We start from the raw sequence: 103,368 nt of genomic DNA, 5'->3' as shown, positions 1-103,368 counted from the left end.
TACTTTTAATTTGAATTTTTGTTGGGTTTACATTAAAAGATTGACATACAATCTCAGACTTTTTAGAGGCTCTATGTGAAAGCTTAAGATGCCGCCCTCTAAGTTATAGTCTTATACAAAAATATTAAGAAGACAAAATCATCAAATTCATAACTGAAATATATACTTAAACAAACTGACAATATCTAATTTAATAAAATCAAATCAAATAGCCAACAATATTTGATCAATTATACTTCATTAGATGAGCCTACAAAAGAGGCCAAATATTCAATACAAATGAAAATTTGCAACAACAAAACTTACAAAAAGATCTCACATAAAACCCTCAAAATAACACATTCTTCCAGCAAAATGTTGATTGATGTATGAGCATCAGGCTTTCCTCACTGCTTGACTTCTTCAATCTTTGATTTACATTTCTCAATTCCTAAAAAATTGCTAGGCCTTTATAATTTTAAAACAAATCAAATCATTAAGAAGATTATACAAATTGAACTATTAAATGATAATTGAACAAATACGGCAAACATTTATTTATTGTAGATACAAATCAATTAATCATACCTTAGTCGTGAACTCGTGACTTAGTCCCTAGACTAACTGATAAGCTTCATTTTGCTTCTAGATCTCTAATTGACGAAGACTTGAAGTGGGGCTACTGTATTTTGGAATTTTAGGGAGGGAGGGAGGGAGGACTAGGTTTGTCGTCTGGGGCCCTCTATTTTTTTTTTTTTTGAAAGTCTTGGGCCTATTGCATATTAATTTAATAATTTTAGTTCAATTATATAAACATAAACATAAAGCCTTAAAAAAAAAAATTTGGGCCCTCTCAATTTGGGGCCTGTGCCGTATTTGTTCAATTATTATTTAATAGTATACAAATTGAGCTTCCACCTACTACACGGTCATCAAAGCTTTTTACTTCCTATATAAGACGCTCATTTGTATAGAATCTGCAAAAGTGTCCATCAGCCTCCCCGCCTATAACCTACATCTTTCTTGTTGGGGTTTCTTTCAGCTTCTTCTTTTTATCCTGTCGTTCATTTCTTGCCTTTGTTTTCTCTTTCGGTCGTTTTCAATGGCTTCAAGCTCTAACACAGCCTCTGCATCAACATCAGCTCGTCAGTGTAAGTATGATGTGTTTTTGAGTTTCAGGGGTCCTGACACTGGCAAGAGTATCACATCCGAAATATACGATCGACTGCAGAAGAGAGGAATTAAAACATTCATGGCTGATCAAGATCTCGAGGTAGGGGATGCTATATCTCCCGGTCTCCTAACAGCAATTGAAGAATCAAGGTTTGCAATTGTGGTTCTCTCGCCAAACTATGCTTTTTCCACTTGGTGTTTGGAGGAACTCACAAAGATTTGTCAATGCATGGAAGACAACAACAGAATTCTTCCACTTTTTTATACTGTCGATCCTGCTGATGTGAGACATCAGAACACGACCTTTAAAGTTGCTTTCACTAAGCATGAAAGCTCTGGCAGACACAAACCAGAGAAGTTGCAGCAATGGAGAGATGCTTCAGGCAAGGTCGCCTCTTTTTCTGGGTGGAATAGAGACAATTATAAGTAAGCATATCATGAGGCTATCTTAATTACCAAGAGCTACAGTTTTATCTTTTGGATTATATTATATATTTACCCTTAATTCTTCCTTGTAGGAATGACAGAGAACTTGTTAATGCCATTGTGGACGTTGTCTGCACTAAAGTACTACCTACTGCAATTGAGTCCACCGGGGATTTCACAGTATTTGAAGCAACAAGACAAGCCATGGATCAGCTTATGCGGGCATTAAATGATAACAACGTCACTACCGTTGGGGTTTACGGCATGGGGGGCGTTGGAAAGACAACCCTTGTGAAACATGTCGGTCAAGAAGCTCGGAAGCTCGGCCTTTTTGATCATGTGATTATGGTTAGAGTTAATCAAACCCATGATTTGAAAAATATTCAAGGCAAATTGGCAGAAGGGCTAGGCATCAAATTGATGGACGAGTCAGTTGAGGTAAGAGCTTCTAGATTGTCTTCGGCGATAATGAGAAGTATGTCAAGAAACAAAATCCTTATAATCTTGGACAACGTTTGGGGTCTATTAGATCTGCCAAGAATAGGAATTCCCACCTTCAACATTCTTCAGAGTTGCAGCTCCAAAGTATTACTTACCACAAGGAGACGGAATGTTTGTCATGTCATGAGGAGCCAAGAAGATATCACCCTCAATAGCCTATCGAAGGAAGATTCATGGACATTGTTTGTGAAATATGCAAGAATGTCTTTTGAATCGACCGATTTCGAGGATGTTGCAAGGAAGGTAGCTCGAGAATGTGGTGGTCTACCAATTGCATTGGTAGCAGTTGCAAGGGCACTTGGAGATAAAGACCTGGCAGAATGGGAACTCGCGGCTCAACGGCTAGAGAAGTCGCAAGCTGCCAACCGTGACGATGAAGGAGATGCATTCAAATGCATAAAATTAAGCTATGATTTCTTGAAAGATGAGGACTCCAAGGCGTGCTTGTTGCTTTGTTGCCTATTCCCAGAAGATTATGACATCCAAATAGAAGACTTGTTCAAGTATGGGATCGGGAAAGGATTGTTTAAAAATGCCAAAATCCAAGAGGCCAGAGGAGAAGCTGGTTCAGTGGCCAAGTACCTTACAGATTCCAGCTTGCTTTTGGATAGTGAAATTAATGGATGTGTTAAGATGCATGATGTCATCCGGGATACAGCCATTCAAATTGCACAATCTGAAGATGAGGACGGATTTTTGGTAAGAGCTGGCTGTGATTTGAAGATTTGGCCATGTCGATTGGGTGAAGGCCACACTACAATTTCACTCATGAAGAACGACATTCGCGAGCTACCTGAAGAGCTGGTATGTCCGAAACTCCAAATTTTATTGCTACAAGAGAATGATGATTTAGATCATATCCCTGATACGTTTTTCGAAAATACTAGTTTGCTAAGAGTCGTAGATCTTAGTTACACTAGTATATCATCCCTATCCAATTCATTTATTCACCTGAGAAATCTCCGAAGTTTGTATCTAGATTCTTGCCAGAATATATCTGACATTTCCATACTGAAAAATTTGAAGGAGCTTGAGATTCTCAGTATGAAAGAATACCCTCTAAAGGAATTGTCAACAGAAATAAGAAATTTGACCAAGTTAAGGGTGTTGGATGTTAGTGGCCAGGGTTCAGTGGGTGGTATCGTCAGAATTCCATCTGGGGTGATATCAAAATTGCGTAAATTAGAAGAACTGTGCTTGCACTGTGGATTTTGGGACTGGGGGAGTACAACTGGATCTTGGGACTGGTGGAGTACAACTAATGTTAGCTTTGATGAGGTAACTGAGTTATCACATTTGAACAGTTTGAAAGTTTGCATATCTCATGCGAATTGCATCCCTAGAATGGTTTGGGTCAATCTGAGTTGGACTTGCTTTGATATATGTATTGGTAGAGACAGGAACACCAGAAATATTATCAGAGACCGGCGTCGATTCAGGCTAGATGATCATAAATATTCGAGATCTTTGATTCTTGATACAACCATTACCATGTTACCAGCTTGGTTTGTCAGCGTGGTGACAGAGAATACAGAGAGGCTAATGTATGTAAATTTCACAGGGTTAAATAACATTCTCGTGGAATATCACCATGGGATGTTACATAGTCTGAAGCATCTCTCAGTTATTGGTCCCAATGAGAGCTTGGTAACATTGATCAATTTGGAGGCAATACCAAGTATGCGAAATAAACCTGTGTTCGAGAAATTGGAAGAATTGCATCTGGAGAGTATGGGTTCCCTGAAGGAGTTATGTTCTAGTGAATTACCATCTAGGTCTCTCTGGAATCTGAAGGTATTGCAGGTACGTGATTGTCCTAACTTGGGGAATGTTCTGTTACCATCAAAAGTGTTTCAGAGAATGGAAAATCTGGAGAACCTATTTTGTAAGTGTATGCCTGGAATGGAATATGTTTTTGGTTGTGAAGGATTTGAGCTAGAACAATCAAAACTGGGAGAGATGGAGTTGTTGGAGCTAGATGCAGTAAAGAGCATATGTAATGGTCCTGCTCCACCTGCAATGTTCCAAGCACTTCACAGTTTGTTCATTGACCGTTGCAACTTTCTAGGAGGTCTCTTCACATTTGATGTAGCTCAATGTCTTTTTCAAGTGGAAATCATTTCAGTAGAGAATTGCCCTAACTTGGAAAGAGTAATCGAAGCAAGCAAGGAATCAGAGCACAGTAAGAAGACCGTTCTTCCAAAATTGAAGTCCTTAGTCTTGCGGAATCTTCCTATGTTGTACAGTGGTAGTGCTGCTATTGATATGGAGTGTCCTTCATTGCAACACTTGTACGTGAAAGGGTGCCCCCATTTTTCAGCCTCTGCATATGACTTCGGGAGCAATAACAAAGTCATACTCAACAATCTACAGCATCGCGTTACTCAGGAAATCGAAAGGTACTCCATTTGTCTATATCTAGATCATTTAAGTTTTCTTTATTGTTCTTTTTTTTTTTAATTACATTGGAGGTCTTGAGCCAAAATAAAAACGAAAAGAAAGAATAAACAAGCCTGTTTTTTCCATTATAAATACTTATTTTCATTTTTTCTTTGTTGTCATTTGTAATTATTGATCATTCCTGCTATTTTATATGGTTAATCAACCAACTGTGAACAATTGATTTGTGGGAAGGAAAAAAAAAATAAAAATAAAAATGTTAGTTATGTTAGCTAACCAATAGACCATAATTCAGCCGGAATCAATTATATTCATTCCATCTTGATTTCTTTAATCTGAATTTGCATGTCAGTTTAGATTTTATATTGAAAAGTGTTCTTATAAAATTTGTGAGACATTTATTAATTTGCTGACAAATTTAATTTTCTTTTCTTTAATTTCAAATTTGACCGGTAGATCGCCATTGAACCGACTATATGAGAGCCCATATTACAAGGCCGGGAAAAGGATCGGTAGATTTATGCAGAATCAATTGGGGCAGGATTGGGCTGAAGTGCAAAAGGCATTGGAATTCAAGTTGAAAACTCAAACCAATCAAACCATCATGGAGAAGCTCCGGGCCTTATTTGGGGAGAAGTTACCTAGATCGACAACGGAGGCGATACATGAACTTATAAATAAGTTAGGTGAGTTGGGTTTGGAGAACGGCCAATTGGGATATCCAGGGCCGGTCCTGAGATTCTAACGGCCTGAGACAAAGAATTAAAATGTGGCATCCTATATATATGTGTGTATATATTTTTTTTTTGCGCCAAATAACAGTATAAAATCATGTATTTTGAATAAAAGTAAATATGAAAAACAATACAAAAGTATATGAATATTTATTTCTTACATTTTGTATTACAAAACTAGTTAAACATAAACTTTTTTTTTTTGATGGCTGGAACCCAGTGGGAGGCTATGACATCACGCCTTTAAATTAGAAAGCATCACTGAAACCTTGCTCTTCTCACACTTTTAACAATAAAGAATCGATCTTGTTTGATGTGAGAAATTTTCTATGCATACACAATCAATATATAGGGTTTAATTTGAATTAGTTTTCCATATGGAGAAGGAAAATGAATAGTTATTCATATGGAAAAATGAAAGGAAAAAGAAAAAAAAAAAAAAAAAAGAGTTCTGGGCCACGCCAAGAAAAATTGCCTTATGTGATTTAAAAAAGAAAAATGTTAAAAAACTGAAAGCGAAGCAGTTGGGCCCCACTTAAGTCCCTTAATTGATTGAAAAAATTTAAAAAAGTGAGTCAAGCGTGATTCGAACCTTCAGGAAGAAAGATGCAACCTGATCTTCCCTTTCGCTAGAGCAACGCGCAACTTCTAATTTATTTGAGCAAACAATAATATATCTCTTTTTTGTAATTGATTTCCTAAGCTTTATTTTTTTAATTTTTGTTTCCTTTGTTAAACAACAATTAATTTTGGGAGATTTAGAGAGATAGTTAATTGAATATAACCATCTTAACTAATATTTATAAATGTTATAATTTATAAGTTAATTCCAATATATATATATATATTAAATATGATCAACAAAAAACAATGAGTCTTGTATTACCTATATAACCATTAAACCACATTTTGAGATAAAAAATAAAAATAATATATATTTTTTTGTTAAACAAATTAAGGCCCTTTTAGGCCAATTTCAGCCATATTTGGCCCTATTCGGAAGGCCTACCCTAGTGGCTCGGGCCTTTCGGGCGGGTAAGAGTTAACATATTTAAGTCCTGGCCCGATCCGACCCTAAGCCCTAAAATTTAGGGTAGGGTCGACCCTAGCCCGGCCCATGATGACCCCTAGAATGAATACAGTTGAAAAGTAAGAGTCATCTCCTAAGAACACTTCATCCCTTTGCAATTGTTCTTAACCCATTGACAAATAAAAATGTCATGAATGCACTGCCCAATCCATCATGGTTTGATGATAAACCTTGCCATGGTGCTACACAATGTAACATGGCAATGTATGAACTATAGTAGAGATAGAAGTAGGTGATAGATCTTGGCATGATCTCCAGAATTAGCTTCCCATTAAGAGCAACTCCAACAACTTCTCTATAATTTTTATATTATAGGGAAGTAAAAGTCAAAGCTTTAAATAATTTTTCTTCTTCAACTCCAACAGATTCTCTATTTTATAGCAATCTCTAAAATCTCCATAATTCTTCCTTAAAAGTTTTATATATTGCTGCAAATATAAGGAATTTTGTTTTCTCTTTCCTCACTATTCCTAAAATGAGGATGGTTATAGAGAATCTGTTGATGCAAAAAAGGCTTACTTTTCCCTAAAATAGAAAAAAAAAATAATAATATGGGGAAGTTGTTAGAGTTGCTCTAACACTCGGTCCAATGCCCCAAATGGAGATCAATTCCCCATACGCAACCGCAAATGAAATCGGCACAATCCCATTGAGCAAAATCATCACATAGGACTCGGGTTTGCCGATAATTTTGGCAACGACTTTGGTGGCGTCTTCTATCAGAGTCTATCACTGCTATCGGCATTTTTTTTTTTTCTCGTTTTCTTTTGAATTCGTATTTTTGAGAGCATAGGATGAAGACGAAAGCTTTTGTTTAAGAATGGATGGTTTCAAAAGAGCGCCCTGTAGATAACAACATATATATTATAGTCTTTAGGAAGATAAGAGAAGCTGAGAATATATTGTCTTCTTCAATCACAACTGTGCTGGTTTAGTTATTTACAAAGATCAAAGAAAGGTTAAAGAACTGATGTTCAAAGAAACTGGGCAAATCACAGGAGGTATAAAAAGAAAAATACGATGGCAGTGAAGGTAAATAGCATAACCTCTAGGGGCAGATACGCAAAACCGTACTTCATTCCAATTGTCCCGCGTAGGCGTAGCAACTAAGCCACTGTCAGAGTCCCACGTAAGGCAAACCCACCGATAAAGAGAGAATACCACTCTCTCTCTCTCCTCTTCTAAATTCTCTGCAAAATTTGGGGATCTACTTCTTCGTTCGTTCTTCTCTACTAGCGCGGAGAGACCATGAATCGGCACCACGACCCCAATCCCTTTGAAGAAGAGGTCGAGGTCAATCCCTTTTCGGTAATTCCACGTCGCCCCTCCTCAATTTTTAACCGTCTACGTTCTTTTCTCTTCAGATCTACCGTCTAGTATTGCGGTTATTGCTTTCAATTGCTGCGAAAATTAGGTGCATTAGGTTTTTGGATCTGGATCTGAAGCCTTAGCTTTTTGTATCCTTTAACACTAGTGTTATTTTGAATTTTTACTGTTCCGATTTGGAAGTGAAGAAAATGGAGGAAGGAAAATTTCGGAGGGATGTGAATTTGGAAATGGAGAGAATGTAATCTGTAAGTAAAGTGAAAACTAGAAAAAGAAAGAAGAACTCTTATGTAGCTCTGCTTTGTAAAGCTAAAATTCAGAAACAGAGCCAATGCTCAAGTGCGTTCTATATAATAGTGCTTAGGTTAGCTGAATCTGGATAGAGTTAGGGTTTTTTTTCACTTTTTAAATTGATAAAGAGTGTGACGAAATTGAAATTTAACTGAATTACCTTGAGGTTATCCGCATTCGGGCCATTTACATACAATTCGTCAGTCTGAAATTTTTTTTGAATTGTCGGCTATTTTTGTAAGTTGAAAGGAAGAGAGGATAGGTTAGATCTTGATGCTCGGTATTAGAGCTTTCTCAATCTTTCAAGCAGTAACTTAATAGCTGCCAAATGTAGAATCCTCTTGTTCTGTTCACCTTTTTTTTTTTTCCTCGTGAAATTGGTCTATCTTTGTGGTGTGCCTACATGTTCCAAAATGTTATGCTCTAATATTGTTTTTTTACTTTTCTACTGTATATGTCTTCTGCATTTCTAAGAATGGATTGATGCAATTTTAATTGTTTAATAAGTATTTAAATGTTTTTATTAATTAATCATTGCACACACCAACAAGGGGTTGGTAGGAAGTAGGAACTCTGAGGTGCATGGCTGGCTTCCATATGGATTGGGTTTGAAACCCCTCATAGTACTTTTTAGCACAAAGCTCTGTGCACTTATACCAACATGGTAATTGTTATCCTGGATTTCTACATAATGTGCGAGCTTAAAACTTTTTTTTTTCTTTTCCAAAACATGAGAGTTTAGTTACCTTGCATATACTTAACTGCTATTTAATTCTCAAGCCTCTTTAGGTACGAATAAATAATTAAATAAATAAATTCAAAGCCCCACACTACCCCTCATGTTCTAGGTGTAATTTCTGTGGTCAAACTCTGTCATGGTTGGTGCATGCTTATGAATGATCACTGCACATTTTAATTAATAATTGAGGGTTTATGCTTCATTTTAGATTCAGATAAAAGAAGTTCACAGGTTGCCCCTACATATGCAAGGCGCAAGCTAAGATAAATACACTTAAAATCACCTTTGTCGGGGTTGGGGGTTATTTATCAACTCCACGGCACATCTTAATTTAGTATTTGCTCATCATCCTTATAAAATTGATTTCAATGTGCCGTAATTTGATAAATATGCAGAATGGGAAGTCACGGATTCCACCGTTGGCATCTGAACCTCTTGGTTTTGGACAGAAACATGATGCAACAGTTGATATACCATTGGACACAATGAGTGTAAGAAATTTGCTATTTTCTATACATTTCTGCTCTATTTTTGGAGCTCGGATAAGCATTGACCAGTATGGTGTTCACAGGATTCTAAGCAAAAGGCAAAAGAGCTTGCAACCTGGGAAGCAGATCTCAAGAGAAGAGAAAAGGTTAATATTACAAATTCTGTGATTGATTACTTGTCTGTTGGTTTCCCTTTAGTTGTTATTAATTTTATGTCCTGTTAGTTAGGAGTGTAAGCCAAGTTTCAAGTATAGTAGACAAACTCAATCCAAGTATGAAGGACCTTCTATTTAGGAATTAACAATCTTTTAGTCTTCTTGTCAAAAAGAGTATTTGTAGTCTTGTACTCTTTTTTTATCTGTAGTATTTGCATACTATCTGAACTTTAGTTGTGAAGATTTGGTCTCATATATTTGTGATCTTTGCGTTGCTCTATGCCACATAAAGAAGGCATTAGGTCTCACCATTTATTTCTTTTAGCACTTTTGGTATTCATATGGGTCTGTGCAATGACTAATGTACTGTTGGTTCTATAAAAGGGCAGCTTGGTGAGCTTAGAAATTATGTTCATAGAGAAAGACACAATGTTCTTGTGCTCATATGTGAAGCATGAGTTGACTTTGAGTGTCTCATTGAGTATAACACGCCTTCTGTGATGCTGGGATATATCTAAGTATTCTCTAGGACCGATTTGTAGAACCCTGCTGTGTCAGCAACTTCTGTCACATCCTTGCCTCCTAAAAATTTCCTTTCTTCTATATCTAGTTATCTAACAAAATATTACAGCAACTAAAAGGCCAGTAACAAACACAATGTTAGTAGTCCTTTTTGTCTTGACACCAGTTTGGTATAGAAGTACTGGTTCCTCCACTATGTTCTTACATTGTGGAAGTTCCTCTATGATTCAGAGATATAAAAACAAGTGTTAGTTGGACAGGCAAGTTTGTGAGAAGCTTAAAATCTTACTACCTCAACAACTAGAGTCAAGTTATCTGCAACCTGAGGAGAACGATGCTGGAGCCAGTTCAAGGGATAAGAACCAAGCCATCCAAACACCAGATGTGTAGGTTTGTCCTGTAATGAAGGTAGCAAACATTTAGTTTAGGTAATTTCGTTGGAGTCTTATCTTCATTACTTTTGCTTCTCGCTAGTCATACGGTGAGTGAATTATGTCTCATGACTCATGTCTTTTAGCATGGTGCACTAAATGGGTATTTCAACTAGTCATTTGCCTAGAATGGCTTTCTAGCAGGGCTATTTCATGACCTTTGAAAATTAAGTCGATGGAAAAGATTTAAGATCTTGTTGTCATGTGTGAAGCACTAGTTTACCTGGACTGAGTCCAAGGCATCTTTGGTGGTGTTGGATTTATTTGAAGTCTTCTCTCTAGTTTCCATTGTTCCTTTGTTTTAGTAATTCTCTGTATTTATCAACAATAGACAGAAAGCAAAATTAAACAGATAAATTTTGCATATTGTTCCTTGTTCTATATCAGAGCATCAGAGTATATTGTCTTACATATCTTTAAATTGCTTATGTATAATGTCGCCTGTATTAAGTTCTCATTTGTACTCTTGTATAGAAATGCTTTCTCATTTTTGCTTTACTGTTTGATATATTTCTATACTTGAATTTTAATACAGTTTTGCTTTTACATCTAACTTATACAGGATATCAAACGAAGAGAGGATTCTGTTGCAAAAGGTAAGTGCTATGAATCTACAACTTTGTATTTTGAGTTTATAGCTTTTTATAAATGCTTGTCTGAGGTGGTAATTACCTTTTTCTGTACTTCATATATCAGCTGGTGTCCCCGATGATGGAAAAAATTGGCCTCCATTCTTTCCGATTATTCACCATGATATTGCCAATGAAATTCCTGTACATGCTCAAAGGTTACAGTATATGGCTTTTGCAAGTTGGTTAGGTATGGCAGGTTTATCTTGTTAATTTGTTGCTATCTAAATTTGCTTCTATAAGTTGTTCTCTTGAAATAAATTGAGGCTTTCATTGTGAAAAGAGTATTTTGCATTGGTTCTTTTTCACCATGTCTGTACTGCCTATTTCTGTGTTATGATTTACGGTTTAAGATACTACTGTTGATCGGGCCCATTTTACTTTTAAAAGTATTAGTAAGTACTATGCTATTGTTGAGGAACAAATATGATCTGAAATGTCCGGTGTACACTTTATTTACTCAAACAAATACTTTCCAGAAACTGCAAATTTCACAGTAAGAAAGAAACCAGTTTGTTTGTTTGTTTTTATTTTTTATTTTTATTATCTCTTAATGGCTTTTTTCTATCAATTTGTATTTACAAATAAGTTTGTCAATTTGATGATATACTTATATATTATACTTATTCTGATTGGAGTAAACTTTTCTTGCAGTAATAGTTTAGTATCATGTCCGGTTGCAACATTAGAGATAACAATTATATAAATTATCATTTATTAGTTAAGATGTTAATAGATAAGTATTATAACTGGATACAGTACTAAAATATCTTTGATTTGGATAATATTGAACCTGTGGGCGAACTATATTTTTCATGTTACACATGAATTTCTCTTTTAAATTCTTCGCTATACATGCCTGTCTAACACTTGTAATGTTGCTCTTGCAGGTATAGTTCTTTGCCTAGTGTTCAATGTAATTGCTGTAATCATCTGTTGGGTTAGAGGAGGAGGTAAGCTTTTACTTTTAAGTCGTGCAATCATTTTCCATTTATCTCGGTGGTTTTGATGCTAATTGGATGGTGTTCACAAACTGCAGGTTCCAAAATATTTTTCCTTGCAGTCATCTATGCTCTACTTGGAATACCACTCTCATATGTGCTGTGGTACAGGCCCCTCTATCGGGCAATGAGGTAACTATATATTGATGTTCTTTCTAATGGTTTCGAAAGTATGATATAAGATTTGTGGTTCCTCCCTATCATAAGCTTTTGGTTTTTCATTTTCTGAAAATTATGTCCGTGTCTGGGTTGCTGCTGACAATAGTAGAAAACCACCTTAGAGCTACCAAATGCCTCCAAGCTAATGGGTTGTTCAATGGTAGAGTGAAAGCAGTTTTATGGTGTCAATGCAATCAATCTCGATAAAAAATGTGTGCCTAGTTTTTCTATTTAATTTTTGTTTTAGGAACTTATTAAAAAGATGTGTTTAAAGTGTATAAATGCTGCATTGCTTCTGCTGACTGTTGCTGTATGCGTTTCCAACTTGCAGGACAGATAGTGCCTTGAAGTTTGGTTGGTTTTTCCTGTTCTACATGGTATGTACTGATACAATATTCTTGACTTCCTACTGCTTATCTTATTGTTCTCATATTTAATAAATTGCATGAGACAGTTCCATATTGGGTTTTGCATTATCGCGGCTATAGCTCCTCCAATTGTCTTTCAAGGAAAATCACTGACGTAAGTTCTTTCTTCTATTTCTCTTTTAATAATTATTATTTTTAAATTTTTGATTTTAAGATATCTCCAGTAGGTGGTTGGTCTTTAGCATGAAATATAGTTAAACTTGAGTACCTTTCCAAAAGCTACTTGAAAAAGGAAAAGTTTTCACTCATTGGATTTTGCACCAAAGACATGTTTAGTGATTGAGACACATGCAACTATTAAAGGAAATGTGGGTGTTTGTTATCCTGAATCTGTAGAAAATGAACAGTAATTACGCACTCGAGAACCCATATTGCTGGAAAATATCTTTTGCAATTGGAAAATGGGTTTGTCTGGAATTAGGGGCCTGGTTGTTTCTATGCCTTGTACATTGATTAATACTCCAATTGCTATTTTATCCAATAACTTCGTTTTCTGAGAGGGAGAGATTTTGTTTAATATAAGCATGGTGCTATGGCAAGTGTGGAAGCTTCATACCTGAACAGCTGAACTAGGTGTCCCCTTGGGGAAAAGTTGTTTCAATCAGTTATTGTTTTGATACTGTCCACTAAACTAAATTATCTTTATTTTATTTTGTTCTTATTTTTAACTTTTATTTGTTGGTTGTTGCATTATGATTACAGGGGCATTCTTGCTGCAATTGATGTCTTTTCTGACCATGCGGTGGTAGGGGTAAGTTTCTTGATATGCCTGCAGCCTGCATCTGTCTTTTAAAGCTTTTTTAAATGGTAAATGAATTGGCCAAAAAAAAAAGAGGGTAAATGAAATGTGTGCATGTAATGTAAATGCTGCTTGAGGCTGTTGCCAGATGTCTCTGCGAGTTCGTGTATGCTGATGCTGTTGTGTGTGTGTGTGTTTTTTTTTTTCCTTCTTCTCTTAGTTGCATTTTATAAATATCTGCAGGGTATTAAGTTTTTAAAACTTAATATTGGCAGGGTATTAAGGTTCAATTTTTAAACCTATTAGATGAATGATTATGTTGTTATAACATTTTGTAGGAAGTAAAGTGTTTCTCTCATTTTGTAGTTATCTGCAACTATTACTAATTCTATTAATTTTTCTGGCAGATATTCTACTTAATTGGGTTTGCCTTGTTTTGCTTAGAGACGCTTCTAAGCTTTTGGGTACTCCAGGTAAGAGACAGAACTTGCCTTGTTTCAGATATATATACGCCTTTGTCTTTCTTTACAAGTATGGGAAATGTTTATGGTGGCTTATAAAGGGAAGCATTACTTGAGCACTCTACAAATATGAGAAACTATTCATAGTTTATTGAGATCTCGATCAAGCTGATTGTTTCTTTCTGACATGTCAGCTATTTTGCGTCACAAAATTGTTGTCTTTATATGGAAAAAAATTGGAATAACAAGGATTAGGCCAAAATTATAAACTGAACTGATATTTATCCTTTCATGATACTAAGATTTTCATGTTTATTGATGTAAGTAATAATGAAGTGACTGCTGAGAGGAGCGAAGGATAAAAGGACGGAGGAAAGTAAATAGTATACCTGAATCAAACTGATACATGCTTTGTATGATTTGAAGGCATAGTTTTTGTTCTTTTGTCAATGGAAGTAATGCCTGAATCAAACTAATCAAACCAAATAGTATACTGGAATCAAACTAATCATGATAGAACAAATCGAGGGTGGAACAGCGAACCAGCTATTCTACATTTACATTTGGTTTTGGAATAATTTGACTGTCAATTTCATGTATCTATACTATATTTAATAGAACTCTCCTTGTCAGCCAAGGTGTAGAAATTTCAGTTATGCACAATGCACAAAATGGATTGAGATTGCATAAAGGTTTAAAATGCAGGGATGCAAATTTTTGGAGTTAAAAACATGGAACCAAAATTGAATTCTGAGCATTACATAGACAATCATGCATCAATTTTTTTGTTCTCTGTTGCCTTTCCCTTTAGAGTTGGTGATAACTGCTAGATTTGTTTCTTACTCTCCTTTTCCCAGTATGTTGTTTTCATTTGTTTAGAAAAGGTTGTATCACTCTGTATCTGGAATTTGTTCACTCACGCTTGTCTCATCATCTTTTAAAAGTCGTCATTTTATTACTCTTCCTCTGTTTTTCTGATTGTTTTCTTTTTGGTTTGTGCAGAAAATATACGTGTATTTCAGGGGGCACAAGTGAGACATGATCCTGTGGTTGTGATCGACTTGGATTAAGAGTTGTTGCTCGAGTAGTTTTAGTATATTCTTCTGCGGCCTGTTATGTTTGCCATATCATTGTGATAAGTTCATGCATTTATAGATTTGTCAGTAGCTACATAAATATTAGGAAGTAGCATTCTACCGTACTCTAAAAGTCGTCCATTTTGAATCAAACTTTGTTTTGTTATTTGTTACATATATTCACATTCAACAAAAGGGATATTGAGGAAATATCATACAATTGGTCCAAACATCATTGTGATGTTTGGTTCTTTGTTTCACACCTGAGATGTATGTGGTATTGTGTTGTGGCAAGAGTTTTTTTATTGCACTGCTATGAAGTTCTGACTTTAAATGTGAAACATCGTCCTTCTGAAAAAAAATACTACTATCTTTCATTATTCATTTGTTCAGATCATTGCAATCAATGCAATATCAGTTCTGAAAATGAACGCTGTTAGTTTGGCAGGGGACTGAGTACCAAGCAAATCTGCAAGTTCTGAAAGATTAAGCATGCGTGGGGGGTTTTGGCTAGGTTAAGAGTTGTGGAGGAAATGGTTTCTTCGTAATCATGTAGGAACTAGTTTTGGGAGAGACCCGCCGATATAACGGAGAAACCATCATCTCCACAACTCTAACCAAGCCAAAACCATTACCATTAATTGTAGAGGTCATGTTTTCTCTGTAATCATGTAGACTAAGGAGACTCCTAATCTGACAAGGCACCAACATTGTTTGTAAGGAAATGTCGGCATTCAATTGATGAAGCAGCTCTGAACCGAAGAATTGACTTGACTCCAAACAACTCCACCTCGAGTAGTGAATAGTTGAATACAGACGATAAATGCAGGTAAGAAAAATCGTCACTCGATCAGCGGTGTCTGGTATTGAACTAACAACATGACCGCTATGGGTCACACTTATTAAGGCAATACACTCCAACTACCTCATTTGGAGTGAGTAATACGTTTGGTTTTGCAGATCTTAAAACTAAGACAAGACTAAAGGAAATTGTTGCTCAAAGATTAGTCATCTCATCAGGTCATTTGGAGGAAATTATTGAGAACTCAACAACAGATAATTACTCGCTTGGGATTCATTATTAAGGCAATTAGTTTAGGAAAGAAAAAAGGCAATCAGTTTAATAAAAAAAGAAAACAAAGTGTTCTAGAAACTTCTTTCTCATAAAAAATATTTGAAAGTTTCATCTCTTTTCCTGTCAAAAAAATATTTCAAAATCGTCGCCATTACACTCGGGACTCTTTTCTAACCAATAAAATAGCTTACTATAACCATAAGGAGTTCGAGAAATACAAAACTCAAACTACCAGAAGGGTTTCGAGAAGATCAGATTGCTTAAGTATGCAATTTGTATACTTTCGGTGACGGCTCTTGTAACAGTGCGCGCTTCTCTCTTTATTAGAGGAAAACCTTGTGCCTGTTGGAATTACCTCTTAAAATTCCCCAACGGCTAAAACAGCGTGCTTCCCTCAGGCCTCAATTCATTCCATTCTCAATATTATAAACGCAAGTTGAATCAGAATACTTTAACTAATTAGTTTGGTCAATTTACATTTATTATTTAAATCCTTGTATAAGTGGTGCTTATGCTTTTGTAACAAATCGACACCTCCATGCGTGGTCAATTCATATGACAAACAATTGTATTTGACTGTGTTCTTTTGGATTTATAATAAATTGATGAGCTTATTCGTATAGAATATTCGATTCTATGACAAGTTTCTTGTCAAAACCATTTTTGTGTTTTTAACATCTTCACTCGGAATGATAGCATGATTTATCTATTATCAGATAAATTATTAGTTACATGTAATTATGTGAGATCGTGAAATGAATTATTAATTGAGTATAATTATATCAGCGCAACAAAAATATTATATTATCCGATATTAAATTAATAATTATGCAAAATTATGTTTGATGCTAATGCCACGGCTCTCCACATCATTTGTGGTTTTGATTTATAGTTAAAATGTCTCTTAACCTATACCTAGTAACAAAAACGAAACCCTAGAATTTCTTGAAGTTATTTTCTATTTGGAAATATGTGATTTTTCTTTCATCTTTGTCGTGAAGGGATGTTCTACTAATGACTTTTTTTACTAATTTTGTCTCTTTTGGGTCAGATTAGTGAGGAAAGCTATACATGCAAACAAGCACACTCCAAAATTGAATTGTATGGCATAAACTCTATCTCCATATCTCTTCCATTCCACACCCTTCACCCCTAATCCTCAACCAGCCACCACCATCATGCCAAGTGGCACATCAAATATCCAAATCCCAACAAATAACCACCAAGCTTCTCTCCATACCTCTGTTTATCACAATTCACTTCACACACACTATCACCTCATCAAAAATTCCATCCTTTCCCTAAAATCTATATTCAAAAATATCCACTTTGAAAATGATAATATATATATTGCTAGTGGAAATGGGGACTTGTAAATGACCATCCTACCCACTGCCCACAACACCAGCTTACCTCCAAACTTGCCCAAAACTAGGGGTAGTCACAGAAACCCCAATATCAAACAAAGAAGAGGGTACACAGCAGCCTTAGCATCATCACCTTCTTTCCTTTCCAAACTGCCTCATGTCATCAACCTCAACATGTTATAGCCTCTTATTTGTGTTCCAAATAAACTTTCCTCCCCCTTTTGAAATCAACCCCATTTCATATATGTGTCCTCTTCCCAAAACCATCTAACCAAAAAAAACCACCACCTCTCTCCCTCCCTCCCTCCATTAAATCTCTCTGGTTTCCATCAGAGATCAGAGAGAGAGAGAGAGAGAGTAGAAACCAACCCACAAAATGGCCATTTGTGCAGTCCACACAAGTACTCAGTTCAACCCAACATGCTCATCAATCTCCACCCCCTCAAAATCCCACTTGGGATTCTGCCAAAGACAACAAGTAGTGTTCTACACCAAGAGGAGTAGCAAGAGATCCACCCCATGCGTAGGTCTGATAGCTTGCGCCGCGGGTGGCCAGGAGACGGTGGTGATTGGCCTCGCCGCCGACTCCGGTTGCGGGAAGAGCACATTCATGAGGAGGTTGACAAGTGTGTTTGGAGGAGCAGCAGAGCCACCAAAGGGAGGCAACCCAGACTCCAACACTTTGATAAGTGACACCACCACTGTGATATGCTTGGATGATTACCACTCACTTGATAGGACTGGAAGGAAGGAGAAGGGAGTCACTGCTCTTGACCCAAGAGCCAACGACTTTGACCTCATGTATGAGCAAGTCAAGGCTATCAAGGATGGCAAGGCTGTGGATAAACCCATTTACAACCATGTTAGTGGACTCTTGGACCCTCCAGAGCTTATCAAGCCCCCAAAGATCCTTGTCATTGAAGGCTTGCACCCAATGTAAGTCCGGCTTTAATTGTTTTTTCTTACGTTCATTAATGCTAGGCTCGCTAAATTTGTTCGATAAATGATGTGTCAGTGTTTTTGTAGAATACTTATCCGATCAAAATATACGGTAAATCCCATTTATATTTAACACACATCACTATTTGGTGAAAAAATTTGATAAATGAATTCAGGAGAGTATGACTAAATTTGAAGTCATTTTCATCATTATATAGTTACTCTTTCTCTGTCACGCGGGCACATTTTGCAAGCGCACATGTACAGAAGGCCACACACCTGTTGATGAAATTCTCTCCATCGTACATCTGTTCATGAAATCCTGGAATTGTTCTTGGATTTTTTTTCCCCTTTCTTTTCTCGAAGAGAAGACTCCATAGATTTTTTTTGTTTTCTGAAGCTGAGACTAGAGTTGTTTCGTTGTCTCCTGGGTATCCTTGTCATTTTATTATTACATTACAGACCACAAATTTTATTTTTTTTATCTCTTATGTCATTCTAGTAGTTTTTTGAAAAAAAAACTTATTTTCTTCTTTATTACAAATAATTGGTTATTTTTGAGTCCAACTCTGTAACCCTTATCTATAATTGATTAATTGTGACTATGTGAAGTAATCGGAGAAAATATAGAAGCAAGTAATAACTTTTTTAAGAGAATAAATAAATACTGTTAGTCCACTTCAGTATCATAATTTGGTTCATGCAATGACGTCACAATATTCATTTCTAAAAACTGTCGTATCAATATTTTATATTATCAACTTATTTGTGGCGTCAATTTCTGTCAAACTGGGGTTAGATTATGTAACGATGTAATGGTTGTGGAGGCTAATTGTTTACAACTAATTTCCCAATATAGGTACGACCAGCGAGTCAGGGACCTCTTGGACTTCAGTATCTACTTGGACATCAGCAATGAGGTTAAGTTTGCATGGAAAATTCAGGTAATTAAATAACCACTTAACCACTTTCATCATAATTAATAATTATGTTGAATTCCAGTCATGATCTAACCATGTCAACAACTACAGAGGGACATGGCCGAGCGTGGACACAGTCTCGAGAGCATCAAAGCCAGTATCGAAGCCCGAAAGCCCGATTTTGACGCTTATATTGGTAGACTTTGTTTTCCCCTTCTTGCTTAATGCCTTGATTAGATAGTAATTAAGCAACAAACCATGCAATTAGTTCTTAAGCTCATATTTTTGTTGCTGTTCATGATTTGTAGATCCACAAAAGCAGTATGCTGATGCAGTCATTGAAGTGTTGCCAACCGAACTCATTCCAGGAGACAATGAGGGTAAGGTTTTGAGAGTGAGGTTGATAATGAAGGAGGGAGTCAAGTTCTTCAACCCAGTCTACTTGTTTGATGAGGGCTCTACCATCTCATGGATACCATGCGGAAGGAAGCTTACTTGCTCTTACCCTGGAATCAAATTCACCTATGGCCCTGACACTTACTATGGCCATGAGGTACATATACATTCGGTCTCCATATTCATGATAATCATTCACGTACCAATCTTAATTGTGCTGATGTCTAAAACAACGTACGTCACTTAGGATTTAAAGGTTAAGCTTCATGAAAATTTAATTGCAGATATAAGCGCAAGATCCAACACAAAAAAGATTATCAGAAGATTAAGACCTACTCAACATAACCAATGTTACTTGTACTAATTTTGTTCATGTTACGATAGGTGTCAGTGTTGGAGATGGATGGACAGTTTGACAGATTAGATGAGCTGATCTATGTAGAAAGCCATCTAAGCAACATCTCCACCAAGTTCTACGGAGAAGTCACGCAACAGATGTTGAAGCATTCCGATTTCCCCGGGAGCAACAACGGGACTGGTCTCTTCCAAACCATCGTTGGATTGAAGATCAGAGACCTCTATGAGCAGCTCATTGCAAGCAAGGCCAAAAGACCAGCAGAAGCAAAAGCTTAATTAAGATGAGAAACCTCTAAAACGAGCAGCTAATTATCTATTGTATCTATGTACTGTAATCATGGGACTCTAGAATTGAAGCATTGGTTTTGTTTCAGTTTTCTATTTTTCCACTCCCTCTTTCTTTCGTGTTCCTGTTAGTGTTGGGCTATTCCTAATAATAACAAGGACACTTTGTACGATCACCATCTGTATGCTGTAATTCTCTGCAAGATTTGTATTATAGAGAATCAAATTAATTAAGAAATATACAAAATTCAGTTTAAGAGACAGTTTGATGGACTCTATATAAATGTACATCATCTATGGATCTGTACATGCATTAATTTCCCATACTGCAATTGCATAACTGATATAACCACCTATGATGGTCCCCCTTGTCATTTACCAACTTTGGTTCGTTTCCATATGCAGGGGATGACCTTAGGGATGCCAAGCAATAGAAACTCCAATCAGTTATTTTTCACACCAATTTAGTCGAACTTTTCGTTTGTCCTTTTTGAGTGGAGGGTTAAAATATCAAAAGTAATTAGTTTTTTTTTTACACCATACCAATTTAATTATTATATGGATAGGATTTGGTGTTATTAGAAAAAAGTAGAGGAAATGAGGGAAATACTCCTTCACCATTGATGGACAGCTTATGAAAGTCACACGTACTACTGCTTCTGATAATTTTGTAACATTTCTCCGATCAATAAGGATCTCAACAGAGCCGGCTTAGAGGCTGTGCAAAGTGTGTGATGGAACAAAACCCCCAAATTTTGGGGCCCTATGTATATTTCTTTGTACATCTATATAATTTATGAAAGGGCCTTCATTATTTGAAAGTTTTGTAGTTCAGTTGGCAATTAGCTGTTTTTCCAACTTAGTAGTACCAGTTCGATTCTCATTGCAGGTGATTTGCTTTTTATTTCTTTTTTGGGCCCCTTTTCCTAGCCCCATTTTCTTGTTCTTTTGGGCACCTTTTCCTCATTGCAGGTGATTTGCTTTTTTTGGCCCCTTTCTCTGCCTCCATGCCCAAAAAAAAAAAAAAAAAAACTAAAGTAATTAATTTTGTATTTATATTTGTTTGTACATAACAAAAATTTTCAATGATATATTCATGTATAATCGCGTAAAGAGGGCCATATTTTCCATCTCGCACAGGGCCTCCAAAACTTTTGAGACGGCTCTGGAGCTCAAACTTTTCGCCTCTAAAAAGTGCTACCTTTGTACAAAACTGACATCTCAATCATTTTTGGTTTGAAGAAAAAAAAATAGGACAAAATATTGTATACTCCCTATACTTATAGGGTCTCGACGTTTCAGTCCATAACGTTTCAATTTCACCTGGATACTCTCTAAACTCTCTAATTTCACACAAAAGGTCATTGCCGTCAATTCTCCTTCAAAAATTCTGTTATCTTGCTGACATGGCATTCCTTTCACACTGAAATTACTATTATACCCTCACCTACTCTTTTTTTTTTTTTCATCATTCAAGCTTTAGAAATAAGATCAAAACCACACAAACCACATCAATAGTATTGTCCTGCTTTCCTCAACTATTGCGTACAGAGATCATCTGAGTTCTCCAATTTTGAATTCAAACATAACCAACAATCAGAATCATGCTATAAGGTTTATCTGTAATAAAAAACTAATCAAAGATCTTCAAAATCGCTACTGCCAACAATGAACCCGTAATAACCTCAAAAACCCCAAAACCTCAATTCTTGCAAACCCAACTGAAAGTGAAAACCAAGAGTATCAGTATGTAGAGCTTGATGAGGCGATGGAGTATGATGTTCTGTTCGTCGCCGTTCATGGCCGGAGCCGCGGGAAAAGCAAGGAAACTTGCCGTAAAAACCCAAAAGCTTCCCCCTTTCGATTCTCTTACTTGGATCATCATTTGAACAAATAAGCACCATGGATAGATCGGCGAGGTCGAGAGGAAGACTCTGATATAGGTGCGGCACCGCGATTTGGCAGGAATCAGAAAACCAGCCGGCGAACCCAGAAGCTTTTCTGGCTCCCTCCTGCCGCAGTCGCTGGTATTTCGGAGCAGAGACTACCGGGATACTGATTACACGTATTTCTATGCATGTAATTGTATCTAAAACACTAGAAATAAGCTAATCCCTAAGTTAATTAATATATGATTAATCCAATTTTATTTATTGTGTAGGAAATAAGCGGATTTGCGGAAATCAAGGAAAAATGACGCAAAAATAGAGCAATTCGGAGTTTTTATCAAAAGGACGAAATTATAGAAATCTTAATTTAGCAATTAAGTTTAATTGATTACATATGCAATTAAGCTTAATTGGTTAATTAATTATGCTGTAACAGCACGTGCAGCATGCAAGGAAGCTAATCACCCATTGCTTAATTATCCTCTTGACATATGGCAGAAATTATGTCATGCTTAATTGATCATTCCAAGCAGCCCATCACGAGCTCTTCTGTTCACGTGCCACCATCTTATCTGCTCAGCCCTCTTTTGTTCAACACGTGGCACTAGCAGCATTTCTCTTATGATTTGATCACCTACACCACTGAGGGACGTATATAATTGAAGGAAACCCACATTCCTTTTTCTAACCTACACAGAACAGCGCCGCTCTCCCTCCTCTCCTCCATTTTTCATATTTTCTTTAGTTTTATTTTAGGGATTTGAAGGATTTACTCACCCAAACCTTTAAAGATTCATCAAAAACTTATCCTCTACAAGATTCAAGACTTGGGTAATTATGGGAGTTGTAAATCAAGACTAGTCATGCTAGCTTTTTTATTAGCTATTTGTGACTATTCTTGTTTTCTCCTACACTTCTCTTCTCTTTTGTATTTGAATTTTGTAATTTTGATGTCTATGATTATGGGTTGTGAGTAATTTCCTTGTTGGGGGTTAGGGTTGTGTCCCTAACCCAAATTTTGTGTAAAAGATGTTTAATTTAATGTAATGATGCAATTTTCATATGATGGATGCTTATATCTATTTTTGTTGGGTTGAAATGCATGTCTAGGAGCCTAGTCAACTCTAGGGTGTGTATTTTGAGCATGTCTAGGACGGAGTTAGAGGCTTGACTCCCTCTAATTCCTAAGCTAGAAACCTTCAATTTCGTATTCGAGGGGTTATAAGCATGGTGATTTACACCCGTTGCGTGATTGCGCGGGCGGGTCGCTTAGTAGTCTAATTTCTCGATCTATACGCCTCTTGATGTGAATTAGGGACCCTTGAACCGGCTCTAATTCATGCCAAGTGAGTCCCTACGGCCCTTGAATCGGAGTAGGAATACCATGAAAGGGAATTTCGGTCCTTGAGCCTTGAACCGCCTTGGATACGACTACCGCCAAAGTAGGAATTTGCATCTACATTATATTAGCTTCCGACACATAGAATTTAGGTGAAGGAATCTCCCTAACACCCGACATTCCCATTTATTTGGTTACACTTTTTATTAATTTATTTGCATTTTTATTAATTGCTTTACATTTCATTATATTTTTGTTAATCTAAAATCATCTCTCAAAATATTGAATTTCGACTCTTTGTAAATATTCATCACTAGGCTCTTAGTTTTGATTAGGCTTTGGTGAAAACCAAAGCCGAGCATTGCTAGGGCTTGGTGCCTTAGATTAGCATTTTTATTTATTTTCTTTTTCGTTTTCTTTTGTTTGCTTAGTGACTTTAGTTCCGACTACCCAAGGATTGTGGGTTAGCCACTAATCCCCGTGGTACGATAACTTTGGGCACAATATTTCCCTATCTTGACAACGATACGTACGCTTGCGTAAATGTGTATCAAGTCAGATACACATTGTATCGCCGAGACGAGTCGACCATACCGGTCTGGCGTCCATCCGTGGCCGGAAGACAGAGAAATTGTTGGATTTTCTGTCGTTACAAAACGGGTTGGGGAGAGGTCGGTCTCCTTTTTTTCTTTTTCTTTTTTTTCTCTTTCTTTCCTTTTAACCTCTTCTTCTTCCCCTCTCTCTCGTCTCCGTCCTCATCTTCACTACAAACCTAAGCAAGTGCTGACCGTCCCACCATCCATCCATCATCCCCGTCATGCCGGCAAGCACCACCACCCCTTTCCATACGGCGACTCCAAACCAAATCGGAGTACACCCAACCCAAATCTGTTCACCTTCCACCTCCCTTTCTTCCTCAATTTGAAATTTGAACAGAGCACCATCATAGAGAACAAAGCAAGATGCTGCCGGGATCGGGAGCGTGGATTGGCGAGTAGTGACGACATTTTGGAAATTGCGGCAGGCTTGGATCTTTAACAATTGCTTTGAAAAAATGCAGTGTGTTTCAAGGAAAGGAGAAGAAGAACATGCGGTGTTTATGTATGATGACTTGTGCAGACTTCAACAGTGAAGATGATTTGCATCAAAGAGATGATTACTTATGCACTGTGCTGCTGTGGTGTTTATGTATGATTTGTATCTCTATCTAACTCGAGTTTATCAGAATGTCAGATGGAGGAGGTTAGTTTTTTGAATTAGGCTGAGGCTTCTGGCTTGACGAGGCCGGTTGGGGTTTGCAGCTCCGCCTCTTGGGCTGCTGCTGCGGCTGCGGCTGCTTCTTCTTTGGAGGTAGAAGGAAGGGAGAGATAAAGAGAATGAGGAAAGAGAGTTGGAAGAAGAAGAGGTGAAAAGAAAAAACAAAAAAAGAGTATGTGAGGGTAAAATAGACATTTTGGAGTGAAAGGGATGCCACGTCAGCAAAATAACGGAGCTTTTGAAGGAGAATTGATGGCAATGACCTTTTATGTGAAATTAGAGAGTTTAGGGAGTATCTAAGTGAAATTGAAACGTCAGGAACTGAAACATTGAGACCCTATAAGTATAGGGAGTAAACAGTATTTTGTCCAAAAAAAATAAAAATGAGGCACAATTTTTATTAGTTTCCCTTATCTATATGATTGTATACTTCAGCAAGGTAGATGTGGAAGAATTCATAACAGATACATAAATTTACCTTCTCCACAATTTCTTAATCACACAATGTATTTTAACAATTTGAATTGTTCATCTTTTAGATACTTTTTTGATAAGTAGTTTTGCAAAAATTAAGCCATGTTGGTAACCATTTGGTCATCCAAAATAGTGAAACATTAAAGACAAATATAGAGTATCAAATAGTACTGAAATGGTAAAACTTGTAATCCAACAACTAAATAGTTTATGATTGTAGAAGTCATATTTAAAGAGGTATCTATATGATGGGTGGTTCGGATCATGAAGTCTTGCTTTAAAAGTGAGAGTGTTCACAAGTGCAAAAGTCCTTACTAGAGAATATATATATATATATACAAAGCTTCTCCACTGCGGACGTCCGCAGTTTTTCTTAGGTACGGATTTCCAGTTTTTACCCACTTTTCGATCATATTTTCACATCCTAACCGTTCAGTTTTTAGGTCCTAATGTATAGATCATATCTACAAATTTTCAGCCAAATTGATGATCGTTAAGGCATTCAAAACTGTAATTTACCATTATAAACACGAACGGTTCTGGTTCGACAGATTCGGTTTGTTCGCGTAAATTGCAGTTTTGTATGCCTTAACGATCATCAATTTGGTTGAAATTTTTTAGAGATGATCTATACATTAGCACCTAAAAACGGAAATGTTAAGATGTGAAAATATGATCGAAGAGTGGGTTAAATATGGAAATCCGTACCTTTTTGCTTAGGTGCGGATATCCGCAGCTGAGCAAGGTTATATATATATATATATATATATATATATATATATATATATAGACACACACACACCACACACATATATGATTGTATATGATAAAAAAGTTGGTCTAATGCCCTACCCTTAAAAAAGACTAAAAAAAGGGATCGCTCACTAGAAGGTTCTAGATAATCTTTGGTGTGTGGATTGAGGTTTAGTGCTGAGGTTTCCAAATGTTAGCCCTATACTAGTATCCACACGAGCAGTTCTTTCTTAGAAACGATAAGGAATGTTGACTTGTGCTAGAACCACTCTACTCCATTTGCGTCTAGAATTGGATATGACTGATCTGAAGCGCTCTTAAAGTTTCATTTTTTGATATCGAACTTTATTTTCTTCGTTATTAGAGCTAGGTACAGGCTCATCTTTGTTCAAAATTTTCTAAGCCCGAACCCGAACCGAAATTTTAGGGTCCAAATAAGCCTATTAAAAAAAAGAGATCTTAACTCAATGCCCTAATATGAGTCAATATACTCCCACTTACTCTCATTTACCCAATTTAAGCATCAAATGACAGTTTTGCCATCAATCTAATTAATAAACTACAAACTCATCGATCTCTATCTCAGACTCTTCTCTCTCTCTCTCTCTGGGAGTCGCTGGCGCCGATGTCAACGACCACCTACCACCACCATCACAACCCTTATTCATCTCCTAACCCAAATTTCACCGCGAAACATGAGACGAAGCAGATGAAGGCCTCATCCTCGTCTTCGAAGAGTCGACGCCGATTTTGACAGCCGCGACTAGTCTCCGGCAAGGTGTTCTGGCAAGCGCAAGTCTCTCTCTCTTCACTTCGTCGGAAGCCTCCTTGCTCACAACCGCCTCCACCGCCGAAAATCTATTTTCCGACAAATCCAATTTAACGTGGGAACTGAATTGCAGTGTGAGTTAGGTTTTTGTTTTGGTGCTGGTGTCTCCGTTTTGGGGTCTGCAATTTGGAAATCTAGGTGTTGGAGGTTGGCTTTGACAATGAATATCTTAATTTCATTATGTTTTTGAGCCTTTGCATTCTTTTTTTTTTTTTTTTTTTTTTTTACGGAAAGCCTCTCCATGTCTTTTTCTTTTGTCTGAGCCTCTCCATGTCGAATTGTACAGTTTCTATAACAATTTTTGCAATTTTATATTCAAAGATTTTGGCTTTGAGTTGACTTGGTCCTACTCTGTATGATTCCCATTTGTATTAATTGTGTTGATTTGGTGCAATTTGGCACCGATGAACCAGAGAGGATTCTAAGGGAGTTGTTTAGCATATCAACTCAGCAGCATCTCTCAATATGGTTATGAAACTAGAAAGAATCTCTATGGGCATGAAACAAGAAATGAAGGAAATTCTGTGTGTTTGTGCTCTTCCTTTCTCTAGTTTGCTTACTCTCAGAGACTGAAAATAAATGTGTGGGTTTTGGTGAATTATATATGTGTTTTGTGAGTTCATGTGAAACGTAATAAGTCTTGTTGTAAATATAATGCAATTATATTTGGGTTTTGATCTTTTGGAGATAATTGTTGGGTGTTAAAGAGTTTTCTTTCTCAATAATTTTTTTTTATTAGGAGGCAATAAATATTTTATTGGGGGGCAATACACTTTCTATTGGGAAGTAATAAATTTTTTGTTGGGGGGCAATAAACATGTTATTGGGAGCAATAAACTTTTTATTGGGGTGCAATAAACATGTTATTGGGGGCAATAATATTCTCCGGTGACCTATGAGATATCCGACGACCTCTTTAGGGACATCCGGCGACCTCTAGCTAGGTTTCTGGCTACCGATGACCGGAGTCCGGAATCCGGCAACCGGTGACCGGAGTTCGTCGACCGGTGACCGGAATCCGACGGCCATTGACCGGAATCCGATGATCGGTGATCGGAGTCCCGTGAAGTCTTCGATGACAACTCTCTCTAAGTGACAAAGAGAAGGAGGGAAAAATTATCTCAAAAATAAACAAAAAATAATAAAAAATACTTAATTGGGTATTAGGGTAAAAAATATATAATTTGTTGGGTAAGTGGGTAATTTTATATGTTTGGTTAGTGTAGCTTAAATTTGGGTAAATGGACATTTTCCCTAAAAAAACACTTGAACCGTTCTTGGCCGACCGTTTTCCCTAATATGCGCCTTGACCTCTTTCCCATCTATCGATCGATAAATGAAGCACAGAGAGAGAGAGAGAGAGGAGAAGAGCTCAACATTGAAATCAGAGAGAAGGAAACAAGAACATCAATCAAGCATTCAATGGTTCAATTCAGAGAATGAGAGAGAGGAGAGCACAGAGTCCATGTCATCATCACTAAAAAAGGGAGAAGATGACTTTTAGTAGAGGAAGAATGTCTGTCAGCGTAGACTAGGAATCGTGAATGATGGATGGATTTGAAGAACAGCGCTGGGGCTGTGATTTTTGGGGACATGAATTTAGCTGATGCCTGTGTCCATGAAGGAGATGAGGAAGCGATGGCTGAGATGGTCCCACTTAGTGCACTCGCGAACCAGCCGGCGGCATGGTAGAGGTAGGCTTGGGTGGTAGGGGCGGCGAGCTTTAGAGAGATGATGTAGGTAACAGGGACGGTGCAGAGTAAGAAGAAGAGCAAGAGCACTATGAGAGTGAGAAACTAAAGAAGAAAAAGAGAAAAAAAAAAATGAAGAAGAAGGGAAAAACTCAAAGATGTCTAATAAAAAAAAATATTAATCGAGCTTATCAGGCTTTAGCTTTTATTTTTATTTTTTATTTTTTCAATTTAGGACCGAAACAAAAATCGGGTCTAGCACGGTTTGGACTTGGACCGGCTCGATTTGGTATATTTATTAAAAAATTGGGATCTTGACCTAATGCCCAATTTTGAGTCAAGGTTCTTCCACTTACTCTACTAAAAAAAATTTACTCCCATTTACCCAATTTAGACATCAAATGACATTTTTACCCCCAATCTAATTAATAAACTACAATCTTCTCACATTGATCTTTCTCTCTCTCTCTCTCTTCCCCTGCCGAGTCGACTGAGCGAGTCACCACCCTTCGATAGCTCCGGCGAGAACTCGACTTCAGCTGTACTCAACTTCTCCTCCTCCTTGTGCTTCAAGTTCTTGCCTTCTGCAACAGATTTGGGAGTCTTGACATCGTCAATCGTCGAATTGTTGGTTCCAGATTTGGGGGTTTTCCTCTTCTTCTTTGGTTTCTTTGCTGGATCTTCCAACAGTTAGTCGGAGGAGGAGGAGGGAGGAGGAAGGAGGGCGTCGCAGTGTAGGGAGGTTCGGCTAGTGGATCGGTGAGGAGTGGAGGAGAGCGGAGTAGGATGATGAGCGAGAGAAGGTGATGAGGAATTGGCATCTGATCGGGACTTGGAGGATCTCTTGGGTGTTTGGAGGTCTCTCTTTGCAGCCTCTGCCATGAGTGAGGAGAGGGAAAGGAATGGTGGATATGGTTAAACCAGAAAGCCATGATTTTGTTTCACATTGTTTTTCTCTTAAATTGATGATTAGAATAGCTGGATTGGACATCAAGGGGGCAGTAAACATGTTATTGGGGACAAATATACATTCTATTGGGGGCCAATAAACATTTTATTGGGGAGCAATAAACTTTTTATTGGGAGACAATAAATATTTTATTGGGGGTCAATAAACATTTTATTGGGTTTTATTGGGGGCAATAATATCTCCGGTGATTTATGAGATCTCCGACGACCTTTTTAGAGATATCCGGCGAGGTTTCCAATGACCAGTGACTGGAATCCGGCAGCCGGTGCCCGAATTCCGACGATCGGTGCCGGATTTTGGTAGCCAGTGTTCGGGTTCCGGCGACCAGATTCTCTCTCTAAGTGACAAAGAGAGTGAGGGCAAAATTGTCTCAAAAATAAATAAAAACAATAAAAATACTTAATTGGGTATTAGGGCAAAAAAATTGTAACTTGTTTAAATAGTCAATCTCTTGACCCCAAAATTTGGGTAAATGATCATTTTCCCTAAAAAATTCATACCAAACCCGTTTTTCAGGCTTTTGCCAACTTCTAATTGTTATGTCAATAGAGCTCCTAGAGCTTATATATAGAAAAGTTGTAAAGCCTAGAAAGTTGCTAACCATACACTTAAGCAAGCCCTCAACCATATGAGTTGCACATAGAATTATTGTTTCCAGTGCAATTGAGGCAGAACTTTCGGCGGTTATGGAAGCTATAAGGGTGGCCTCGGAGAGGGGCTGGCAGAAGCTTTGGCTAGAAACAAACTCTGTTCTAGTAGTCCACTACTTCAAGGCACCTCAGTTGGTTCCTTGGAAGTTAAGAGTGGCATGGGCTAATTGTGTGCAATGTGTGCAACTCATGCAATTTAAAGTAAGTCACATCTACAGGGAAGGAAATGCATTGGCTGACAAATTGGCTGACTTTGGAGCTACCAATATGGGTTCTATTTGGTACATTAACGTTCTTTTGTTACAGGCCTCTATGGACGTGATTTGACATCAGGCACTAACTACCGTTTTAGGTAGTTGATTGTTTCTTCTTTAACTATTGTATTTGTTCTTTTTAGTTGTTTTTTCTCTGTATTAGTAATTGGTACTTTCAGTTGTACTTGCTCAGCTTGTGTTTTCTTATGGCAAGGTATTGGCTTCGCCCCCCTTGCTATGTATCTTTTCTTTATTTATTAATAAATTCGGGTAAGAGCGCTGAGTTAGCTCTTATTCCGCTTCTAAAAAAAAAAAAAAAGAAGCAAGCCCTCAACCTCTATGTACTATAGTTTTTCTTTTTCCTTTATAGAACGGGGGCGGATCTGTGGCAACCTAAATTATAGTTAGGATTATACTCCAAATCTTGTCCATTAAATTTAATAACAATTAACGGTTGAGATGACTCTTAAAGAATAAATCATTATCTATTATTTTTCTTTTCTTTTTTTTTTTATAGAAGGGAAAATGATCATTTACCCAATTTTGGGGTTAATTAACCCCACTTACCCAAACACTCTAAGAGATTGCCCACTTACCCAAACACTCTAAGAGATCATTTCCCTAATACCCAATTAAGTATTTTTTATTCCTTTTTATTTATTTTTGGGACAATTTTGCCCTCTCCTTCTTTGTCACTTAGAGAGAGAAGTCATCGGAGACCTTGCCGGACTCCGGTGACCAGTGGCCGGCTGCGGACTCCGGCGACTGGAATCCGGCGATCGGTCACAGGAATCCCGAATCGGGCTACCGGACTGGTGACCGGATTCCGGTGTCTAAATTTATTGCCCCCTAATAATACTCAGTAACCATATTATTGCCTCCCAATAATCATATTATTTCTTCCCAATAATCATATTATTGCCTCCCAATAATCATATTATTGCCTCCTAATAATCATATTATTACCCCCAATAATCATATTATTACCCTCCAATAATCATATTATTGCCCTCAAGTGAATTGCATAAACTCCCAAAACCAAAATGAATACACTACAGACACAATTGATCAATTTATATGTTCAATTGTACACGTTCACTTTTTTTTTTCCTTCCCCATTCTCGGAGCTCACAGTATATTAAAAAAAAAAAAAAAAGTGCTCTGGGCACCCACCGGAGTGTGAGGTTGGCTCGTTTTTTCGCCGGTGCTTCCCCGGCGGCGGTTTGGTGATACGCTAAAAGGAAGCGCGCAATTTAACCCTGCATGTAGTTGATAGTATAGAATAAGTAGGGATCGTTCTAACCGGGGATTGAGGGTACACCTGTAATTGCAAAAACAATTAATTAATTAATAAAAGTAAAAAGTATTATTTACAAAAAGAATATATACAAATAACGAAATAAAAGGGGGTTTAAGAATTAGAGTTTTGAAAATTAAAATAAATAAAAGAAAGAAAATATAAAAACACATGTACAAGGGTGGAACGCAAGGAACAAAGATCAAAACCAATTCCATGTAATCAAATTCGATTCAAACCCTATAATTGTTCATCTAAGTCATGAGAAAGGAGTTGATCATGTGAAATATTCGAAAGCAAATAATTTCCCATTTTTTACTTTTCAATGCTAATTAACCTAAGCGAAAGCACCTAGATCAATCCTATCAAACATGCATTCAAGCACTAGAAAGCTAGTTAATCATAACATGTTTAACGCATTACACATAGAGAAAGGCTATCAACTCAAGTGTACAACTTAGTTATGGAAAAGTCCACCTAATTGCAATCCTCTTCAATTAAATTCGATTCTTGTCCAGAACCTTTACTACTTTTGATTCAAGTTACACAAAGCAAAAAGTTGATTCATGTTCTTAAACCTAGCACCAATTACATGCAAATCCTATAAGTGTCGACCCAAATAAGATAAACATATAAAAGTTTTCTGTAAAGCAAATTTAATCGAACAAACTCACATAAGCAACTTAGAATCTCAATTATAGAATTCGAAAACTTTATTTAAACATAGAAATTGGGCTTAAACTTTGCCCTAAACGTTAGGTTAACTAGAAACAAGTTCATACGAAATCAAACAAGGAAACCAAAAAGGTTACAAGGAAAAGGAACGAATTACACCGTGAGTGGAGATGGAGATGGAGAGCTAGATGGTTGGATCTTGAATCTTGGAAGCAAGCCTTCAAGGTGGATGATGGAGGATATGATCTTCACGGCTCCTTCTTCTTCTTCCTCTCCTTGCTTGAAAACGCAAAACATTGCAACTAGAGAATGGAGAGAGAGAGAGAGAGCTTATGACGTTATGGAGGATTTTCTGAATGAAAGTGTTGTGGTGTTGTTGTTAACGTCTAGCATAGGGGGGTTTATATAGGGGAACGGCCAAGCTTTGCCACACAGCTTCGACCAATCACGTAGCGCCACGTCAGCTCTTTGTGTCATCCAACCAATCAAAAAGCTCCAAAATCAATCCCTAATATATTGTTGCTGATTTTCCCAAGATTATTTCTGATTTTTCTCTTAATTTTCGGCCAAATATCTAGGCATGAACCTAGACAATGTATCCGGACTCATTTTGGACCTTTTCTCCCTTAAATCTCTCCATGGCATTATCCTTAACATCCTCCCCTTGATTTTCTCCTGATTTTCACATTAAAATTGCAGATTTTATTCTCTAATTTCAGCCAACATATCTTGAGGGAATTGAGGGATGAATCTGGACTTGTTTTGAGCCTTTTCTTGTTGCACAATCCCTTGAAATTCTCCCTTGATTTTCTCAACGTAATCTCCTTGATTTCCCATGCAAAAATCAGATTTAATCTCCCATAATATCTCCCACGTCATGTGGTCTCCTAGTGCCTTCAGGTTTCCTAGCCTCATCAGGATTCCTGCGTTGACTGAGATTCCTAGTCGGACCAGGAAAACTCCATTTCTTCATTTCAGCTTTATTTCCTTGTCATTTATTCCAATGTACCTAGAAAATAGAAACTTTTATTAAAATTACTAAAAATAGAAACTTTCTAAAGATGGAAACTTTCCTAATCAAGAAGGATTTATTTAAGGAAATAACTAAGTAAATATGAGGAAATAACATTTAAAACGTCGCATTAAAATGCTCCTATCATTTGGAGGTCGTGACCGGATTGGGCAGCGAAAGATGCGACCGGCTTGGGTTGGAGAACTGGGCCGCGACCCTCGTCTTCATTTTCCACCTCCGCCGTCTCACCCCTCAGAAACGAACTTGATCTCGGACTCGAATTCGAACTCCGGCTGCCTCTCCAGTATTACTCCCGATCCTCTCTGATTCCGATCCCGTTCCGGCGACTCAGGACCTCAACTCTGCCGTGGACTCTGGTCTCTGCGGCGACAGGCACTGAGCCAGCACGTTGCCAATCGGACATTGAGGCTAACGACGACGGCCATGTGTTCGGGTTCTTCATGCTGTGTCCACCGGCGAGACTGGTTCTGACGGAGCGATTCAATTTGGCCATGAATGAGATGAGAGAGAGTCGTGTTGTGGATGGAAAGAGAGAGAGAGGCTGAGGGGAGTAGTTATTAATTAAAATGAGGGCAATACTGTCAATAGATGTTAGATTGGGTAAATGAGAGTAAAAAACTCTTAGTGGAGTAAGTGGGCAATTTTTAGGCTGAAATTGGGTAAGTGGTCACGACCCCAATTCCAACACCTTTCATAAGCTCTCACCTATAATTTAATTTATATTTTTTCAGGTGATTGTGTTTAGTTAGGCGAGCCCCTCCTTCTCCTAAATAGGTGAATTATCTAGTTAACTCGAGACCAGCATCTACACATTTCAATTGGAGTATGAGAATTTAGTTTCTTTAATATTGTTCTGTACTCTATTTATATTAACATGTGTTCTTTGGGCGTCATCTGACCGTAATGTTTTTTATGAGAAAAAATAAAGAGAAGATTAAAAAAAAAGTAAATTGAAGTTTCAAGAAAAAGTTCTTTTGGAAAATGTTTTTTTTTTGGATAAATGGGAATGGGCCGGGGCCAAAGGACCCAGAAAAGGAGAAAAGATAAAACAACCTAAACTCAGTCCATGGCTGTTACAACATTCTTGTATGTAAGAATTTCACACAAATCATCTAATAGAAAGAATTGTGTGGAGGAGGTTGACCAATCTCAGCAAATAAATTGCATTTAATAGTGCACAAACAACCATATTAACTTTCCGAAACACATGTGGCTAATAATACACCTAGAAAAATTAGCCCGGAGGTGAAGACAATAATTAATTACAGTCTTCAAATGGTGCAACACTCATCCACCCCGTTATTCACTAAGTTAACCAATACCTCAAAGTCCATGCCAATACCAGCCACCTGTTTTAATCCAGGAAGCATACCTAATGCCTCAAGAAAAATGTGTTTTTTTGATAAGATTTGAAGTTGTCATTAGAATTTAGAAAAGTAAAACAAAAAAGGAAAATGGAGGAAAGAAATGTGGACGAAAAAAGAGGGTAAAATAGGAAGTTTGAGAGAAAATTTTATCGAGAAATGTGAAGATCTTTGTGGTTGAAATTTGGAGCTGTGACTAAAATAAGTTTTAGCAAAAGAGTGGAAACTAAAAAAAAAAAAAGTTTGAGTAGCTGGTCGGTCTATGGTGGCTCGCTACGATTCAAAGTCCTCCGCCAACACTGCACAATAAGGTGATTAAACCCATCCCTGCTTCTGGATTTTACTTATTTTCACTTTTATCACATGCTAATCACTCAGTCTAGGAATTTATACGACCCCGTCTAAAAGTTTCATTTTTTCTTCTAGAGCTAAGTTTTAACTGATTAATTTGAATTAATGGATGACTATTTCATTTCTCTAATATCGGTTACACTTTTATTTTTCATTCTTTCGGTTTCTCTGTTGTTTTGTGTTGTATATTTGTTTGAGCTAATTACCTGCAATGTAATAATTTTTGAAGCTCATATAAAGAAGCGACATATATCTTAGGTCCAGTTTGGGATTTCTTCGTTTTTAAAAAAAAATCAGCTTTTGTCTAAAATTTTAGATTTAATTGTGTTTTGTAAATGAATAAAAAAAAATTTAATTAAAAATTACTAGCATTTCCTCACACATGCTCTGTATGTGCAAGTTATTATTATTATTTTTTCCAGAAAATAAAAAAGAAAAGAGTTAGTTATTGCAGAGAAAAAATAATATGGAGAGATAAGTGGATTGTGGATACTTTTTTTGTTTATTTTTTTTAATAAAAATATATTTTATAAATGTCTTAATTATTCTTCTGATTTAATTAATTCTCAAAGTTTATTAATCTTCTAGGGTCGTTTCTGTCAAAATTCTAAATTTTGGCTAACAAACCATCTTCTCTTAATAATAGTATAGATAAGTCACTGGTAGCAGATTTTAGAAGCAATCCAAATGTTACTTTTAGAAAATGTTTTCAATTAAAACACGCTCTGAATTTGTTTTATGTACTAAAACAACATTTTTAAAAGTATTGTTTACCAAAGACGAAACTGTTTTAATTCTCAGCTGATTATTCTTACAACACAGTAGCATCAATTTTTTTTTAAAGTCATAACGTACAGTCCCAAACTAGCCCTTAATGGTTTTGAAATATGTGCTTGGTTTTGTTGCGGTTACATGGAGAAGATAAATAAAAAATGGTCTGGTAAAAGCTTTGCTTTTTTATTTTGGTTCACTCACCCCTCTAGTTAACTTGATATCATGAGTACCCTAAAACTATGCAGTGTTCCATTTTTCAGGACCCAAAAAAAAAAAAACTATGCAGTTATTTTTGTTATGTTCATGGGTCCATGGACTTTTATGTAGAGTCTAATGTTCTTTGTTTTTGAGTCTAATAGACCAATTTTGTACTGCTTGGACTAGATGTCTTCTGAAGAGTGAGAGAAATCCCAGAATGTGTGGAGTACTTGGAAGAAGTTAGGTGGCTGAATCGTTAGACCGAGTTGCATTGTGTACCAATACGTGGATTAAGAGTGGAGAAGAAGGGAGTCTTGGAATATGGAGTGCAATAGAGATGAGGCCGTGAGGGCAAAAGAGATGGCGGAGAAGAAGTTCGCTACAAAGGATTATATGGGGGCAAAGACGTTTGCTTTGAAGGCTCAAAACTTGTTTCCAGGTCTTTCGGGTATTCCCCAAATGCTGGCGGTGCTAGACGTGTATATTTCTGCAGAGAAAAAGATAAATGGGGAAGCTGATTGGTATGGCATTCTTGGTGCGGATCCGACAGCAGATGACGAGACAATGAGAAAAAAGTATAAGAAACTAGCTCTTGTTCTTCACCCTGATAAGAACGGTTCTCCAGGAGCTGATGGAGCATTCATGCTGATTGCAGAGGCGTGGAGTTTGTTGTCTGATAAAGCCAAGAGAGCAGCATATGACCAGAAGATCAGGAATGAAAGATTTCACAGAAATGTTTCGAGTACAGTGGCCCAGGATTTTCCCAATTTCACACAAAGCACAAACTTCAGTGCTGCAAACGGTCAGACGACAACCACACAGGCGGCTAGTTTTTCGACTCCGGCTGCTTCATCCCAAACACCCAATACCTTTAGGACCATGTGTCCTACTTGCTTGTTGACATATGAGTATCTCCTCATTTACCTTCATCATTATCTTCGTTGCCATCGTTGCCAAAGTACACTTTTACCAATAGACATTGCTCCACCTATAATTGCGTCAGAGCAGTTCACCCCATCAAATTTAGCAGAGCAGTGGCAGAATTCAAATCATGAAACAACAGCGAATAGAAGCACATTCAATACAGGAAGGAGTAGTGCAGCCTCTGCAATTAACCAAAGCTTCTACCATACGTTCTCGAGGACTGCTAGTGGTTTTACAGCTGCCCATGCCCCAAGCGTGGATCAGATGGCACAAACGGCAACTAGAATGCCTCATGCCTTCAATCAGCCCAGTGGTGCTTCAACTACAGGATATGCTAATAATGCTGCAAAGAGAAGATGCATGGATGATGTTGGAATGAGCAGATATGGAAAGGAAGCTAAAAATCATATGGATCGGGGAGCTGTGGAGGCTACTTTTGGACCATTCAGGGCTTATGGAGCCTCGAATACCATGTTCACAAGTAATGATAGCTCCCTACATGCAACACAGAATATACAAAAAGAGAAGACTAAGAACGAAATGAAGGGACAGGGATCATCTAGTGTAGCCAAGACTGCAGTAAAGGCGGAGAATGGAAATGTGAGAGGAAAGTCTTCGGGGCACTCTGATGTACAGTGTGATCACACCATGTCTGGCATTGGCAAGCAGGTGGATACAAAGAATACCATTCTCACAAGTAATGATATCTCCCTACATGCAACACAGAATATACTAAAAGAGAAGACTAGGAAGAAAATGAGTGAACGAGGATCATCTAGTGTAGCCAAAACTGCAGTAAACAAGGCAGAGAATGCAAATGAGAGAGGAAAATCCTCAAGAAACTCTGATATGCAGTGTGATCGCAACATGTCCGGCATTGGCAAGCTGGTGGATACAAAGAACATTGGTACATGTGACTTGAAACAGTCTGGCACTAGTGGTGTCAGCTCAGATTCGGGTGCAGAAATCTTGGAAGCAATGACGTCAATTGATGTTCCTGATCCTGATTTTCACAATTTTGATGAGGATCGAACAGAAAAGTCTTTTAAAAAAAATCAGTTCTGGGCCGCCTATGATGAGGTTAATGGGATGCCTCGGTATTATGCCAAAATTCAGAGTGTAAGTTCTTTAGATCCTTTCACAATGCGGATCAGTTGGCTTGATTCAAAAACCAATAGAGAACTGGGGCCTCTAAACTGGGTGTCTTCTGGTTTCTCAAAAACATGTGGGGAGTTCAGAGTAGGCAAGCATGAAGAATGCAAAAACGCACTCAATTCTTTTTCACACAAAGTTTGGTGGAAAAAAGGTGCACGGGGAACAGTGTGTATATATCCTAGGAAGGGTGATGTTTGGGCTCTCTACAGGAATTGGTCCAATGACTGGAATGCATTGACACCGGACGAAGTAATACACAAGTATGAAATGGTGGAAGTGGTTGAAGATTACAATGAGGAACTTGGGGTTACTGTAACTCACCTGCTGAAAGTTTCTGGTTTCAAGACAGTGTTTCGGCGTCATTTGGATCCCACAGCTGTCATGATGAGAATTCCCAGAGAAGAGATGTTTAGATTGTCTCATCAAGTCCCTGCACACTTGCTTACAGGTGAAGAAGCTCCAAATGCTCCAAAAGGTTGTTGGGATCTTGATCCAGCAGCAACTCCGGCTGATCTTCTTGAGGTAATAACTGATGTTCAAGATGAATAGACTGTGAAGATAGTTGAGAATGTAATCAAGGATATTGAAAATTCTCATGGTATGAGTGGTTAGAGAATCCTAGTAGTCATGGATGAAAAGAGAAAAAATCGTTTTAGAATCAGTTAAGAATTAGAAGTTGTGGAGGGAACAAAGCATGCTTCTGCATAGCATCTAGTAACCTTGTTTCAGTCTGGATCAAAAGAGACTTTTGAGCCTCCATCCAGATTTTAATGTTTTCAAGCATCTATATTCTGTATCTGACTGCTTTGAAGTTTCATGATCAATTTAACATATCTGTCCGTAAAATGGTAGTATTGTGAGTTTGATTAATGATTAAAAAGCAGTGTAACAGACTAACAGGTAACATTCCGATCAGGACCTTCGGGAATGATCATAGTATCATTATGATTTATGACCAAGTCTACTTTCTCTTCCTTTTTTGTATGCTCCGCCTGTTGGTAGTTTTAAGCTACTGAAGGTGATTGAAACATTACTAAACCCAATTTCAATCTCTCCATTCTTCTTCTTCTTTTTACTTTTAACTTTGAAAATACAAGGACATAATATGTTTTCTGGAAAATGAGGATTGCAGTGCACGGATCAATCCTTACTGGGCAGCAGAAACCAAAATAACAAACTGAACACCAGATTTTTGTTACGCAGTGAAAACCTTAAGTATGATATTAAAAACACTGCGGGACTCTTACTCTTGAGAACCCAAAATAATGATCATCTTATTCAAAAGGATATGTTCTTTTACAAACTTGAATAGCACTAGCTCGGCTACAATGTTTAGACAAAAGCTAACATACGGTTTGTCTATCTTCTTGAACTCATTCACTTGAACGATGACCAAATCTTGCTCTTCCTTCTTCACAGTCTCTCTACTGATCTCAAGAGAGTTTGTTTAGCATATGAAAACATGATCAATAACACTTACACATGGACCAAGTGTTTGACTCTTTTTGAAGACACAATTTCAAACTAACATGCAAGACTCTATCAAAATTCTTGCGTCTCTTGGTGCTTCGTCACAGCCGTGTATATTTCTGAATATATGAAGGACCAACGGCAAAACCTCTCCACCAAGGTTCTACCCTAATTCCCTTTTAATTAGGAAAGAAACTTTCCATATAAGAGATCCAACAAATCTTAAGGAAAATCAATTAGGAATAGACAAGCCCTTAAAACCCTAGGACATCAACACCACGATTTTAACAATCAGAAAAATCTTTAAAAACATAAATACATAAAACCCAAAACCTACTTTCCAAAATCGGACTCCACATGAAACTGACTACTGACTCGGGGATTGCAACACATGTTGCAATCCCATGCATATGCAGATGCATTTACCTGTGATTCTCCAAGATCAGTAAAGGGACTTTGAGCTTTGTATGGGAATGCCAATACGACATGTACAAGAATTGTATCTACAAACTTCTTTCAATTTGAGTTGGGTTTCAAATCACCAAACCTTTGTTTCTGTGTGAAAATAATATCTGTGGATGTTAGTGGAATCCTTCAAAATGCAAATTGCAAAATGCCCTACTCTTTTCCTACTGAAAGTAACTAAAAAAAAGAAGAAGAAATGTTCCATCAAAATCTCTAGCCCTAACCCTAGCTAGGCCATGTTTGGTAAGGGTGAGGATTGGATAACTAGATTGTTTTGTATTAGGATTGTATTGTACCTTGTAAGCTAATTGTGTAATAGGATTGGGAACTGAATAGCTAAAAGATTAAGGGGCATTTCATTTTACACCCAAATTTGATTACACCTATTAGATTAAACCCATCCATAATTTTTTTTTAATATATACCCAAATCTGTTGATTAGGTTGATTACATAAATAAATTCTCATTAAGTGACATAGAAAAATAAAACATGTTTTTGTCAAAAATGTCTTAATATGCCACAAGCTCTAAACAAATACACTTGATGAACTAGACTCTTGATTGAAGCTCTCGTAATCAATACCTAGATCGAGGTTTATATCTGATTTCTCTATTTCGTGGTCTGTTTTTCTATATAAAAGGTATGTTATATTTTTCATATAAACACTTGAATAGAAAGCAAACATAGGTTAATAACATATTATACAGTTGTTCTATTTGTAATGTATGTACTAAAAAGGCACCTGATCATTAGAATACATTTTTTTTCTTCTAGATAATTTGATTTTAGGTATATATCTAACATATAGGAGGTTGTTATAAAGTAGGGAGAAGATACAGAAAGAATAGTTTGGAGAAAGTAGAAGTGTTATCATTCAGTCTCATTAGCCTCCTTTATATAGAGGTAGGGTTTACATCAAAGTACATAACTAATGAGTATTTACATGGACATCCACATAGATAATAATATTTACAACACTCCCCCTTGGATATCCACCAATGAATGATGGTATTAATTGGACGCGCTTATTGTTGTCTCGTTAAAAAATCTTGCCAGGTAACTAAAATCCAGTGGGACAAAAATAAACCTGGTCGAAGGACAAAAAGAGCACAACGCGCATATGTCCTAGGTAGCATGCTTCTGGATTAGAGGTGGCAAACGGGCCGGCCCGGCCCGGCCCGGCCCGTTTTAAGCGGGCCTAATCGTGCTTCGTGCCGTGCTTGGGCCGGCCCATTTATTATCGTGCCGGGCTCGTGCCGGCCCATTTACTTAAACATTAAGCCCGGCCCGACCCATGGCCCGAGCCCATATCGTGTCGGGCCGTGCTCGTGCCGGGTCAATAACGGGCCGTGCTCGTGCCTACCCACTATAAAGCACGATTTAAAAATCTTAATTTGAACGAATAAAAATTAATTTTATTTAACTATTTAGAAAATTAAAATAAATTAAGTTCTACAACGTTTTTCTTAATCTTAGTTTTTTAAGATTAGATTTCAAATAATTTTTTATATTCCACTATAAGAAAGAAAGAAAGAAAAAACTCAAAATATATTGTTTTTAGTATATTATTGTGAGATTAATCTTTATTAATATAATGAAGATTTAGTATCTATTATTCTTTCCTTCATTCTATAGTTGTATTATTATGAGATTAGTCTTTATTAATAAACATATATATAATATTTAGAAAAAATACTTATGTCAAAACAAGGATATAATGTTTTGTTTCATTATTTTGACAATATAAAAGAAAGCATTGGTGGAATTGTCATGATATTTTAAATAAAAGGTCTCATATTAAAATCTCATCATTGTAGTTTTTTAATATTTTTAAAAACAAAATGAAATTTTGTGTTTGTAACGGGCCGGCCCACAATATGTCGTGCTCGGGCCGTGCCGGGCCCATTACGGGCTCGGGCCGGGCCGGGCCAATGGGCCAATATTCTTAGGCCCAGCCCGACCCGTTATTCTAACGTGCTCGGGTCGTGCCGGGTCACTAACGGGCTTGGGCCGTGCCGGGCTGCTTTTAAGCGTGCCGGGCCCGTGTCGTGCTCGTGCTTAGTGGCCCATTTGCCACCTCTATTCTGGATGCTCTCCCTGATGAGAATCTCCCCCTGATTGTTGCAAGCCTCATTCATGTATGCGATAAGCTACATGTACCATGTATAGTAGTTTGATGCGTCTATCACTGAAATGAGACCATGTGTGCTTTGCATATAGGGGCTCATCACAAAATTTCATACCTGCAAAGTTAAAGCAATACTAACAAAGCTAGACGATTTTCAATAAGCCTTACCTCATATGATAAGGTTAGAAAACAATCTCCATATGCTCAAAATCATACACAAAGTAATAGCTAAACAATATAGAGAAATTGACACATTTAACTTTGTATAGTTTAAAACATTGAAAAATCATCATGGCATACCTAGCCATACACATCAATATCTTTGTGTATTGATATGTCTCATATAAGCTCTTCAAGAGCTCTAAGTAATTCATAACTTTGCGACAATTAGAATATGTTGCAACATTATATTCATAATTCGAATTCGATAGTAGTCTCTTCATAGTACTCATTAAGGCAATTTAGATCTCGTTGACTAGAACGAAATGAGTACATATGAGCTAGCTTTAGACTCTTTGATTCCATGAGTGAGCTTCAGGCTCTTTCAACCTTTCATGAACTTGAATCATTCATGTATTTGAATCCCTTGAGGATTTGATAAGCAATACACTTATTATGACACTTTGCTTTTGAGATTTTGCTTTTAGCAATGTGTCTTTAAGATCTTCATAATATACGATAACAACATGCCATAAATCTCTCGTCAATATAACAGCTATATGTAACACTGTATTTATAGAAAATTTTCATTCGTATAAGGCTAGGGAAGATATTCATAATCTCATGTCTCGATAAATAGACATTGTGTCATAGTGATTTATCTTCACTTAAATACCCTTTTGTACCATGTAGGGTTAAAGGTCTAAGTATTTCATCACGTTTCAAATATTCAATTTCATTGGAATTGTCTCTTTCCAATTTGGCCAATAATATACTTTGTCGACATTCATAATGAAACGTGGTATAGCATCAATACAGCCTTAATGATTTTTTGTAGCTACCATATGTAAATTATCATCGATGATCATTAATCATAGATCCCACACATTCTTATATGCATGCATTAGCTGTAATAAGCTTATTGATATTGAGTACCCATGCCACTTCTGGGGCATATATTGTCACTTCTAGGACAATCATCTCTGAATCATGTAGTGAATGTGGATCTCTTTACTTATAATCTCATGTAGAGCATTATAGGGCTTGTATAATCTTTCCTTTTTGGGAGCTTAAAACTTTAGACCTGGTGGATACATTCTACATAAATTCATGCCGTTATTTAAATGACAGTAGTTTTTCCTCCCCCTAACGGCGGGAAGGACTGTCTTATTTTGACCATGTTCAAAAGATGAGTTCAAAAATCTATCACTTTCTTTGGAGTGAAGATGTTCATTGGTTGGTGGCGATCCCAAACCAAGATTTAGGTCAAAACATTTAATTCATGAGCATTAACCATATTTATGTATTATTGTATCACCAATGCATTATTCCCTAATGACGTACTTACAACCTTTATATGTGTGCCATATTAGGTGTTCTGACATTGTTTTATGACGTTCTCTTCAGGAGAACCATGTCATTTGGATACATGGCATGGGGTCTAGATTGTTTGTGATAGTATGTTTGGTTTCAGGGACTTTAACCCATGCAAATGCCTTTGCATTTAGCATATGATTTTGTCACTTTCTTTTATCAATTCACTAGTTTTGATATTTCTCGAAGTCAAAATGAGACGGTGGATAAATATCTCACACCAATTCATATCGTTCTTCAAGAACAATCTTTCTCCCCCTCATGGCAGGAGGATTGTCTCATTAAAGTGACAACTCGCAAATATGCGGTAAATAAACAATTTGCTTGTGAGTAAGATTAGTAGTCATCAAACTTGTAAGTGATTCCACGCAACATGGTAGACAAAAGATGACTTAATTGATCATGCCAAATAGTGTATTTGGTTCAATGAACTTCTGGTTCATGACATTATATATATGCCTCAATTTACTGTAAAAATTTGACACAATATATATCAGATAGCAAAAAAATTTTCTCCTACCATATTGAAGGTACTTAGTGCGTCAATATTTCAAATTTGGTAACATGATAGTAGCTCATTTGGAGTCATAGATCAAGATCTACAACTCTTGATACGAGTGTTACCTTAGCTTCAGTAATCATTAATTGTGAAATACTGATAATTGGAATGGACCAACTTCATTTTGAACTGCTGGCCAAAATGATATACTCGAAATTTTGAGTTGAAAACTACAATCCATAATAAAAGTGTAACTTTATCACGTGGAGAACCTCAAGTTCACTGTCACGTATATATTTGTGTAGTCATAAAGAGGGGAGGGACTTCAGGCCCTCATATAATTGGAGATCTAAGAAACTTGAGATTTCAATTTTTTAATTTATAAAAACCTCTTAAGAACATCAGGTTCCTAGATAATCGGATTAAGAAACATTTAGTTTCAGTGGAAAATCAAGAGGTTACAATAAATCAGTGGAGTAACACAAATAGTGCTTTCAATTTGCTTATTGTAAGCAAAAGACATAAGACATATGTGATGAATCGCAATGTTCTTATTAGTCAATGCAATTTAATTTGACCAGTGCCCTTTCGAAAGTGGCTTGATAATCATCCACCATATAGTGTACCATAGGCGACACACGCCTAATTTACAATTTTCTCACATGTGTGGATGTTAGGGCAGTATTTACATTGACTCCTGATTTCTCTCTTGCCATGATCCACTTCTGGTGGCATTTCATGGTATAGCCATGTCAATCGGGTTTCTTACTATACAATGAGATCTATGAGACGGGGAGATTATACATCTCTAGTAATATTGGAGGCACATAATGTAAAGGGACAATAATGTGTGCTCTTCTGGAGCCATCAATCAGATATGTAAGATCTGAGATGATTGTTATATTAGCCTCATAAGCATAAACTTTAATAATATTTTCTGGACACCATGCATAAAATTGCATTGCCTGAAAGTCACTCAAAACATAAGTTTGAAGATGACACAAATCAAATTTGTAAGAATTGAACGGTGGATCTCATAGGATATACACGAAGCTTCTGGTCTGTGTTATACAGTTAAAACATGATGTTCAATTATTGTATTGTTGTTTGATGTAGATTAACATCAAATGCATTTTGAATTTCTGGCCAAAATAATATACTCGAAATGTCAAGTTTAAACTTCATGACCATAATGAGTGAAGGACTTTAGATGGTCATCTAGTTAGTATGATCATTGAGGAACTTCAGGTCCACATGTAATTAAGGATCAAGGAACTACAGGTTCTTATATCTTTTAATTACAAAATCCACGATAACAAATTTGGGGTATACTCATACGCATTCATCATAAACCAACGGTTAAATATCTGCTTACTTTTAAATTGGTGTCAATATAATTCCCTCAAAACTTCAGGTTTGAGGTTGATCGAGATTAAAACTCTTCAATAAATTGTTCATATATCCACTCGAAACTTAAGGCTCGAGTCTGCACAATTAGAACTTCAGGTTCTAAGGTGGAATGCTTTAAGCAAGCATAAAGATGAATGTATCAATCGACATATGAAAATTTACTCGAAATTTCTAGTTCGAGTTGACATAAAGTCAAATAAACTATGAATTAATTATATGCTTATTCGAAGCTTCAGGTTCAAATTTATTTTTCTTCTATGAACTGCAAGTTCTAAGATTTCGTAATTTGAACTTCGGGTTCAAATAAATTTGGTGCTCGAAACTTCAGGCTCGAGGTGACTAAAGTGAAGCTTTAGTTCACTTTTCACTAATTTATACATTATACTCAAAGCTTTGAGTTTGAGTTTTACTGTTAGAACTTCAGGTTCTACTATGAAATTTTGAACTTCTGGTTCAAAAATATTACATTCAAAATTCATATGTTCGAGGTATAGGACTGCTGGTCCATATGAGTAACAAAAAAATTAATTTAAAAGATAAGTACTGTAATGAAAGGAAAGTACATAACAAAATAGGAAAATTGCAGGGAAAAAAAAAAAAGATAATGGAATATATTTTACAATGGAAACTTCTAGTTCCTTGAATGAAGAAAATACACAGAACTTCTGGTCTGGTTAACTTCACAAATATGATAATCTTGTTTCTCTCCTCTAATTGCACAAGAACATACTCTCAAAATAAGGTAAGGAACTTCAAATTCACATTGTCATGCGGAGGAGGGAACCCCAATACCCAAACATTTTGAGGAACTTCCAGCCCTCTTAAAATTATTGGGGATCAAAAATATGACTCATGGATCATCATAGAGTATAAAAAAAATAAAGCAGAGCGAAGCGTGCTGATAACGTGTTATAAAGTAGAGAAAGATGAAGAGAGAATAGTTTGGAGGAACTAGAAGTGTTATCATTCAGTCTCATTAGTCTCCTTTATATAGAGGTAGGGTTTACATCAAAGTATATAACTAATGAGTATTTACATGGCCATCCACATAGATAATAATATTTACAATAGAGGCTTAGTTTTTGGTTTATACATTCGATTACAGCCTAAATGTTAATAGGTTTTGTATAACATCTCTGTATTAGAATTTATTATTATTTTTTTGTATCATACATGTTTGTTAGATTTTCTATTATATTATACCTATGATTGTATAAACAAAAATGTTACACCTATGATTGTGGTGTATATCATTGCGTGTCGATCTCTATTAAGCTTGAACGTTTCTATTATTTAAGCCCTACCTACATATACATATTTAGTAGGTACATTAGACATGTATTATTTGAGAGAATGTAAATGGGCAAATTAGATATACATGAAGTTAAATAAGAAAAAATATTGATTATAGGAATATAGTCTATATGGAAGGTTTTCTTCTATATAGTCTATATAGAAGGTTTATTAATGTGATGATTTGGGTGTAAATTAAAAGAAAAGTATGTATGGGTTTTTTTTAATAGAAGGTTGAATTTTTGGGTTTATATCTAATTTTCTCAAAGATTAAAGGACTAAAAATTAAAAACAAAAAAAAATTCATCGAGAAAATTTATCCAGAGCACGAACTGAAAAATATTTACCCTGGCCTGTGAGTATGGAGGCTCAAGGCGAACAAAATTTCGAGGCCCAAAGCATACTCCAAACCATTTCGTAATTACATGACTCCAATTCTATACTCTTACATTGAATGGAATGTAAGAGCATCAGAAACACAAATAGATAAGGAAAAAGCCAAAATTTCTTCAAAACAGAAAAGAAAGAGCTTCAAAGATCTTACTTTGTCTTTTTGGAAGATAAAATATAAATTCAACTTTTCAATCACTAAATTCAACTTTTTCGTTTGATCCTCTCCTAGTCTCCTTCTCTTTCAGGTTTTGGTCTTCAGCCACCGTTTGGGAAATATAATTTCCTTCTGGAATGATCTTCAATGGTTCAATCACAATTGGATTTTTTGTCTTGGATTGAGAAAGAGAAGATCGTTGGCCTCGACTTCAAAAACTTTAATTGAGAAAGAGAAAGAGATCGATGATCATTTGTTCGTTTGCGTGTAATAGCGTGTTGTGTCTAAGCGTCAATTCGTAAATTTATTTTATTTTATTGCAGACCAACATAACAAAAAATTTTGAGGCCCCTGAAATCTGAGGCCCTAGGCTTGGGCCTGCTTTGCCTAGGCTCAAGGCCGCCCCTGAAATCTGAGGCCCTAGGCTTGGGCCTGCTTTGCCTAGGCTCAAGGCCGGCCCTGAAATCTAGAGGCCTAGCCCTGAAATCTAGAGGCCTAGTTTTTTTTGTTAGAAATTATATCGATCCTATATATAGGCGTTACAAACAATTTTCTTTTGTATAACAAAAGTTAAAAACAGTATTTTTGTTGATAAGAAAAGACAATTGTTTGGAGTTATTATACTGAAATATGTGAAATTAGATAACTACTTTTTTAGTCGCAACCATGTGACAATGTGAGTGTGTGTCCATAAATATAACCAAATCGGGTTTACTTAGCTTGCGCCGAACGGTTCCGAATGCAAGGTGGTTTTCCAACTGGAGTAGGGTTTCCTCCAAACTTGGGTTATATAAATAACATTCAAAGCACAGCATTATTTTGCGTCATATTGGTTCTCCAATTCTAGTTCCATCGTTCTAGCAGGTGTTTTTAGGGTTTTAAGGTAAGTTGTCTTGGAGAGATCATCCATATCGAATCTCTGATCGATATGGATTTGAATGAAAACAGGAGTTATGATTCTGACCAGACTACATACTACTCCGCTGACTCCGGCATGAGTGATCATGAGATAGGGTCTGACATGGGATTTGAGGATCATGAAGCTTACGAGGTAGGTTCTGACATGAGTATTACTGATGGGGATGGTGAGATAGAGCACTCTGAGCCCAGTTATGGCGGCCATGAATATGATGATTTTGTTGGCACGACACCGTTTTGGCATAGGTATCATTGTTATCCTGCATCTAAAACTGAAAAGCATGCATACACTGAGAGTAGTGATAAAATCATAATGCCTCCCTCAGCCCTCGACGTCCTTGCTTCTCTAAACATTGATTATCCAATGTTGTTCGAGTTCCGGCCATATTCTTTTGATGCTGCCGAGAATAATGAGACTGAGAAATTTCGTGTCTCTCATTGTGGGGTTTGGGAGTTCACTGCAGAAGAAGGCTTTGTCTACATGCCTAATTGGATGATGGAAAATATGAACTTGAAAGAGGGAGACCTTGTGCTGTTTCAAAACCAGACTCTTCCGAAAGGCAGTCATGTCAAATTGCAGCCTCATACAAAGGACTTCTTGGACATCCCTGACCCAAAAGCTATGTTGGAGGCGGCTCTCGGGACGTTTTCTTGTTTAACAACTGGGGATACTATTGTGCTACCTTATGAGAACAAGAAGTATTATATGGATATCATTGAAACAAAGCCTTCTGATGCCATAGGCATTATCGACACAGACTGTGAGGTTGACTTTGCACCTCCTCTTGACTATAAGGAACCTGAGAAACCTGTTGCTTCATCAATTCCTCTGAACAAGGAAGCAGATGGCCAAGTTGACATACCTAAATTCAGCCCTTTTAAGGGAACTGGGAGGCGTTTGGATGGCAAGGCTTTGCAGTATGAGTCAGCATTAGATTCTTCCTCATTTGTTGCCGCGAATGGTAATCCACAACCTTGTACAGAATCTAGTTCACGAGCTACTAGACGCCGGGCTCAGGGGAAGCTTGTTTTTGGCGCAGATACTGCTCCAAAGGTAGCCTCAAAAGAGGTCAAACAACAGCAGCAGCTCCAAGAGAAAGAAGAGCCAAAGTTCCTGGCTTTTACTGGGAAAATGTACTCCCTAACTTGAATTTTTTTTATGTAAATCATGAAATTTTATTTGTTTCAAGTTTTAGCCATTCATATCAAGTATCATTGGTTTTCTATCGACTTTGTTCTTCTCTGTGTGCATTTAGATTGCTATTCTATATGTGTGCTTTCTACATTTTAATCTCAGGAAGAGATTGATTTCTAGATTATTATTCGATATATACTAATACACTTGATCTAGATCTTCAAAGAAAATTACCACACAGAATTGTTTGCTCCTGTTTAAATTTGAATTTTTCCCCTAGTAATATGAATATCTGTACTGTACACAACTACACATACACCCAGCAGTGTTGACTATACATATGACTAACAAAGTGATTTAAAATTGGTAGGCTCATGATCCAATCACGGCAAGCAAGCTTTGCCTGACTGCTGGAATTGAGCAGAGCAAAGAACCAAATATACCATTCAAAGCATAAGCAATGGCACAAAATGGGAGAGCCTCGGGTTCCTTGGCTGACAATGCTGCTGTTCCCAATCCATGAGCACTTCAGCAACAAGAAAACCAAACAAACATAAGTACATGATACTGATAATAGACTTTTTATCAAATTTAAAAAGAGTAATGCTCCGAGTCTAGTCACTATTGCCGCTGTCCAAGTGGCAAGTGTTACTAGGGAAACCTGCATTTCAACATAATTGATTTTCTGCATATCCAGGATGTTTCAAAAGATTTGTTTTCATTGTCTATCATTTTCAATGTGACCATTTGATGCAGAGGGTTCAGCAGAGATTCATACCTAGATGCAGTAGCTATTCCCCGAGCAATAGGATCTCGGAACTGTAGTTTATCAAGTGTTGCCTGTACAAAATTAGCTCCCACCAAACCAGTTACTACAACAACGGCAGCTGTGAGAGATGAATTGGCACCTAGAACAAATGCAAAGTAGATTATAGATTATATACATATATAGAGTATATATACCTTAAGCATAAAACAGACTCTCAAATATGTGCTGTATGCAATATGTATTCTGAGCATTATGTAATTGTAGGAATAGTTTCAAGTTCACTAGTCTAAGACTAACTTCATGTAAACCTTATCACTGATGATCATGAGATTTGCTTATTTTCAACTGTGAAGTATGAACTAGTACCTTCGAACAAGGACACAATGCTGAGGGCTAATGCCACGGTTATACATCGTGGTAGAATTGAGACAGTCAAACTTGATTCTAACCCAACGAGACGTCCAATAAGAGCGGTTGAATACAATGAGAATATGCACGATATGATTACAGATGTGAAAATCTCTGCTGCATGCCTCTTGACCAGCTGTAAAATTGCATAGCAGCAACAATTTTCATGAAATGAAAGGCCTTGTGGATTAACAAAAAATAAAAAAATGAAATGCTAAATCGGTTCTATTATCTACTATTTGGAATTGGACTATGATCCCCATTGGAAAAATGTAAAGGGTTGAATCAGTTTCATATTGTCCTGGAGTGGGAACAATAAGCAACCCCACAATTCTATTAGGTATCCCAATGCCTCTTGCTATGCTTCTATCCTCAACTTTTTGCCATATAAATATCCCTACACTATATTTCAGGATACAAAGTAAAAGAAAAACGATATCACGCAATAAGATAATTATACAATAGAAAGTATAGATAGCTAAAGCATTGAAGAAGGGCAATCTTAACTATATGTGTGTGTGCGCGCGCGTGTGTATTCCAGTTTAAAATACAATGTTCTTCAAAACAAATAAATTTTCAAGGGATAGACCATTCCAGCTACTCAGTAAGGCATTTCAACTCACAATGAAACAAAACAAATAACAACCAGCACAAATTGGAAAACTTGGCTTACCTTCCTCTGTTGGAACATTGAGAAAGCAAATGAGAGGATAACAGACCCCAAGAATCCCATCAGAATATCACCAGCTCCAGGGTTTGATGAAACCTTTGTAAGGTAAGATTCTGTGCATATCAAGAAGAAGAATGGCCATATCAATATGCTGAAGACACAAGAAAGCATATAGGGGGAACAAGAGGCCCAAAAAGAAAATATTTGTACTTTAGGTGATTGTCCCTAGTTGTTAAAATTCAGTTTTTTAATTCGGTTTACTATTCTTGCAGCAATCAAAGGGAACACAATGTACTAGCTGAGACCAACAACTTTATTTCAGGAATGTACCAAGGACAGGATCAAGCCCAGACTTGGAAAAGTATCCATAAGCCACTGCTGCCACATCTGCAGATAGGGCACAACAAATAATTGGGTGGAAAATCTTCTTCACATCTGATGGCAATCTGCAAATTAGAAGTCGACAAAACTGCAAGTTTAGAATCTGAGTAACTTGTATTAAATTGAAAACTTTAGTTGGTTGTTAATTTAGTGATTTACTTTTACCCAAAAAAAAAAAAAAGTGCTTGTGCAGGTAGATCTAATATGAAAACATGAAGTTTTACCCAGAACCAACAATGTAACCTAACACAGTGGATGCAAGTAGGAATGGAAGGCATGTCAGAGCACTTGTCCCCAGTGCTGTTGGGTTTACTAATGCTCCAACAAATGAGATGAGGAGGATCCCACTCCAAGACCATGCTTCAATGGAAGAAAATGGAGAGGGTTTTGCCATAGGCTCAGCATCTGTCATTTCTGTCTTTACCAGTTTTCTGACTGCTATTGCTGTATATCCTGCAACAGCTAGTGAAGCCAGCCAGCCTCCAGCTGCAGAATATGATTCAGCATATACACAAGTACATGAGATAAGACCGTGACAGAGGTAACAGAAAGAAAAGGAAAAAAAAATCCTACTTATTTGCTTCTTCAGAAGCAAAACAGAAATCACATGTGTGAACCGTTTCTTAATCAACATCCTAAAATGTGTTGTAAATTATTATGGATATATCATGTAAATTATTGTATATTAGAAGATGCTTTCCTCTTTCCTAGTTTTAGGGGATCCATGTTTTAAGGAGGACTTTAAGGGTCCTTGTTTTATGGAGGATTTTAGGCTATATGTTCCTTGTCTTCCACTACATATGTAGTCCATTTCTCATACATGGAAGTAGATGAAAAACAGAAAATACTACACTTATTATCTGCATCTAAACTCTCTCTCTCTCAAGTTCTTAGAAGCAAAGCTCTCTCAATTTTCTGAAACACTTTCTATGTTCCTTTTACAACACGTTATCAGCACGACTAGCTCTAGGATTCGGATTGCCGATCGACAAGAGAAGAGGTGAATAACTCTTGGGTTGCAGAAAAGAAGAGGTTCATCATTCAATCAACATCAATCTACCAGCTCTACAACCAAGTATGTTTTTCCAAGCAAAAACAGATTTTACTGTTTCAGTTTACCTTCTGTCCTCTGTGTTCCCGTATTTATTTAAAATAGTAATTCAACTCCAAAATTCACCAAATTTTGTATGCTAGAGCCTCTGTGTGTTTACTGCATCTCTATAATTTTTCATATTTTTCTGGGTTGTTTTGGTTGGGATTTTGGTTTGTTTTTCGACTGCTATTCAGTAGAAGCTGCAATCACGATTTATGACTTTTATTGAAGCATCTAGTTTAACTTAATCATCTATGAGAGACACTTATTTCTCTTGCACTATAATTGGCATAATGGAATGAGTAAAAGGAAAATCAATAGCTTTTTAATTTAGCTATTAATTCATGTATATTGTGACAAATATCTATAAATACTTGTTTGGACTTTGTGATAATGATACATCTTTCCTTCATTATTTATTATGATAATGTTTTGTGGTGTTACCTGCTCATATTAAATTTAAATATTTTACCCGCTTAAATTCTTTGCATTAGAATATATATGTGCGGAATGCAGGTACTTAACGAACCGGAAGTTCACACACATAAACATTGAACCAAAATTTCATACATAAATATTGAACCAGAAGTTCACATATAGTATCGAACCTGTAGTTTTGACAACACTGAAATATTATGAATCTTTCCAAGTAGGCTCACCCAATTCGATGTGATGTCTAGGCAAGATACAATGAGGCTGTGTACTTAAGAGAGCCTCGCTCCACCCAAACCTCATACTCTTACCTGGTCGTATTTAATTGGAGTTACCAAAAGGGTTGAGTAATAACTTTTCATTCCTTGGCAGACCAGCTTGAGCCCAGCAGGCCCACTCTCCCTCTGCGGGACCTAGCAGCCCAGCAGGCCTCACACACCATTTAAATTACGCATGAAAGGCCGGGTCACAAGCCCGCAGACTAAGCCCGATAGGCTTCACTATCAAGCCCATTCCTTTGGTCCAGCAGAATCAAATAAAAAGAAAAATGATTTGATTCTACTGAGATTTGAACCCAGACAATGTACATGTCATTATGGCTATTGCAAATAAATTCACCATATTTCATATGTGTAATTAATTGCCAGAAGCATTTATTCACATAATTGTGTGACAATTAATATGTTATATTACTAGCATGCAATTAATATCTCAATTGATTTGTGATTTCCATTTATTCAATTTGTGAGATATTATTTCAATTTGCTCTATTCAATATTATTGTGTTACTTGTCTAAATTTTCGCACTAGAATATATGTGTAGAAAATGCAGGTACCTAATGAACTAGAAGTTCTAAATGAACCAGTAGTTCATACACATATCAAACTTGTAGTTTCGATAATGCCATTTAAGAAACTTGAAGTTTCCTTCATAAATTCACCACACATGATAAAACCAGTAGATTTTACATGTTTAATCCGATTTTTCATACCATGTTATAGAACCTGAAGTTCCTATTAGTTGCTTATGGACGATACTACCCAAAGCACTAAGATTATTTGTTCCTTTCCTGTAAGAAATGCCAAATCTCAACAAACTTGACTTTGTTGCTTTGGAGGTTTCCAGAAGAAACTATCTAAAGTGGACTCAAGATGTGATAATTCATCTAACTGCAAAGAAGATGAGATCAACAATCAATGCTAACAATGTCGTCATTGAGGCTTTTAATATGAGTGCCATAATTTTCAAAGGAAACATATGGAGAAAACACTCCAAGTTGAGTATCCGATGAAGAGGATACACAGATTCTTTGGGTCGCTCTAGAAGAGCACTTTCACCATCAAATGACCATTTTCTTGCTTGAAGCAAGACATGATTGGCAGAACGAAATTAGCCCATATGACCGTCTGCCACTTGGCCAAAGCCCAAGAGGCCATGTAATCAGGCTCCACGTGGCCAAGGCCCACGTGGTAGGAACCATGATGCCATAACTCAGCAAGCCCGAGTTGAAAGGAACACTGGTCCGGCCCGCTGCCACCAGAATCGATCAGCATGATCTTTGTTATCAATGTGGAGGAATTGACTGCTGGTCCCGCACCTGTTGTGCGATAGCCTAAGCAGTAGATGAGTATTACGCCAGTCGCAGAACTCGAAATACCAACTTTATTAAAGGGTCATTTTCTATCGATTCCACACTAGAGATCATGGATTTTCAGGCAGTTACTGAACATACCGAGGATTAGAACTCGAAGACATGGGTATAATTGGCCCCTTGTGCCATATCTATTTCATCTTAATGAATGAAACATCTTCGGATTTTGGTGATTTATGTTTTCAATTATTTTGGATTATAGAAATGTGGTTATGTTCGAATATATTTAATTCAATAAACTTATTCATACATGTGATCCATTGAATTAAATAAATGAATAGGCATATTCTGTGGGGAAGTTTGTTGTCCGGTTAAAAGTGCTATTACGCACACCATACTCCGAGATCGGAGATATGTTTCAAACTTATTGCCCATGCATACCTCTGTGACAACCATATCAGGCCAATCCAACCTGATAGAGGGCTATGGCAAAGCCCACTTTATGTTGTCCAATGGTACTGAATTTACCATTAATGAGGCCTTATATTCTCCACGTTCCAGAAGAACGTTATTGAGTATTAAGGATATTCGAACCAACATTTATCACGTTGAAACCCCTAAGAAAAATGAGTGTAATATCTTTGCATAACCTCTGAATGTGCTGCCAGAAGCGTATATTGGAGAAATTGAAATTTGTTAGCCAGAAGCTAACCAATTCGAGCAACTACTTGCTATGGCATGACCATTTGGGACACCCAGGTCAAAGTATGATGCACCGTATCCTCAACTTATCACACAGGCATCCCCTTCTGAATAAGGGTCCTGTGTTTAGTAACACATTACGCCAAACTTGCTCGTTAGGAATGTTAAACTCTAGACCATCATGTGCAAAGACTAGTATATACACACACCATTTTTCTGCACAGAATGCAAGGAAAATTTGTGGACCTTTCCAACCACCATGCGGACAATTTAAATATTTCATGGTTGTGGTTGATGTATCGACAAAGTGATCACATGTTACACTATTGTCCACAAGAAAATGCTGCTTTTGCTAAACTCTCGCCCAGATCATGAAATTGTGGATCACCACTCGGATTATCCCATAAAGTCCATAAGACCTGATAATGCCGGAGAGTTTACAGATTGTCACTTTGATGAGACAATCTTCCCGCCGTTAGGGGGAGATAAGAACGTTACCGTTCCTGATGAACGACGTGAATTGACGTGGAATGTCCCCACTATGTCTCATCTCGATCCCCGAACCGCACAATGCGATAGTGAAGTGCGGAGAATTCTAGATCTACAAAGTATAGCCCAAAATATGCCAGACGCTTTCTCTGATCTAGCTAAAGTGACCAGATCACATATACCTGCTGCAAATATGCCTGTAAGGATAGACGTCCCCGTATGACATGTCATCCCAGATGGACGAGGTACGACCATAGCGGCTAACCAGTCATATGTCCCTGCCCAGAAGTGAGGTAGACCATTAGGTTCAAAAGATTCTTATCCCCAGAAGAGGGTAAACTCGGCACAAATGAATCTTCTTGACATCGCAATCTCAAACTGATTCATCTCACGAGATAAATCCGGATTATGGGTCCGTCCTAGAAGAGACGACGTTGGGGGACGCTCCAACATTTGAACCCACTCCCGAGAATAGAGAAATCTCGGTAAACTTTGTGAGATTTGGAATTGGAATGAGATTATCATCGATGATGTGTTTGTATTTGCGGTGGCCACCGAAACTAAAACAAGAGATGAAATCGAACCTTGCTCCATTGATGAATGTTAACGAAGAAATGACTGGCCAAAAAGGAAATAAGCAATCTAGGTCAAATTAGATTCCTTGACAAAGAGAAAGGTGTTTTGGACCTGTTGTTCCTACACCTCCCCATGTTAAACCTGTAGAATTTAAATGGGTATTTATAAGGAAGCGTAATGAGAAAAATGAGATTGTGATACACAAAGCTCGTCTAGTGGCGCAAGAATTTTCTCAACGCCCTGTGATTGATTACGAGGAGGCGTATTCTCCCGTAATGAACGTCATAACGTTCCACTACCTTATCAATTTGGTAGTTTCCGAAAAACTGAATATGCAGCTTATGAATGTGGTCATAACTTATCTCTAGGGGGATCATAATACAGAGATATACCTGAAAGTTCCTGAAGGACTTAAGGTACCCAATGCAAATAGTTCTAGACCACGGAACGTGTTCTCCATTAGTTTTGAGGTGTTCACTTTATGAATTAAAACAATCTAGACGGAAGTGGTATAACCGTCTAAGTGAATATTTGATCGGGATGGGATATGTGAATAATAAACTACGCCTATGCGTGTTTATTAAGGAAACAAATTCCAGGTTTGCAATTATGGCGGTCTATGTCAAAGACATGAATTTGATTGATATTCCTGAAGAGATCAAGGAAACTGCAAAGCACCTGAAGTCGGAATTTGAGATGAAAGCCCTTGGGAGAACAAATTATTGTCTCGACCTGGAGCCCAAGCAAAGTGCAGATGAAATTTTGGTCCATCAACCAAATTACATCCAGAAGATGTTAATATGCTTTAATCAGGATAAAAGCAAGCACACTCATGGTCGTCCGAAGTCTAGAGAGAACCGTATTGTTCTACTGGTGATAACGAAGAGATATTGGTGCCAGAAGTCCCATATCTAAGTGCAATAGGCGCATTATTGTACTTGGCTCGATGCCCTAGACAGGACATCCCATTCGATGTGAACTTGTTAGCTAGATATAGCTCTGCACCAACACGCCGCCACTGGAATGGTATAAAAGATATTTTTCGTTATCTTAGAGGTACGATTGATATGGGCTTATTTTATCCCTATGCATCAAGAAATGGATCAAACCCCCTTGATCCTCAGAATGATGCTCGCCTTGTTGGATATGCTGATGCAGGCTATCTATCAGACCCACACAAGGCGCGTTCCCAAACTGGTTATGTCTTTACCATTGGGAATACGGAAATTTCTTGGAGGTCTACAAAACAGACCCTTGTTGCTACCTCTTCGAATCATGCTGAGATTCTAGCTCTTCACGAAGCAGTACGTGAATGTATATGGTTGAGAGCCATCACAAAGCATGTTCAAAGCACATGTGGACTGCATTCCACCACTGATGAACCAACCACTATCCATGAGGATAATGCTGCTTGCATCGAGCAAATGAAGACAGGTTTCATCAAAGGAGACAACACAAAACATATTGCACCAAAGTTTTTCTTCAATCAGCAACAACAGGAGCATCAGAAGATTGAGGTCAAGCAGATTCGATCTGAAGACAATCGTGCAGACCTCTTCACTAAGTCACTACCAAAATCTACATTCCAGAAGCATGTACAAGGTATTGGTCTACGTAAATTATCTGAATTACCTAACATGTAATTTTCAGGAGGAGTTGAATCAGGGGGAGTATCCAGAAGCATACCCACTTGACCATCGTGTACTCTTTTGTCCTTCGTCCAGGGTTATTTTGTCCCACTGGGTTTTATTACCTGGCAAGGTTTTAACGAGGCACATTTTTAGTATGGTCGCTCCATCCTGAAGATGTTTTTGATTCAACATATATGCATTTGCTCATCTTTTCCCTTCGACCACGGGTTTTTCCCACTGGGTTTACCGGGCAAGGTTTTGGTGTAGCAACTCTAAATGCATCCCTCTCGTAGACATGCTACTTACTTCTGATGCTGATAAGAAGACTCCACTTATCTCCGAAGCTGTGATATTACTACTTCACACTCATGCGCGTTGTGCTCTTTTTCTCCTTCGACCAAGGTTGTTTTTTCCCACAGGGTTTTTATTACTTGGCAAGGTTTTTGACGAGACAACTTAAAAGCGCACAGCCTAGGCAACACTATTGACATGAAATATCCAAGGGGGAGTGTTGTAAATTATTATGGATATATCATGTAAATTATTGTATATTAGAAGATGCTTTCCTCTTTCCTAGTTTTAGGGGATCCATGTTTTAAGGAGGACTTTAAGGGTCCTTGTTTTATGGAGGATTTTAGGCTATATGTTCCTTGTCTTCCACTACATATGTAGTCCATTTCTCATACATGGAAGTAGATGAAAAACAGAAAATACTACACTTATTATCTGCATCTAAACTCTCTCTCTCTCAAGTTCTTAGAAGCAAAGCTCTCTCAATTTTCTGAAACACTTTCTATGTTCCTTTTACAACAAAATGCTATTATTTAGGTGGATTTCAATGAGATTCTTTAAATATTTTTTTTTTTCCATCTTAACTTCTCAGATCAGTTCCACTGTAGAATGAAGTTGAAAAAACTAGCATAGAAAGGCAGATTGTATTCTTACATGCATTATGTTTAAATTTTCACGAGGTTTTCATAAACAACTAAAATGTTAAGCAACGAATGGGACAGAGTTCCGTAGATGATTACTCAGAAAAAGGTAAGAGGAAAAGGTTGCTTTACATACTTCAAGAGTTCAAATGCATGCTACACACATCATGAAACCTTTAATTAGTTGCACTAACATTAGTCTATAAACAGAGATGCAGACCAAAATAGAGTTCCATGGAATTGGAAATATGCTCTCTGCACAGTATTGAGAATAATGCTTAAGTAACAATACTAGCTCACCAAGTTAATCTGTTGTCCAAAAATTATGAAAGGAATCATTCTGCAATCTAATTTAATATATATTCTGTATTAAGTAGATAATGGCCTCTGCACTATAAACTGCATCTCAAGACCATCTTGTCAGACACATTAAGAGCTAACTTTGAATGGAAGGCAACGATATAAGTTAGTGACTGTAAAATCTGTACAATTGTTTTCTCATAATGGCAAATGAATACATTCCGAGTTCTAAACCAAACCAAAAGATCCAAACAGATTGCTTAAAGCTGCCATCTCAAGCCACTTCTTGCTAATTCTTAGTATGAAAGTAAGCTAGTCATTAGACTATGCGATCTAATATTTTGAATATTTTCTACCACAACCAAAAGTAACATGAAGTTCATGATCTATGAAGGTGGAAAAGTTTGTACAAGAACTCACCCACACAACTTTAAGGCAAAGCCTTGATCATCAACTCTGTTCAATCCAACTGTATATCCATTTACTAATTTGAGTTGGCATCACCACCAGAACAAGGTACAAGTTTGTCTCAATCCAGGTAGTTTGTAAATCATATTCAGAAGCTTTTGTTCTCAACTTAAAGGTACTTCTTTGGGGAATTTTCTAATATGAGCTAAGGAAGCAGGCATATGAGTAAGGAATAATGACTAGAGTTTCACCAAAACATCAAAGATGAGCAGTTTCAGTGGCTAGTTTCTAAATGAGAATGATCCGGGTGATCCAGAAAACAGCACTACGATTCATATCACTACTAAGCTAATCACAAATCTGAACAATCAGGAAACCAAGTGATTGAACCATTCACACAACAACCCAAACTTAACATTCACCATTCGAAAACTTAAACTGATGCACAGATTCATAACAGAAAGTTGTGAGAGAGTAGCAATAACTTGCATACCTATAATATAGCAAATCTTGATGCCGGAAGCCGGGGGAATACTCTTAACAGAAAGAGGCAAAACAACCAAAGATGGCACATAAAACAATGGCAGCCATCTCTGAATGAACAACAGCGCCGGCTGAAAGAAACTCATCAAGCTTTTTGCCACAGCAGGAACAGTGGCATCAAGACCGGTCAGAATTGAGAATATACAAAACATCCCGAAAAGCGCACTCGGGAACTTAATCGCAGCTGCCACAAATGCCTGCTTCAAGAATTTGTCTATTGCAAGAATGATCCCAAGTGAAACAACCAGATGCAAAACCCCAACCACCTGGTATGTATATACATCAAAAGCTAACAACTTCAAGCAAAACGTACATGAATGAAACAACAACAAAACAGATCAAACATGTAATGGTTACTCATGCACACACATTTTGAGACAGAGTGGAAGTGCTGGCACTCTCTGAGCCAGTTGATTTGATCAGACTCTGTCTGCTGGAGCAAGCTTCTTCAGAACCCATTTGCAAGAACCTGGAGGGATTGAGTCCTCCGAAAACTGCAGTGTTTTGGAAACTAGTCCTGTTATGTTTTGATCTGAGGCCATTGAAAGTAACAGTTGAGGTTGTTTTACGGCTTCCCTGATATTTGGAAACTGAAGACGTCACACAAGTAGGGAAAAAGAATAACGAATTGTGGTGGTTGCGGACACAGGTATGAATATTATTGGGTGCGGCCGAGAAAGTCGACATTGTAGTAAAGTGAGGGAGAGAGGAGTGAGTGAAGGATCGTGTAACAGAGAAACCATGTCATTGTGTGGACGTGAATCCAACATTTTAGGAGTAAGGGGGATCAGACTCTTCCCCTCATCCAACCACCCGATATTCTTTTCTTTTCTTTTCTTTTTTTCTTTTTTTCTGGTTATATAACTTTTTGGCTAGTGATTCGTCACTTGCACTAGTACGTGTAGTGTTTCCGTGGCATTCAAAAGTGCATGGCACTATTTTTATTTTTCGATGACTCAAGGTAATCGAGACTTAAGGGGGTGTATTGTATTTGGATTTATGTGGATTTTTTTTAAATGATAGACTTTTTCAAAAGTCCATGGACTCTATAAAAAGTTCATAGACTTCTATTGATTTCTTAAAACTATTGACTTTTAGCATAGACTTTTTACTGATTTATAAAAATCTACAGATTTCATATGAATGACTTCTATAGATTTCACAATATTTACAACAAAAAAGAAGAAGCTAGTTTATGAGTCAGAGAATAGAATACAATGCAGTAGCTATGTTAACTAATGTCCATTAGCGTAAAAATCAGAGAAGCTCAAATAATGTTATGAAACAAACGTATAAGAAAATAAAGGAAAAACCTCCAAATGTAATCAACCAAAAGGTACCAAAAATAAGAGACGGGAAAAAAAAAAAAAGTTTCATGCTAAAGAAGCATACGTCTCTGAAACAATGATATGATTTATCCTTCTCCTTCATTTTCACTTTCTTCATTGTTATTGTTTTCATTGTTGGCATTTGGTTGGGCATCTGTCCACATATGAGTAGCAATACTCATTCTCCATTCATTAGCATTTTCTCTCTGCTGATCTTGGGTTTGAAAATCATCCCATTCAAAATTATCTTCGTGATTGTCTATCGGATCTTCTTCTGGTTCGGGAGGAAATTCATCTGAACGACATTCCTGTCGAAGAAAATTGTGCAGTCCTGCACAAGCCAAAACTAGCTCTGCTTGTGTCTTATATGAAAATGGTGGTGCTGATTTGAAGATTGTGAAACGCGACTTAAATATTCCAAATATTCTCTCAATTACATTCCTCAAGGAAGCATGACGAAGATTGAATAACTCAATTGCATTGACAGGATGGTTTCCTTCACCACCAAAATCTTTGAGATGATATCGAGTACCTTGAAATGGAGCTAAAAACCGGCGTCAATTTGGAAATCCGCAGTCCCCTAAGTAATATTTACCTAATAATAAATAAAAAAAATGCAATTAGCATGTTATATGACATAAATTGTAATAAGTGTTCTGAACTTTTTTTATGCAAGTAAAACTATACCTGGTGGCACTTTGAGTCCATTTCGTCTAGAAATTGCATCATTCAACACTTTTGAATCATGAGCGGAACCCTCCCATCCACTAAGTACATATATGAACTGTAAATCAAAGTTACAAGCTGCTAATACATTTTGTGATATCTTCCCATGGCGATTTCAATATCTGCTAACCTCACGTCCAACTACCGTTGCTGGAATATGTGTGCCATCTATAGTTCCGACACAATCCTGAAACAATGAAAAAAGATATAAAATAGTTGAAAAGAAAAATGAAATAATATCTTCATTACTGTACAATGAAATAAATAACCATCCATAAAAGTTGCATTGCTTACCTTAAAGTAATTAAGGATAAAACCTTGTACTTTCTCTTATGTTAGGTGGCACGGACTCAGGTTTAGCCATAAACTCCGGTGCTATTGTATTCAGGGCCTTCAAGACTTTGTTGAAACTTTTGCTAACAGTGAAATGAGATCGCTCAAATATCAGCCGAGCTTCACTGTATCGATTGTTTTGGCCGACAACAAGTAGAAAGGTTGCGAGCATTTCTTCAACACAAATGTGTCTTGTATCCCGCAAAGGTGTTTTCACTTTTAGGATGCTACATAATTTTTGAAAAACGTCAGGATACATTCTATACACCTCTCTAAAGATTTGAGGGTCTCTGTCCAATATTTTGTGCATATATATGTATCCACTTGATGTCACTGGTCGCCGAGTCAGTGGACGTCTAATGCGTTCACCACGTATGCTGAATACAAGGTCGTATAACACGTAAACCACTATACGATTGTGTAGAAGTAATCATACATGCAACTTTTATCAATCAAAACATTATAATTCAAAGCAATGTATGTACAACTTTGAAGTATCAGAAGCCATGAGAAAATGAGTCTTCAATAATAATATATAAAAAAATATAAAAAAAAGTATAGACCGGAAAAAAATTACAAGACCACTTCTGTGTCCTCTGTTTGTATCAATAAATTGTTGCTTCTTATGAAGTAAGAAAAATATCTGTAGTTATATGTTCCTATAGTCCGATCTAAAAAATAAGAACAAAAACAAACTAGAGATTAGTTTAGAGTGGACCTGCAACTTATTTATCTTACACTTGTCAACACCAGCCCGAAACAAAAAATTTCAAGCAAGGCTAGCATGTTCTATATTGAAATTTACTGCAATTCACAAGCTTAAAGTACTATCATTGTTGTCTAATGCGTAAAAGTGAGGGAGAGAGTGCTAGTCATGTTTTTGTGCACTGCACAGCCACTCACTTAAGATATAGAGATTAATGATTAATGGAGACCTCACATACCCTTTAGTTAATTCCCTTCCCTCACTCAGTAAGGGCTTAGGCTATGTAATTTAATATTTTAATTGATAGCAAAAGGCTGTTCATATTGATTATTACCCAGACAGCTTCTCTTTGATTAATGTTTCTTTTTCATAATTCATTCAATTACGCACTTGTTTAATCACACTTCTTTGTTTTCTATCAGTAGAATCACACACACTTTAGTTATAGAAAAGAAGGTCTGACATGCACACACACAAAAAAAAAAAAAAAAACCACACACACACATAAATACCATTCGGCTGATCTACCCAAACTGAAGAGCCACAAGGGCAAACCAATATCAAATTAAACAAAGAGAACCAGGCCAATATAGGACGGCAACAAGTAATAAAAGAAACCAAAAACCTAGAGAGAAGAAGAAACAGACGCAGCAAACAACAGAAGAAACGGAACTTATTGCAGAATAGTCTAATTAATAAGGATGACAATTGCAATAACAACAATAGCGCAAGACGCAGGACTATGATCAAACGTAAAAGCATTAAGCATATACGTACAGACGACAAATTTGGGTTTTAGGGTTTTAGGAGTAGATGATAATATTTGGGTTATTAGGGTTCCAAGCATCACAATTGAAAAACAAAAAAATCAAATTCAACAACAACAATGAACATGTTAGGTATTAGAAGTTGATACCACAAAACATTAGAGAAAAGACAACAAAAAATTTAAGAAAGAGAGATGATGGAGGACCAACCTCTTCGCGCGTAGAGAGAAGAACTTTGATAGACTTTTCCACGCTCAAAATCTTTGCTCTGATGGCTGGAAAAATATTGGAGTTTGGTATTTATACTAAAGACTATAAAGTCCATGATTTTCCATGATTTTCTAATTCCATATGTATGAATGATATTTTGAATACCCCTAAACTTCTATTCATTTTTAAAAGTCCTAATTGAATACCCCTAGACTTTGGTGGAATTCATAAAGATCTTTTAAAATCCTAATTGAATACACCCAGACTTTTATGGATTGTTAAAAGTCTGTATTGAATACACCCAGACTTTTAAATTCCATAGACTTCTTTAAAAATGCCAGTAATTCCATATACAATACACCCCCCTTAGTTAGTTCAATGATATTTCTTTCTACAATGGTGATTGAGGTCCGAAAAGTATTGATGGTAATGTTCCTACTCAATTTATGATATGTATTCTATATTTGTGACATGTGCCCATACGATATATTTGCTATGGCGGTCGAGCATTTTCAATCTGTGAGAATTCTTGTTGGTTTAAATGTGACTTGACAGTGCTCGAGCCACAATTCAGTTTAGGCCTGTTAGTCTTTCAAACACCCTATATAAAGTGGTTTCTAAGATTTTAGTCAACAGATTGGTTAGCTTAGTACCACGAAGTCAAATTGTTGCAATGAATTGATGCATAAATTTAGCATTGCTACAAACATGTAAGAAAGGATATTGTAACGGAAATAAATGTAAGAAAGGATATTCTACTTTGAAGATTTCTTGCCAAGCCTTATGATAGTTTGCATTTCGATTTAAGAGCACCGAGAAAACAGGAGAGAAAGCTAGGATTTGGAGAGAGCGAAGGAGAGTGTGACGCTCGTCTGGCGGCGCCTCCTCGTCGACCGTGGCTTCCCGCCTCAGCGACGTATGGCAGCCCCTCAGGTTTGGGATTGTTTGTCCGACCAGGAGGGCGACCAACCTGGCCCTTCTTTGAAGGCGACACAAAGATGACGCCATTGTTGCTTTTCAAAGCCAATTCGGGTTCAAACCCTAGCTCCAGAGTATAAGGTCTTCCATTAATTAACTAAATTTATGTACAAACAACTTTTTACACCACAATACTAACCATTTCGTATGGAAATGTGAGGGTCTTACATTTTTAGTTCACTTGAGGCCCCGACAAACTCAAGGTCGCCCCTACCCGCTTAGATGAACTCGCTCATTCTCACCAGTTTGGCACAACATAATATATATCTATACTATTATTAAGAGAAGAGGGTTTGTTAGCCAAAATCTAGAATTCTGACAGAAATGACCCTAGAAGATTAATAAACTTTGAGAATTAATTAAATCAGAATGATAATTAAGACATTTACAAAATATATTTTTATTAAAAAAATAAACAAAAAAAGTATCAACAATCCACTTTTCTCTCCCCCATCATCTTTTCTATGCAATAACTAACTATTTTCTTTTTTATTTTCTAAAAAAATAATAATAATAATTTGCACATGCAGAGCATGTGTGAGGAAAATGAAAAATTTGAACCGTGAATTTCATAAATTACCCCTAAATTAGGTAGAATACTTTATTTATCAGTAAACCTAATCTGCCAAGCAAAATAAGATTTGATGATTCCCTCATCTGATCTGCTTCCATGTCAATAAGACAACATCATCATTATAAATATAATTCCAGAACATTATCTTTTTTAAGCTAATTTGGGATTGCACTTGCAAAATGTCTTCATTCTGATGCTTTCAATCTGTCCTATTGGCAAAGTCATCTGCCACAAACTGGAGTCCTACAATCTAGAAGCCAAGAAATTCCTGAGCTCCCTTCGGAGGATCTTCCCTGCTGCAGATCTTGGAATTGAATGTGTAAACACTACCTTTCGGACCTTCTTGTGTGGAGAAACCTGCAAAAAGTGGAATACTTGTTTAAAACATCAAACGTGCTGATGATAGGTAAACAATTATCAGATGGTCACATGATGATCAAAATTGTGCTGTATGGTGCAAGGTTTAATTTACAAAGTGATGTAGAAGTAGTAGAAGGATTCAAGAAAAAACCTGTCGGGCAACGTAATCCATGATATCTTCCTGAGAAAGTTCACTGTCATGCTTCCTGACCACAAATGCCACTGGTACCTCTCCACATTCCTCATCGGTGGCACTGGACGGTAAAGGAGATTGCAAATTTATGCAAGTTCAATCAGACAATTAACCCAAAAAATGAAAAGAAAAGAAAAAATAGCTGATTTCACTTTTGGTTGACATTAGAAAGTTTGGTATGTAACTATGCACTTTTGTGATTTATATGATTTGCCAGTTTAGTGCTAATGCTCATACTTACGGACTTACCCTGTAACTCCAACATCTAGTATCTCAGGATGCGAAATCAACACAGCTTCTAAATCAGCAGGAGCAATCTGCAAATAGGGTATATAAATAAGTACACACTTGAATAAAAGCCATGACAGATACAGACTATACTAGTACAGGGAGGTTCTTCACGCAAGGGCAACAGACATCAAGCTTATCAGACGGTGAGAAAACCTGTTTACTTTAACATGACAAACAAATATCACGTTTTATGTTTAATATTGTACCTGAAATCCCTTGTATTTGATAATCTCCTTTATGCGATCACATACATGTAAGTATCCATCCTCATCAAAATAACTGATGTCCCCAGTATGCAGCCAACCATCATTATCAATTGTTGACATAGTTGCCCTTGCATTATTCAAGTAACCTGCCGTGTCAGTGGCAAACAAATCAGAATAATTAAACTCGCCCACAGGGCACAAATACTTCCAAATGATATAAAGAAAACGTGATAACAGTCTAAACATACCCCACCAAGATTGATTACCTCTCATAATTGAAGGTCCTCGTAACCACAGTTCACCAATACTAGCTGGTGGCAAAAAGGATCCGGTATTCCAATCTACCACTTTAGCTTGCATGTTTGGAGCTAAAAGTCCAATTGAAGAATATTTCCTAATCTTTTCAGTATTAAAACCGCGAGTTCCTACTGCAGTCGTCTCAGTCATGCCATATCCCTACAAACAAACATATCTCACAGCTGGAAATTTCTGAAAATCACAGAGACCAACATTTTATGGAACATTATTTATAATCATGATCGAACTTCAATTGGTGACGAGTCCAATTGACCAGCAGAACAATGATGGTATACATTTTGAGGACTGCCAATTATTAGCTAATTATTCATATAAAGGAAAGCTATTTAGAAGTTTTTCCGTTTCAGATTCAAATGCATGTAAACAAAGTTTAGGATCCCAAATTCCTCCTTTCTTCCTCCAACTTCTGAGCAACCAAACAGGACTAGTACAAAATCCCAACCAAAATGAATGAAAGAAATATATAAACCGAAAGTACTTAAATTAAATGATTGTTCTATTAAAGCAAAGGGTCTATGTTAAAGATTAGTGCTTTTACCTGAATAAAATCAACATGAGGAAGGGCCTGAACGAAGTCTTCTATGAGTTTCATGCTCAAAGGAGCTGCTCCACAAGAAACCTGCTTTAAACTCTGGAAACTGTGTACCCCAACATCCTCTACTACTTTTGTTAATGCTGTCAATATTGGTGGAACAACTGGGAAGTGCGTTACTTTATACCTATCAATTGCCTTGACCACCTCATTAATATCAAATTTCTTCATTATAACAATGCTCGACCCCAAAGACAATAATCCAACCACTATAAGTGCCAACCCGTAGATGTGAAACAATGGCAGAACAGATAAATACACATTCTTCAAGCTCGAATACTCATATTGTGAAGCCTCAAACCGCACAAAAAGCTCAACTGTAGCTATGAGATTCCCATGTGTTAGCAAAACACCTTTACTCACACCAGTAGTCCCCGACGAATACAATATCGCCGCAGTGTCTTGCTGCTTGATCACTGGCCTTGGAGCCAAATCAACTTCACTATTAACAAGCTCATAAAAAACTGAAAACACTTCTTTATTTGAATCCAACACTACATTTCCTGGAACTGCAATTGCAGGAATACCCAATGCTTGCAATTTATCAACATTTTGATATCCAGTAAAAGCATAACATGCATTGCAATCCTTAATCTGTTTCTTGATCTCTACCACACTGCTTAGAGGGTTCATTGTTGTAACAACAGCACCAATATACAAAACACCCAAGAAAACAATGGGATAGGAAACAGAATTAGGCAAAAGAAGCAGAACAACATCACCTTGTGAAACACCCATTTTGTTGAGGCCAGAGGCCATGGACTTGGTCAAAGAATAGAGCTTTGAGTAAGATATTGAAAACCCAGATGAGGAATCGATCAAAGCTGAAACCCCATTGTGCTTGTGTGAGAAAATGAATGAGACAACATCAAGAAAAGGGTCTGTGGGGAGATTAACATTGGGGTGTTTGCTGTGGTAGATTCCTGTATCTGGTGAAAACCACCATGGATGTTGTTGATGTTGTTGTTGTTGTTGTTGTTTGGTAGCCAAAGATTCATGCTTTTCAGGGTTTAAGCTGTTGCTTGAGGTTTTAGCCATTGTAGAAGGAAACAAAGAGAGATGGGTGTCTAGGATTTTCTATTGGCCAGAGACTTGTGCTTTTTTTTCTTTTTTCCTTTTTTGATAAGACCAGACCTGTGCTTTAGAGATCAAAGCTATAGCTGGGAATGGAATCAATTACTTATGAGCAGAAAATGAGAGGAACATTTTGCAGGTGAGTAACATGGAGTGCCCAAGTATAGGAAGGACAGGAGCTGTGTACTGAAATCAGTGAAATGTCACACTTCCATAATTGATTTTCGACACGTTCTGAAACGAGTCATTGACATGAACAGGTTTTTTTTTTGTGCTTTTTAATAAATGCTGATTAGATTGGAGCCTACGATGGAGATGGTTGCTGTTTTTAAATTTCCAAAAAAATGACAGCTGCAGTATTATTGGGAAAATATAGAGGTTGCGGAGGAACCCCGAACCCCAAATTATGGAAGACAGACTAGGACTGATTTTTATTTTTATTTTCTTTTCCCTCAGTTGAAATTTTACGCCGCAGACTAGACAGTGTTTGGGATGGTTTGAATTATTAAAAGTAAGGAGAGTAGTATTTTGGAGCTAGCAAAAGTGCAAATTCATGAAAGAATACAAGACAGATTACATATATAGGCTGGATTTACGGTGGTTAGAGCATCTTCAACAGTGATAGCTATCTTCATAGTTAAAAGTAGCTAAAATTGAAATATAGCTAGTTAAATATTGAGTTATGCCATTTTCAAAAAAAATATTGAGTTATGCTCCAGCAGAAATCTCAAGTTAAATTTAACTTAACTCTTCTCTCTAGCTAAATATAGCTAGGTCTTTTAGCTAAAGTTAAATTTAGCTTTTGTTTAGCTAGTCTGCGGTAGATCAAACTTAGCTTAAGATTAATTAAATTTCAATTTTTTTTTTAAATAAGTATTCTGTTTTGTTTGGGGAAGACGATAATGTATTAATGGCAAAGCTATTACACCCTGCGAAGAGACATTGTGGTGTTTGCATCCTACATTCCTACATGCAAAGATTAAGTCATTAAACAGCTAACACTACAAGCGGTCAAATTCTGTAGAACAGTACATATGAAGACAAAGTAGGATTTATAGTGAACAGCCTCACGGGTTTATGGTACTTGTTCATGTACCAAAATAGTATGGTCACGCCGTCACGGGTTTATGGTAATAGTATGGTCACGCCGTCACGGGTTTACTTCTTTCATTTATGGTACTTGTTCATGAACAACCTTCTTAGGTTGGAGATTTACTTCTTTGAGTTCTTTCTTTCTTAGGTGGATTGTTTTATCATTTTCACATAAAGAAAATAAGTTGTCTATATGACCGCTTGTAGTGTTAGCTGTTTAATGACTTACTCTTTGCATGTAGGAATGTAGGATGCAAACACCACAATGTCTCTTCGCAGGGTGTAATACCTTGCATCAAGGAGAAGAAGGCGTTGCTAGAACTCAGTGCAAATATAGTGTAGGATCACTCAATTTCTTTAGATAATTACATTACAATTTATATAATTGAAGTTACATAACCTACAGGGGTCTTGATGATTTGACATTTGGAATTTCAATTTGATTAAAAGAAAAAAGAGAAAGAAAGAGAAACTTAAAAGCTGTGCATAATATCTCAGCTTCTGTGAAACTAGTCTTCTGTTTTCAGCAAAAAATCGCATTCAGTATTTTTTCACAACCAAACTACACTTGCGTTAATGAAACATAATTACATTTTGAAGTCAAATGAACTAAATGGGCAGCATCAAGTACCTACGAAAAGAAGATAACATGGTTAGAAGTTCTTGTAAGCACGGCAACTTAATGTTCACAGTTCTTCGTTATGGTAGCCATAATGACTGCCATAATGGGGTGGGGGGTCTTCATTGTGGTAAGTGTAATGCGGTTGTGGTTCTTCATTATGGTAGGAATAATGTGGCGGAGAGGTTGAATGATACACATAATTAGGTGGCGAGTTCGAATTGTATGAGTATTGGGGTGGAGAGGATTGGTAATAGGCGTATTGGGATGGGATGTGATGGACATTATGGGGTGGAGATGGGGAACTGACATTATGAGGTGGAATTGGGGAACTGAGTTCACTTGTAATGGGAGCAGCAATATGAGTTTGATGTTTGTCTACTCTGACTTCAACAGACTCATGTTGTTCCTCAAATGAGCGGAAAATAGGGTGCAAGTACGCATCAGCCAAGTATGATTTTAAATTTATGTCAGGTTCCGTAGTTTTGTCCAATTCGTCTTTTTCCATGGCTTCCTGAGGTAGAAACAAGGAAATAATCTCCATCAGCACTTGAAAAAGATTACATGTTTCTATGAAAACAGAGTGAAAGCACCTACGAGAAATATATGGCCTATGACATATTGATCTATCCACAAAGATAAAAAAAAAAGAGACTGTATACAATTCATACGAGACACAGCTGTAGGGATTTGATCAACTAAACCAGAGAATCAGATATTCTATTCATCACAAGCAACTAACTTGGAGTTACAGAGAAATGACCAAGGGACGTTACTTTGTACAACTATCTATTAGTGCAGCTGCCATTCGCCAACACTCAGGAGTAGGTTAGACTGGGGATTAAGAGAAGTTATTAATATCAGCCAGACATAGACTGCTTTGCAACATGTAGATTGATCACATAATAAAGGGACCAAAGGGCACATTGGCTTTGTACAGAAGTATATATGTCAACTACCTTGGTAAAACTCAAAAATAAAGGTCACTCAGGTATATAAAAGCCCAGTCAATTCTAACCAACTCCAATAATTTACAAGGACTCCAAAATATGAATACCCTTAAACTATAACAGAAATGTTAAATCAACTCAGCACAGCTCACTCTCAACTATACCGTCCATTTCTGTCAATTGTCAAGGGAAGTTTATTCTTTCTACATGGAAGACTTGCTGCAGATTCCCATCTAATACTTATTATTTTCCATTTCCATGGAGGCAGCTAAAGGGAATTACTCATGTTAGATGTCCTTTAAGGTTCATTATAGAATATGCCAAAAGCTTTTGAGTTTTGAGAGTATTTAAAAGTTCACGACAACGCCTAATGTATGAGGTAATGTTTTACATTGAAATAAGTTGTCTAGGATTAACTCTTATGTATGCAAATCAACAACTTCTTATAAAATAAAAAAATAATATAAAAAAATTAAAAAGCATTAAAACCAATAGATCCAAAAATAACTTCAAAGTTTACCTCAAGTGGATACTTTCTGAATGCAGGCTCAAAACGATACTTGCAATATTTGTGGAATGATAATGTTAATATAGGTAGAACAACAAGAAATGGGGTAGATTGAGCAGCCTTTTTTGTGCTTAGTAAGCCCATCAACAGTAGTTGAGATATCAACAAGCTTGCTATGATGCGGCTGTGAACATGTGGCCAGAATGCAGCAGCACTTTCATATTGTTGATCGTAGACATTGATTATCTGCCAGCAGATAGAGAAGAAATTAAATATAAAACTAATGAGACACTTCATATGTAAATTCTAAGAGTTATGATCTGAAAGTATAATTGCATAGACAATTGCCTTCTGTTTCCATTTCATCATTCCCATACACATTGAGATGGAAAATAAAGTTACTAATCTTTCTCATTTACCTTTCTACTTCACATCCATTCAAATTTATGAAATCCATGCAAAATCATTCTTAAACCACTTTGTGTTTATGCATTTTCATTTGTAAAATCGTGCTACAAGCATCATAAAAGGAAAAGAATAGAAATAACGAATAAACTTACCTGATGACGGTAGACTAAGTATGCAAAGGCAAAGAAGACTAGTATAAAAGGCAGCAGGATTGGAGTAACCACAGCATACACAATCCCCAGAAGGAAGTATAGTTGAAGACTTGGGAGTGTCTCTGGAAAATCCACACTACCGGGGTTTGTTGCCTTCTCCCTATCTCTCTCAGTTTTTACCAAGAACATGTTCTTAAGATGAAATATAACCAATGGCTTCAAACGGAGAATCTCACCAGCAACTGCAGCCCACCCATCGACCATTATATATGTAATAAAGAAAGTAGCCTTCGATGGTATAGTCTCTCCAATGTTTCTCGGAATCCTATGACAAGCAAAAGATACTATAAAGATCAATTGTACAACTTTAACTCCACAGTGGAAGTGTTATCCTAAGAGAACGAAACTTTTGTGTTTACTATTTAGTACCAAACATAAAAAGCAGAAATTTCCAGGATAGAGATAGAAAATTACTGGGTAGGTGATTGGTGAAGGAAAGCATGCAGTTGCTGAAAAGCAGTTCCAGTCACTATGCTTCCCAAAAATACGTTGACTAACATAAAGTAATAGTATTTTGCTGCTGTTCTCCGTTCTAGGGTTGATAATGCAATATGCCCCTCAATTTTTGACATGATCATTAATACGGCTGGGAGAATGTACAAAAATATTTTAAGGGCAAGACCAGGAAGAAAACCCTGTAGAAATGACTTGATGAATTTCCTGTAAAAAAAAATTACAGTTAATTATTCCCGAGTATAACAGAAAATTGGAAACTATAACGTGAAAAAAAAAAATAAAGAGAGAAAAGTGGCTGCTGCAGGAGATAAGACACGAGCCAAAAGGCCATATTACAGAGTTCTAGACTTTAAAAGGATGCAAGTGCAAACTGGTTAGTGCATGACTGCATTCCCAACAAGTCTTCGAAAAACAAAAGAGATAAAGTTCTTTTATAATTACGTTGTTGCCTAAGAACAGGAGCTTTCTAGAATCTCTAAATTTGTAAGGGCTAGTACAAAGGCTATGATGGTATCATGTTGAAAAACACAAAAGCAAACACTGAGAAATATTCCAAGGTTTCTGATATGCCGTGGGAAAGATGAACAGTAACAGGAAGCCCAAAGCAGATGAGTTGTGCAATGGCATATGACATGTAACAATACTAATGAAAAACATAAAATATGATTGGTTTACTTACAATTCTATTACCGGCCTGAGAAAAGGAGCAACTCTTTCCAGACCCTCTAAATTTGCAAGGGACTGCACAAAGGCTATGGGTATCATGTAGAAGAACACCAAAGCAAACACGGATAGCGATATTACAAGTTTTCGGATGCTTAAGGAAACAAATGGAATAGCCAAGTTACGCCAGTAAATATCACGGGGTTCAGGAGCCCAATTTGTCAACCACAGCGTAGGATTCTTGCTCTGCGTTGTCTGTGCACAAACAGCGGCTCCCCAACGTGAACTAAATGATACAAAAGCAACTGGCAAAAGAGCTTTGGAGTCTTTGAGAATCTTTTCTTGTTCCAGTGCCATCTAAAGTACAATACAAGAACAAAACAAAATTACATCACACGGATTAGAGAAGAAATCCAACTGTGATATAGACCATGCGGCGCTACATGGATAAAACTAACCCAACAGAAAGTTCAAAAGAACAATGAAACGAGTAACTTACTCTTTTATCAAATGACTTAATCTGTTGCTTGTAGTACTCGATGGCATCAACCCTTTTACCACAAAGCCCCAAACATCCTGTCTGAAAATACAAAGAAATTTACACAATGCCCAAGTCAGATCTATACACGAATTTTGAACAAGTACATTCCATATAATATTTGTTAAAAACGTCAAATGATACCAGTAATGATGTGAAAAAAAATATTTGAAATATTTACATCTGCAAGGGGATTAGGATACAGTACCTTTGTGGTTGGTTTTTTGTTTGGATGCCTTTCATACTTAAGCTGGTAATAGTCTAGCCAGTTTTGGATCCGATCTCGCTGTCTCACAAGTCTGGCAAATTTGTTTGCATTGTAGACTGCCTGAATAAATACAAGTTACCCTTATGAAACCAACAGTGAATTATGATATGCTGACCAAAAGAAAACTATAATTATTATTGTATTTGTATATATTTTCACCCATCAAACTACATTCTACTATCCATAAATTTTATCATAACAGTCTTACCTGGTGACAAAGATACTCATTCGGGTGATTTTTTTTGAAGTATTGGTCCACAGTGTCTGATATTGAACGACCAGAGACATATGGTATGTTTCTAACCACTACCTGGAGAAAAACAAATGATAAAACATGAAAAAAAAAAAAGGAAAAAAAAAAATTAAATCTAACAGTAATCTTATAGAGCTTTCAAAGAAAAGAATGTACAATAGACACAACTACAATCATGAGTATGACAACCTCTATTCAACTTCATAAGAATTGGATCAGATTGTGAATCATGTGAGCAAAAAGAATTAGATCCATATAATGTAAACATAAGTTTGGAAGTGACAATAGTCTGCGGCAATTTTTTGCCTGCGATTGAAGAGGTACCAAAGCTGGGAAGATTATGCTCAAAAGTAGAACAGCAACAAATTAATAGTCATGCCTATCACACTTGGTAATCTATGACTGAAGATCATATTTGTTTTTACCCACCTTTAGAAATAACTCGAAAGACTAGGAAACTTCTATCATACTAGTTAGAACAAAAACATGAAAAAACTTAAGGAATGTGATTTGCATTTCCTTGTGAATTTTAATAGTTTCTGCCTCATGCTATGTTTATCTTCTTGGACTAGAATTCCCGCTTCTATAGCTATCTAGACCATATACTTTATGAAGATTCAAGCAAGATGAGTAATACACTGATAGATATAATTTCATGTTTTTCTGTAGTTATTTGCACCATTAACAAGTGTAATGTTTATACACCAGCATGAAAATGTACAAGATTGAATCAATTATCTATAGTATAGTGTGTCATGAGTCATGACTGCTTCTCCTTAACTAATAACATTAGTATGCTTAATAATTTTCCACAATAGATGATTCACTCACCGTGAACTGTTCTGCACGCCTGCGCTGTGAAGCTAAGAATTTCAACCTCATTGATGCTACATAGTTATACTCCTTGTATAACATGAAACAAGTCCAGAATGTGAACAAGTATTCCAATCCTATGTGGTAAAAAAACCTGAAATTTATAATGTCAACTCTCAAGTAAATTTGCATTATGTATATAACAAGAATAGAAAAATTATGTGATTGTAGATGCCATATCTTTGATTTCAAAGCAACAATCCCAATTCCCTGTAACCTTGGTCTTTGGATAGTTTCTTGTTTCCCTAAAGAATACTTAAATCTAATCTATCTTGCAACAATATTTGATGGCAAGTTCAACATCTGAAGAGCCAGAGCATTTCTGTTTCAATAAGGAAAACATTGCCCATTATAGAAAGATTACAGTCCTTTCCAAAAAAGAAAGATTACTGTAGCAAGCACGGTAAGTCAAGATAACAAGTAATAACTACCAACCAAAAGGAAATGTAATCATAATTTCTTTATCATCCATCGGATATCACTGGTCTATAAATAATTACTGGCTCCTTAGGTTGCACTTGACAAAATTAAGAAAGCATGCATAACCATGGTGTTTTTGAACCTTCATTTACCCAAAAATATCGTGAACTTCACTCTCTGTTATGTAGAAAGTCAATTAAATAAAAAGCAGTGCAGCTCATATGTTAGTCAGTTATCACACTAGTCTGAATAATTATACGTATATGAAACACAGAGTTACCTTATCGACTTGGGGCGCACATTTGATATAGAGAGCCTATCAATGTCACTCAAAACCAACTCTTTCTTTAAGAAAAATAAGGTACCACTCGACACATTGACTGGAATAAGAATAAGAAGTGCTAGGACTGTCATTGGAACAAAAATCTTCAAGCTGCAAGTGACAGAAAAACAAAACAGCAAGTTCATTTACAAGAATGCCCAAGATGTTAAGTATCAATATCTAAAGACCTGAGAGGAAACGCCATGAATCGATGATAATGATATAACTGACCCATAAATATAGACAATGACATGCACAATCATGTTCACCTACTCAGTAAATTCAGTGCTCAGTTGTGCTCAACTGCCATTAAATTTAAATCCAAGGGTGGAGAATTGAGAGAAAATAAATGAATTCTATCTACCGTATTATTATCCACCCTGTGATTCATATCAATGGCAGTTGAGCACAACTGAGCATTGAATTGACCGAGTAGGTGAACAGGAATATGTTGAAAGAAAGACTTTTTCTAATATGCCTATTGCTGAAAAGATTTATTCTTCTTGTATGAGAATGAATTGCATCTTCTATGCGCCCAATATTAACATGAAAAGATATGATGCTCCTAAAGAACAAAAGAGCATAAGATCCTAACTCTCCGAAAGATAAAGTAAGACAGAGACTCATGAAAGGGTCTGGGCCTATAAAAGACAAAGTTCAACAAATCTTGAGCATGATGAACAAAATTAAGAGCATTCCATTGTTAGTTTGATATACATTGGTACTAGGTGGTTAACTTGAGGACAGCATCAGTGAGATGTGAGGGGGTCGAAATACATGGGGCCCATACAAGATCATGTAGTAGAATGTGCTCTAAATTTATATTGCAAATGTTTAATCGCACTCATTATCATAAGAAACTAGAATTTTATTAACTAGTGAAGAGTAAGTGCATACCATGATGGACACTAAGTCCATCAAGGTCAAGACAAACAAACAAAAAAGGAAGAAACAGGCCAAACCACACAAGCTATATAAAAAAGACTTGGTCAAACACAGCAGGCCAGGCCAGCTGAATCAAACTAAAGGGAACATCCTTAAATTGCTCATTCATTATTTGTACTTCTATTTTAATTTTTTTTTTTAATTCTCTAAAACAATTCTTTTAGAAGAGTAAAATATCATAGTATCTGCTTGGTAATTAATTTTCAACTTTCAAATAAGTAGAATATGTGGCTTTTAAGTAATAAGGCAAAATTCAACAACTATATTGTACTATATATGCAACGCTCCAGAGTGAAAAGCATTAGAATGCATAATTGGCTTAACTTTTCCAAGAAATAGCAAATCCAGCTTTTAAGTTACTTTTTCATTTGCATGACAAAATGGAATCGTTTGAACAAAACAGATTTTGTAAATGAGAATGCTAACAAACATAAGATACAAATTCTGTCACATGCGTAACAGACATTATATATATTCAGGACCCCAAGTGATTAACTGAGTATCAACCAGAATTTAAACAAAAATAGGGTAACCATCTGCCTATCATGATACCAGTAAATCAATATTATTATTTTTTTGGTACAAATACCAGTAAATCTATTTTAAGCACAGCAGAACGGGAATAAGTTTTCCAAGTCCAATTTTAAGAACTCAATTCACACTAACCAAAGGAGTCAAAAACTGAGTTGTTTCCATCCCAAAGATAATAATGGGATTACCTTCCATATGGATTGGAAAAATAAAAACAAGGAGTGAAATTTCATGGCTAAAGACACAGTAAATAGAAAATTTTCACACTTTCCTATCCAAGTCAAACTCGGAATTGACTCACAATACAACCTAAATGAAACTAACTCAAAATTACAAATCTCAATCAAAATCAAGCAAAAAAGTTAAAAAAAAAAAAAACAGAAGAATTGTTGATAACATGAATAGATAGAATTAGTACCCCAGAATGTAAATTCTGAGAAAAGCAGCAGAGTCAAGGCCAGCATGGTTGATAATCTCAGCTTCAGTCATTCTCATGGCTTGAGGCATCCAATTCAAGAAAGTGAAGTAAGTCCAGCAATTGAGATTGACAAACTTGCCCACAAAGTTGCCAGACCCTCTTCTTGGGCTGGTTCTCTTGCCACTGAGGTACCATTTGGGAAAGTAGACCCTGTCATTCACAGGCTGAATCCTCAGAAGAGCAAAGGCCAGAAGGAAGGTTATGGCACCCACTATATTGATGAATGCAGAGACCCCAATATCCGCAAGAGTTGCCATTCAATAACAAAACCCAGAAAACCCAGAACTAGAATAGCTGGGAAGAGAGTAAGGTGGAAGAAGAAGAAGAAGAAGACCAAAAGGTGAACTAAAAGGTCAAGTAACAACAATGGATTGGAACTTGGAAGTCATAATAAAAGAAAGAAAGGAAGGAAAAGAAGGAAAAGAATATGTCTTTTTTGGGTCTAAAATAATGAGGAGAAAGTGGGCATGTCATGGCATTGTGATCTGTTATGTACCTTTAATCTTTTGGGTTAGAAAAAAAATGGAACTTTCTCCATTCTGTTATTGTTTTTTTGTTTCACAGGGCTAGTGCCTAGTGGGTTTTGTTTGGTGCCATGTGCAAGCCGTGATCTTTGTTTGGAAGATTGCACAGTTGAGTCACTTGAGTGTGGTGTTGTCAAGTGAGTGTGGTGTTGTGCTTGACAATATGGGATGAGCAAACAAACTGGTGGGCTGGTTTCTGTGATTGTATGTTGTGCAGTTGTGGTTTGGTTTTGGATTCATTGTGCTAATTATTATTATTATTATTTGGGTGATTATGATGCTAATTATTTTTTTTTAATTGTCAATGTTTTGCATTAATATGGGGCAATAAAAGTGAAGGATGTCATTGTGCTTTGTCTTTATCAGTTCCCCCCATCTTTTGCGTGGGGCGGGAAAGCTGGATGTCATAATGGGATTTGCTTTAGTTACGGCTACTAATCAGGTGGTTAAGATTTTTTTAATGATATTTTTCGACCAATGGGAAGAAAGAAAGGAATATAATTTATTAATATGAATTTTTGGACCAATGGGAAGAAAGGAATATAATTTTGGTTAAGATCAACAGAAGAATAAAGGAGGCAATCAAGTATGGCCAAAAAGGAATAATTGGGAAGGTTTTCCATTTTTAATAAGAGGAATTGCCAGAGAGTAATCACATACAATAGGGTTTGAGAACATTGCGTGAAGGATGAGGCTTTGACCATTGGACGCGTGAAGCAATTGATCCTTACCATTTGAGTCAAAATCTTTGGAACCCATTTGGGTGTAGGGCATTAATTTGGTTGTTACTTGTTAGTATCAATGACTTAGATCTATGCATATTTATGGTGTGAATGATCAGAATCGGAGTTTGACGTAGGTCTATGCATTATGGTCATATGGTGTGAATGATAGAGTCGGATTTGACCTATGTCTATACACTATGGTCTGAACAATATGCACTGTGGAGTCATATTCCTTAATCAATAGTGAGTTGTACTGTTGAGTCATGTTTATCTACTCAACTGATTCGAAACTCAGTATTGCTGGAGAACGGTAAGAAAATTAAAATAGATTCATTTACCTCATTATTCTCTACCATTAGATTTAGATCTAAAAACAATTGAACACCACTGAACGAAGAAAACAAGGAGGCATGGAAGAATGAATTTAGAACCTTCTGAACGTACGTATTTTACTCATCGATGAGCGTACGTATCGTTTACACTAGCGAGATGATGAGGGATTGCAAAGGCTCATTGTGTGGGAAAGGCAGATAGGGAGGAGACGTAAAGGAGAATATATAACATAAAGGAAAAAAAGGGCAAGCTACTGTGAATCATTATTGGCATCGAGTGTGCGCAACAGATGACTTCTCTGCAAATCATTAAGGCTTATATTGGCCACTGTACTTGCTTCGACAGGAGTACTCCTCTCAGCAAGTAAGATGCATAAAAGTAACAACATATGCATGCGCAATTAGAATCATATTTTTACAATATACCAAGTTTCTAACTCAGGAAATGTGAATCCTGATGCCTTCTGAAGCTGAAAAGTAGGGATTCTACTTCAAAACCACAGCAGCATTCCTCAGAGCCAGATATCTTTGAACATATTCATTGGGAAGCGATCTTATTTGCTTGAAGATTTCTGCGTTGGCGTAGCGGAGGTTGGTTCTTGGATCGTAGTAAGGTGCCTGCATCATGCACAGAAGCGTTATTCTCTACTATGAAGATGATTAAGCCAAGAAGAATAAACATTTGGCCATCAATTGCTTCAGCAATTTTTTATAGATCAAGGAGGAATCACTCAATTTGTCATCTCATGGAAACTCTCCTTGGAGCTCAACTCATCAATAAATATTGCAGCCAGGAAACATAAAAAGGGAGCATATGAATGACTGGCTAGACCTCAACTCATCCAAGTTTGACCAGCAATATATATATATATATGAGCACAACTACATAAGTACAGGTACTCGGCTAGATTCTTAACAACTTAAGGTCACATAGAATTGATCACTTACATCAGGAAAGATTTGTTTAATACATGCAAGGATCGTGCTCAAATCCGAGGAAGATTATATCTAGAATTCATTAGAGAAAAACCTAATACAGTATCATTATTTTTGGACCGTGTTCATAGTTCTAAGACTCAAACAAGTCAACAGTCAGTGGTTCACTAGAAATAATTTATATGACTTACATGTGAACCTGATATGACAAGGTTCAACACTACCTCCATGACTTGGCTAAATGATTATCTGCATGAAGCATCTCCTACTTTTTTTTTTTCAAAAGTAAAGCTAAGCAACCTTTTTACTTTAATATTAAAGCAAAGCTAACCAATAGTATAAATCATAATGTGGTTGCTGCAATGGCCCAGCAACGTTTCATTTGATCCCACAGATAATTGGCCTCAAAATAACAAAAATGTCATCACCAAGTAAGAGGCACTATCTGTTTCTTCTCTACTTTTAAAATTTGAGCTCCATCAATTTTCATTGAACTTGGGCCATTCAATCTCATCAACAGACCATATTATCTCCTGAGAAATCTTGGCCTAAATATCCCATGTCTCCATTATATCACCAATTTTCCAGTCATACTTAATCATATTCAAATCAGTTCCCAAGTTTGCACTCAACCTAAAGACAGGACTCAGCACAGCAACACCTTGTTTGACATTCATTCTAATAAATAACCCAGTTACAGATAGTAACTACGGTGGGGATGTAAACGGGAATTCAGTTGGAAACATTGATTGGATAAGAACTATGTTAGTTGCTGTGAGGTTCCTCAAAGATTCAAACTTGGTACCGAAATTTCTTCTTAGATTTCAGAATTTCTTTAAAAAGACTAGGCAAGCATGAAAGACAAGACATCATTAGAGGTGCCGAAAGTCATTTGGTTACAACCACATAGCTAGAGAGAATGAAAAGAAAGGGTTCTCTGGAAAACTTAGTGAATAAAATGAAAATCATGTGAGACTCAGAATAAACAGACGATTAGACAAAAAAGATTCACCCTTAGGAGTTAAACTGAATTAGACAGTATCCATATCTTGTAAAAAGTATAATAATACCTCATATCCTGTTATATCACAAATTCTCTTGCACGGATGCATAGAGGGTGGTGACTCTATATTAACATCTGCAAATCACGGGGATGAAAAAGAAAGAAGAAATTGTTACTTGAAGTAGGAAACAATATATGAAAATTTATAAACACTGAACGAATGAGCACAACGCTTGCCACTATAAGCTTAAACTACTAAGATAAACATGATTCTCTGATCAAGTTTAGCAATTCAGATGCTCTGTAGTCACACTAAACAGCACACCACTTGCAACAAACTCAGCACAATTAATCTAAGGGGAGTAAAATTGAATCCTTAAAATCTAGTATAACTTACAATTGCGTTTATTTACCTCTACGGAATTTAAACTAAATATGTTTATCTGTGCAACTTAAGAAATTCACATGCGCTGTAGTCCCCCACTAAAGAGCACCATTTACATCAAACATAGCAAAAAGGAAGTACAATGTTGAGCTCTAAGAGTTTGAATTCAATTAACAAGTAATCTAATCTAAGGGGGTAAAATGAAACTTACAATTGGGTTCATCAGGAGGGTAGTTGTGATAATTCTCGGCCTGAATGATCTGTTTGAGGTGCTTCCATCTCCCTCTGGGTTGGCCTTTTGGGTACTTCTCATTCATCTGAACCCTCTTGAAGCTCAGCTTGTTTGGCAACACCAGCTCTGCTTGAATCACCTCTCGCTCCATATTACCGAGTATACTATAAATTCAAAACCCAATTTCAATTTCAATTTCAATTTCAATTCCAAAATCATCATCATCCTAAAACCACAAATTACTGAACCACCTCCAGTCATTGAAACTTACAGTGAAGAGAGTTAGGGCTCGTTCGCGGCGACGATGGAGGGTTTGATTTTGTTGCCGCGCGCTTTCCTTCAACAGTCTCGGGTTATTTGGGTCGTTACCAGCAGACACACTGACGAGAAATTGCTATATAGTTACAGACCGCCACGTGGCATTTATAACCCCTGCAATGATTTTCACCAAATTCTAGTAATTTACGAGTAATTCGTCTATGGTTGACTAAGACTCCGTTTGGGATTGCTTCGCTTTTTAAAAAAAAAAAATCAGCTTTTGTTCAAAATTTTAGATTTTATTGTGTTTGGTAAATAAATAAAAAACAGCTTTAACTGAAAGTTATAGGTCACTGGCAACAGATTTTAGAAGCAGCCTAGAGGTTGCTTTTAGAAGCTGTTGTGGATCAAAACACAATCTGCAGTTATTTTATGTACTGACAGCACTTTTAAAAATATTATTTACCAAACACGAAACTGTTTTAATTCACAGTCGATTATTCTCACAACACAGCAGCAACAGTTTTTTTTTTTTTTTTTAAGTCACAGCAATCCCAAACTAGCCCTAACCCTAACTCTTCATCTTCATTTGAAATATTTGAAACAGTTTGGAAAGATTCCGAATAATTTAACCTGCCGGGCCAATAAGATTATTAGAATTTGGTGAAAATCATTGCAGGGTTAAAAAGAAGAAGAAAAAAAACAAATTAAATTGAGGGAATCAATCAGCAGCAACAAGTAGGTCGTATAAACTAATAATATAAACTCAGACCACCAAGTGTATCACGATTCTGAACGATCGGGTGAATGTAATTGGTTCACACGTTAAATGAGTAATTTTATTGACTTATTAATATAAAATTTTCACATATGCTTTCTATTGACTGTCTGAAAACCATAAAATAAGGAGCATTTCAGCTGTCCCGATATATTTTCTACCTATTTTGTTACTCGTACCATTTTTTTACACTTGTACTCTAACTTAATTGAAGATTAACTCTATTAAGTGCTCTATTTTTTGTTAAAATTCAATTAAAGAATAACCCAAAATGCACACTCATTTTAACGACTGGAATAACTTACAAACAAGGCCCGTCAGATCTCTACCATTCGGTTACCTCACGACGTCAAACCAGTGACATAGGACTCGTCTCACCATTGTCCATCTCCCTCTAATCCTGGTTTCTCCAATCGGACTCCCACGATTTTGAATAGAGATAGAGGAGCTTTAAGTGTTTCCAACAGTTTCTCTGCGTTTTGTGATGGTTCCTAACATTCTACTATCCAATATTTTGTATTTAGTTTACTTCTCTCCAATCGAACTCCCCACTGCCGCCACCTGAGTCGCCAACGTCGCCCAATTTCCCTCCTAATGAGCCTGATGCAGCCATGCAGGCATAGTGCACCAACATGATTTAGGGAGGCACAATCTCTGCACTTGCCTACCAACCGCTCATATTGAAACCAAGTGAAGGTAGGAGCATAATTTAAGAAATTGAGAGAAGGTTTCCTGCTTTGCCGAATGAAACTGAGAAATTAACTCACAGAGACAGTTGGACAATTAGTCAGTTTGATCTAAGTACTGCGGGATCAAAATAAGTAAATAAAGCAGTTCTTAACGTTTAGTCACAGCAGGAAATCAAGCTTCTTGCTCAAAACAGTCACCTGCAAACACAGATATTTACACATTAATAACTGGCATCAATGATAAATGAGGCCAAGCACAAAAAGTCAATCTTTCAACCTAAATTGACTACATCATAATCAATTGAACTGAAGTTAGAAAGGAATTCCATACAAACCATTATTATGATCAGTAATATGCTATGAGAGATCATGCAATACACAAACATCTTTGTTAGATATCTATTCAGATTTTCAAACAGGGGAAGAAAAGATCTTGGAATGTTAATTAATTTTGGTTCATGAAACTAATAGAAAAATGTGAGTTTGATCTTGTCAAATAGTCAAGTAAAGAAAAAGAGGAAAATTCTATAATACATACCCATATCTCATACACACATTTATAAATGTGACAACAAATTTGTTGTCAGAATAGTAATATTGAGTCCTATTTTGTGTAATCTTAGTTCTAATAATGGTAATTACACCACCTATGACCTTGTTACAAGTTTTTGAACAAATTTGTTGTTAATGTTGTAATTTTTGTTTAATTATATGTAAATAGTGTAAATGAATATGGTAACTTTGTTCTCAATGTTGTAATTTTAATTCAAATAATTGTAATTTTTGTTCAAATAGATGTAAAATGAGTGTATGATAAACATCACAGTACCATAGTTTGTCACAGATAAAGAATCTGGTATAAGGTATTATCATAATTTTCAATTGAGCAGACCCGACGCAGAATTACAACCATATTCAAAACCAGCCTAGTATAAACATAAGTAATGTTAGATAACAAACCAGTTTAGCATTTGGTGGTGAATATATAACCAGTTTAGCATGACAACAAAGTATCTATGTTTGTAAAAGAAAATGGTAAGGCATTCTAATAAGAAACAGAAGAATCACCCTACTTGATCCAGCCTCGCATAAAAGCAAATAATGAATGGTTGTAAAAGAAGCTAAACTTAACAAACTGGTATTTCCGAAGTTAAAATCTGAGTTTCTGAAACTAAGAGGCTTAGACTGAAGTCCAGTTTATATTACAATGAGTGACTATAAGCTGTGTGAGCTAAAGCTGTCAATTTGAGGTCTGACCATATTGGTCTAAGCTGCTCTAAAAATGGAGGAAGTTTATAGGAGAAAGATTGATTCAACAATGATTGTTTGGTATTCAAATATTTTGAAGTTGTTTTTGTAGATCCTAGAAGGAGCCTAAAGGGGGGATGAATAGGCTCACAACCAATTTTTTCGTTCAAAAACTTTCTCAGGGATTGCAACTGGGTGATCAATCCTGAGTGCTAATATTGAACAGAAAATGTTGAACAATCAAGCAAACCAACTAAAGCATTAAAGAACGCAGATTTTTGTTAACGCAGTAAACACCCTATCGAGGGAAAACATCTGCGTGGCCTTTAACTCTTGAAAGACCAAAACCAATTCACTAATGAACAACAACTTACAAGATTACAAAAAACAAAGATTGCACTGGACGCGGCAACTTCTCTAGACTGACTCACTAGACAGTTTGTAATCACTCCTTGCTAATTGTTTACACAAGTGAACAACTCAGAAATCTCAACTATGAAACAAGCTATGACCGCAACAAGTTCGTCTTGGAGATTTCACCTTTGAAGCTTGCAATACCCAAATGACCTCATGGGATGCAAGATATGATATGTATGAATGATTGAATGGTTTGTTGTTTTTCAAATTGTTTTCAACATGGAACAAGACACTTTGAAAAACAGAAAACCAAAGAGATAGAACTTTAAACAACAAAGGGATTGAAAACCCAAATATTTTCAATGATCGAAAATGAACAGAGTACCCATATATATATAGGAGGAAGAGAAAGGACAGTTCACTCAAAGAACCCTTAATCTCAATTGGAGTAGGTAAACCCATATCCATAATTTCAGATTGCCCATGTAAACCCATGCTCCTAATTTTAATTGGGAAACCAATTCAAGAACCCAAAACACTCAAGCTCCATAATCAAAACTGACATAGGAAGGGAACCCATGAAAAACCATTGACTTTTTGAAAGAGATGCCATGTAAGAGCTTACTTGAGCCATGATGAAGAGGGGTCTTCTTTTGATCTTCAAGTTTGAAGCTTGATCTTGGACAAGATAGCAAGATGAGATGGGATTGGGAACCACGACAACAAGGCAGCAAACTGAGATGAGGTTGCAAGTTGCAATTGAACTTTTCTTCAAACTTGGTCTTGGTGTTTGACAGCAAGGCAGCCCCAAAGAGAAGAAGAGGCAAGTTCAATTATGCTAAGATGGGGGGAAGCTGACAGCAAACAGATCTTCAAGTCTTCAAGGGGGTCTTCGACAGCAAGACAACCACACAATTGTGGGATAAATTATAATTAACCAATTATGGACTTGGGCTGCATACTTGGACTCCTAACCCATGGGCTTAATAGGAGAGATGTTTTGTTAAAGTGAGGAATGCCAATACATGATATACTAACAGTTTTTTTTCTCGATCATTTTTGCAGAAGAGAAACAAACTGAATGTTAATCAAATGTTAGGTTTTATAAACTGAGTGGCAGCCAACACATGACTGTTGGAGAATACAGGCATAAGATAGGAGACTATAACCATTTGCATTATTTTGGAATCAGATTAAGCCATTGTATTCATAAAAGTTCAAGGCTAATTTTTGAATAGATGGAAGTAGTTTAGAGTACCATTAATGCAGAAATTCATAACTGCTCAAGAATTCTAAGACATTTGATACAACAAAAACTTTGGTGGCATAATTTGACCGAGTAAAAGTTATCGCCAATCACCTGAAACAACTTGGGCAAAATCTATCCAATTCGAAGCTTAATCTCCAACATCTTCACAACCTCCATAACCTGCTATACCAATACAATATCCCAATAAGCCTAAATTTGAGTTTGTTTTGCACTGAACACACTTATATAAAGTAATAGCAATTGGAAAGCATCCTACACATTGGATTGAATAAAGGAATTCGAACCTTGTTTCTGTGAGCTGGACCCAGTTCTATGGACTTGCTTGATCTTCACAGCACGAAGAGACTGAAACTCTGTGTAAATGATCAACTAATACTAAAATCGGGCCATTGTTGCCAGCACGTTAAAAGCAGATAACGTAACCTTTCTAGTTCCAAAAACTACAGCAAAACAAAATAAAAATGACAAATTGACAATAAGAATTGGGGAAGATAATCACCAACATCCACCATCAGAAAAAGAAAACGTAAATATTAATGAATCAAAATTAATCTGTTCTAATATAAATGGAGGCCCTCTTTTGATGTCAAAGGCTTCACCAATTTTTAAAGTGACACGACTATCCTCTCACAAGAATAAAGATGGAACAGTACAAATATTATGATAAGAGGTTATTACTGTAATTTGCTAATTGTACGGTTTAAAAAAATTTGGAAACTTAGAAATCAAGTCAAGCAAACGTGGGATGAAATCACGCGAGAACGTGTCATTCAATTCACTGCTTTCTTCATCCCACGATCAGCAATTTGATTTCCATGACCATTTATAGTTCATACAAAAGAAGGAGATCAGTAAAGCCAAAAGATTGAGAAAAGAATTCCAGAGGACAACAAAACCCAAACCAAGTAGCTAGGATTTTGCAAATTTATTCAGGAGTTGGTTTGTTTAATTGTTAATCAACCTGAAGAATTTGTTATTAATGGTTTGTTTTTTTTTTTTCCTTATAAGAGTAAATCGGGGAAGTAGAGAAAAACAATTAAATATGTGTTTGTTTAGAGAGGTCAAAAGCTCTGTGCTTAGTTATTTCAATTTGACAAGTTTGCGTTTGAGGGGTGGAATATACTTGGTACATCATTCCTTAAATTGGTTTTCTCTTTCCTTGAACGTAATATGTATCATGCTTTTTTACATGTGTACTTGCTTGCTGAGAATTTTAATTCTGTTCCGATCTTCTTCCTTTTCGTGTTTTTGTTTCTCTTGGTTTAGGATATCTAACTGAAACCATTGATGACCTCTGTAAGACATGAACGCTTGAAGGCATGTTTCTCTTCGTATTAAATCTGTTTTTCTGTTTTTGTTTCTCTTCGTATTAAATCTATATGTTTCTACTGATCGACTAGGATTTTGGGATCATTGCGCAACAGTTGTCTAAATTTTAATCGAGTAAAATTGAGCCAAATATATGTTGTGTTTGATCGTTCGAATGATGTAGTTGTGATGGTAGAGAAAGGAAAAGTTAATTATGGTAGCCTTCAATAAATTTGTGTATAATCTATTATTCAATTTCACATTATTAAGGATCAGGTATGTTCGTTTCAAAACCCTTTTGTTGTTCATGTTCTAATAATCTTTAAACTTTTTGTTTTGAAAACTCACCGCAACTTTAACCTTTTAGCATCTGAACAATTAACAAGCAAGTACAGAGGAGTGAGAATATGCTTAATATACCAATATAGAAATGAAAATGAACAGACTAATTTGTTTTCATTGAAAAGTAAAGTCCGTATATTAATAGAAAATGCATTTTCGTATGCGTGTAGATTAGCCACGGATCAACAGTGAGTTATTGTTTATAAGCTGAAAGTGCTTAAAAGAAACCACCCAATGACACGAGTGGGTATAAAGCTACCTAGCTAGCTCTCTGTATCATTTGTTTATCATCTTTATGACTTTTGATTTACTTTCTAAATGCAATTTAAATTTATATATTATTGTTCAGCATACGTTCCTTAGCATTTCCATGAACTATCATGGAATTTTTTAGTTCCCGTTTCTCAGATCTGGATTTTGGCAGATCACTCAAGATTATTGTCAAAACTAGGTTATTAACTTATTGTGTTATACTGTTTGATTGTTAAGGGATGGTGGTGAATAGAAAAGTTAATTATGGTAGCCTTCAACAAATTTGCATACACTCTATTTTCGTTTTGACATTAATATATAAGGACAAAGTAGTATGTGTGTTTTAAAACAATTTTACGCATGTTCAAATAACGTGGTGGCAGGGGTGGAGGAGAATTATGGTGGCGGGGCGCGAGGGGTGGAGGAGGATTTTCAAGAACGCATCCCGTCACTGGGCTTCGGGGGCTAAAGACTTCCGCCAATTTTGTGAACAAGCCCGTCGTGTGCTCACGTGGTCGAGGTTCAGAACCATGTGTGAAAGGAAAGGACAAAGTAGTATGTGTGTTTTAAAACAATTTTACGCATGTTCAAATAACGTGGTGGTAGGGGTGGAGGAGAATTACGGTGGCGGGGCGCGAGGGGTGGAGGAGGATTTTCAAGAACGCATCCCGTCACTGGGCTTCGGGGGCTAAAGACTTCCGCCAATTTCGTGAACAAGCCCGTCGTGTGCTCACGTGGTCGAGGTTCAGAACCATGTGTGAAAGGAAAAAAACTCCGTTCACTGTAATCTCCACGTTTTCTTTGGGATGTTACACTATGTTCAAGTTCCGTAACTCCATTCCGGAATTTATCAGGCTGGTCAATGGTGTGGAAAGGATAGCCGGGGTCCAGGCACCGAAGGAAAAGGATGCTCTGCCGTTGCCGTCAGCTCTAGAGCAACTGCAACCATCTGAGGTACCGAAGGAAGATGGAGCATCCTTAAGTTGGTATGTAAGGATAATATCGCCCACACGAAAAAAAAGAAAATTTTGCCGAAATATCGGCGAAAAAATCGATTTTTCAGTCCTTGACCCGAAGAGAGAGACAGACGAATAGGTATATCGCCGCCGCAATATGAAAAGAGAAGTAGATGAAAGGTTTTGTCGCCGCCGCTCACCAAAGAGAGGAACAGACGATAGTCCTCCCGAGAGAGAGTCAGAGCCATATTTTATAAAAATATTCAATTTCTTTTGTATGAACTATAAATGGTCATGGAAATCAAACTGCTGATCATGGGATGAAGAAAGCAGTGAATTGAATGACACGTTCTCGCGTGATTTCATCCCACGTTTGCTTGACTTGATTTCTAAGGGGGGTGTATTGTATTTGGATTTGTGCAGACTTTTTTTAATTGACAGACTTTTTGAAAAGTCCACAGACTTTTTAAAAAGTTGGTAGACTGCTATTGATTTCTTAAAACCATTGATTTTAGCAACAAACTTTTTATTGATTCTTGAAAATCTATATACTTTATTATGAATGACTTCTATAGATTTTCTAGTAAATAAAAATAAAAAACAAAGAACACAACCAATGCAATCCAATTGCAAAGCAAGATAATAACTCGTTGTCTCTTCAATGGTCAAGTATCTTCTAGTATAACTTGACTCAAATGAATGATTATTACTCTGTCTATCTAGTTTGTTCTCATTTCTAATCTCCCAATCAACTTAAGGATACAATATAGATCACTTGATGCTTATGGTTAATTATTCTCATCAATTTTGTTTTCACCTATTAACATATATCATAAAAATATTGATCAATGTCTTGATCTATAATCAATCAATCGAAATTCAATTGTTCAAGCTTTCCTTGAACCATGATAGATGAGAATAATTAATTAATAAGACAAAACCTAGTATTTCATAGCAACACTATTCAAGGTTTTAGGGGTAGACCACAATATTTGGGTCTTAGGGTTTCATAAATCATTTTTTATTGCTATTAGGGTTCCAAGTATCACAATTGAACCAAAAAAAAAAAAATCACATTTAACAACTACAATGACCATGTTGGGTATCAAAAAATATTGATATCATGAAAGATTAGAGAAGAGATAAGAAGAAACAAGAAAGAGAGATGATAGATAACCAACATCTTTGCGTGCAGAGAGAAAACTTTGATAGATTTAAAAAATAAAAAATAAAAATCTTTGATATACTTTTTCAAATCTTTAGTCTAGCTAACATTGAAGCCACCCTCAAGTGCAAGAGGTACAAGTTATAGAATAGGGGATTAAGTAAGGATGTCGAACCCACGAGGATTGGTAAATCCTTTCCTAGCTAGGGAAAACCTAAGGAAAAACTAGAAGAATATGCAAATGTATAATCACAAACAAAGGCTCACAAGTGAACCAAAGTTCATGGCCGGTGAGTATGTGCAAGATGGTGTATAGAGATTTGATTTTGATTTTGAGATTGGTTTCTATTCAAATTGAAACAATGAAAGCAAGTAATATAAACTAAGCTAAACTAAATAAGTTGTTATCAAATGGATGGGAGTTAGGGCATCGGGTTTCACTTTTTGCCTCCCTTGCAAACATTAAAGCAATTGAATATGAATGATGCAAAGTTAATTGTCCAACTACCCTCTTAGCATCCGGATAGGACTACTAAGGCTTAAACCCCTTTCATTTTATTAACTCTAACCGGATAAGTCTAGAGCTAACTACCTAGAGACAAATTCAATTACCGGATAGGTCTCAATCCTTTGCCCCTAAATGCATAAAGCTTAGAGTTTAGGTAACCAAGCAAGCAAACCAATCCTATCTCTAGGTGATTTTAGCTCACTACCCTCACATGCATATATGGTGTGCTTTCATGCGCGCTCCCTTTTTGCCTAAAGGTAATCAATCTCTAGGAAAAACTTCATGTCATGGCAAACACATAACTCAAATTGATTAGGTCTAAGTAATGCATTCAACTATGACTTAGCATGTGAGAATGACAACATGAATTTGCATCAATTTATAAACAAAAGCATCAATACAAGCAAGTTTGGCTAGAGCTTTCAACCTTAGCCCCAACTAGTTCACTACTCACACATAGCTAGATACACAAGCTTCAACATTCTATTAAACATCAAATATATAAAGAGATAGGGAGTAAATGGTGACTATTGATGATGCCGGAAGAGGTGATGGAGATGGGTCTCCAAGAACATGATGTGGTGGTAGTCACCTCCTTCTCCTTGCTCCAAGCTCTTGATATTGGTAGGAAAAGTGAAATTTGGAATCTCTAAGGTGAGTTGTGGTGTTGAATGGTGGAGGAAATGGAGGTTGTAGTGGTGGAAATGGAGGTCTTAGAGGTGGAGATGGTGGTTTTAGTGGTGGAAATGGTGGTGTCTTCTCTAGAGAGAAAATGGATCTTGGATGGGATTAAGATGATTGAATGGAGTCAAGAATTCTGAATAATTGGTCTTTGGCCTCTCTTTGATCAGCTATGTGTGTCCCCTTTGGTCCCAAAGTGTGCAAGAGATGCTCTTACACCATTGTCCCCCAAATATTCTCAAATTGGCAAGGTGACAAAAGGACAAGGTGTAGGGAGATATTTGAATTTGAAGTGATGGGAGATTCTCACAACTATGGTCCTCCTTTGCTGGAGAAAAGACCCTCCATGAGTGGCGGCTCGCCGGAAAAGTTTGCCGGAAAAATCGTTGGAAAAGTCGATTTGCAATTTTCTTCCAATCTCCATGTCTTCTTCTCCTAACTTCAAATCTCCGCATTTCAAGCCTCAAATAGTCATTTTATTCTCAATGCAAGGTTTCCTACAAATAAAAGGAAATGGATTAAAAAGGATAAAATAGCATGGAAGACAAATCAATTTTCATAATTATGGGGCACAATTGCATAAGTAATTTGTGACTCAACAGGTGGCTAGAAAATTATTGGAATTTGATATGTATAGTTAACACTACAAAGTCCATGATTATCCTTGATTTTCTAATTCCATAAGTATGAATGAAATTTTGAATACCTCTAAACTTTTATTCATTTTTAAAAGTCATAATTGAATACCCCTAGATTTTGGTAGAATTCATAAAGTCTTTAAAAATCATAATCGAATACCCCAAGATTTTCATGGATTGCTGAAAGTCTATATTGAATAAATCTAAACTTTTAAATTCCATAGATTTCTTAAAAAGTTCCACTAATTCCACATACAATACATCCCCCTAAGTTTCCAAAATTTTCTAAACCGTACAATTAGCAAATTACAATAATAACATTTTATCATAATATTTGTACTATTCCATTTTTATTCTTGTGAGAAGATAGTTGTGTCACTTTAAAAATTGGTGAACGCCTTTGACACCAGAAGAGGGCCTCCATTTATATTAGTAGGCTTAAGGGCAACTGCACCGGTCCATTTCAAAAAAAAAAAAAGTAATAAATAAAATTTTCATTCTTAGAAATAAATAAATTAAATTAAATTTGGATCAAAACCCAAACCCCTAGAATGAAAACCCGTCCGCATCCGAGACCTACGTTACAAAATTACAAATCCCCCAAATCAGAGTCCGCCAAATGAACCGGAAGTAGAAGAAGAAGAACCCAAAAGCTCACTCAGTAAAACCCTCGACGGTGATGATGCAGCGATTATGCTCCAAGCTTCGAAGTTTACCCTTACAATCAGCCCACAAGACTCTACCATCTCTCTCCTCTTCCTCTTCCTCTTCCTTGCTTCGATCTTCTCGCCCTCTTCATTTCGCTTCAAATAGCAGCCACACATGGAGCTCAACGTCCCTCTTCAATGCCCATTCACCAACCCAACCTTCACTGCTCCTCGCCTCTCTTCGCTCTTCAACATTTCCCATCTCAGTAAGTTTTTTTTGGGTTGTTTTGTATTGCTTGCCAGGTTAGTGAAATTGAGAAAATGCTTGAGACAATTTAATGTCATAATTTTCTTATTGGAAAGCATATAAATTTCGCATTGTAGTTCACCTGACTTATTTGGGCTTTCGATATTCTTTGTTATGTGCAGTTTACCCTATTTCTGGTTTAACATGTTAGTCAATTTAATCAGAATTGAATTTATTTGAATGAAAATCCGAACTGATCCGATTCTGATGCGTGTGAAAGAAGTTATATGTTGCGAAGATGAGTTACTGATCATCTTAGCCGAAGGTTTAACTTCTAAAACAGAGAGGCATATCCTTTCAAATAGGTGCTACAAACTCCTACATTGGAAATCAATTGTTTGCATCATAAATTTTCTTATCTTCTGGAAGTGTGTATCTAATGAATTTCTGCATTCCATATTAGAGTTTAAGAGTTAGTCTGAGAGTGTACAAACACAATCTGTGTTCGTCTATCTTCTGGAAGAAGTTTTGATCGCTGTATGTTAGAAGATGTTTCTCAATCATCCTTCAAGCACCAGTGTGGAGATAATTTCGTCTTAAGATTGACAATGATCAAGTCTAGAACTTGGTTCTGTCTCCTTAAGAAAAAGTTGCGTCCTCATTGGTGCTTGAAGGATGATTGATAATGACTGAGAATGCCTTTTTTTTTTTTTTTTTTTTTTTATCAAATGAATGAGAATACTGGGATTGATACTTGTTTTACATCTTCATGAAAGAACATGTTTACTGATTTAAAGGCAACTGATGCATTGTTTCATAATTAAACATTGCCTGAGTTCAGTAGGTGTCCTTCATCAGATCAGTTAACAACAAAATCTTGTATGTTTACAATTCCCAGATATTTGATTGTTATAATATCATATGCTATTATCTCACTATAATTTTCATTCAAAAAAAAAAATATTTTATGATTAAGTATTAAATTTTTAACAGAATAAATGGGATTGTGATGTGGGATTGCATATGGTGTTGTTAAGTGCACTTTGATGATGAATGGTATTATGTGTATGTGAAGATGGTTCAAGTGCGGCATGTTTCGTCAAGCGAGCGTAAGAAGAGGAGAAAGCCAATGACACCAGTTACTTCCAAGATAAAGAAATACAAAATCAAGGGTTACTCGTAAGTGTGTGCCATTTCAGTCATCTAACTATGTTATCTTTTGGAATTGGTTATGAAGTTTCGTATGGTAATTGGTTTTGAAAGTTCTTGATCAGGTCTTACAAGTCCCGGTTTAAGTTATTGAATGATGGCACTATTCGACGCTGGAGGGAGGGGAAGCGGCACAATGCACATTTGAAGGTCCATCTTGCACTTTGATTTTTCAATGCTTGGGGTTGATATCCAGAGTTGGTCAATGTTAAACTAGCAAGTTGTTAGACTTCAGTTTAAGTTCATATTCTATATAACTTGATGCTTTACTACATGTGTGGAATGATGCATTTTAATACAGAAAATTGACCCAACCTAGAAATCATGTTCACTAGGTTTTTTGTTTATTTATTTTATATTTTATTTTATCTTATTTTATTCCCTTTTCTTTCTTTGGCCCAAGTTAGAAAAACTAATTTTCTTGAAATGATATAGTTCTGCCACTTGTAGGTGCTTTTGGAAACATAAGTAGCCAACTTCTTGGGTCTGTCTTTCCATTCTGTACATAATTTTATGTCAGAGAACTGCATTGATCTATGTGTAATGGAAAACATAAACATGATGATTGCTTAATGAGAGTAAGATCAGAACTATCATGTATATTCACACAATCACACTAGTTCATATGGAATAGAGTTTTACCCATCTATCACTCCTATTGGTTGCTTCCATCGTGAAGAGATCAAAAAGCTTCCCATGGAGCACTCTTAATTCTATGTCTATGTATAAAAATTCTCTGTCTTTGTGCGGGTGGATGGTTTCTTTGATTAGATAAAGCTTGAACAGTTTAAGTTGGTTACTGAGTGAGATGGTGAAAAATCTTAATCTGGATAGTGTGTGTGCTGTTTCTGTACCAACAGGATGTGGTGATGTAGTTATTTCTGAATGTCTGATTGCACTCTCTTGGATAAAGTAGTTGTGTCATGGAAGTGCTTCTAGTGTAATTGTTTCTTCAAGACTCATGCATTTAGAAAAGACAAGTAACAACTATTATAACTTTCCAGCTATCTATTTCCTTTTCAGTTTAGTTTAGGACGTTTTCTTACTGGACTCAACTTTTCAAATGCATTTAGTTGTTATTGTAGTTATTCTACAGTGGTGGGAGCCTACTTTGGTTCCTTTAACAATTCCTCAGTACTATCTTATAGCATCGATCATTTGACTAGGCCCACGCTTAAGGAAGAGGCCCAAATACCGCTGAGATATATTATGTCGCCAAGGGGGTAATCTCACCTATATGGTATGGGCTATAGGACTATATTGGGACCCCCATATTACTTGTTTAGGTAGGAAAGCAGTAGGGTTCTTTCTTTGCTTATACTGGTTTGGTGGCAGTTGAGTGTTCTTGTTTGTTGCTCAAAAATGTCTTCTCTGGTTTCTTCGTATGTGGACTCCTTGTCCATGTTTCTTTTGAATTTATGGAAGCTGATTGTTTGCTATATCTGTGTGTATGTGGAAATATTGGAGCCCAATATTGCTAGTTTCTACATCCAAGAGTAGCACCTAAGTAGCTAGGTTATTCAATCATTTTGACTTGAACCTGGCCCAAGGTTCTAACCAAAATTCAGCTATAAGCACATCTCATTCATCTTTTGTAGGTATAATAAGTTCAATGCTGAACATGGTTCAAATCCAAGTTCTGATCAAGCTTAGAAACTACCATTTGACTTGAACCTGGCCCAAGGTTTTAACCAAAATTCAGCTATAAGCACATCTCATTCATCGTTTGTAGGTATAATAAGTTCAATGCTGAACATGGTTCAAATCCAAGTTCTGATCAAGCTAGAAACTACCATGGTATGGTAAAGTTAAACCTGATTAAGACTAGAGAAAGGTCCATCTGACCAAATATATTTTTCTAGAGCGTTTTGACCATGGGCTTGGTATTGAGATGTATCATAGCCAGGTGTCAAAACACTAGTCATGTAAAGCCATGCAGGAGTTCCTTATTTTAACCTAATTATGAAACTTGATTTATTGAGCTTTCACATCCCCACCACCAGGTTCCTAAATGAAGAGAGAAAGGTAGGCAATGTTACCTAACCTCCCCATTGCAGGGTAAATGGCTCAACTATGAAAGCAGTAGTTTTTTCGTAACTTGTTTCAATGGCAGCTTTGGTTTCCAATTGTTATTTCGAGACCACTTTACTTTGCTCGCAAGTATGCCCTAGGGGAAATATTTTCTTATTGAACTTGGAGAGGTCCAGCGGAATAACATTGATTCAATTGGCATTGACATAATAGGAATATTTCGTCTATTAAGGAGGATTCCCCGAATACCTAAAATAGAGATGTTCATAGAAAAGAAATATTTTAGGCATAGCCAACACATAACAGCTGAGAGCCTTTTAGAGAGCTAGAGAAGTTTAGAAGAGAAAATTAAAAATTTGGAGAGTCACTGGGAAATTTAGTGAGAGAAGAGAAATTAATTTTATGTGATGAAGGAACCTATTTGTTATTTATGATAATCTTCTTCATCTTGTTTCATCGTTATGTATTATCATTTTGTTCCAAAACTTTGATTTTTTTTAATTATTTAATTATTTATTATTTTAATGTGGTGATGCAGTTGCCAGTGGCCTGGAATTTGACAGGCTGAATTAGTTGTCCAAGAGCATTAAAAACAAAATTGATGTGTTGCGATTAAGTTGCATAAACAAGCTAGAGTGTCAGAATCTTGAAATTATTAATGTGTTGCTTGGTCACTGGAATATTGATACAAGATGGGATGCTGGAAGTTGGGTGGCTGTCTGGTAGAAGTTGTAAGAGTTACTCATTGACCGAAATTTTGGGGAAGACATGCAGTGTTCTCTTCAAATGAGATGTAGGGAAGTTCACTTCATATAACTTATGTAACTGAGCAGGTGGGATGGCAGGAAGATATTGAAGCATGAAATGAAATATGTAGGCAAATAGTGAATGGATATCGAATAAGAAAACAGGCAGAAATGGGATCGGAAGAAGATTTAATGGGCTTCAGTGGGTCTGCTGGGACAATCTATAGCAGATGATTCTACTACTTTCAGTTGCAGATTTTCTTTGAGTGTCAGGTTTGGAAGGTAACAAGGAAGTGGTTACTTGTGTATATACTCACAAGAGAGTAAAGTATTACGATTAGAAGCTTCTGGGACATTGAGTTGGATTTTGGCTTATGATATATTCAGAACTTCCTCTGGGTGGCAATGCACAATTGAATCTTTTTAATTTTGGTCAAGAGACACTTAGAAAGGCTATCTTAGAAACAAGTATGAGTTATGTGAAAGTAGGTAGGATGACAAATAAGCTATGCTTTATAGCCAATACATCTTAAAGTCTTCAGTCCCGTGAAAACATTTATCGAGGTTACAATTCTCGTCTTGCCATTATTGTGGAAGTGCGATTCAGATTAGGTTTAGGGACGATAGTTGACTGATAATTTTCTTTTTTCACAAGTGTTCTTATTGCTAGACTTGTTACTTAACTTTGTACTTCTTTTGATTTAGCAATTTGCCTGTTGAAGAACTTCAAATAAACTCAAAATTGGGGAGCTTTGCTTTTTGCAGTCATTGGTATAGACTATACAGTCAAATCTCAAAATTGGGGAGCTTAACCTTTTGCAGTCTTTGGTATATATTATGCTTGATTGTCTTTTTGTAGAACAGATTTTAGAAGGTAGAAGGTGGAGATTAAAATCTTCTAGTGTGTTTCCCTTCCACTCTTCTTTGAGTTGGAAGGCTTAGGACCTTTAGGTACTACATCTTGCTCGGATAGTTGCTATTTGCTAATGGTAGGGCAAATAGAAATGTGGTGATTTGATTCATTGTGTAAGGGACTGATGTGGACCATTTGTTTCTCCATTGCCCTATGGCCTTATCCACAAGTTTAAGCCTGTTTAGAGAAGAATTTCCAGTTAGGTGATTCTAGCTGCATGTCTTTAACTTTCTGTTGAAGTCACAAGACATGTGGTCATACTGTGATAGTAAGAAGGCAAAAGTTTTATTGAGCCGTTTTGTGCCATCAGAGTTTGGGTAATTTGGGTAGAGAGAGGAACTAGAGGATTTTTGAGAATCACAGTATGGGCTTCAGTGTCTACTGAGTTTTGGGATACTTTATGTTCTACTTGGCAGATCTGGAAGTAGTTTGTTTAGGGTCTTGTTCTTTTGTTCTACTTTGGCAGATCTGAAAGCAGTTCTTCTGTAGAATTTTCTTGTTTGTAAAAAAGGAGTTGATGGCTAGCGAGTTTTTGATGTATTCACTGGTGGTCATCTTGATGTTTTTTTGTTTTATTTTTATTTTTTTGTTTTTTAACATTTGAGAGTTCATGCATGATTTGCTAACTTTTTGTATGTAATGCAAAATTACTCTAAACATATATATTCATGTAATTAATTGAATTTAACTTGTGATGCAGTCGAAGATATCCAAGCGTAGACTGAGACTACCTGCCCTCGTCCATCCTGCTTATGCCAAAGTGATGAAGAAGCTCAATTTTTGTGCTTGAAGCTTTGGAATCTCATTTAGGTACTGCCAGTTCATGGAGTGGAGAGGGAACCCCGTAGGCATTTGAAATTGTGTTCCTTCTCTTTTACATTTCTGAGTTCCTTTCAGCTCTTAGACCAGCACTAGATTCAACTGTTGGTACACACGTGAGGTTGTGGCTGATGAAATAATCCACTATTTTCTTCTTGAATTTGTATTTTCGGGATGAGTAGTTGCTCAGCAATTCATTAGAAGAGTTTCATTTTACTGTTATTGATTAGAAATGATGTTCTCTTTCTGACTTGATGGACTACTCTGAGATCAAATCTTTACTTTGAGATCAAAGCTTTATACTAGGACAAGAACAGGCAAAAGGGATTGTCTTTTTGACGTTTAATTCTTTGTGGTAGGGTATGGTAAGTTTTTACTGTAAAGCCACAAAAATAGTCGACATGCAATATGTGAAATAAATGTAACATGGACAGTTGGTCATTTGACCTATTATCAACAGAACAAATAGTTCAGACTATCCCAAACAAAAAAACAATGTTATTTCAAGGACCTATATGAAATTTTCAGGATGTACATATTTTTGCTCTCTTCTTTTGCCTATGGCCCTTGCAGTACTGGTTCTTCAACCTCATAAGCAGTATCAAGGCCAGTAACAGGTGATGCTTGATGATCATACTTGTCCCCTCTCACATGCCCTGCAGCTTTGGCTCCTCCAAAATCACTGATGTTCCCAAAAATCAGAATCACCATTCCACAGATGGTAGTACCAAATGACAGCCCAAAAGAAGTCCTTACATTTCCTGGAAACGATGATGCAATTGCGAACCCTACACACATGCCAAGACCTCTCGTCCATGAGAACCATGTAGAGAATGCACCTTCTTTCCCAGATGGAGAACAGTCCATCAACAGAACTCGTCCGTAAGCGTGTAACAGCCCAGTAGATGTGCTTTGAAGAACGGCAAAGAACAAAACATGGTGTTGGTGCCAAGGTGAGCCCCGGAAATAGAATCCAAACCCGGAAGTTGCTGCAGATAAAAAGAAGCCCAGAAGTTGCATTTTCACAGCGTCACCTTTTATGACTTGTTGCAGGGGATGTAACAGTGGGAGGGAAATCAAAGGGGAGATGAAATACGTTAGCCAGAAGTAGAGCAAAGATTTTGGTTTGTAGCATAGTTCTCCAACTAGGTAGAGCACTCCTCCAGTGAAAAGGCACATGGTTGTTAATGAGGAGACAAAAATCCCAGCTAGGGTTCCAAGTGCATGAGGAAACTTGAAAATAGAAAGGGCGTGACGGGAGTTTGATGATACTGGTGTGCTGATACAAGGTCTATTAGTGACGAGAAAGTGGAATATCCCACAAAGCCACTTAATGCCACTAAAGATTGAAACAATCCAAAGGCTCAATACCTCCTCCTTTTCTTTAAGCATACGGTAAGTAAATGATGAGATGACTGCTGAGCCCAAGGATCCTGCGGCGGCTGCGTAGAGGGAGAGCCAAGAGTTGACTGCTCTTCGAGATGGGAATTGGGACTTGTGAAGAGTTGGTCCAGTGAAGCCTCGAACCATTAGACCGAGGTGGCGGGTGTGGCAGGCGGTGGCGATGACGCTTGAAGCTACTATGGCTGCAATGTATGGTGGGAAGATCCATATATTTTTGAATGAACCAGCTGGAAGGCAAAAGATTGACCCCATCGCTATGGAGGCTACGGCAATGATGGGTTGGTTGTAGCCATGGTCAAGGACGATGGGAACAAAAGCAAGGAATGGAGAAGCTATAGCTAGACCTATAGCCCAAGAAATTGAAGTCCATTCTAGGGGAGAGTATTTGGAGAGTATTGTCCTTTTTGTGAGTCGAAGGTACCTGCAATGTTGAAAAACCACAATATTCAAGATTCAAATTACATGAACATGATATTACCCCAATTTACAAAGGAATGCTTGCTTGGTTATATCCTACCACGTACATATATATGTACTGAAGTATAACTCATAAGACAATTTGATACGTGAACCTAAGTTTTCCGTTAATGATTTATAGCCTACGGCCGTTTTTCTGTAAAATTGTCAATGGTGGACGACATTGCATATATCTGGAAAGTGCAGGATATTGTAGTTGTAATTGATGTGCTGAAGCTTGGTCCGATGACAGATGTGGTAGTCTTAGTTTGTTCATGGTGAAGCCGCACTAAACACTCTCCTAAACCTTCGGGATAAAAAGACCCTAGACTTGATAAGGGTGGAAAGCAAACCACAAAATTGAAACAATATTAGGGAGTGATTTTTTGGGTAGGGGTAGAGCTAGAGGGTAGTAAAATGTAGTTTTCCCTATATATTCTTCATTCGAGACTTAATTATCTAAAGTCTATATTTCAATTATCTACTCGATCGAAATGATCGATGCTATGCCAAGAGAGGAGGTGCAGTACTTACAGGTTAATTTCCTTGTGAGTGCAAGTGGCACCGCTCTTGGGGCTCAAGGTATCCCAACTCTCCGGCAGCTTTATAATTTGGGACAGGATGAGCGGGAAGACGATAGGAACAAGAACTGTAAGAACGAAGTGAGAGCACAGCTCATAGAAATACCAACTCAAAACCTCCACCTTCTTAGGCTTCTCTTCAACCCCTGCATACGCTTTGTAAGCTTCCCTAGCCCTCTGAAGTTTCATGGAGGTACCGTGCGCATCCTGAGTAGAATACGAAATTTCCTCCTCCACGTCTCGCCTCGCCGGGATCAACTCTCGGTCTTGCGCAGCTCTACCACTTCCAGCTTCAGGACTACTAGACCTCACTACTTCAGCCATTACCCTTTCGATTATTACACAATGAGCTAGATCGAGTTGAGGAAGTTGAAGGAGACTTGTATATAGAGTTATAAACAATGGTGGTGGACATTCTTAACCAGCTGGATGCGAAAATACCAAGGCGTTTGAGAAACCTCGGAATGTTCAGATGTATGCAATAAGAGGGTATAATTTTGGCATCATTCTCCAACTCTCACTGTCTTTTGTCATTTGTTACAAATCTATCATACAACAGGTGGCAGTACTGTAGGTCTGTAGTATCTACTGTGGTATATTGATCGGTATTTCTTGTTTGTTTTCACTTACTTATGAGTTGTTGGTTTCAATTTTGACAGTCCTAATCTTAAAAGGAGACCATATATATACTACAGAACACGGACTCCCTATTTGTTAATTATTTGAAAATTGCAAGTCTTCTATGAGGCTCGTATTGTGCATGCAAATGTATAGAGTTAATTAATTAGGGTTAATTATGTAGTACTTGGGGCTTAAACATGTAGAACTTGGAAGAAACTAATTGCAGATTTGGTTTACATGCATTCGGTTAGGTTTTAACTTGGCAAAATAGCCCGTCTGGCCTTCAACGACAATTTGTAAGCATGAAACAAACCTTAATTTGTGAGCATGAAATAGACCCTATTTTTTGAGCATGAAACAAACCCTAATCGACTGGTTGTTAACAAGACGTTGAGATGTCATCCAATAGCATCTATATATTGGATGAGACAAGATGATTACAACTATTATGGCAACAAGAAGATTACAACTATTATGGCTAGTGTATCACATTAAAAGAGATTTAGGCTAATATTCTTGTGCAGTCTCCTTTCTTTGGTTATTTCATAATGCTTAGAGTTAGAGCAGTGCGAATGACTGAAGATGAGACAAAATCATTTGGCACATTCTGTTTTGCACCTCTTTTT

General features: G+C 36.8%; 10 protein-coding genes, 1 long non-coding RNA gene and 1 pseudogene across 11 annotated transcripts; 6 read left to right on the top strand and 6 right to left on the bottom strand.

Moving 5' to 3' along the window:
* The first annotated feature begins 1,081 nt into the window (after nucleotides 1–1,081).
* Nucleotides 1,082–5,224, top strand: LOC133744685 (probable disease resistance protein At4g27220). The gene is made up of 3 exons (XM_062172753.1): nucleotides 1,082–1,578; nucleotides 1,671–4,478; nucleotides 4,936–5,224. The coding sequence occupies exons 1-3, from the start codon at nucleotides 1,082–1,084 to the stop codon at nucleotides 5,222–5,224; spliced, it is 3,594 nt and encodes a 1,197-aa protein (XP_062028737.1).
* Nucleotides 5,225–7,427: 2,203 nt separating this feature from the next.
* On the top strand, nucleotides 7,428–15,008 carry LOC133743994 (secretory carrier-associated membrane protein 4). The gene is made up of 12 exons (XM_062172095.1): nucleotides 7,428–7,611; nucleotides 9,055–9,150; nucleotides 9,231–9,293; nucleotides 10,818–10,851; nucleotides 10,952–11,074; nucleotides 11,775–11,837; nucleotides 11,924–12,017; nucleotides 12,376–12,421; nucleotides 12,499–12,566; nucleotides 13,175–13,223; nucleotides 13,619–13,684; nucleotides 14,675–15,008. Exons 1-12 carry the CDS (start codon nucleotides 7,552–7,554, stop codon nucleotides 14,705–14,707), a joined length of 795 nt encoding a protein of 264 aa, XP_062028079.1. The 5' UTR covers nucleotides 7,428–7,551; the 3' UTR covers nucleotides 14,708–15,008.
* A 2,317-nt stretch (nucleotides 15,009–17,325) lies between these two features.
* Nucleotides 17,326–20,350, top strand: LOC133745165 (phosphoribulokinase, chloroplastic). The gene is made up of 5 exons (XM_062173165.1): nucleotides 17,326–18,126; nucleotides 18,989–19,073; nucleotides 19,161–19,245; nucleotides 19,358–19,602; nucleotides 19,830–20,350. The coding sequence occupies exons 1-5, from the start codon at nucleotides 17,567–17,569 to the stop codon at nucleotides 20,076–20,078; spliced, it is 1,224 nt and encodes a 407-aa protein (XP_062029149.1). The 5' UTR covers nucleotides 17,326–17,566; the 3' UTR covers nucleotides 20,079–20,350.
* A 15,856-nt stretch (nucleotides 20,351–36,206) lies between these two features.
* On the top strand, nucleotides 36,207–38,576 carry LOC133744684 (uncharacterized; annotated as a pseudogene).
* A 9,611-nt stretch (nucleotides 38,577–48,187) lies between these two features.
* LOC133706934 (uncharacterized) lies at nucleotides 48,188–49,474 on the top strand. The gene has a single exon (XM_062132488.1). The coding sequence runs from the start codon at nucleotides 48,239–48,241 to the stop codon at nucleotides 49,376–49,378; it is 1,140 nt and encodes a 379-aa protein (XP_061988472.1). The 5' UTR covers nucleotides 48,188–48,238; the 3' UTR covers nucleotides 49,379–49,474.
* A 102-nt stretch (nucleotides 49,475–49,576) lies between these two features.
* Nucleotides 49,577–61,035, bottom strand: LOC133706933 (plastidal glycolate/glycerate translocator 1, chloroplastic). Its single transcript, XM_062132487.1, has 8 exons — nucleotides 60,659–61,035; nucleotides 60,240–60,555; nucleotides 51,816–52,077; nucleotides 51,541–51,656; nucleotides 51,214–51,323; nucleotides 50,499–50,676; nucleotides 50,142–50,271; nucleotides 49,577–49,889 (listed from the first exon to the last, which is right to left on the bottom strand). The coding sequence occupies exons 1-8, from the start codon at nucleotides 60,974–60,976 to the stop codon at nucleotides 49,736–49,738; spliced, it is 1,584 nt and encodes a 527-aa protein (XP_061988471.1). The 5' UTR covers nucleotides 60,977–61,035; the 3' UTR covers nucleotides 49,577–49,735.
* Nucleotides 61,036–66,010: 4,975 nt separating this feature from the next.
* Nucleotides 66,011–69,101, bottom strand: LOC133745542 (4-coumarate--CoA ligase-like 6). The gene is made up of 6 exons (XM_062173627.1): nucleotides 67,818–69,101; nucleotides 67,228–67,417; nucleotides 66,962–67,107; nucleotides 66,714–66,781; nucleotides 66,423–66,525; nucleotides 66,011–66,268 (listed from the first exon to the last, which is right to left on the bottom strand). The coding sequence occupies exons 1-6, from the start codon at nucleotides 68,907–68,909 to the stop codon at nucleotides 66,155–66,157; spliced, it is 1,713 nt and encodes a 570-aa protein (XP_062029611.1). The 5' UTR covers nucleotides 68,910–69,101; the 3' UTR covers nucleotides 66,011–66,154.
* Nucleotides 69,102–70,518: 1,417 nt separating this feature from the next.
* LOC133743490 (CSC1-like protein At1g32090) lies at nucleotides 70,519–79,157 on the bottom strand. Its single transcript, XM_062171445.1, has 11 exons — nucleotides 78,422–79,157; nucleotides 76,486–76,638; nucleotides 75,744–75,879; nucleotides 74,868–74,969; nucleotides 74,600–74,719; nucleotides 74,353–74,433; nucleotides 73,870–74,210; nucleotides 73,149–73,394; nucleotides 72,675–72,999; nucleotides 72,127–72,360; nucleotides 70,519–71,170 (listed from the first exon to the last, which is right to left on the bottom strand). The coding sequence occupies exons 1-11, from the start codon at nucleotides 78,736–78,738 to the stop codon at nucleotides 70,724–70,726; spliced, it is 2,502 nt and encodes an 833-aa protein (XP_062027429.1). The 5' UTR covers nucleotides 78,739–79,157; the 3' UTR covers nucleotides 70,519–70,723.
* Nucleotides 79,158–80,293: 1,136 nt separating this feature from the next.
* On the bottom strand, nucleotides 80,294–83,050 carry LOC133745589 (protein EIN6 ENHANCER). The gene is made up of 4 exons (XM_062173685.1): nucleotides 82,890–83,050; nucleotides 82,598–82,782; nucleotides 82,069–82,136; nucleotides 80,294–80,680 (listed from the first exon to the last, which is right to left on the bottom strand). The coding sequence occupies exons 2-4, from the start codon at nucleotides 82,767–82,769 to the stop codon at nucleotides 80,549–80,551; spliced, it is 372 nt and encodes a 123-aa protein (XP_062029669.1). The 5' UTR covers nucleotides 82,770–82,782; nucleotides 82,890–83,050; the 3' UTR covers nucleotides 80,294–80,548.
* Nucleotides 83,051–83,517: 467 nt separating this feature from the next.
* Nucleotides 83,518–87,636, bottom strand: LOC133741740 (uncharacterized). Its single transcript, XR_009862087.1, has 3 exons — nucleotides 87,503–87,636; nucleotides 87,309–87,377; nucleotides 83,518–84,541 (listed from the first exon to the last, which is right to left on the bottom strand). It is a non-coding gene; the product is annotated as an uncharacterized LOC133741740 (long non-coding RNA).
* Nucleotides 87,637–93,649: 6,013 nt separating this feature from the next.
* LOC133706547 (uncharacterized) lies at nucleotides 93,650–99,896 on the top strand. Its single transcript, XM_062132086.1, has 4 exons — nucleotides 93,650–93,981; nucleotides 95,038–95,141; nucleotides 95,237–95,321; nucleotides 99,562–99,896. Exons 1-4 carry the CDS (start codon nucleotides 93,748–93,750, stop codon nucleotides 99,649–99,651), a joined length of 513 nt encoding a protein of 170 aa, XP_061988070.1. The 5' UTR covers nucleotides 93,650–93,747; the 3' UTR covers nucleotides 99,652–99,896.
* A 171-nt stretch (nucleotides 99,897–100,067) lies between these two features.
* Nucleotides 100,068–102,485, bottom strand: LOC133706545 (uncharacterized). The gene is made up of 2 exons (XM_062132085.1): nucleotides 102,075–102,485; nucleotides 100,068–101,505 (listed from the first exon to the last, which is right to left on the bottom strand). The coding sequence occupies exons 1-2, from the start codon at nucleotides 102,443–102,445 to the stop codon at nucleotides 100,239–100,241; spliced, it is 1,638 nt and encodes a 545-aa protein (XP_061988069.1). The 5' UTR covers nucleotides 102,446–102,485; the 3' UTR covers nucleotides 100,068–100,238.
* Nucleotides 102,486–103,368: the final 883 nt, after the last annotated feature.

This window comes from Rosa rugosa, chromosome 4 (assembly GCF_958449725.1).
Source record: "Rosa rugosa chromosome 4, drRosRugo1.1, whole genome shotgun sequence".
NCBI classification, from domain to species: domain Eukaryota; kingdom Viridiplantae; phylum Streptophyta; class Magnoliopsida; order Rosales; family Rosaceae; genus Rosa; species Rosa rugosa.
This window is presented reverse-complemented; position numbering and strand designations above follow the sequence as displayed.

What these genes read in the sequence shown, in the direction of transcription:
- LOC133743490 (XM_062171445.1), bottom strand. Translation starts at nt 78,738, where the DNA reads ATGGCAACTCTTGCGGATATTGGGGTCTCTGCATTCATCAATATAGTG. An exon ending in GTGCGCCCCAAGTCGATAAG is followed by an intron (nt 75,880 to 76,485) that starts GTAACTCTGTGT and finishes TATAAATTTCAG; the next exon opens with GTTTTTTTACCACATAGGAT. An exon ending in ATGAGTATCTTTGTCACCAG is followed by an intron (nt 74,720 to 74,867) that starts GTAAGACTGTTA and finishes GTATTTATTCAG; the next exon opens with GCAGTCTACAATGCAAACAA.
- LOC133706547 (XM_062132086.1), top strand. Translation starts at nt 93,748, where the DNA reads ATGATGCAGCGATTATGCTCCAAGCTTCGAAGTTTACCCTTACAATCA. An exon ending in CTTCAACATTTCCCATCTCA is followed by an intron (nt 93,982 to 95,037) that starts GTAAGTTTTTTT and finishes GTGTATGTGAAG; the next exon opens with ATGGTTCAAGTGCGGCATGT. An exon ending in GGCACAATGCACATTTGAAG is followed by an intron (nt 95,322 to 99,561) that starts GTCCATCTTGCA and finishes CTTGTGATGCAG; the next exon opens with TCGAAGATATCCAAGCGTAG.
- LOC133706933 (XM_062132487.1), bottom strand. Translation starts at nt 60,976, where the DNA reads ATGTCGACTTTCTCGGCCGCACCCAATAATATTCATACCTGTGTCCGC. An exon ending in CAATGTTCCAACAGAGGAAG is followed by an intron (nt 50,677 to 51,213) that starts GTAAGCCAAGTT and finishes GCAATTTTACAG; the next exon opens with CTGGTCAAGAGGCATGCAGC. An exon ending in GGAATAGCTACTGCATCTAG is followed by an intron (nt 49,890 to 50,141) that starts GTATGAATCTCT and finishes TTGTTGCTGAAG; the next exon opens with TGCTCATGGATTGGGAACAG.
- LOC133706934 (XM_062132488.1), top strand. Translation starts at nt 48,239, where the DNA reads ATGGATTTGAATGAAAACAGGAGTTATGATTCTGACCAGACTACATAC.
- LOC133745165 (XM_062173165.1), top strand. Translation starts at nt 17,567, where the DNA reads ATGGCCATTTGTGCAGTCCACACAAGTACTCAGTTCAACCCAACATGC. An exon ending in AGTTTGCATGGAAAATTCAG is followed by an intron (nt 19,074 to 19,160) that starts GTAATTAAATAA and finishes CAACAACTACAG; the next exon opens with AGGGACATGGCCGAGCGTGG. An exon ending in CGATTTTGACGCTTATATTG is followed by an intron (nt 19,246 to 19,357) that starts GTAGACTTTGTT and finishes CATGATTTGTAG; the next exon opens with ATCCACAAAAGCAGTATGCT.
- LOC133706545 (XM_062132085.1), bottom strand. Translation starts at nt 102,445, where the DNA reads ATGGCTGAAGTAGTGAGGTCTAGTAGTCCTGAAGCTGGAAGTGGTAGA. An exon ending in ACTCACAAGGAAATTAACCT is followed by an intron (nt 101,506 to 102,074) that starts GTAAGTACTGCA and finishes TCAACATTGCAG; the next exon opens with GTACCTTCGACTCACAAAAA.
- LOC133745542 (XM_062173627.1), bottom strand. Translation starts at nt 68,909, where the DNA reads ATGGCTAAAACCTCAAGCAACAGCTTAAACCCTGAAAAGCATGAATCT. An exon ending in AGGACCTTCAATTATGAGAG is followed by an intron (nt 67,108 to 67,227) that starts GTAATCAATCTT and finishes CTGACACGGCAG; the next exon opens with GTTACTTGAATAATGCAAGG. An exon ending in CTAGATGTTGGAGTTACAGG is followed by an intron (nt 66,526 to 66,713) that starts GTAAGTCCGTAA and finishes TTTACCGTCCAG; the next exon opens with TGCCACCGATGAGGAATGTG.
- LOC133743994 (XM_062172095.1), top strand. Translation starts at nt 7,552, where the DNA reads ATGAATCGGCACCACGACCCCAATCCCTTTGAAGAAGAGGTCGAGGTC. An exon ending in AGAGGATTCTGTTGCAAAAG is followed by an intron (nt 10,852 to 10,951) that starts GTAAGTGCTATG and finishes TTCATATATCAG; the next exon opens with CTGGTGTCCCCGATGATGGA. An exon ending in CTGACCATGCGGTGGTAGGG is followed by an intron (nt 13,224 to 13,618) that starts GTAAGTTTCTTG and finishes TTTTTCTGGCAG; the next exon opens with ATATTCTACTTAATTGGGTT.
- LOC133744685 (XM_062172753.1), top strand. Translation starts at nt 1,082, where the DNA reads ATGGCTTCAAGCTCTAACACAGCCTCTGCATCAACATCAGCTCGTCAG. An exon ending in TGGAATAGAGACAATTATAA is followed by an intron (nt 1,579 to 1,670) that starts GTAAGCATATCA and finishes TCTTCCTTGTAG; the next exon opens with GAATGACAGAGAACTTGTTA. An exon ending in GTTACTCAGGAAATCGAAAG is followed by an intron (nt 4,479 to 4,935) that starts GTACTCCATTTG and finishes TTTGACCGGTAG; the next exon opens with ATCGCCATTGAACCGACTAT.
- LOC133745589 (XM_062173685.1), bottom strand. Translation starts at nt 82,769, where the DNA reads ATGGAGCGAGAGGTGATTCAAGCAGAGCTGGTGTTGCCAAACAAGCTG. An exon ending in CCCTCCTGATGAACCCAATT is followed by an intron (nt 82,137 to 82,597) that starts GTAAGTTTCATT and finishes CGTGATTTGCAG; the next exon opens with ATGTTAATATAGAGTCACCA. An exon ending in GTGATATAACAGGATATGAG is followed by an intron (nt 80,681 to 82,068) that starts GTATTATTATAC and finishes TGCATGATGCAG; the next exon opens with GCACCTTACTACGATCCAAG.